The sequence below is a fragment of the Mesoplodon mirus genome (genome assembly GCF_964341445.2).
Source record: "Mesoplodon mirus genome assembly, chromosome: 16".
NCBI classification, from domain to species: domain Eukaryota; kingdom Metazoa; phylum Chordata; class Mammalia; order Artiodactyla; family Ziphiidae; genus Mesoplodon; species Mesoplodon mirus.
Window position 1 is genome coordinate 71,075,870 of NC_138992.1, and position 144,179 is coordinate 71,220,048.

The window sequence follows — 144,179 nt, forward strand, 5'->3', positions numbered from 1 at the left end:
CAGGCAGACTCTCAACCACTGTGCCACCAGGGAAGCCCCCAATGATCTTTTTACTGTCTCTATAGATTTTGCCTTTTCCAGAATGTCATAGAGTCGGAACCATCCAGTATGTGGCCCTTCAGATTGTCTTCTTTCGCTTAGCATTACACATGGAAAGTTCTTCCAGTGTCTCTTCATATTTAATAGCTCATTTCTTTGTAGCATTGAATACTATTGCATTGTCTAGATGTCCCACAGTTTGTATTTCCATTAATCTATTAAAGGACATCTTGGTTGCTTCTAAGTATTGTCATTTATGAATAAAGCTGCTATAAACAGTCGTGTGCAGGGTTTTTGTGTGAACATAAGTTTTCAACTTATACAGGTAAATACTAAGGAGAGTTTTGCCGGATCATATAATCAGAGTATGGGTAACCTTTATATTTTTCTTTCAAGAGACTCTTCTCATTGTGTAAAATTTCAAATGCAAAAAAAAATAAAAATGGGCTTCCCTGGTGGCGCAGTGGTTGAGAGTCCGCCTGCCGATGCAGGGGACACGGGTTCGTGCCCCGGTCCGGGAGGATCCCACATGCCGCGGAGCGGCTGGGCCCGTGAGCCATGGCTGCTGAGCCTGCGCGTCCGGAGCCTGTGCTCCGCAACGGGAGAGGCCACAGCAGTGAGAGGCCCGCGTACCACAAATAAATAAATAAATAAACATTAAAAAAAGCAGCATAACATTTTTATCTTAAAATATTATGCTGCGTGCAATTTCTTTCTTGACCTGAGCTTGTCAGTATTTGACATCACGACACAAAGCTAGAAATAAAATTTCCCCTCTTTAAACTCCATCAACATTTAATGACCAAGTAAAGCTTTAATCCTGGATGTTACTGAGCATTTTTATTTTTTGGTAGGCAAAAATTGGCATCTCTTTGTTTCAACTTATATTTTACTGATCTTGACGTCTTTTCATATGTTTGGAAGTAATTTGTATTCTTTTGTGAATTGTCTGTTCATGTCTTTTGCCTGTTTTTTTCTTTTAAAATAAATTTTCATTTATACAAGTAATATATTAGTGTATTATTATTATTATTATTATTTTTAAAGATGTCGGGGGTAGGAGTTCATCAATTAATTTACTTATTTTTTTGCTGTGTTGGGTCTTCACCTCTGCGCGAGGGCCTTCTCCAGTTGTGGCAAGCGGGGGCCACTCTTCATTGCGGTGCGCGGGCCTCTCACTATCGTGGCCTCTCTTGTTGAGGAGCACAGGCTCCAGACGCGCAGGCTCAGTAGTCGTGGCTCACGGACCCAGTTGCTCCGCGGCATGTGGGATCCTCCCAGACCAGGGCTCGAACCCGTGTCCCCTGCATCAGCAGGCAGACTCTCAACCACTGCGCCACGAGGGAAGCCCAATGTAGTATTATTATTAAGAAATTCAAATAGCGTAGAAGTGTATAGAATTAAAATAAGAATTCTCCATCCAGAAATTAGTTAGTAAGTCCAAAGTTTGGGATGTACTCCTCTATATAATTTTCTGTCTGTGTGTGATACATATATACACATACATGTGTATATATGTATATATATATGACTGTAATATATGTATTATGCTGCATTGCACTTTTTAACTTAACAATGTCTTGTTTATGTAGATTTATATATTATATAAATGGTTTTACTTAATAATGTCATATATATTGAATCCTGATTTTTTTTTACCATTGCTTAGTGTTACATGAATTTTTTTTTCTTTTTTCTTTCTCTTTCTATTGAGTCAACATTTATATACTGCTTACTGGGCATAAAGTACTCTTCTAGTGCTTCATAAATATTAGCCCATTTCATCATCATAACAACCCCATGGAATAGGTATGGCTGGTATCCCCATTTTATCAAGGAAGCAGGTATAAAAAGGTAAAGTAACTTGCTCAACATCACGGTGCTAGTCAGGTGCAGAATAGATTTAAAATTTATTCTGAAATTCCTTTAGGGCTTCCCTGGTGGTGCAGTGGTTGAGAGTCTGCCTGCCAATGCAGGGGATACAGGGACACGAGCCCTGGTCTGGGAAGATCCCACATGCCGCAGAGCAACTAGGCCCATGAGCCACAACTACTGAGCCTGCATGTCTGGAGCCTGTGCTCTGCAACAGGAGAGGCCGCGACAGTGAGAGGCCCGCACACCGCGATGAAGAGTGGCCCCCGCTTGCCACAACTAGAGGAAGCCCTCGCACAGAAACGAAGACCCAACACAGCCAAAAATAAATAAATAAATAAATATATTAAAAAATTAAATAAATAAAAATAATAATAATAAAATTCCTTTATCGATAGGTTTAAGTTGTTTCCAATCTTTGACTGCAATCAATATCCCAGAGACATGGCAAGATGCCTGAAGAAGGGAGGGGGAGGAAATCAGTCCAGAAAGGCTGTGGAAGTCAGAAGGAAGTACCAAGCCAGGTAGGAGAAGGAGGGCCAAGAGCACGGGATGAGCACTGGTCTGCAGAGAGCACTCACCTTTACAGTGTCTCTCAGGTAAAAGGGTGCCATGGAGCCAATCAGTGCAATCTGTCTTGGGGACAAGGCTAAAAGAGGCCGCCTGCTGGGCAGGACACCATGTGGAAAACTCGAGTAGGCCACAAGCAAGGACTCCAGTCATTATTTTTCAATGATTTGGATGCATTATATTATCAAGTAGCACATTCACATGATTTACTATACTTACTTGGCAAATACCCAGTATTTGCTGAATGTTCATTTATATTGAATTGAATCAAATGCATACTGAGTGAATATCTGCTGTTTATTTTGGGCTGACATTTTATAACTAAAACAAGAGAAAAGGTGTTTTTTAGGATAATGAACTAAGAGAAGTATAGAAGAGAAAACAAGCAGTTGAAAAATAAAAATAGAAGAGAAATGAATAAAAATGAGCAGAAATCTTACAATGCCTTAGATTTGGTTAAATAAAAAGCAAAATGGGGGAATTCCCTGGCGGTCCGGTGGTTAGGACTCTGCGCTTTCACTGCCGAGGGCACGGATTCAATCCCTGGTCGGGGCACCAAGATCCCACAAGCCGTGTGGTGTGGCCGAGAAAAAAAAAAAAAAAAAAAGCAAATTTGAAAATGCAGAAGTAAGATTAATTTTAGATTTTTGCAAACAAACTGAGCTCCTCAAAACTCTGTTTCTGGAATGAATGTCATTATCCTAAAAGTCCTTGTTGCACAGAAAGACATATCTTGTTCCTGGATGAGAACATTTAATATCAAACAATGTCAATTTTCCCCCAAGTTAAACTATACATTTAAAACAATTTTTAAAAGTCCCAATAGAATTTTGGGGGTTTTGAGAGATGGTGGGTGCTAACATAGAAATGTAGAAGCCTGTGACACAATAAAAATGTCAGAAATAAGTCCAAATATGCATATAAATTTTTTTGTCTGAAATTAAAGCATTTAAATATAATGAGGAAAAGATGAACTGCTTAATAAATGACACCAAACCTAAAGATTTTCAAGTTGCCAAAAGTATATTTTTTTAAGTAAAAATTCCCATTTTTGGTAATTGAGTACAGGAAACAGGCCACTCTCAAGGTCTATTTGGAATATAAATTGGTACATTTCTCAAGGGAAATTACATATATAAAATCCTTAACAGTGTCTGTACTTTATGAACCAGTAATTCCGTTTCTAAGAATGTATTTTAAAGAAATAATTGTTGATGTGCCCAAAGATTTAGTGATAAGGATGTGAACTGAGTGTTGATTACTGTGTCTAAATACTTGTAACCCTAGCAAACAAGAGGGGATGATGAGATAACTGATATCACCTCCACACAGTGAAATGCTATACAGCCACCAACACCATGCAGAAAATACAAGGTAACATTTACTGAGCACTTACTATGTGTCAAGCAAATTGTCAAGAACTTTCCGTGTGGCAGTGTGTTTTCCCCTCCCTGCCACCGTATGAGGTGGGTGATCGTTCCTTCCATGATATAGATGAGGAACCTGAACGAGGCGGTTCCATCCCTCCCTGGTCAGCGGTCCAGCCTGTATCTGAACGTGACAGTGGAGCTCCTGAGCCCGCATTCCTCCTCACTACAACTAAGGAGATTCTGTAACAACATGGCAATAAGTGAAAGAAAGCCACATGCACTGTGGAATGCCATTAGCGTAAAAGAACACATGTAGACGTAATCACAGAAAGAGACGGGAAAGAAATACAGCAAGCTGTGAAATCGTTTTCTGTGGGTGCTGAGATGCTGGGTCATCTGACCGGACGCTGTTGGTGCCCCTGGTTCCCACCCTCGAGTCACCAGCTCGAGTCCTTTATTACAGGCCAAGAATTCCCTGCCTAAAGGCCCGCTCGGTGGTGTACAGGGCGGCCGGGGGGGCTTAGGTCCCAGGAGCAGCGCCCGCCAATGAAGGAGGGGCCCTTGGCTGCGGTGCGCCCCGCTCCGGGTCTCAGAGGGTCGCCGTGGGAAGGAGCCCGGGGCACCTACGGCATTAACACATCCCATAACGCCCTTCGCCAGCGCTGCCTCCTCTCCCCGCTTCTGCAGGTCCTCACTGTGCACCTGGCATCCCAGCCCCCCCAGATCACTTGCACCCAGAACTTGTCTCAGAGTGGGCTTTGAGGGGTATCCAAACTTGGAGAGTAGTTTTACATTTTTCTTCTTCTGTTTATGTTCTCCGCAGCAAATAGATCGCATTTTAACAAGCTATAAAGGAAGATGAAGTTTTTTTTTTTTTTTTAAAGGAATTCACTGGACTTCTAGTCAAACAAGGTGGATTGAACACATGCATTTATCTCCTCCCCAAGACCTCAACAAATGGCACTACAGGAATAAAATGTACAAATACACAAGGGCAAAGAGGATAGGAGAGGAGATTGGCAGTGTATAAAATGCCTGGAATTTCCCTGGTGGTCCAGGGGTTAAGGCTTTACCTTCCACTTAAGGGGGTATGGGTTCGATCACTTGTCGGGGAGCTAAGGTCCCACATGCCTCAGTGCCAAGAAACCAAAAAACAAGACAGAAGGAATATTGTAACAAATTCAATGAAGACTTTAAAAGTGGTCCTCATCAAAAAAAATGTTAAAAAAAAATGAGAAATGCCCACAATATTCCGACTTAGCAGAGGGAAGGTCTGTGAACAGTGAGCCAGTCACCCGGGAAGTGGAGCTGGAGACGTGCGGTTGGCTCCACGACACCGCCCACCACTGCGGAGCTAGAGTGCCCACCTCCTTCCCTCCAGCACAGGGGCGGGAGGGGCACAGGGATGCACCAAGCGACAGGTGAGGAGCGGGACGGAGAGCTCTGGGGAGGAGATTGTGAGATGGGGCCGGATGGGACGAGGGGTGGTTGTTCTTATTGTAAACCTTTTAATACTATTTGTCTTTTTAAAAACTATGGGCAGGGCTTCCCTGGTGGCGCAGTGGTTGAGAGTCCGCCTGCCGATGCAGGGGACACGGGTTCGTGCCCCGGTCCGGGAAGATCCCACATGCCACGGAGCGGCTGGGCCCGTGAGCCATGGCCGCTGAGCCTGCGCGTCCGGAGCCTGTGCTCCGCAACGGGAGAGGCCACGGCAGTGAGAGGCCCGCGTACCGCAAAAAAAAAAAACAAAAAAACCAAACCAAAACAACAACAACAAAAAAAAAACCATTGTGCTTAATGAAAAAAGCCAGACACAGATGGCCACATGTCGTATGACTCCATTTCTATGAAATGTCCAGAATAGGTAAAACCACGGGGACGGAACACAGATTAGTGGTCGCCAGGGGCTGGTGGAGGGGTGAGGGGAGTAACTGATGAATAGGTACGGGGTCTCTTAGGGGCGATGAGGAAAGTGTTTTGAAACTAGATAGAAGGGGTGGGTTGCACAGATGGTGAAGTACTAAAGGCTACTGAATTGTTCACTTAAAGATGCTTAATTTTGTTATGCGAATGTCACTTCAGTCTAAAAGAAAGAAAGAAGTATTCTGGTTGAGAAAGAAGTGGGAAGGCAAGAAGATAGGAAGCTTGGTACCACTGCACACACCCCGTTTTCAGGAATTTCATTCTGCAGATGGCAATGCTGCCTGACAGGATGACACATGGCCCTCAGACCGGACAGCATCATGGAGACCCACGCGTGCCGGCCCCATGAAGTTGTGGAGGCCCAAGTGGCAAAGGGCTCAGGTTCCAATGGGTCTTGATTAAGTAGTGAGACATTCAGAATTAGGAAGGGGCTTATTTCATGGTTGAGCTTTTCTCTAGATCTAGTAGACACAAATGAAAATAAGGAACCTGAAGGGAGCATCCTTTAAAATCTCTATGCCTAGCTTGTCCATGTCATGCGGTGGTCCCCAAACTTCATCATAAACACAGACTAGGCTGATTATAGAGCTGAGTGCCTTCCTTTCATACTGTCCAAAATCCATAACCCATAACCACATTTGTTATGGGCTGCACTGTGTACCTCCCCTCCCAAATTCATATGTTGAAATCTTAAACCTCAGTATTGAAGAATGTGACCTCATTTGGAGATAGAATCTTTAAAGTGATCCAGTTAAAATGAGGTCATTAGGGTGGGCCCTAGCCCATATATATGACTGGTGTCCTTATACAAAGAGGAAATTTGGATACGAAGACACACATATAGGGACAATGATGTGAAGAGACACAGGGACAAGATGGTCATCTACAAGCCAAGGAGAGAGGCCTAGAACAGTCTTCCCTCACAGCCGTCAAAAGGGACCAGCCCTGCCGACACCATGATCTTGGACTTTTAGCCTCTAGAACTGAGATAATAAATTTCTGTTTTGTAAGCCCTCCAGTTTACGATACTTTGTTCTGGCAGCCCTAGCAAACTAATACAGCATTGCATAATAACCCTTGCTTTTCACCCTTAAAAGGCACATTAGTTGCATAAATGCTTCACCCACCGTGTAATGGCTGGTCCCATGGAATAAATCATGGTCCTTGGAGATGGTAAGTTTCCACAGGACAGGTCCCAGGAACGGACAGCTTTGTGGCCACAGCCCCTGACAGAGCCATCTCTGATTACAGTCCTTAGCAAATGATTTCATAATTCTAATTGCAAAGAGGATGTTAAACTTTAGTGCTTTAACACAAATCAGCACCTGCTTGAGGGAAAAGTCTGAAATGAAGTATGGATGCTTGTCCCGGCTGTGCCCAACTCATGCAGGAGCGCATGTGAAAAGACACAGCGGAGGGCCGACTGCAGCCAGTTTCCACGTTCTTGTAAATGTGAATTCTGTGCAGTAGCTCCTGGGGACTGGAATGTGGCAATTTTAATGCAAAATTAATTGTCAAGTATAAGACTGCAGTGGCCTTCTCCCTGGTGACTATCTCACCCACCAGCTAGTCACCTTCACTCTTGTTCTCGATGCTCTGTACCTTGTTAGCAATATTCAAATGATCAAAAATGATTCCAGGGGCTTCCCTGGTGGCGCAGTGGTTGAGAATCTGCCTGCCAATGCAGGGGACACAGGTTCGAGCCCTGGCCTGGGAAGATCCCACATGCCGCGGAGCAACTAAGCCCGTGCGCCACAACTACCGAGCCTGCGCTCTAGAGCCCGCGAGCCACAACTGCTGAGCCTGCGTGCCACAACTACTGAAGCCCACGCGCCTAGAGCCCGTGCTCTGCAACAAGAGAAGCCACCGCAATGAGAAGCCCGCTCACCACAATGAAGAGTAGCCCCCGTTCGCCGCAACTAGAGAAAGCCCGCGCGCAACGAAGACCCAACGCCGCCATAAACAAACAAACAAACAAACAAATAAAAATGATTTCAGGATCTCAATCTCAAAACACAACGCCTCTTGGTCAGCTTGCACCTACTTTTTGTTTTTACTTGCTTACTCTCACAACAGGATGTCATTGCTGGACTTGTGTTAACATCTCCACTTTCACTGTCAGCATCAAAATCATTGTAAGATCACACTTGTACACACTGACGTCTGCTTCAACTTTAAACTGAATTCTGGGCTTAAGTAACATTAAGAATGCTATCTTTAACGTCATATAAGGAAAGTCCTGTGCTGTATCTATGATTTTTCATAAAATCCCCGTGTACAAAAATGTTTCATACTCTGAATAGCATCTGGATGTGTAAATTACATTACTCTGAAGCAGGAAGCTGTAACAATATTCCTAGAGATTAACCTTGCTTCTCTCACGATGATTTCTACATGTGCTATGCAGTGAAGCAGCTGTTACTCTCCCCTAAACCCACGGCTTCAACACGACCTTTCACTGAAGGGACACAGACAACCTATCAAAAAATGTCTACATTCATAGGATGTAAGGTATGTATTAATTTCCTAGGGTGGCCGTAACAAAGTGCCACTTACTGGGTGACTTGAAACAGCAGGAACTTCTTCCACAGTTCTGGAGGCTCAACACCAGAAGTCAAGAGGTCGGCAGGGTGTAATCTCTGAAACCCGTGGAGGACTCATCCTAGCGGCTGGTGGTTTGCTGGCCATCTCAGGGGCTCCCGGGTTTGAGGCTGCCTTGTCCACATGGCCTTCTCCCCGTGTGTCTTCACACGGCCGTCTTCTGATAAGGACGCCAGCCCTGCTCCTGTATGACTCCATCTTAACTCATCATATCTGCAACCATCTTGTTTCCAAATAAAGACAAATTCTGAGGTAGGAGGGCTTAGGACTTCAGCATACCTATTTTTTGGGGGGCTGGTGGGGAGCACAATTCAATCCACGAAAAGGGGACAGGGTAGACTTCACATATTCAAGTTCTGAGGGCAACTCGTAAGGCAGCATTTTTGATCGATGGAGACAAAATCTTAATTTACAAGAAAGTACATACAACACATAGGCACAGTTTAAAGGATTATAAAGCAAGTATCCGTGTAACCCCCATTTAGGTCAAGAAACAGAATGTGTACCAGAGAAGCCCCCTGTGTGCCCCTCCCTCATCAAAACTGCCTCCAGGACCCATCCAGCACCCCATGTTACATTCAGCTGTCATGTCTGTCTCCTCCAATCTGTGTGCCTTATTCTTTATCTTTCACAACCTTGGTATTTTTGAAGAGCACTGGCCACTTACTTTGTAGGATTTTCCTCAGTTTGGGTTCGTCTGAGGTTTCCCAGTGACTAGGCTGACGTTATACATTTTGCGCAAGAATTCCACAGAACTGTGCAGTGTGGTAATGTCACAAACTATAGGTAGGTTCTCATTAGTTTTTATTTCATTTTGAGTTCCTGGCACATCATGGTTGACTTTAATTATTTTCAGAGTATGTGAAACATTACTGTAGTGTTGAGTTAAACGAAACTGTATGTTGGAAGGTGCTACTCGTCCCGATTCGCCTGACTTTCCACTCTGTACTCACCCCCTGTAGGTAACCAGTCTCATTAGTTTCTAGTTTATTCTTCTTGTGTTTCTTTTGCACAGGTGAGCAGATACATGTGTATTTTCGTCTCCTGCCTTCCTTATTCAATGAGCGATGGTAAACTGTAGACATGCTTGCATTTTGCTTTTCTCATTTTGCTTAACAATATATCCTGGAAATCATGACATCAGTACACAGAGCTCTTGCACAGACTTTTTACACCCGTGCAGGACTACATTGTGTGACGTACCAGCTTACTGAATCACTCTCCTATGTAAAGACCTTGAGGTCATTTTCAATTATTTTGCAATTACAGTCAATGCTGCAGTGAGCAGCCTTGTGCACACGTGCTTTCGCATTGTTGAAGGGTATCATCAGGGTGTTTTCCTAGAAGTGGGAAGGCTGGGTCAACAGGTAAGTATCTCCTGGTTCTATTAGGTATTGTTGAGTTCCTCTCCAGAAAGCTAGTATCAGTCTGCACTTCCACCCGCAACATGAGACATTTCACCAACAGAATGTGTTGTCATACGTGTATTAAACTTCTTCCAATATCATAGTTGAGAAATGGCATCTCAGTTTTAATTTGCATTTCTAACTGTCTGGATTTTAAAACATATTTTAGGGACACTTTTACTTCCTTTTTTGGTGAACTTTTTCCATGTTTCCTATCAGGTTTTTGGTCCTTTGTCCTTCAATTTTTAAGAGCTGGCCTGATGATTTTCTAAACCTAATCAACACTGGATATATACATGTGCACCTTAAAGTTTCGCATCATGACTTCAAGTAAGTAGTGTTACCCAGTATATACCAATGCAACATGAGATACGCTACTTATGGGGTTAGACTCTATTCTCACTTGAACACTGAAGCACATGTGAACTCTTTCCAGGAAACACAGGTAGATATGCTCATGCATTTGTATAGTCAATTACTTATTATGGAACAGGGTTATCTTTTTGCACTATTATGGGTTTTTTTGGTATTAATTTTTAGCTCACATAGCCGAACCCTGTGCTGCCAACCTAGTACTGAGCTTAGATGGAGCTTCACTACCTATGAGGGAATAAATGTTTAATGTGTTCCAAACACAAACAATTTGAGAGATGAGACACATTTTGGTATCATATATATCCCTACTCTCTTGACTATTAGAACTATTAGAAATAGGGACTATTTTCCTGTTAACAGGCTATTTTAAAATTAAAAACATAACTTATAATGGAAAAGAATTAAAAAAGAACCTAGATGTATACATATATATGTATAACCGAATCACTTTGCTGTACACCTGAAACTATAACACAATACTGTAAATCAACTATACTTCAATAAAAAATTAAAAATAAACTGTGTAGGAAGATACAGTTTCGCTCTCATGTACTGTTTGAATTGTTTATCTAATTATACACTACTCTTCCAAAAATTTGGTCTTAATCCAGTTTTGTTAAATCCAGAAGGCAAATTATAACACTATATTTATGAAGATTACAACTTTGGAATGTTACATGTTGAGACATTAAAAGTTTTATTTATTTTCTGTGACTGATTTTCTAGCTCTTAAAACATGTCCATAGGTGCTACCAAAATTGACCAAAGATCATTTAAAGACTTAATTACAGTATTAAAGCGTTTGGTTCCAGGTGCCACTATTACATTATTTGTGACAAGAATAATAAATCAGCAGAGTAGAAACCAGACAGTAACACTGCTTTGTCGACTGACGTAAAGGATTCATCACATAGGTTCCTTAATGGCGGGTGAAATCTGTAGAGAAAGTGGTGACAACTACGGAGAAGTCCTCTACCCGCCCCTGTGGCCCAACGCCGAGGCAGGTTAAGGCTGCTGTGCAGGGGCTGCATTTGAGGGCTCCAGCTCTTCTTAGGTTATTAAAATACATGTGTTTTGGTGTTGTTGGTTTTTCCCATGACCTTCTCTTCTTACACGTGATTTATAAAAGAATTAGAGGAGACAGAATGGAAAAGAAACACATTACGTTTCCGGGAAAATTAACAGCAGTTTAGAAGTACCTGTTCCCAGAGAATCCCCCTCTTCCTGGTACAGAGCAGAGCAGGTCCTAGTCGTCGTCCCTTGTCCTGCTCACCATTAGAGAGTGAATCTGGTGAGACCACTTTAAGGGGAAAAAAAGTGCATAATAAAAATACTCAGGAAACTCGATTTCCCCTCACCGTTCCCTCTGCCCTCTAGGAGCTAGTCAAAGCAAAAAACTAAGATAGCATTGGGTGACGTCCCACAAGAGTAATGACAAAGCTTTGAAAGAGCACTGCTGAATCTTCAGGAAAGACCGGTAGAAAGCTGAAGTCACTGAGTGGACGGAAAGTAGTTAGCTTCATACTTAAAATACTTGCTTACATCATCAATAACAAAAAGAATTTCAATACGGTAAAAAGATTTTTACCACATTCTAGCAAAATTTTTAAAAAGGGTAGTGTTAAACATCCTGACCCTTAAAAAAAATGTGCTTTAATACATGTAAAAGCTGTGGAGGGACTGAAAAATTGCATTCTTAAAAAATGATATGGTCATAAAAAAAAAAGAACACTTTTATACATAGGATTTTATTTTGCACTGTTGTAACAATTTCATTATAGTCCAAGGGAGAAAAAGAAAAAGGGTAAAACCACCACACTGAGCAAATGACTAAAGCTCTTCTACTTTTAACAGGGTTTTCCATCTGGTAGGTTTATTGTCATATCCCCTTCAAAACAGACAAGATGCTCACCATATTTTAAAGATTATAGGTTGCCACTGAAAGAAAAATTTTACACAGTCACTGTACATCAAGGTTGAAAAAACTGTCCTGCGTGAAAAATATATTTAGAAATCATGTGAATAAAAGAAAAAGAAAACATTATTGTGTTCAAGGAAAGATTAAAGTCCTCATAATGTGCCGTCTAAATGTGGACACTCATTCCTCCTGGAGTCGCTCAGGCAGAGGGAGTTCTTTCGTCCGCCCACCTCACTCATTATACTGTGTTTTTACCCAACAGTATGCATTAAGGCCAACAAATCCTTTTCTGAAGAGGTCTTAAAGAAACTGTGGACAAACAGCAAACTTTTGGCATTAAAACAGGTTAACACATACATAGCCTTTAGAATGTACATTAAGCATATTTCTCTCGGACTAGTGACAAGAAAAAGATGAACATGCTTGTTAACAATGTCAAAAAGTTTAAAATTCAGTGTCCAAGCAATTCCTAACGATGCTTCTGTAGCTTTAAGCTCTAAACAGTATAGAATTTATGCAAATGCATTAAAGAATTCAAGCTTGGCAAATTACACCCAAGCAGGTTATTAAACTATATATACAGAAAGTAAATGATAAATACAGAATTAAAAGAGTCCTTCGGTTTTCCTTATAGCCTTGAAAACTGACAAACTTTTGAGGACAGTTCTATAATATTAAACATTAGGTAACCACAGGTGTGGGGAAACCTAACTACACAAACCGATTTAAAATACTCAAGATGACTTTGTAGTGTTCAATACAATTCAGTTCGTAGGTAAGGGCACAAGACAACATTTAACAAAAATAATCACATCAATTGACCTAGAAATCAAATGCAAATAGATATGAATACAATCTCCAAAATCTGTCTTTTTAAGTGAACATTAACCATTTATTCAAAGTTATACAAGAATTTGAAGGATTAAAGTCTTCTTCTGTGACATAAAGCCATTTCGAAGAGTCTCCCGTCTCAGCTGAGCAGGAGGGTGAAAGAATAGGCGAGTAGCCCCTTCTGGGCAGCAAGACAGTAGAAACAGACTCAGCAGCAGCCTCCCCCCGCCTGCTGTCCTCCCTGACCGCCTGCGTGCGTGGCGTTAGTAGCAGCATGCTGAGGGCCAATTTTAATGCCATTTGCCTGAAATGAAAGACAGAAGGATAATAAATGTAACCGGAGCCAACCAGACAGTGTAATTTAAATTTAAGAAATCCTTTGGTTTCTTAGTGGCACAATCTTACCAAACAACTGAAAAAAAATATATATATATATACACTAAGCAGATTTTCACAATTAAAACAATATCTCTCAGGGGATGTTCCTTCCTATTAAAATAATACTTGTGGAAATATTCCTGCAAACAATTCCTTCTCATACCTGGTACTGTGTTAACAGAAACTGGAGTGCTGCTTTTAAGGGAATTCTCACAATGGAGAGACTGTTTAAAACGTAATCTTTAAAAGAGAAAAACATGCAAAGCCTATGCTCCTCTAATACGACGTACAATCTTTCCTCTGGACAGCGTTTCTGTTCCATGTTGAATCAGCTGTACAGGCTAAGGGCATATGAATGTTCTGTGTCATCAATAATTTCTATGATCCCCAAAGACATGGCAGCTTGCCAAGAACCCACACACAGAGTGGTTCTTTCATTCATCAAACTCACACTTATGCCTCAACCCTCACTCCCTCAAGTGGATTTTACCTAAAAATACAACACTCTGAGAAAAGTAATACAGTAGCTTCAGAAATTAAGCTCTTAAGGAAACTTTACGTCACAGTAAATCTCAGATTTATAGTGCTTGGCAGCTGTTCTGCAGCAGTAGTAGCCTTGGGGTTTCTGGCACTAGCTCGGTATTGACAGCAGCTGATGTGGTTTCTTTTCGCTCTTTTGACTCCTCTTTAATAAAAAGCATGCCCTATGGCTCATTGGTTTTGCCCCCTCTGGGCTGGTAGCAACTTCTTGAGGAATCAAGAAGTCAGACTTGGCATTAGGCCAGATAAATCGCACGGCCTGTTGGCTCCTGACAGCACATTGCAATCAAAGCCACACCAGGCACAGTAAAGCAGTCAGCTACTATATGAAACCAGACAGAGACAATGAACATGCCCTTTACAGAGACGCCCAATTACTGTTCAATTTATATGGCATTAGTCTCTGAATGGTGTCGCCTTTAAATTAACTCAAGATCTATTGCCATGTGAGCCTGGAAAATATGGGTTAGAAACTTTATCACTACAAATTAAAAGAAACTGGAAAATCAAACACTTTTTGGAAACCCTAGGCAAACTGTTGTTTGTTTTAGCAACGAATATTGAGACAGATAATAAAGAGGCTCTCTTGCACGTGCGCCAAGAGACGCACGCACCATGGCTCCTAACACGGTGCTTCCTCGCTGCACCCGGGGGAGGAATAAGGGTTTTTCTCTTGGAAGCAAGAAGGCTTATTGTAGAAAAGCAGAAACGTTTACGTAAAAGTAAGTAATATGCTCTTATCCACATAACAATTCTGAAATAAATAAGGACAAATGCATAGTGGTGATTTAGGTCAAAATGATGGCCTTTGGTAAACACTCTGAATTATTTGCTTCCAAGTTACATTTTATCCTAATCATGTTGATCAAAACTGGCTCAAAATAATCTCACAAAAAAAAAAAAAAAAGGAAAAAAGAAAAAGGAAAAGAAAAGAAACCCACAAAAACAAACAAAACAACTAGTGCCAACTGCCAATTACATATACTAACTCAGGCTCCTGAAAATACGCTATGCTGACCTGGGAGTAATTTCCAAATGGACGTCTCCCTTCTCCGCACCAGACAACGGAGAGAGCACCTTGCATCAGTTAACATCACACATGCATTTACACACTAGAAAATTATTCCCAAAGCAGATGACACCATATGGATGTGTAGATGAAAGTGGATTTTCTTCTCTCTTTGGAGGATATATATTATTTTGCATTGCTTGAAATAAATGGATAGGGTCACTTACTTTAATTCGTTTTCATAGATAAAGTGATGCTTCACTAGAACATAAACATTTAGCTATTATACAACATATAACAAATTTTCAATGAGATGATTATAAATGAATGTGTTAACTGACATCATAGATCCATTTTAGGAATTTTAAAAAACAGAAATCTTGAATCCAAGTAATTAAAATTCAATTCTAAATTAACTAGCCAATAATATTTTTATATATATATATATATATATATATATACCTCATTATTAATGTCAAAGACTCCTTCTTGGATTTTTTCATAAATTTCTTTTGCTGTATTAATAAATGCCTGAAATATAAGGTAGAGAAATTGGTTCAAATTATTTAACACCACACAGTAAGAGAACATTATATTAAAAGCTCTATAAAATATTACAATGCTCAACATAAGAAAATCAACCAATGGAACACACCATATTAATAGAATAAAGGACAAAAACCACATGATCATTTTAATAGGTGCAGAAAAAGCATTTGACAAAATCCAACACGTTTTCACAATAAAAGCATTCAACTAGAAACAGAAAGGAATTTCCTCAACCTGATAAACAGCATCTAAGAAAACCCACAGCCTGCATCATACCCAGCGGTGAAGTCTGAAAGCCTTCCCCCTAAGATCACGAACAAGACAAGGATGTACGGGAACTAACGCTAGTAGCAGCAATAGCCAAAATGTGGAAACAACACAAATGTTCACCAACTGAAGAATGAAAACCAAAATGTGGCATAACCATACAATGGAATATTATTCAGCCTTAAAAAATGAAGTACTGGTTCACGCGACGGTGAGGATGAACCTTGCTAATAAGTAAAATAAGCCAGACATGAAAGACCACATATAGTTCAATTCCGTTTACATGAAATGTCCAGAAGAGGTCAATCCACAGAAGGAAAATAATTATTGGTTGCCAGGGGTTAGGGGAAGGAAGGAACCGAGTGATGAAAATGTGCTGGAAGACAGTGGAGATGGTCGCACAGCTTTGTGAATATACTAAAACCCACAGAACTGTACCCTTTAAAAAAGGGTGAATTTTATGGTATGTGAATTATATCTCAAAAGAAAAAATTCATGACTGGAGAAGGGGAAGGGGGAGGGGGAAACCATAACATAAGAACAGCACACCTGAGAAAAACATGTCAATTAGGTAAGCTGCATAGATGTCCATGTTGAAACTAGCTTACTTCTGGAGGCCACCGTTCCATACAGGATCTTTTTCCCCAGACAATGTATTACTTAACATACAGTTTGGCCGGGGTCGGGGGGAATAATCAAAGGGTGCTTATGATAAAGAGATAAAGGCAGCTCAACTTCTATGCCATGTTGAATAAAGTTTCACCCTTTTCCCATAGAGCGTACTACTAAATGACAAGAAATTAGCATTAGAACATTGTAACCAAATTAAGCCTCTAAATACCAAAATGAATCCAAAAGCATTCTATATTTATGTAAGATATTAAGATATTTTACACATTACTGCCAATGCTACAGAAGATGTATACAAACTCAGGTTCTAAACTATCAGATTTGAGAGATAATAGTATTAATATTATATTCAATTAGCATTCTATAAAAATTCGTAAAAGAAGGCTGTTCTCCACTACTACTGATACAGACCTAATTCAAAATTTAAAAAGTAAACAGGTTTACAGAGAGGAACACATCACATCTTTCGTCTTTTCTACACTGGAAACATCTGACTGCCGAAACTGCCACCAGAGCTTTTGTTTCCTAATTAACAGGACTGATATGTTTTCACCTTTAAAGGCCTTACAGCTCCCCAGAGTAATCAATCTACTGCAGCTCAATTACTGCACCAAGAACACACCAGTCAGTGCAGGGGGCGTGAGCGACTGCGGCAGGCGCGCAGAGGAATGAATATGCATCAACTCTAAGCGGCTGATCGAACCATCAGAGAGGGTCACGAGAACTTGCAGCGAAATAATGAGAAGAATTAATCACTGCAGATTCACAAGGCACTTTGGAAGCCAGTGTGCTTTTCCAGTGTGTGCTGGAGCTCAAGTGAAGGAGAAACCGGCTGTCAGCCAACTATGAATTGATTCACATTCCTCAAAATGGAGGTTATCCTTATAAATAAGGGGAAACCTAACTCTATTTCCAATAACATGTCCATTACAGTGATGGCCAGGCTAACTAAATATCGAAGTCAACAGATTCATAAATTCACAGAGTTGGAATTCCTTCCAGGAGCACCCACATGTGTACATTTCACTAGAACATTAGAACTACAAGGTCCCATAAATGAGTTATAACTTCATATAAACAAGCATTTATATTATAAAAGTCATTATTACATGTGCCAATGGATGTAAATAAATTGGCTTTTTGCCAATCTGTTGATGACTCACTTTAAAAACTGGCTTAAGAAAGCTATGTCTTTGTTTATGCTAAATTTTCCAAGTCACTACTAATTTTATTACTTAAATAGTATATTTAATACTTTATTTAAGCACCTTCAAGAATAGCTGTACCCAATGGACGTAAGAGGTATTTTATATCAGAAAGACATGCAATTAACTCCATTATAATTAAATATAGCAAATGGTTATCTTTTCTAATTCCCATCATCTCAGTGAAATACTCTTTGGACAATGCTACTATTTACTTGTCATCCAACTCTCTGATTACATATTAAAGACACTGAAATAAAATATTTTCCACTTCTCTGAGCACACTATAGAGAGGACACTATATAAATGGATTATTTACATCATGGCAAAAATTAATACTTTATATTACTAAGTGATTAACGAATGATCAATTTTAAGAAGTCCTTAGGAGTTTAAAACCAATGTGACAACTGTAGACATTGGTACACCTCTTTTCAAAGTATGTGGCTACGGACTGAAATTGTTGAGTTCTCAAACATAATGAGCATCAACCAAATACTGTTAAGGCTTAGTAGACATAAAGTAAAGCTTCTAAGAGAACAGCCTTCGTTGTCACGGACAGTAACTGTCCACTAAAGCTGCAAAGCACTTCAAAAACTCAGAAAGACAAGAGATACATATCTGTTACAATTGGCTAGAATTTTCTTTCATTGCTCATTTCACTCCAGTCACTAAAAATCAGTCTCCATATATATTTTTCAAGGAAGAGATGTAACAATCTGAAATACCTCTAGAACACAGGGAAAAAAAAAGAAAAAAAAAAAAAAGGAAGAAATTAGCAACAATAAGTTAACTAAATAGATACTACAGAACCTTTACACTAAAGGTCATGCTTATTTTTATTTTTTTTATTTTTGGCTGTGCTGTGTGGCTTGCAGGGTCTTAGTTCCCTGACCAGAGATTGAACCCGGGGCCCCGGCAGTGAGAGCGCAGAGTCCTAACCACTAGACCACCAGAGAATTCCCTAAAGCTCATGCTTTAATAGGAGTCTTAAATTGAAATTCCTTCCAATTTTAGACATCATTTTAACTAGTTTTACTTTTTCTATTCCCCAGGCTACAGAAGCAAATTATGAAAAGGAGAGGGAAGGAGAAAGGGAAAGAGAGTGAGTGTGAGGATGTGTCTGTGTGAGCGGCCAGCAGGGATGTGTGTGTGCGGTTTTGGGGAAGAGGCCACGGGGGAGCCCGCACATGGCAGCGGCGGCGGGAGCAGTGGGCCTGTGTGAAGACGGGCTCACAGCTCCTGACTGAAGAGGGCATGTATTGGCCAAGGTGGCCCGAGTCATCAAGGGGAGAGAGACTCAGGATTTGCTGTTTAACATAAGTAACACAAAACACGCTCTTGAAACGTCTTCATTATTCTTACAAGTTTTGATGTTTACCAGGGAAAGATTTTGTAACAATTAATTTATCTGGAATAGTTATTTCCTTACTATCAGAAAAATGAAGCAAGATGATGGCATAACTCCAGAAAATTTTTAGCACTGCTTTAATTAACATAATACTCTAAAAACATGACATCCTAAATATCACTGCAGGTTTTGTGACAAGTCAGAATTACAAACATTCTATTCATCTATACTCCATGTTTCAAATATAGTCAAATCTGAATATTAGTTAATAGGTTATAGAATAGGAAAAAACATTTGCTGAGAAACTGATGTGAAAGGATTTCATTAACCCTGTGAAACAATCTAGGCAGATCCACGATTAAGAAGTATAAGCAGAGGCTTCCCTGGTGGCGCAGTGGTTGAGAGTCTGCCTGCCAGTGCAGGGGACATGGGTTCGAGCCCTGGTCTGGGAGGATCCCACATGCCGCGGAGCGGCTGGGCCCGTGAGCCACAACTACTGAGCCTGCGTGTCTAGAGCCTGTGCTCTGCAACGGGAGAGGCCGCGATAGTGAGAGGCCCTGCGCACCGCAATGAGGAGTGGCCCCCGCTTGCCGCAGCTGGAGAGGGCCCTCGCGCAGAGACGAAGACCCAACATAGCTAAAAAAAAAAAAAAAAGTATAAGCAGATTTCCTTGCAGCCAACTTAACTTGGCGAGCCTCTGGCCTTCCCATGCAGCGCTGCACGCCAGTATCTGAAGCCTGACTCTCTCTACATTTTCCCATTAGCTCCCTGCTCTGCCCTACTTTGATTAATTGCCATGTCCAGTCCTTTACCTTCATTAGCCATTAATTGCCCTCCACCTCAGACACTAATCTTTCAACCCTTGGCAGTAGTTATCTGAATGATTCTGATAATACCTAAACTTAAGTAAGTTTTCAAGGACTTGTATAGCACAAATTAAAATAAACATAACCACAAAGAACTAAAAATGTATATCCTACCTATTACCTGGCCGTTACCCAAGGGCACCTACTCAATTGCTGCCACAGATCTGGTACTTCTCTGGGTACCATGGAAGGTCCAGGGAAGAGGACGACTGCGGTAGTTCCTACTGCTGCTGAACGAGAACAATTTAGTTGGGAGAATCTCAGTACGAGGGCTTACATTTCGGTTGCAGATGCAGGAAAAGTAACTCTCTGCCCTGGCTGACAGAGGGATAGTGTGTGCAGGGCAGGACCAAGGCAGGTCTAGCTGTGGGCTATGGACACTGGGCTATGAGGGCCTTCACAACCAATGAGGGGGAATACAGACAAAGGGGAACACGGAGTAATACTTTGTTTTTATTATGGTTTAACAGTTTTTAAGGCAAAATACTGAAAACTAATCTACAACAGAATAACATTTCAATTATTTCCTTGTGTAACATGCTGCCACCTGGTGGCAAGATAAAAATTACAGCATCTGTTAGGTAAGAATTCAAAATAAATTGAAGTGTCTTCGTTTTATTTCAACATCTTGAATAGATGCTAAAGAGCAAAGTACCCTGTAAAATAAGGGAGTCTTTGGTTCTCTCTAGAACTGGGAGACAGAGAACTAGGATGCTGTTTAATTTTCTTCTCCATTGCTAATCAAGGCTATGGACATTCCAGGTGTCCATCTGCCAAAGCTTACACTAGCCAATATTTTTACCAAATATTTACTATGGGTCAGTCACTATACTAAGTGACTTACACAGGTTCTCGATATTTCTGAAAAGAAGTTCAAAATATGTGTAACAACGGGGAAATTAATCTTGCGGGTTGAAGCCGTACCTCCAAGTTTGCTAGCAGAACGGCCAAGGGGAGGCTCTGAGCAGGCGGTCGGGGTCAGAGCCCAGCGCCTCCTCTTACCACACGTGTCGCTTGGACCTGCTGCTCAGCCTCTCTGTAAAAGGAGGGCAGCCGTGGCGGCTACTCCAGACCGGCTGGCTCGCAGGCGGCCTCGGCACGCGTCCGCCCTCGGCACCACGGGGCGTCGGCGCACACCAGCGCGGAACGAGACGGGAAGCGGGCACTCGGGAGCAGCCTCCTCAGCGAATTACAACACCCTGATTAGACAGAACTAAGCATCAAAAGGTAAGTCAGCAACACGTAATGTGTACGGTGCGCCGAAAGAAGAAAATGTATTGAGATGAGACTTCGGTATTATGCAGACAGGAAAGTCCTGAGAAAAGAACATCAGACGAGAAGCAAGACAGGCCGTTTACACATGAAGCTTCGTCGAATTTCGTGACGGAAAATATTCTGGTTGGACCTGCGTTAGCTTCCGGAGAGCCTTCCCACACGCCGAGCCCGACGCGATGGCTTCAAGCTGCGTTCACGGACACCCCGCGGGGGCCACCATTTCCTCCTCCTCCCCCTCCTCTTCCGCGGCATCCCCTATTCCAAAGTAGAGCTGTTCTGCTCTTCTTTCTTTCATCCAGTTTCCTGTGTTTCATTAGAAGAAAGAGGGCTGCTGCTAAATCTACTGACCTGTCATAACTCTCACTGTACAGACGGCACTGGGCTGCCAAGGAGAAGCGACTTGCCCAAGACCGGGCAGAACTGTAGCAGAAGCAGGGTTAGCAGGATTAATGTTCTGCCCACGTTTATCGTCTCTTTATTAGGATCACTTATCTTTAACCCAACTCAATGGAATTTTCATTTATTTTGCTTATGCTGCCACGAAAATTGAACATAAAAAGCACACAATTATCATATCCTCTTAAAAACCTTCTAGCTAGCTAGAAATTACTGTGGATTGCTAGGATTATTCTTGGAAGTACAAAATATTTGTGTTACTTGTAACACGCAGATATGTTTAATTCCTTAGTAATTTAGTTCTTCCATTCAACAAGCATTTACTGAGTGCCTGATTTGTACCAGGCACAGAGCATATATACTCAGTTATATACTTGGGTACATGAATGCCTTTGACCTCAAGGATGTGGGAGTACTACAGGACAGATGCAAATCCAAAATTGGCACACAGCACGAAAACTTCCACAACAGCCGTTTAGAAGGGTAACGTGGCATGACCACGTCTGCTGGTAAAAAACTGTCAAGAGAGAGAAAGCCCCATGAATGAAGGCTTGAAGGAAAGTCAGCTCCCACTCATTTATTAGGAAAGTTAAGGGGAGGAAAGACTAGTCTGGACAGAGAGGCAGCTTTTAAGCTCAGTTACAGTGGAAGCTGGGGACAGGGAGCCATGTGAGATGAGGGTAGACAGGGGGCCCAACAGACCTCAAGGAACCTTGAAAAGGTAGGAAGCAGGCTGGGGACAAAATCAGAGGGTGGTTTAGAGGAGGAATTCTCAGGAGGAGGGTTGGCAACAGGAAGGCCAGGAGGAGTTGAGAACTATAATCAAGGTAAGAAATGAAGCCTGACAAAACAGTGGCAACCAGAATGGAAGGCAAAGATCAAACTTAATATCTCCTTTGGGGAAATGAACAGCACTCAGTAAAGAACAGGGTGATGGTAAGATGTTTAAGGGTGACTCCATTTTTGGCCTAAGTGGCTGAGGTGGAAGGGTATGCCGTGAATTGAGAGAAATAAAAAAGGAAGAAAATCAGGTTTCAAGGAGGGAATGAAGAGTTTACTTTCGACACACGGAAGGATCTCTAATGCTGATGGGAAAGTCTTGGTAGCTGGTCATCTATATAGTTGTGTAAGTGCATAACATGCACACAACAGCAAGGTTTTCTTCAGAAATGTTCAGCCACCCTGGTTTAGAAGTAGAGAAATTGGACGAAACTTTCAAAGTTAGTTTGGTTTGGATCATCCCTGAAGTTCCCTAGGGTGATGGCCAAACGAGCAGCAGAGAAGCCGACGCCAGTCCGCAAAGCCTTCCAATCTGTGGAAGGGAGTGGTAAATATTTATTACACTAAGCTCCCCTCAAGGTATGCTGGAAGCTTGGTAAGGTCAGGTCAGATTTTCAGTGAAAAGCCCTGTGGTACCCACGACACCGAGAACAGGGTTGAGGGGTAACAAAGCTTTCAGTTCACAGCCACATTCCAGCTCTACAGAAACATCTGTTCCACCACTTACAACACAGCCCAAGGCAAGGAAGATGTCCCCTCAACCCAAATTCTGTCTGTAGATCTCAAGTAGCAGGACAGGACGCAAGTATTCACAAGGTGCCTTGAAACTGGTCTTAGTCACTAAAGTCTTACTGTCAGGTGTTTTCCCCGTCCCACCCCGACACAGAAACCCACTGACCCTGTCAGGTTAGATGTCTTGGCAGCTTACTACAGTGTCTTTGGGTTAGGTGGCTGTATTTTCAGCTATCAGCTTGGCTATATCTTTAGTGCTTTAGCAGCTAAGTAAGCCAGGAATTTTCCAGCCCTGATTTTTCAACAGTTTAAGATATTTTTAATTACTAAACTTTTGCCTCAAAAAATTTTGATGTTTATATATTTTTCTGGTTTCACATAAATTTCCAATCTTAATTTTAAGTAAAATTGATGAATATTAGGGAAAAATCACCCATCAAATAAATGGCTAAGACATTGAGAATATGTGGCAGTGACAACTGTTTGACAAACAATATGTTTATTTCACACCACAATCACCTTTGGGTCCTAAAGGAAATATAATACTGTTTAAGTTTTGGTAATGTACAACTCTGAGGAAATGAAATTTTAATTTAGAGGGAATAAACAGAGAAAAACAAGGAAGGAATCACAGAAGTAAATATATCACTTCTAGAATATTCGGACACCTTTAAAAAGTTGACCTGCGGCCTTTGGGAAGGGGTACTTTCCCTAGCCTGCCATATTATTCCTGGGTTATTCCTGGGTCTAAAGAACCTCTTTCAAACCACAAAGACCCTAGGAGACTACTGGAGGGGGCTCCCAATCAAAGGAGAAGCCAACCTATTCACCTGTGTTTTTCAAAACTCATAGGTTTTAGAATGCTTAGGGCAAAGAAGGTTTCGGACAGAATTCCACCTACAAGTTAACAAGTGGGACCAAAGCATAAGCTGATTAAAGACTGCGGGGAGAGGAGTAAGGTTAAAGTAATTAAATAAATACATAACCATCCGAACAATTATCTACTGTGTGGGGAGAAACTGTGCTAGGCGCTGGGGATGCCGAGATGAAAAGACAGCCTATGTTTTCAAGGAACTCTGTCCTCATGTTGAGCCAATGTGAAAAACAAGGGTCACGACAGAGTCATGAGAGAGTGCGAAGATAATAAACCCATGACACAGGAATGACTAAGTACAGAGAAAGGAGCACATAAGAGTGGTGAAGGGGGCAGGGAGGGTGTGCCACGTGTCACGCATTCCAAGAGGAGGAATCAGACTCACTATACATCCTTGAAGGATCAGGTCGGAAGGAGGGCATTTCTAGTGTGGAGAATACTTTCTGCGGAAGCAGGTCAGGAGCCCTGCCCTGTGGACGCGCTCTCTAGTTTAACAAGGAGAAGAGAGGGGAGGACTGGCAAATAAAGGGACCTGTCTTCCAAGCTAAGGAGTTTGATGCAGAAGCTGTGAGGAACCACCTCAGGATTTTATTTTTTTTTATTTTATTTATTTATTTTATTTATTTATTTATTTTTTAAGACATGTCTATATTAATGAAACCAACAAGCTTAAGCTAAGGATTTTAATAAAGCTGGAGAGTGACATTCAATTTTCATTTTTAGAAAGATCTTATAGGCAACAGCGTAGAGGCCTGAAAAATGAACACAGGGAGTCCAATCACAGAAGAGGACAATTTGGAGAGATATTTAACAGGCAGAAATAATAATACACACATGGAAAGCAATACATATTGACTGAAGAAATGAGTGTAAAGGGATAGGGAAGGGGGTTGCTTTAGGATACACGACAGTGCACATCTGCAGACTAGAGCAGAGAAGGGCTATCAGTTCAGTCTGAATGTGTTAAACCGGAGGGTCTGAGACCCACTCATGCAGAGCTGTCCAAGTAGAGCTGGACACACAGCCTAAGAAGGGTATTCATGGATTTAGGTGACATTTCAACATGGAAGAAGGAGATGGTAAAGGAGTCTGGAAGGCGAGAGAGCACAAATAAAGATGAGACCATGATATCGTGGAGCTAAGACAGAAGAGTAGTCAAAAGTATCACATACCCCCCAGGGACTGTTCAAGAGAAGAAGAGAAAAGCATTTGTTAGGGGAGGCAACTAGGAGGTCTAGGGTGACCTTGGCCATGATGGAGGAAGTCAGACTGTGAACCGAGGTGTGAAATCCAATGAGGAAACAGAGGTAGATCTTACTAGAAGCTAGAAGAGAACATATCCAGGAGAACAGGGACTGATAGGGTTTGTTTTTAAGACGGTTGAAACCTGATTATGTAATTATATGCTGAGAGCCAAGAATCAGTAAAGGAGAGGATGAAGATGATGAGAAGGTCTGAAGAAATCATGAATCTGAGGAGCAGGGGAAGGACAGCACTTGGCTGGACCGTCTCGTTCACTCACAGCCTCTCCGCTCCCCAGAGGGAGCCCGGGTCGCGGTACTGACACCACCTGAGAGCAAGCTGCAAATGCAGACCTTCAGGCTGCACCCCAGACCTACCGAATCGTAAGCTGCATTTTAACAGGATTCCTAGGTGAAGTGAATACACATTAATGTTTGAGAAGCACTGTTCTAAATACAACTGATTTGGAAAAAAATATTCTTACAAGATATTCTGAGCTTAAGAAGAAAGTAGCCTCCACTTCCCCCACTGCAACCTCTATGTTACCATGAAGAGAATTAGCAAAACTAAAGGACGTCAATCCTTTGGCTATTACACACCCTCCACCCCAATTCCACTGGGGCGGGGGTGGGGGTGGGAATGGCTAAATCACACTTGGAAAACTCTAGGTTAAATAAAAGCCAACAAATTTCTTAACAGTGGGTTTTCAGAATAGGAATAACACACTACTATTGTGAATTCTGGTTTCCTGAAAGGGGGTAGACTCCAGCTCCTCCTAAGCTCACCTGACCACGGAACCCTCTGCAGAAGCGATCATTTTAATTCATGCTCCTCAGAGAAGGGCAGGCTAACCTTCAGCGCTGCTGTTCTCCCCCGTGTGGCAGACAGAAGGGGAACGGATGGGGAACCCGGAACACCTGGGTTTGAGTCCTCACTACGTATGTGAAAGAACTCTGACAATATGCCATACAAACACACAGCCACATTATTATTTCAGGGACCTGACACATTTTAATCATTTGAAAATACTTCTGAAAGCAACCTTCCACTTATGAGACACTCTTCTAAATGCTGCAAGCAAGATCACCAGATTCCAGTGACTGGAGGAGCGTCCCTTCATATCAACTCCTCAGTGTGTCACAGGACAGACCACGGAGGTCAGATCTTCCTGGAACCCTGCAGACTAGGACACTAAATGAAGTTGTGGTTCTGGAATGAACTGCCAGAGGGTGGCAGCTGAGGAGGCATGTAGCCAATGGGAAGCCAGGGCAGTCACCAGGCAGCATGATATCTTGATGTCCTCAATAACCTTTAAGTCTCAGTTGAAAATGGAAGTCAAACTAATATTCAAAAATATTTACTGCTGGTCACATGGTCGATTCTTATTTCCTTATCAGCAAAATCTTCAGCAAAATGGAGGTCAAAATAATCGTTTTTTTTCTTTTTGTCCACCAGAGGTAAAAGAGCCTAAACCTCATTTTCTTAATATAAGATGTGATGACACTATAAATGCACTGTATATTCAGCATGAACATTACTTGAATAAATGGTAGACAACTAAATATATGGGTTCCCCCCCATATGCTATGCACTCAAATATATGTGTATAGCATCCAAATATTAAGTTTAAAAATCAGTAATGGGAACTGAAAATGTAAAGAATGTGTTCTGGTCTCCTATTCTATGGGAATACCACATAGGCGAGAATATTTTGGTTGCAGTTGGCTTTTTAATTTCGTTGACACTTAGGAGATGAATTCTGGGGTGTACCTCTACTATCACATTTAAACGTGCATTTCTTCAGCAAATAGCAAAAAGGATGAATGATAATTGCATGTTTGGAGCAACCCCAAGTTGTATAAAACTGACTAGAATCCACTTCATAGGAAGGGTGAATTCTCTTATTATAACTTGTAACTTGGAAATTATAATTTACAGTTTGGAAACAAATATACTTAAACATAATACTTATGTACCACAGTAGTTTGCTAATACAGAGAGGTTTTATGTGGAGAGAGCTTTCTATGTTTGTATGTATATAAAAAAGTGCTTCTTTGTGTGTACATGGCCTGTGTGTGGTGTTAATCTTATACATGATTTTATAAATATAAAATGATACCCATAGTAGATCTATCTGAGAAATTCTTACCTCTGTAAGTATCTAGTTTAGGCAGACTAGGGTATCATTTTATTTTTATGCTCTTTATAAAATAATTTGAAAAAAATCCTGGAAGCATAGTCTTGGTGCCATTTTCCATTTATCATCCCAGCTGAAGACCAGCAGCATAAATCCAGGTAAGAGCAGAACAGTCGGCACACGAGAGGCTGCCGTTAACAGAAAACCATGAGTCCGAAAAACTATAAGTAGAGCAGTGCTGAACGATGTTGCCAGTGGGGCCCTGAACCGGAAAAGAGAAGGACATCAGTGTGGTTTAGAAATATAAGGAGCTTGGATCCAGCTGTCAACATCATCAGCAAGACGATGAAACAGTTGAGGATTCTCACTGTAGAATTCACAGGTCACAGCCAGCCCGTAAAACAGAAGTGGGACCCTTCGTAACAGGGCTTTCTAGTCTTCACTCTCTCCCCCAGGTTGTCATTGAAATGAAGCTTTTTTAGATCAAAATATACACCATCCTACCTACTACTAAATGAATAAAGAGGATTCATGTATTATGCTAAGTTGTTGGTGCTTCACTTCATTGATTTTAATTATATCCTGTTATTTTAGCTCAGCGTTACTGACATTTTGGACTCGGTAATTCTCTTTTGTGGACAGCTATCCTGTGCATTTTTCTCTAACACCACTTTGATCCTTCCCCTCAACAGATCCTTCGTGGACGAAATCATTATGCTGAGTAAATCAGTGCATCCAGAGATTAACAGTAAACCTATTTCCAGCAACAACGCAACAAATGCTGGAAAAATGGTGCTATCTTATGCTGCAAATTGTCCAATTGCTTACAGGGAAATACAAGAGTTAAACTTCATGGTCTCGACTTGCATTAGGTAACTGGACCTTGGTTAAAATACAAAAATAGTCCACAGCACAACAGGAAAAGGAAACAGGTCTAGTTCTAAACTGAAAGGAATCATCAGGGTACCAGTTAGGCTTAATCTTAATGAATGATCACACAGTTTTAAATTTCTAAAAAGAACCCTTAGTCAGATGGTCCATAATCAGGACACTGGCATTTGTATAAATCATTCTATCTTTAAACATAATTATGTTTAAATAATTTATATTTAAAAATGGCTTTTAAGAAAGTTTTTTTCTTTAATACCGGAGTTCTCTAACTTCTCTACACATGAGAGCCAAGGATTGGCTAGGAATCAAGTACTTTTTAAAGATTATACAGAAGAGGACACTGACCTTCTGTGAGCTGCCCAAACACCAACCACCACTCTTACTAGCTGACCAGGATGCACTCAGGATACCTGCCTTACTTTTTTAACTCCTCACATGATCAGCTCTCCCAGAGGGTCCTCAAGTTCAGGCAGTAAGCTGAGGATAAACTCTTGTCTGAGTCCATAGCCCAAGTTTCTACCCACTGTGCTAAACGGCCTCTCCCATGGAGGATGGCATAGTTAGGCAAATCCAAGTCCTTAGAAAGCAAAAACAGAAGGTATAGCACTTAGAACAAACATCTTTGAAATGAATTACTATTTTCTCCAACCCCAAGTCTAAGTCACTAACTGATCAAGAATCTAAAGACCCTGTAAAACTAATGTATTTATTGCTTGTTTTCAGGATGATTCCTCTTTGGATCTAATTCTAGTAGGCTAACTCTTGCTTAAATCCCAGAGAGCGTATACTGTAATTTTATGAGCTGAATAGTTTCCCACTGAGGCCTCAGCTCTCCTGCTGCAGGAGCCGGTGCTGACTGCTGTGACAAGGAGGGTGTCGGACAGATGCTGGCTTAGTTCTCCTTCCTTTCCTTCTCAAAGTAGAAAGAACAGGTTTTGTTAGTCTTCCCTGACCTCGAAGAAAGAAACTAAGTACCTGTTTTCCAACATCAATTGCTGAATGAAAAAAAAAAGGGGGGGGGGGTGCTATTCAGACTTGATATCAGATATTATTAAGGAATTACTGCTAAGTTTGTTAGGTATAATAATGGTATGATGGACATTTTTTTTTTTAAATTACTGCTACTGAAATTTGTAGGTAAAATATTTCTGGAATTTGCTTTAAAAACAGGCCACATAATAAAATAATATCATTAAAATGTCAAAATGGTGGTAACTTCTGAAGCCAGATGATGCATATGTGGGTTTACTTTTAAAAATGGTGACACTATTTAAACTGATTTAAAATAGCAGCTTCATCAATCTTACTGTGAGGCTACCAAAATGCTTTAATACAGGGGATGTAAAAAAAACCTAAACTAATGGATAAATGTGTACTGTCATATAAATGCTCTTTACTTAATGATGAACTTAATTATTGTAAAGTCTGACATGCATAGAGGTCATCAATGAACTCTTTTTAAAAAAAAGAATACTAGTGCAAAACATCTAATATTTAGCCCATTTTTGGAGTTCTTCCTTTAGTTACTTTGTACAACTCATCATTATCTTCCAACCAGGTCTTTTTTATTCCATATAGCCTAGCTGTCTTTTTTATGAAGATTAGTGTAATTTCATGTTCTGCTTCTTCTGAGAAATCGTATGAAGGATGTCTATGCATAATAAAAATCACAACAGTAACTCTATTATTTGTTAGGCATACGCTAAACATACATTTAGCATGGAGGGAACTGGTTGTATAAAAATTTGCTCTGTGTAAGAATGTGACAGACTCATGAAAGAGCCATACTTAACAAATAATGACAATAATTTGAAAAACAAATCCTGGGATCTTCATGAATTAAAAAAAATCACTTAAGCCTTTATAATTATATTCCATTTTCTCACATTAGTATTTCATTACAATTGTGAGGTTTTGTAATCCTTAATTTTTATTTTTTTAATTGCCATTGTGATCTTAAAGAACAGGTTAAATTTAATTAATTTAAGTTGCTTGTATGTGGTTATTACTATTATGTTTTGATCAAACTTTCTGAGATAATTACAGACTGACGTTCAGGTGTAAGATAATACAGAGAGATCCTGTGTGACTTTCACCTTGTTTCCCTCAGTGGTGGTATCTTGGAAACATAATACATTGTTACAACCAAAATAATGAAAAGGGATACAGACATTTCAGTTTTCAGGGATCCCTCACGCTGTCTTTTTATAACCATACCACCTCCTCTTCCACCCTGACACCCTGGCTCAACACTGGCAATGACTAATCTGTTCTCCATTTCTCTAATTTTGTCATTTCAACCAAGTCATATAAATGGAATCACACAATGTGCAACCTTTTGGGACTGATTTTACTCATTAAGCATACTTTTCTGGAGATTCATCCAGGTTGCTGCATGTAACAACTGTTTGTTCTTTTTTAATGCTGAGTAGTATTCCATGGTGTGGATGTACTATACACTTTGTCTAACTATTCATCCGTTGAAGGACATTTGGGTTGTTTCCAGTGCTTGGTTATCATGAATAAAGCTGCTATGAACATCTGTGTATGGGTTTTTGTGTGAACATGTCTTCATTTCTCTCGGATAAATGCCCAGGGGTGCAATTGCTAGGTCATATGATAGCTGCACATCCAGTTTTTAAAGAAACTGCCAAACTGTTTTCCAAAGTGGCTGTATCAATTTAACATTCCCACCAGCAATGTATGAATGACCTAGTTTCTCCACATGCCTGCTAGCATTTGGTGTTGTCACTATGTTTCATTTCAGTGTGTAGTGATACCTCATGGAGGTCTTAATTTGCATTTCTCTAATGGCTAGTGATGCTGAGTATCTTTTCAAGTGCTTATCTGTCATTTATATATGCTCTTTGATGAAATGTCTTGTCATGTCTTCTGACCATCTTCTAATTGGACTATCTGGTTTTTTTACTATTGAGTTTTGAGAGTTCTTTATTTTAGATACTAGCGGTCCTTTGTCGGATATTTGGTTTGTAAATACTTTCTCCCAGTCTGTAGGTTGTCTTTTCATCCTCTTACCAGGCTTATTCATAGAGTAAAAGTTTTTAAAGACTAATTTATCAACTTTTCCTTTTATGGATCATGCTTTTAGTGACAAGCATGCCTACTGCTAGAATCAAAAGATCTTCTCCTGTTTTTTTTCCACAAAAGATAAATAGGTAAAACATTTTACATTTAATTCCATGATCAGTTTTGAGTTAGTTTTTGTATAAGGTGTGAGACTTCGGTCCTTTCTTTTCTTTTTTTTTTTTTTTTCCCCCGTACGCGGGCCTCTCACTGTTGTGGCCTCTCCCGTTGCGGAGCACAGGCTCCGGATGCACAGGCTCAGCGGCCATGGCTCACGGGCCCAGCCGCTCCGCGGCATATGGGATCCTCCCAGACCGGGGCATGAACCCGTATCCCCTGCATAGGCAGGCGGACTCTCAACCACTGCGCCACCAGGGAGGCCCGGTCCTTTCTTTTTTTTGCTTATGAATGTCCAATTGCTACAGCACCATTTTTGAAATGGCTATCTTACCCTGTGAATTGTTTTTGCATCTTTGTTAAAAAGCAGTTGGGCACATTTGTGGGTTCTCCATTTGGTTCCACTGATGTTTCTCTCCCTTCACCAATATCACACAGTCTTGACAACTACAGCTACGTTAAGACTTGAAATCCAATAGAGTGATTCTTCCTACATTATTCTTCTTTTTCAAAGTTGTTTTAGCTATTCTAGTTCCTCTGCCTTTCAGTATGTATTTTATAATAATATTGTCAGATTATCTACAAAAAAATCTTACTGGAATTTTGTTTGATAAGAGTTGGGTTAAACCTGTATATCAATTTCTGAAAAAGTGACATCTTTACTAGGTTGAGAATTCCAAACAATGAACATAGTGTATGTCTCTCCATTTATTTAGATCTTCTTTACTTTCTTTCATCAGCATTTTGTAGTTTTCAGCATACATGTCTTATACCTATCATTTTTAGATTTATACCTAGGTATTTCATTTTCTTTTTGTGTGATTATAGATGGCACTGTATTTTAAATTTTGGTGTTCATTGTGAGTATATAGAAATACAGTAGATTTTTTATATATGTCTTGTAAAAATCCTGTAAACTTGCTGAACTCACTTATTAGCTCTAGTTTATTTATTTTGCAAATTCCTTGGGATTCCTACAGAGACAATCATGTCATCCACAAATATAAACAGTTTTATGTCTTCCTTTTTGAGTTGTATGCCTTTATTTCATGCCTTTATATCATGAGAATAGCTATCCTTGCTTTGTTCCTGATCTAAGGGGTAAAGCATTCAGCCTTTCACCACTAAGTATAATGTTAGTTGTAGGTTTTTTTGTAGATGCTCTTTAACAAGCTGAGGAAGTTCTCCTCAATTCCTTTTTTTTTTCTTTTTGAGGGTTTTTAAACACGACTGGTGTTGGATTTTGTCACATGCATTTTCTGCACTGACTGCTATGATGTGATTTTTCTTCTTTATCCTATTAAAATGGTAGATTATACTGAACCAGCTCTGTATCCCTGGAATAAATTCCTTTTGGCCATGATGTATATATTATACATATGCACATGTATATGATTTCATATATTGTTGAAATTCTACTTGCTGATATTTTGTTGAGAACTTCTTTCATATATTAATAAATGTTATCAGTCTGTACCCCCCGTTTTTTTTTTCCTTTGGTTTTGGCATCAGGGCAATATTAGCTTCTTAAAATAAATAAGGAAATGTTCTACCTCTTCCATTTTCTGGAAAAGATAGTGTAGAATTGGTGTCCATTCTTTCTTTAAATGTTTGGTAGAATCCTCCAGTGAAACCATCTGAACCTAGATATTTCTTTTTGGAAAACTTTTAAATTACTAATTCAATCTCCTTAATAGTTATAGGGCTGTTCAAATACTCTACTTCATACTAGGAGAGCTACAGTAGTTTGTGCTGAGTTTGTGTTCTTTTTGTCCATTTCATCTAAGTTACCATATTCATGTATTATTCCTTTGATGTCTGCAGGATCTATAGTTATAACTTCTGTTTTGTTCCTGATATTGGCAAAATCTGTACCTTCTCTCTTTGCTTCCTTGTCGGTCTTGCTATATTATTTACTTAAAAAAAAAAAAACAGCCTTTAAAAATTTCCTCTATTGTCTTCCTGTTTTTGATTTCACTGATTTCTGCTCTTATCTTTATTATTTTCTTCCTTCTAGTTGCTTTGGGTTCTTGAGATAGGAGCTAAGGTTCTTGATCTGAAACTTTTCCCTTTTCTAACGCATGTGGTTAATGCTATAAATCTCCCTGTCTGCACTGCATTACGTGTTTCCCACAAATTCTGATATGTTTACTTTTCAATGTATTTTTAAAATTTCCTTTGAGACTTCCCCTTCGACACACACATTATTTAGAAGTGTACTATTCAGTTTCCAAGTCTCTGAAGAATTTTCCAGTTACCTGTTATTGATAATCAGAACCAAAAGAACTGAGAGGAGAAACAAATCCATAATTATAGGTGGAGACGATGACTGATTTCTAGTTTAATTCCATTGGCTCTACTGGTTTTTGCTTCATACACCTTGCAGCTCTGTAGTCCGGTGCACATAAATTTAGGATTGCTATTATCTCCCTGGTGGACTCTTCTTTCATTATTATATAATGTCCCACTCTGTCGACTTTATCTGGTATTAAGACAGCCACTCCTGCTTTCTTTTGATTAGTGTTTGTGTCATATGTATTTTCCCATCATTTTATTTTCAAACCGCCTGTATCATTATATTTGAAGTCAGTTTCCTGTAGACACCATGTAGATGGGTCATATTTTTTAATCCTCTCTGCCAAGCTCTGTCTTTTGATTGGTGTATTTGAGTCATTTATATTCCAGGTAATTATTGCTACGTGAAGGTTTAAGGATGCCACTTTATTTTTGTTTGCTATTTTTTTCTTTTTCCTGCCTTTCTGAGGGTTAACTGAACGTTTTTTAGCATTCTACATTGATTTATCTACTGTTTTTTAGTGTGCCTCTTTGTGTGTTTTTTAGTAGTTGCTCTGAGTATTGCATTATACATACATACATACATACATACATACATACATACATACATACATACATGACGTATCATAGTCTGCAAGTGTTGCCAGTTTACCAAGTCAGGTGAAGTATAAAAACCGTACATCCCTTGATGTCCCTTTCTCCAGCGTGGTTTTATTTCCTATATATACACTGAAAACCACATCAGACATTAGAGTTTTGCTTCAATTGTCAAATGTAATTTACAAGACTTAAAAGTTTTAAGAAAAAAGTCTATTGTGATTATTCATACTTCTGGTTACTGGTGTTCCCTCTTAAAAGGTTCTTTCTTTTATCATTTCATTTGTTAGATAATTTCTTTAGCCATTCGTTTATGGTGGATCTGCTACTGATAAATTCTTGCTTTGCTTCCATCTGAGAATGTCTTGATTTCCCTTCACTCCTGAGATATTTTTGTTGGTTCTAGTATTGTGGACTGAAAGTTTTTTTCCAGCTCTTGAGAAATGTGCTCTTTCCTTCCAGCCTCCATGGTTTCTGACAGAATTCTGCTGTCATTCCAGCTGGTAAGGAATTGTTTTTCACTGCTTTCAAGATTTTTTCTTTGTCTTTAGCTTTCAGAGATTTGACTGTGGACAGAAGCTTGTCTTGGTGTGGATTTTTAAGGTTTATCCTGTTTGGAGCTGGCTCAGATTACTGAATCTGTACGTTTATATCTTCTGCCACATTTGGGAAGTTTTCAGTCATGACTCCTTTGAGAACTTTTTCAGAGCCATCTTCTTTCTCCTCTCCTCCTAGGAGTCTGACAATACAATGTTAGAGCTTTCGTTATAGCCCCCCAGATTCCCGAGGCACTGTTCATTTTTTTCCTGCTCTATTTCTCTCTGTAGTTTAAACTGAGTAGTTTCTGTTGTTCTACCATCCAGTTCACTATTTCTCTCCTCTGTCCCCATCACTCTGTTGTTGATTCCATCCACTGAGTTTTACACTTGTTGTTATATTTTTCAGTTCTAAAATTTCTATCTTGTTCTTCTTTTTATCTTGTAGTTATTTTGCTGAGACTATTTTTCATTTGTTTGAAGCATGCTCCTAAAATTGTTTGTTGAGGCATTTTTATGATGGTTGCCTAAAAAATCTTTGTCAGATAATTCTAACAGCTCTGTCATCTTGCTGTTGGCATCTATTAATTTTTTTTTTTTCATTCAATTTGAGGTCTTCCTACTTCTAGGTATGGTGAGTTTCTACTGGAACTTGGACATTTTGGGTACTGTGTTATGAGACTCAGGATCTTATTTAAACCTATGCTTTAGCTGGCTTCCTCTGACACAACTCCTACAGGGAAATGAGGAGCATGGAAAAACCTCATTATAGCCAGCTGACGGTAGAAGCAGTACCATAATTTCCTTTGTGATGTTTGGCCGTAGTAGAATATTTTCTCTAAAAGCTTTCTGTCTGGACTTCCCTGGTGGCGCAGTGGTTATGAATCCACCTGCCAATGCAGGGGACATGGGTTCGAGCCCTGGTCCGGGAAGATCCCATATGCCACAAAGCAACTAAGCTCGTGCGCCACAACTACTGAGTCTGCGCTCTAGAACCCGCGAGCCACAACTACTGAGCCCACGTGCCACAACTACTGAAGCCCGTGCGCCTACAGCCTGTGCTCTGCAACAAGAGAAGCCACCGCAATGAGAAGCCCCCGCACCATGACAAAGAGTAGCCCATGCTCACCGCAACTAGAGAAAGCACATGTGCAGCAATGAAGACCCAACACAGCCAAAAGTAAATAGAGTTAAAAAAAAAGATTATTTCTTAATATCCTTGGCTTCTGAGAGGCAAATTAATTTACATGATTAAGTAAAGTACTGTTCTCTCATGAGTATGGGAAATTCCTGCCTGATTAAATTTAAACAATTATTTTTATTATTAACCAAGGATACAGAATTTTTGTAATAAATGCTGCCAAAACATTAATGAAATATATTTTATTTAAATGTTCAGCCAAACTGACAATAGTAACCTGCTACTTACACATAAACACCTACTGTTACTTGTTAAAAATAAGAAAAATGAACACAAACGCATTAGAGTCAAAACTAGAAATTTAGAATTACTTTCCAGTAGTGGCTGCCTTGTCATCTAACTTCACAGTATGGTTCTTTCATAAAATACAGACAATTCTGGCTTTAAGGTTCTCAAAATCAACAAGAAAATCCATTGTTAATTATCAGTAAGGATATGTTTCAGATGTCTTGAAACCCCCATAACACGTTGGCCCTTATGGTTTCAAATCCAACACCTCTAATAAAGGAGTGCTTCATGGAAACAGGCAGCTTTATATGTCTATTTTAAGTCAAACAAGAGGACAGAATGGATTTCTCTCCGGGTTAGCTGTGTGAAGTAAAACATTATTCTTGGATGTTATCAAGATGTAATCAATTTGCAACACAGGTAAAGCATTAGTTGGAGCCTGTAAGAAGAGTATTAAGGACAATCACAGAGCACCTCATCCAGTATAGATGAGTATACTATCTTACCTAAGAATTCTTCGGTGAAAATACGAATGCTGTTGAACTACTGTAGTCAATTTTTGGGTTCAACGGTTAATCAGACATGCTCCGAGTATTATTCCTAATAAGTATTTACTCATTGTTCACTATGTTGAAGGCAAAGTGCTAGTTGTGGCCTGTGACCCCATCCTCTGCTATCCTTAGGACAAGTGCTTCTCCAATCATTTGTTTTCTAGAATCCCCTCCTGCCGCTGCTTTTAAGATTCTTACCCAGAAGGTGGAAACTCCAGCATTACTCTGGGCAAACTACATATTTTCTTATTCTCATTTCTGCTTTTTATGAAATAGAGTGTAGTAATACATTTACCTAAGAGAGGATTAACTGTCTATTCCTGTATGTATAATAAATAAATACCATATCCACATACACACAGCACAGAAGAACATGGTGTGTTCACAAAACTTTCATAGTTCAGGTTGATCAATGGAAATAACTGATACTACAAGTTTTATTTATTAACTATGTCAGAATTCCCATGCTTTGTATAATGTTACATTGCAATAATATAATACTTTCCCTACTTAAGCAGAAGTGGATACAAATAGCTACAAATGTTTAGTGTCTTGAAACATTTCCAAATTTCATTAGTGTCCTTTTTTTTCCCTCTCAAGAAACATAAAAATGATTTTAAGGAAAGTATATACAAAGATCTGTGAAAGCATTTTGGCTTCAAGTGAAGGCTCAGAATATAATTGAAGAGCCTGATATAAGATGAACATTACAAGGCATTTCAAAGGAAAGAAATTTTCTACATTACAAGCTTCAAGGACTATCTGTGACTAAAAAGCTTACAGGGGATAATCAACAAATGAATATTAAGGTATATAAAAAGTTTCTATTAAGAAGATAAAACATTTTAAAAAGGCCTCTTACTTACCTCTTCTACATTAGAAGCAGTCTTAGCCGAAGTTTCCATGAAGATAAGTCCATGTTCTCGTGCAAAAGCTTCACCTTCTTCTTTTTTTACTTCTCTTCTAGATTCTAAATCACTAAACATGGGAAAGAAAGGGCCAAGTTATGAAACAACATAGTACAATGAGAGACATCTGTGGAAACTGTACTGTAAGATTCAAAGTTGTGCTGACCATTCTCTCAATTAATTTTCGACACATTAATCAACTTCATTATTCAGTGTATTATGAGAGTCAAAAAGAGCACACTGCTTAGCTTCAAAGAATTAACAATCCAACTAAAGAAAGATTCTAAGTTAGAGCCCTAGAATGCTAAAACTAGAGAAACCCAAAGGGAACATCTAGCCCAAACCCTACCTTTGAGTTAAGTGGGTTCCCAAAGAAGGGAACCATCTTACTCAACGTAACAATTTGAGAGAGCAAAATTACAGTAGTCCCCTCATCCTTTAGCCAGACTGACTGAGTTTCTATGAATGTGATAAAAATAAGTCCCACAATTTTCAGAAACTATAGGAAATTGCTTAATAAAATTCAAAGCAGTATAGAAACATTAATTAGTTTTTAATCTCAGTTAATTCCCAATAGAACTGTTCATGGAAGAAGAGAGAGAGAGAAACAAAAGTCTAAGCTAGAAATTTTGGACAAAAGTATGGTATTCATTTTTATCATACTGAAATTGTATTAGTTAAGGTAGGGGTAAAAAGCAGAAGTCTCCTCTTCAAGTGTGTTTTATTGTAAAAAAATTTAAACTTGGCTTCCCTGGTGGCGCAGTGGTTGAGAGTCCGCCTGCCGATGCAGGGGACACGGGTTCGTGCCCCGGTCCGGGAGGATCCCGCATGCCGCGGAGCGGTTGGGCCCGTGAGCCATGGCCGCTGAGCCTGCGCGTCCGGAGCCTGTGCTCCGCAACGCGAGAGGCCACAACAGTGAGAGGCCCGCGTACCGCAAAAAAAAAAAAAAAAATTTAAACTTTACTATTACAAATTTATGTGCCCAGAAGAGGATGGAGAAAAATATCCATGTACTTCCACCTAGCCTTGACATATATTATTTTGACAGATTTGTATCAGATTTCCTTTCAGTTGAGAAATAAAATCAATAGTTACAAGTTGACTGTGCTATGAAATACTAGGAGTAAAACGAGAACATAAAAAGCAGGCAAACTCAGTTTGCAGATATTAAAGCATGACTGGACGAGGATAATTTATCCAACTGTAATCTGGGGGCTTCCTGTGTGCCAAGCCCTATCCTGGATCTGGGGACAGACCACTCAACAAAACAGACATAGTACCAACCCCCTGCCCACAGGTGGAGCTTATGTTCTAGCAGGCGTAAACAATGGGGGAGGGGGGGACACTAGCAACAGTGACACGGTAACGTGCTCCTGAAATTCAGTCCCCTTATCTGACAATCATTCTTAAAGGAAAATTAGCTTTGAGGTACACAAAATCTTAAGAAAATACTTTCCCTTAACTGCCCTTTATCCCATTTTATGCATATGCCACATTTTATTTAAACAAACTCTTATTTGGAGATATTTAAAGTTACTCCCAGTTTTCCCCTACCAGTATCGCTGATGATGCCTGCATTTGGCAAAGTTATCTTAACAAAGAGGGTTAAGGATGTGTACATTTAAGGGATTGTTGGAAAAAAAGAAAGCGGCACTTCAGTATTCTGTATTTCTGTTTTATCACTCTTCGTTTCCTCAGTTTTCCAGGTGTAAAATCATATTGTTGTCTTTGACTTTTCACTCCATTAATCCCATTTAAATTGCTTTTACTACTTAAATATCTTTCTTTCCTAAACCATTCTCTTAATTTATGCTTTTTTGTTTAGGGTATTCTAATCCCTTGACTATTAAAAACTTTCATCCTTGCAGACTCTGTGTCCTATTTCTTGTATAACCAATTTCAAATGCCACAGTTAAGAAAAATCCATGTCATATCTGTCATTCTGACTAGGTCACTGTCTTTCTCAAACCCCTCCACTGGCTCCCTACTGTTTAATTCACCTAACTCAAAAATTGTTTATTCCCTGTTTCCATGTCTACCCCAATTCACCTCATCTAATAATAATCCCCTCATTTATCTCTGTTTCCATTCACTCTTTGCATGTCATAATTCTTTCTTCCCTTCTCCTAGTTTCTCCCCTAAAATGTCTTTCCACACCTACTGTATCCTAATGATGAGAGCTACCCATCTACAATCATTAGAAACATCTGTTGTACGTACTATACTTTGCCCTTTCTTTTCACAACTGAACTATGGGCAGCAACCAAGTTTAAGCCACCAGTAAGCTGCCAGCCACCTCGTTTCAGACGTAAGGAAAACACCGGTAAGACAAAACTATGAAAGTTCTCTTTATTCTTCAAATATTCTCTTATTATTTCACACATCATCATTGAATGCTAGTATGAATACTTCCATATTACAAAGACTAAAGCTTCCCTCCGATAGCCTTATTCTTAAAAGGATTTTGGTATCTGTGGGGAATCCAATCCCCCATGGATGTGGAAGGACAACTGTATGTTCTCTTAACAGCAAACCTCAATTAAAATAACACTTAAAAAAATCTAATCTATGCAGTATAATATTTATTTGTTACATTACTTTTTTAAAATAGTTTTACTGCAATATAATTGACATAAAAAACTGCACATTTAATATAAAATTTGATGAGCTTCACATGTATACCTGGTGAAGCCATCAGTCTCCCAAAAGTTTCCTCATTCCCCACTGTAATCCATCCTTTCCTTCCCCTGTACCCTAGTCAACTAATGATCTGTTTTCTGCTACTAGAGAATAGTCTGCATTTTGTGGGGTTTTATATTAATGGAATCATATAGTATGTTTTCTTTTTTGTCTGTTTTTTTTTTTCGCACTCAGCATAATTATTTTGAGATTCATCCACTTTGCTGCATATATCAATAGCTCACTCCTCTTTATCACTGAGTGTATTCCATTGTACGGCTGTATCACAATTTATCCATTCACCTGTCAATTGAATTTTGGGTTGTTTCCAGTTTGGCGCTATTGCAAATAAAGCCACTATGAGAGTCTGTGTATAATTTTTTGTGTAAAGCATGTTATTCTTGGGTAATTACCTAGGAGTGAAGTGGCTAGGTGGTATGGCAAATGTACGTTTATTTTCTAAAGAAACCACCAAATTGTTTTGCAAAATGGGTGTAGCATTTTACATTTCCACCAGCAGTGTGAGAGTTTCAGTTCCTCAAGATCCTTGCTAATACTTGGTAAGTTAATCTTTCCTATTTAAGTGATGTTTGACAAAACCAGAAACCCTAAGATTTTATATGCTTTTTTCTAGAATATTTTTTATATTTTTAGCTCTTGTATTTAGGTCTGTAATCCATTTCCAGTTAATTTTTGTATATGGTGTGAGGTAAGGGTTAAGGTAAATTTTTTTGCACATGGCTATTCAATTGTTCCAGCACCATTTGATGAAAACATTACCCCTTCCCCCACTGAACCTTGGCATCTTTGTCAAAAAAATTAATCGACAGGACTTTCCTGGTGGCGCAGTGGTTAAGAATCCGCCTGCCAATGCAGGGGACACGGGTTTGAGCCCTGGTCCGGGAAGATCCCACATGCCGCAGAGCAACTAAGCCCGTGAGCCACAACTACTGAGCCTGCACTCTAGAGCCTGCAAGGCACAACTACTGAGCCCTCGTGCCACAACTACTGAAGCCCTCATGCCTAGAGCCTGTGCTCCGCAACAAGAGAAGCCACGGCAATGAGAAGCCTGCACACCGCAATGAAGAGTAGCCCCCCCTGCTTGCCGCAACTAGAGAAAGCCGTCATGCAGCAACGAAGACCCAATGCAGCCATAAATCAATCAATCAATCAATCAATAAAGAAAGAAAGAAAGAAATTTAAAAATACTAGTTTTAATTGTTACCACTGTAATTTTCTACTAAACTAGTGAAAACTTTCCTATACTCTTGAAAGTTTATAGAAACTATGGTCAAGGAACTGTTTTCCCATGTACTATCATTTTAAATGTAGAGCACAGGGACTTTCACTGCAAATAATGATCCCTAGATATATAAAGTAAAATAAGATTGAAAAAACAACATTAGCACGACACTAATATGTAAGTCTTAGAGGTAAGCTTAAAAGTACTAACGTGATATCTACTAAACAATATTAAAAGTGTTTCAGGCCTTTAAGTAGAAATACACCTGATTAATCTATGTATATTAAGTCATATTATACACATTAAGTCATGAAGAAGGGAAAAAAATATTTTTCTGAGTTCTGCACAGATCCTTATTTATACTGCCAAGTATTTTTGATAATACTGAACAGTGACCTAACCACCAAACGTATCAGTGGGTTTTATTTTAAATTACTAATCAGATAAAACTACTTAAGAGTATTCTTTGAAGTATAGCTTCCAACAAAAACTATTTCAAATAATAATTTCCAGTAAAGCTTATTATCTGCATTAAAAAAAACAAAAGAAACATCTTAGTATCTTAAAATTTTTATAATTTAAGAAATCAATAACTTACATTTTGGACAACGTACAAGACAGGCACTTTAACAGTTACCACATAAACAGTTACCATATAACAGCTATCCAGTCTTCATTATGTAAAAAAGCTTTAAAAGAGTCTTTTTACCTTTTATTTCCAATAAGCATAATGACCATGTTGGAATTGGAATGCTGGCGGGCATCTTCTAACCAGGTTGTCAAGTGGTTGAATGTGTCTCTTCTAAACATAAATGATAATTTGATTACTGTTTTCAAAGTATTTCCCCTAGTGGTGTACAATGAACAGTATACATTCCATTAAAGATAATTATTTTTAGCCATGTCCAAGTAGGAAACAGATTTTAAGTACAGTATCTGGAGTCAGAGCTCACTGACTATAGTTCAGTTTAGAAATTAAATGTAACCTCACTTTAAGAAATTCCAATGTATAAATATCATTACTAAATTGATCAACTTGGGGTGCTTATTAATATAAGAGAATAACTTAGTTACAGATTTCTGTAGTAAATTTAAAGTTAATTCAAGATACATAAGTTTTAAAGGCAGATAGCCAGGACATAAAGGCAAAGCTATACTTTTATTACTGATAATCATATTTATTTAGAAAAATTCTCTGCACTGACCACTGAACCAAAAAATTTCCACGTTCTCACCTTGTAATATCATACACTAGTAAAGCCCCTGCTGCACCTCTGTAATATGACCTTGTGATGGAACGAAAGGACTCTTGCCCTGCCTGTGAGGAGAGAAGAAAAGGTTGATAGTTTCCTTTAACAAACTGTCCCCTACATTTTCTTATTACTCATATGTAGAATATGGACAGGTAGGGAATGAGTGCATAAAGGAAAAGAATAAATCCTAACTTCACCAGTCTTAGGAAAAAGTCACATAATACTACTACTGCTCAAGTCAACCAGACGCACATGCAATCCACAACCCCCCACCCCCTAAAACAAGACCTCTAAACCTTTTTTGGCAATCCCTGACAACCCAATTTACTGAATGGCTTCACAATACATGAATCATTATTAGAGCACAGAATGGACTCCTAGCAACTAAGCTCTGAAGACAAATTTGAAAGGAAGCAAATAACCCAGAGCCTCACATTTGAATTCAATAACCCACTCCCTGGGGCAGCTGTTGACACTAGAATAAATAAAGTCCATTGTAAATAAATGATGAATGACATCTTTACGCCCACCATCTGCTGGTGTAAAGGTTGTTGGAAGGCCAAGGATGCAGATTTTATCAGTTATATCATAAACTGCAGTGAGCTTTCAACAGTCATCAGATGGAATTCTTTGAGCAATCATTTTATTATGAAAAACAGAAAATGGTTCTGAATTTATGAAATTTTTTTCTCTACACTTAATCAATTTTCTCTGTTATTTGATACAAAATGCTTGTCAAAAGGCAACAGGACAAAAAGTCATCTTTATATCCACTTGTGAAAACAGACTTCAGAGATTATGCAAAATTAGTTACCTTCCCTTCTACCAGTGGTACTAATGTTCTGCTTTTTAAGAGAGGCTGGTGTGGGATATGCCTTTTGCCTCTGAGTTTAAAATTGAGACAGTTCTTATCAAAAACACTTTTTCATTTTTAATCACTTAATTTCTACCTTTGAGAAAAAATAAACATGTAAATTAAGTAAATAAAGCCAGTTTTCACAATTTTTGTATTCAAAATCTACTAAGTCCTTGAAAAATACTCATGTTTCCATATTCTGAGTCCTGATCTCCAAGTGTAAATATTAAGCCCTTCCCACCCTCAGAATGCACATGGACAGTCAGGTTCTGCCCTGTGCTAACACTGATACTCAATGCTGTAATTCTTGTTGCTGTCCCACTACACTCCTGTCCCCCAGCCCCGGTGCCTAGCACTGGGTCTGGCACCTAGCACTGGGTCTGGCACACATCAGGCATGCAGAGAAAGCCTGCTGAGTGAAAGAATGAATTCTAACGTCTCAGTCAAATGCACAAAATGGTCATTACTCCATCCCACCTAAATGAGTGGACATCAGTAAGTCCTGACATACTAAGATTCAGTAAAAATAACTTCTCCCAAGTGGAAACTAAAGATTAGACCTTCTTTTGGTAACCCGAAAGCATTTCTGGCACTTAGAATAATGTCTTATGATAAATTAGATACTGAGAAAGCCATCACATAAAAGGGCTGTAAAAATAGCCAATTCGTTTCACAGAGTTTGAGGTTAAAACACTAGATGATACTAGTTGGAAGCATGAAATTAATTACAGTTATTTTTATATAATTTATTGAGACACATCTTTCCCAAAAAATCCTTTCAAATCCAAGTTCAAAACTCAAGCATTATGGGAATTTCTTCTTTAACTGCTTAGCATGGGAAAATTAAGGACTAGAACAGTGTGAATTATATATACCAAGGAAGGATCGTGTGGTAAACAATACAAAAAAATACAAATATGAGTTCAAAATGAAAATCAAGCTTAGGCTCTTGTATCTCCCAAGCCTAAACAATGAGCAAAGGTAAAAGTTCTTTAAATCAATCTTGGTGGGACCTTTTGTGGGAGGAGTTAAAATGAATACAGTTGACCCTTGAACAACACCGTTTTGAACTGTGTGGGTCCACTTACATGTGGAGCTTTTTTCCATGGCAAACAATACAGTACTACACAACCTGAGGCTGGTTGAATCCACGGACACAGAAGAACTGCAGATAGGAAGAACCACAGATAGGAAGGACCAACTATAAATTAGACCCAGATTTTCGACTGTGTGGGAGTTGGCAACCCTAACCCATGTTGTTCAAGGGTTAACTGTACACTGCTATAGATCTTATAGAAGAATTATAACATCTAAAACTTCAGTGTTTCCAGTCTAGATAAGAAATAGTAAAAGGGGGCTTCCCTGGTGGCGCAGTGGTTGAGAGTCTGCCTGCCGATGCAGGGGACACGGGTTCGTGCCCCGGTCCGGGAAGATCCCACATGCCGCGGAGCGGCTGGGCCCGTGAGCCATGGCTGCTGAGCCTGCGCGTCTGTAGCCTGTGCTCCGCAACGGGAGAGGCCACAACAGTGAGAGGCCCGCGTACCGCAAAAAAAAAAAAAAGTAAAAGGGAAAAAGTTTAGGAAAAGCACGTATCTATATACCATTCCCATTCCTCCTGAACTGTTTTACAAAGAACAAACATGTTGCAATATGGAAATAATGTATATAATGCATCACTTTATACTGAATCCACTGAATCTGGATGGATTTTGCCCATCATTACAAAATCAAAAACTCAGCAAATAAAAAATGAAACATTCCACGTGAGGGCTGTGAAGGTAACTGTGCACCTTGAAATCTAGGATCACTGTGTCATAAGCAAAGATCAGTGTTCAGAACAGCTTCCAAACTCTGGAGACCTGGCTTGTCGGGACAACACCCCACACTCTGGCCTAGCCTCGGTCAGTGGTGCTGGTAGCCTTAACATAAGTCTTGCCCGATAACGTGTTTTATTACGGCTTCTCCAGCTATAAACAAACTGTCAAACAACTAACTGCAGAAAGCTAGCCCAATGGTTATCTTGATCACATTAAAGCAAAGTAATCTAGTTTTTAAGAAGCATTTTAATATAAACCTATCCAAACTGTGATCGACTGATATTGTTTTAAATGAAAAAGAACGTCAACTTGGGGCATATAGATGTTTTTGATCCTCTTCACTGTAAGATGCTGGCTTAAAAAAATTTTAGAACTTGGAACTGAACAGGATATAGAATTCCTTGTATCAAAAGAAAGGGACGCCTGGGACTTCCCTGGTGGCACAGTGGTTAAGAATCAGTCTGCCAATGCAGGGGACATGGGTTCGAGCCCTGGTCCGGGAAGATCCCACGTGCTGCGGAGCCACTAAGCCCATGCGCCACAACTGCTGAGCCTGCGCTCTAGAGCCCGCGAGCCACAACTACTGACCCCGCGTGCCACAACTACTGAGCCCGCGAGCCACAACTACTGAAGCCCGTGCACCTAGAGCCCGTGCTCCGCAACAAGAGAAGCCACCGCAATGAGAAGTCTGCACACCACAACGAAGGGTAGCCCCCCTTGCCGCAACTAGAGAAAGCCCGCGTGCAGCAACAAAGACCCAACGCAGCCAAAACTAAATAAATAAATTTATAAAAAATAAATAAAATAAAATAAAATTCGTGCCCAGGATTTGTTTTATTAGTTTCTGCTTTATAACAAAGTGAATCAGTCATACACATACATCTGTTCCCACATCCCTTCCCTCCTGCGTCTCCCTCCCTCCCACCCTCCCCATCCCACCCCTCCAGGCGGTCACGAAGCACTGAGCTGATCTCCCTGTGCTATGCGGCTGCTTCCCACTAGCTATCTACCTTACGTTTGGTAGTGTATATATGTCCATGCCTCTCTTTCGCTTTGTCACACCTTACCCTTCCCCCTCCCCATATCCTCAAGTCCATTCTCAAGTAGGTCTGTGTCTTTCTTCCTGTTTTACCCCTAGGTTCTTCATGATATATATTTTTTTAAATTCCATATATATGTGTTAGCATACGGTATTTGTCTTTCTCTTTCTGACTTACTTCACTCTGTATGACAGACTCTAGGTCTATCCACCTCATTACAAATAGCTCAGTTTCGTTTCTTTTTATGGCTGAGTAATATTCCATTGTATATATGTGCCACATCTTCTTTATCCATTCATCCGATGATGGACACTTAGGTTGTTTCCATCTCTGGGCTATTGTGAATAGAGCTGCAATGAACATTTTGGCACATGTCTCTTTTTGAATTATGATTTTCTCAGGGTATATGCCTAGTAGTGGGATTGCTGGGTCATATGGTAGTTCTATTTGTAGTTTTTTAAGGAACCTCCATACTGTTCTCCATAGTGGCTGTCCCAATTCACATTCCCACCAGCAGTGCAAGAGTGTTCCCTTTTCTCCACACCCTCTCCAGCATTTATTGTTTCTAGATTTCTTGATGATGGCCATTCTGACTGGTGTGAGATGATATCTCATTGTAGTTTTGATTTACATTTCTCTAAAAAAAAAAAAAAAAAAAGGGACTCCTAACAGCAGCTAAGGGTATAAAGGAAAATGCATTTCATGAGACAGGAACTAAGTGAACAGCACCAGAAAAACCCGGTTGGGGTGGCCAGAGTAGACCGTGAGCCGCCAACTCACAATACAGCTCTGTGATTTCTGGAAAAAAAAAAAAAAATCAGCAAGATACCAGATATGCAAAAAAGCAGTACAGAAAAGTCCGCCTCGGGAGATAATAGCCATGCTCATTTTGAGGATACTTACTACTAAAATTAGAGCCACAGAACACGTGTGAAAAAGAAGCCTTGTAGTCCTCCATTTTCCATGTGATCGTTAAATTAAATAAACTTGATTCTTTGCCCCAATACCTTTAAAATTGACCTCCAATTGCCAGATAAAGATTCCCCCAAATTGGCTTCTCCATGTGCCTAAGTCTTTCTGTTGAAACAATTTTTGTAGTAACCAGTCTGGCAACTTAACTCCTCCTCCTCTTCTGTTATCTCCATAATATACAACTTCACACACATCAAGCTACTGTTAAAAAAATCTCTACCCTGAATGTAAGTCCTAAGCTCTTGGGAATCTGATCTCTATTTGTTTCTCTAGAATTTTATATTATTATTCAATAAAAGTCTTGTTCATACAGCTGTTTTTTTTTCTACTGGTATTCTGCTCATATTCTGAATATTCCTGCTTTTGTACCTCTGTTTAACTCTTTGCCTGAAAATCTTTCTCCTCTATCTATTTATCCAATTTCTATTCCCTTTGAGGACCAGTTCAAGCCCCCTAATCTTCTCACAAAGCTAGGAAGCTTGCCTACCACAGCCTATACTTATCCTTTTCTCCTCACAAATCCAAAAGCAATTTCATGTGATCATTTGGTTCTAATACTATTGATTAGATAAAATGAACACACTGCTCAAATGCTTATCTTTTTTCCTCCTTAGTTCTCCTTGAGGGGTAGCCTAACTCAGAACACTGAAGTATATTTATAGTGGACACTCAAATATGTTATCCTGATTGATCCCAAACAGCCAGTAAAGTTAGAAAATTAAGATATGTGAGAATTAATATTACAGTAATACCTCTTACTTTCATTGTTAGTCATTTATCTAACAACCCCAGCTACAAAGAACACAGCCAAGAGCCAAAAAGAAAAAGGATTTCTAAGTAGCCAAATAAGTTGTCCAGTGCTCAAGCATGGAATCTCAAGTACTTTACTAAACAGACTCAACTTAAAAATCTAGACCTGTGATCAAGGAACTGCTATCATCGAGGAAAAAGATTTTGAAATCTACACGGTTGGGACGACAGCAAGATTAGTAAGAATCACGGTAATTTTTAAGCTGCCTCAGTGACCACAGCAAGGATGGAGAAAAAGTCAACTGGGACTATTTAATTCTAGGTCTTTTAAGGGAGTTTCATACAGAAATTAAAGTAGATTCTGGGAAGAGAAATAAAGGTTGTGAACATCTAGGAAAGAAGAGATGTTGAATGCTTTAACAAATTTAAGAATAGTTACTTTAAAAAAAGACTCAGGATGCAATTGCTGACTTCAGATTCTTCTAACACTGCCATGTAAGAGAAACTGGAGACCACAGGTAGGAGGTAGACATTAATGTAGAATGACATGTTGAAGAGTTTCCTGTCCCTGTGGTTGTTCAAGAAAATGTTGATAAACAGCTGCCAAAGGAGGTGAAACAGCTGGACCTCCAAAGGCCTCTCAACTCCTGGGGGTGGGGGGATGGGAGCAAGAGGACTGGCAGAGGCAGGACTGCTTCTCAGGGCTTGGCTCCAGGCTCTTTCTCTAGCCCCCCTGAATTCTGGTCATCCATCCTCACTGCTCCATTGAGACAACAAGAATTCTCATTTTGGGGGTAAGAAGGTGGATATGAACTGACACATTTTACAAAGGACCAAAAAATGCCTGTGATTTCCTGAAAAGGTACTTTTAGCATATAGGTTTCACATGATTTTTTACATAGTTTCACTAACTTTTATTTGATGGGAAAAATATTTGTCAGTCTAATGTAAGAATATTTTCAGGGAAGGTGAACAGACACATGGACTTAAAACATCCATACTACAAATTTTGGGGGGAGAATAAAATTTGGATATGCTGGGAAGGCAACTGAAAAAGTAACAAAAAGCAAAAGACAAGCAAGAATAGAAAAAGGTGGGTAAAAACTGGATGAGGGTCTGAGAGTGAGAATGGAATTGGGTACAAGGCATGTTTCTCCTTTGACTTACCTTGACATCAGATACCAGGAATATCAAACATTTGACTTCCCATAAAAGAAAAAAGGTTACAACAGGGGCAGCGGAAAGTGCTTTAAAGGATACACTGATAACTATTATCACTGCTTCTGGCAAGGCCTTCAAGGAGTATCTGTTGGCAGCTGTACTTACTATTTTTGAAAGAAAGCAAAGATGCTAGATGTGGAAATTTTGCAAGGAAAACCCCTTATATTTATTTTTATTTTTATTGTGAATGGAAACAGATATACAATGGATGACAAACATCCTAAGATACTGAGACTCAGTCATTGGGAACTAAATTTCAGTTTCTTAAGGCTGATGAAACAAACCATAACATTTGGCAAGTTACTCCCTGAAGGACTCTGGGATGGGTTTATAAATATTCTGGGCCAGGAACAGCCATGACCCTTGCTACTAAAAACACAGCTTGTTATACAAATGTACAGAAACACTGAAAAACATTAACGATATGGGAAACTGTGTTTCACTAGATATAAACTAAGTGTGGGAGCAACCTTAATGTGTCAGATAACATCTATTAAAGAGTTTCGGAAGTTAGCTATGAAAGAAGAAAACCAATGATAAGAGGAAAACCTGTAGGGCAGAGACTCAAGAAACTTTCATAAGTTAACATTAACAGAGCTTTTTGAACAGTCCTTAAAATCTGGAACAGGCCATGGTTCCTAGCACCCTCCATCTGGAAGCCCTGGAATTCTTTTTGGGGGGGTCACGATGTCTTCAAAGACACCAGTCTCTCCGTGTTAGACAAAGGGGAAAGAAGACCACCCCCTGCCCTTCAGAGAAAGTGTGAACAAGAGGGTTGTTTTTGTTCTATTCCCCTTTCATACTGTCCAGCATAAGTAATTATTATAGATTTCTTTTGAAAGATCACTGCAGGTAAAACAATTAACTCATAAGCTAAGGGGAAAATAGGTACTTATCAAAAGAAGGCATGTCTAGTTAATCTAGAAAACAACTGGGGAATGAATGATTTGTTCAAGTTTCAAAAAGAGGGGAGGGATTATTTAACAGAATACCTTAAGGACAGAAGAGCAAATGATTAAACAAAATGAACTACAATGAGGTGGTTTGTGCCTAAAATATCACACAATTTTTATTACTATATTAATCTTTCCTTTTGAAACCATATACTTTTAGTAGATGGTATCTTTTCAGCACTTCCAATGATCCTAAAGTTGCTTAGACAGAATGAGATAGATACTTCACTCATTCATTCAGTAAAATTCACCAAACGTTGCATCAACCAGTATAAACTAAGAATACAAACAAGGCACAAAGTTGAATAAGACATAGATGGTTCTTTCCCTCATGATGCTTATTCTGAGGAGGGTAAATATGGGAACAAAAAAACCCTGATAACAACGGGGTAAGAGCTATAACAGAAATATGCATAAAATCTTATGGGGACAACCAGCTATCCCATGGGGGTCAGAAAGGCTCCACAAGTATTGATATCTGAGCTACTCTTAAACAGAAAAGGGGGAAAAAGTACTTCAAGCAAAGCAGGTGTTTATGCAAAGTACAAGGTATGAAAAACATCTTTATTAAAGAATAGCAAGTAGTTTGGTTCACACTACGCTGCAGGATGTGTGCTGCACAAGCTTATTAGCTAAGGAAGCAAGTTGGTTTATGTTAAAACAATCCTTCTGAAAAAGAAGTGAAACTTTTAATACAGAAGTAGAAAATACTTCCTTTTGGTTAGAGATCATTAATTTTAAACCTTTAGGAAAGAAGGGACTGTGCATATTTTACTTTTTGTCTTGCATGGAAATGCAGTTTTGAAGTCATGTCGCCTCAAAGAATATAAATCCAGAAAGTTATGAGACGCTACTGGCTGGGAGGGGAAAACACTAAGAAATGGTAAAAGCATAAACCTTTACTGCAAAAAGAGGAAATAAGCAAGCACAAAAACACAGAGTCTAATGTATAACTCTGGGACTGAGCAAGATAGAGATTTGGGGTTTTCCATTTCAAGGATGATTGTGTGGTGCATGGGAAGGATCAGCCTTCAGAAACTTGGTCTTCCTGCGAATCCAGTCTGTGAGACTGAATATTCTTCAAGGTGCCTTCCTTCAATAATGGCTATTAAAGGTGACAGGTAAGACACTAAGACTGCATGATTAGGGGAAAAAAAAAAAAAAAAAAGACCGGGGTATATGATGATAAAATTCCCCATACTTTATATTTCATTTACTAGTTTAGAGAGATGCTCTTTGCAGGAGACCTTTTGGTTTTTCTCAGCTGGGGTTCTGTGAAGAATTAAGTCCTAACTGCCCTAAGGTAGTGGTACTCAAATTGTGATCCCTGACCCTGGGGAGTCCCTGAGTCCTTAAGGGTCCATGAGATCCTCCACTTCCCAACTACCTATTTGTGTGAGGTTATATTTTCTTCATATACTTCAACAAAACAACACATAAGACTCAATACAGGGGCAGATATGAGAATCCAGCTGTCTTCTACGAAGCAGACAGTAAAGAGATTTTTCAAAAGGTAGCAGAATGGCACTCTTCACACTGGAAAAATATAGTTTTTTTGTTTGGGAAAAACAGTTAATTTCCATAAAAATTGCATCATTTATCCTAACATACAATGAGTTTATTATGGTTATTCTACAATGAGTTAATCATTAACTATTTAGTAAGTTTCTCAGTTCTAATTTCTAATATGGTAAATATTGACAGTTATAAGCCACACATGCAAAGGCTCTTTGAGGTCTTCGCTAATTTTTTAAAGTATAAAGGGATTTTGAAACAAAAAAGTTTGGGAACCTCTACCTTAAAGCATCCATTGTACATAATAAAGTAACTTCTCTTTTATGCATAATATAGGAAGACAAAGAAAACAGTCACTCAAATAATTTTCTGTGGTTCAGATGAGAAACTGCCATTAAAACATGACATAACAAGATATGTAATAGGCATTCAATGAATATAAATGACAATCAGGAGCTGGAGTAAGGTAGCTTCAAGTGGTTGGAACTAAATCATACTTTTAAAATAAATGAATAAACTGTCAGATCAAGTGACTCTATCTTATTGACATTCACATATTTTACTTCTTAGGTATATGTTAGACATACTGCTTGTTTTTCTTAAAAACACAGTTTCTAGAGCATTTCTGTTTAGATCCCATAGACTGAGCATTTGCTCAAATATGTTCACCAAAACCTGACACCTCGGGTACCGCTGTTTGAAAACACTGCATAATAAAAATGAATCTTTTCTGGTACCACATATTCCATCATGGCTGCAGGGGCGCTGGTGTCTAACAAACCATAACAAGCATAAAATAACATTAAAACAGAACAAACGTATAATGTAATTTTATAAAACAACTTTATTGAGGTCACACAGTGTATTTTTGCTATACTTACTGTATCCCAAATCTGAAGTTTTATCTGTTTCCCATCAATGGTTATCATTCGAGCACCGAACTCTACACCTGAATAGGACAGAAAATGTTTTGTTATACAAACTAGTGGGAATATATTTAACATTTAAGGGTTTTTTTAAAAAGGTGGTCTATTTCTAGCACATGTTATGCCAAGTGATATACAGATTAGCAAATACAGCTCCTATCCTTAGAAAATGTATAAGCTAAGGCAGAGGCTAAGGATATAATTAAAACACTAAGATATCTGAGTCTAGTGTAGTCAAGAAACCAACTGTGGTCTTCATGTTTTGCAGGCTCTGTAATATTTAAAAAATCTAGAAATGAGATTCAAGAACCATAATTATTAATCACAAATATTAAAATTTCTTAAAAACTATTAGTGTGGTATAAAATTCACTAAAACGGACAGATGAATTTCAACATCGTCTTGGTTCCCAGCATGGGTTATCAACTAGGAAAGAAGTCTCCAAATCCACCCACTAGAGATGACCACTGTTTAAACATATTTTCAGACATTGCTCCATGAATAAAATACCCACAGAAGTATACAATTTTATATAAATGGGAACACATAAATGCTGTTCTGCAATTTGCTTTTCAGTCACTGTGTCATCAACATTATTCTGTACCACAAAGCATCTTTACGAGTCAAAAAATATATAAAACTATACTATTGTTTTTGATGGCTGCATAATATTCCTGTGTGTGTGTGCTATCTCTATACATACATGCATTTTATTAAGTTGGTTACTCTATTGCTAGAAATTTTGGTTGTTCTCAAATTTTCACTAAGTAGTTGATGCTGAAATGAATTTTTTTTTTTTTTTTTTTTGTGGTACGTGGGCCTCTCACTGCTGTGGCCTCTCCCGTTGCAGAGCACAGGCTCCGGACGCGCAGGCCCAGCGGCCATGGCTCACAGGCCCAGCCGCTCCGCGGCATGTGGGATCCTCCCAGACCGGGACACGAACCCGTGTCCCCTGCATCGGCAGGCGGACTCCCAACCACTGCGCCACCAGGGAAGCCCTGAACTGAATTTTTCAACTTATTGTTATGATTTTTGGCAAATTACAGGAAATAGGATTGCAGGTCAAAGGGAATACAAACTTCACACTTATCAGTTTACTACTCTGGCTTTTTGCCCTGCATGTATCAGCTCTTTTGAAAGTAGTCATTTAATCATCAAAACAGGAAGAGGAGAAAAAGAGGGGGTAACTTCAGAATAGCAAACAACTGTGAAGGTGACTCTGCAAGAAGTCTATCACTCACATTATACCACATCATTACTGCTTGGAGTGTGTTCTATCAGTATTTACATCAGAGTCAGGGTGAAGGAAAGACACACATGGTCCCCAGAAACCATATGTCATCCTGGCAGAAAAACAGCTTTTAGTTAGTTGCCTAGGAAAGGGCATACTGCCCAGTGCCAGAATTCCATTTCAGCATCTCCTATAATTCCCCCAACTGTGACTAGGAGAGTGAGTACAAAGGTAACTTAGCCTCCCAGGATATGTAACTTGATGGAGTTTCTACTCTATATTTTATTACTTATTCCATCCTAGGGGCATAGTCAATACAAAGAAACTAACGGTATGTTTCTTAGACTCAGAAATACAGGAAAGCCAAAGAAAAGGGACCTAGGAGTCACGATGTACTAGAATGAAAAATGCAAAACTATAAAACTACGTCATATAAAACCATTACAGTGGGGCTTCCCCGGTGTGGCACAGTGGTTGAGAGTCTGCCTGCCGACGCAGGGGACACGGGTTCGTGCCCCGGTCCAGGAAGATCCCACATGCCGCGGAGTGGCTGGGCCCGTGAGCCATGGCCGCTGAGCCTGCGCGTCCGGAGCCTGCACTCCGCAACAGGAGAGGCCACAGCGGTGAGAGGCCTGCGTACCGCAAAAAAAACCCCCCAAAAAAACCCATTACAGTGTTTACATATTTATCTACATGCATTTATTCATACATACTGTGTGCCACAGGGTGGGGGGCACCCAAAACAACCATCCACCAGCTTACTGTTAGCGACACGAAAACGAGTAGCTGAGGAAAGAAGCCAGTGACTAAGTATGGGACAAATGTTCTTTGAAATATCCAGTATTTAAAAGGAATGTTCTAAAGTAGAAAATTCTACGCATCAGCAAGATAGTTGACAAAATGGAGGCCTTTTCATGAATCTATTGTTTATAGCCACTGAGAGAAATCCTATTTTTCCTTCCACTGTCATGGATGGGTTTTTAACCACAATCCAAAAACATCTGCATGGCTCAATGGTATTCAAGATTTCTTAAATCCAATGCATAATGTCAAATTTGATGGAAAACAACTGCAAATTAGAAACAGACCCTTGACTGATACCAAGGGTGGGCAGGTAAGGGCAAGCAGATGTTCCTTCTCTAGAAATGACATCCTGGGCAGAGGGATAAAGATACTAAATTTTTTTTTAACATCTTTATTGGAGTATAATTTCTTTACAATGGTGTGTTAGTTTCTGCTTTGTAACAAAGTGAATCAGTTATACATATACGTATGTTCCCATATCTCTCCCCTCTTGCATCTCCTTCCCTCCCACCCTCCCTATCCCACCCCTCTAGGTGGTCACAAAGCACCGAGCTGATCTCCCGGTGCTATGCGGCTGCTTCCCACTAGCTATCTATTTTACATTTGGTAGTGTATATATATCCATGCCACTCTCTCACTTTGTCACAGCTTACCCTTCCCCCTCCCCGTATCCTCAAGTCCATTCTCTAGTAGGTCTGTGTCTTTATTCCCGTCTTACCCCTAGGCTCTTCATGACCTTTTTTTTTTCCCTTAGATTCCATATATATGTTGTTAGCATACAGTATTTTTTTTTTTTCTTTCTGACTTACTTCACTCTGTATGACAGACTCTAGGTCCATCCACCTCACTACAAATAACTCAATTTCGTTTCTTTTTATGGCTGAATAATATTCCATTGTATATATGTGCCACATTTTCTTTGAGGGATAAAGATACTAAAATTGACTGGCAACCATTCCATCATCTGCTGTAGGATGGCTGTTATGGTCTCTGCTTCCTGGCCTCTTACGATGCTTCATTCCTGCCCGTTCCCAAGTCCACGTCCCCACCCTCCTGTGGGTTCTATATAAAACTCCATATATTCCCTTTCCTTAACTTAAGCCGTAATTGAGTTTTGGTATATTTATCACTTTATTCAAAGTAAATACACAAGAGATTACTGAAGCTTAAAAAGTCCTTAAACAAAGATTTTGCCCCTAAAAACATACCCAATTTTAAAGACATGTTACATGAAAATCAGGATTGGTTCTAAAGGAGGTAAATATAATAAGATTGCTATTTTAAATGCGCTTATTAATAAGGTCAGGACAGAGAATAAAAAAAACAAGAGGTCAAGAAACTAGTTAAAAGGCTACTATATTATCCAGGAATGAGATAAAGAATGATGATAAGAAGATAAAGAATGGTGTATACATCTCCAAAGAAAAAATTGACAAGCACTGCTGATCACTGAAAAACTATGATTTTTGTTTTCCTATCAAGTGAAACAGAAACAAAGGATTCAATTTCAGCCTCAAAAACATTAACTCTTTCCCATTTACCTTCTCATAACTGGGTTCAATGCAGGTTTTACCTTTGTATTCTATGTGGCAAAAGAAAATACTGAAACCTGAAGTGTCCTAGAACTCTCAGAAGCAAACAAAAACCCCCAAAACCTCATACTTCTCTTGTGGATTGTAAAAAATTTTATTAAACTTTCTCCCTAAGTATATATATGCTTGAGAATCTCATTTAGAAAGTTTTCCTTCTCTTTTTCTTTTTTTTTTAATGGGATAAACCATCATCCCCTATGGCCTTGAGGCTCTCTTCCCAGATACATTTTCAATTAACAGCCAATTTGGCTGCCAGAGAAACTATCTGTGGAACCAAAGGCCAGGCCTCATTTACCTGACACAGTCAGGGAGTGATGCTTATTTTCTTCATATATGTTAGTCACTTTCAACCTTCCAGGACAAAATACTCTGAAGGTAAATACACACTTTCTAAACTACCTCTAGATCATTACCATCCTTGTAGAGTAAGTACTTGCATCCTTGCACAGTATCCATTTACTGAGCATTCAATAATCGATGCCTACTAATTGTGTGACCCTGAGCAAGCTAAGTTATTAAATGTCTTCTGTGTTTTAGTTTCTCTTATTTGTAAATGGTATTAATGATATCCATCTCATAAATTTTTTTCAAGATTAGAAGAGTTATTACATATGTGGAATCTAAAAAATGATACCAATGAACTTATTTAAATAGAAACAGACCTAAGGACATAGAAAACAAACTTCTGGTTACCAAAGGGGATAGCGGCGAGGGGGCAGGGGGAGGTGCATAAATTAGGAGTTTGGGATTAACGTAAACACACGACTGTATATAAAACAGGTAAACAACAAGGACCGACTATATACCACATGGAACTATACTCAGTATCTTGTAATAACCTATAATGGAAAAGAATCTGAAAAAGAACATATATATATGTACGTATAACTGAATAACTTTGCTGTACACTTGAAACTAACGTAACACTGTAAATTAACTATACTTCAATTAAAAAAAAGTTACTACATACAAAATAAGTGCCTGGCACACAGTAAATATTTGGTATGGCTCCACTGTCATTACTATTTTATATTATACCCTCCTTTGTTCATCACGCAAAGGCAAGCACGCAGCAGAATCAAGACACTGCCTTGTGCCTATTTTAGCAAATCACTCCAACATTCCTTTAAAAAACACGTGCTAATTACCTTCTAAATTGTTTTTATGTCAGAAAAATAAATTCTTGTGATGGGTGTCACAAGGTAAAGTAGTCAGGGTCCAACCAGAAAAACAGAAACCATACGTAGGTATTTAAAACAGAGGGGATTTAAAGTAGGGAACTGGTTGCATTCAAGGAAGGGCTGAGAAGCCCAAGGAGCAGAGGGCAAAGCAACCCAGAGATTAGGAACAGCCGGAAGCTGCTGCTGTCCCTAGGCCTGGGGGCAGAGAGAGAAACCAGGGCTCCCAGAGCCCAGGAGCCAGACCACCAGTGGGCCTGTCAGGCAGGGGCTGTGGCTGAAGCCACGGAGGGCACACAGTTAACCCCAGCAGAGAGGGGGGAAGGCCCTCAGCTTCCCTTTGCTTTTAGCCTCCTAACTCCCAGCGCCGCGCATCAGCGAACCCAGAGGGAAGCCAGCTGGCACAGTTACAGGGGTTACAGTTTTCTGAAAACTCCCTCTGGTGCATTCCTCCTCACATAGGCCCCCACAAGTAGAGCCTATGCCGATTTCTAACAGCAGTGAGGCTCAGGCCCATCCACCCAATCAGGTGTGCCCTAACAACCAGAAATTTACACGAAAGCTTCAACGAAAAGGAAGGCACTTTTGTCTAGTACCCTATATGAAAAACAACTGGCTAGTTGTCTCGGGACCGAATCCTGCCTAAGAGACGGCCTCAAGGTTCAGACCTACGGAGCAAAGAGCAGATCCTACGCAAAGATGAGCTCACCAAAGCTAAACTGCCCCGTGAGGATCGGCATGAGAGAGCAGTACCTGCTTCACCCGTTATTATTGGATATCATTAAAACTATCAAAATGAAAATGGAATCTGCATGTTCTTATTGACAGTAGCCAGTAAGGAAAGATTTTAATACATCTACAAAGTACATGTGGCTTGGTTGAATACTATTAACTGATCTAATAATTTGATTCATAAACTCTACCTTCGATGTGGTATTTTAAAAATACACAGGACATGAGAATCAACTTGTTATGAGTAGTGAGTTAGTCATATCTATAGAACATAAGCAGTCACTGGCTGAAAAGATACATTAAGCTATCAATTGCAAAGTTTAACTAGATTTCCAGTTACCTTGCTTCTTCATGGTTGACTAATCTCTAATTGTTACTGGGCTACAGCCATAGAGGAATAATCTAGATTCTTTAGCTTTCAGAGTATAAATATAATTTTTTTAAAACAGATAACAACCCTGAAACAGTATGCTTAAAGTTTTTTGTTTTTCACTTAATTTTACACTTTTGCATATTAATGAATAATACCACTAATAATAAAAACTAGTGTAGCTAATAGTAATAACAGCTAACAGTTGTTGACCACTCCTTACCAGTAACTGTCTCATTTATTCTTCACAATTGAGGAAACTAAAAAATGCTTGATGGTAGTTTTTCTCAATTAATAATTATAGGGGGGCTTCCCTGGTGGCGCAGTGGTTGAGAGTCCGCCTGCCGATGCAGGGGACACGGGTTCGTGCCCCGGTCCCGGAAGATCCCACGTGCCGCGGAGCGGCTGGGCCCGCGAGCCATGGCCGCGGAGCCTGTGTGTCCGGAGCCTGTGCTCCGCAACGGGAGAGGCCACAGCAGTGAGAGGCCCGCGTACAGCAAAAAAAAAAAAAAAAAAAAAATAATTATAGGTAAGCCTAAAGCACTTAACATGCTGCCAGGCACCGTTTCAATGCATCATATTTATTAACTCATTTACCGTTCAGAATAATTTTGTGAGATGGTTACCACTATTTTTCTCATTTTACAGATAAAGAAACTGAGGCATGGAGTGGGAAAGTGGCTTGCCCAGCTAGTTAGCAGCAGAGCCCTGATGTGAACTCTGACAAAGTGGTCCAGAGTCTCTGCTCTTAACCCCTCCCTATGATATACTGTCTCTCAATCAACTGTTTTATCATTAAATACAATCAAAATCAAGTATTAATGTCTTGCTGCATTCCAACCACTTTTAAAGAGTTGGGGAACATTATTTTTACTATACATACTTGTATTTTTTAAAAGTGATGGAGACTAAACTCTGTACAGCAACAAATCTAGTTTCACTGATTTCTGACTCATCACTGATGGAATGAGTCCTCTAGCACATTCCACTCCCACTACCCAAAACTTCTAAATGCTTCTCATCTCTTTATAAAACTTACCAATAGTAAGGTCATGTACTGGCTGAAACCTCTTGTCTGTAAACTGTAGCAATAAGCATGATTTACCAACACCTGAAAGTTAAAAGAAAAAAAATTTAAGGGACAAAATTCACAGAAATTAAGAAATACTTCATAAGGGTACTTGGAAAAGAGGCAGCTAGGGTTTCTGGTGCTCTGAGAACAATCTGCCATGATTTTTCAGTGCTCTCATTTCTTGGGGAATTAGAGGACTGATGATTTGGGTGAAAGGTGTTGACCAATCCAAAACACCCTTTTCATCCTTTTGCATTCATCCAGCATTTCAATCTGAGAGTGGCAGCAATTCCCGGGGAAAACCAACCAGGTCCTCCCGGCAGCCCCACAGGACTCATGCAGTGAAGTGTTCATGCGCTTCTGTTTTTTCTGTAGTAGTGAAAATATTTTAAAAACATAGTACTTTCCTCTTTTTATAGTTTATTTTATCTTAGTCTCCTACAAACAAACAAGTAAGTGTTCGGAATCTACTTTTCTGGGAAAAGCTGCTCACTCTATCTTCTGGCCGATCCATTTCAGGATCGATTCTAATCTGAATTGCATCCCTTCACTCTATTATTGAGGTCTTGAATAACTTCCAAATTCCCAAATTAAAGGCAACTTTTCTATATACATCCTACTTGCCCTCTGAGGAGAACTGAACATTGAATGCCACACCACTTCCTGCTCATTTTCAGGCCCGTAACCTCACACTAGACCGAATCTGCTTACTTGGTAGCATCCTGCACTTACAAAGCACAAAGGCAGTCATCATTTATTCATTCATTCACTTACTCAAGAAGTCTTCATCGAATGCTAACTGTGCACATGGAAAACTGATATGCTTCCTTCCTTACAATCTAGCTCAGGGAGAGAAATTTAACAGAATGAGTGCGCAAATAATCTATATGAACTGTAATTTGAAATAATTATAATGACTGCCATCTGAAAGAAGAAAATAAAGTTCTATGAGGAAGAGTAACAAAAGAGACTGAAGGGCTGGAGAAGGTCTTTCTTAAGTGACGCAAACTAAACTGTTTAATGTCTTCTAGATTATCCACTCAATGAGAGAAGGACAACGAATACCTTGTCACTTGCTGCCTGTCTTAAGGCAGAGATAAGTCACCTAATAATTTTGCTGAATGACTGGCCCTAGTGTCAAATGCTATAATGATTTTCAAAATGCCCAGTAACAAATCAAATACATGGTCTACTGTGTGTGTGTGTGTGTGTGTGCATGGTGTGTTTTAGGAACTATTTTATTTGTTCAAAGTTTTTTGAATGTTTTAAGATTCTAGTTAACTGAAAATAAATTGGAATTTCAAAACATTTGACCTTGGTTTTCTTTTTTATTTATCCACAATTTCTCTTTTACATCACAAAAGGCAAAAAACTCCTTAGATTTCTAATACCCTTGAATAAACTTTCAGATCTAGGAGAGAAAGAAAAGAAATTTTTTTTTAGTTCTTTGTGTGTTTTTAAAAATTTTATATTAGAGTATAGCCAATTAACAATGTTGTGAGAGTTTCAGGTGCACAGCAAAGCGTCCCGGCCATACGTATTCATGTATCCACTCTCCCCCAAACTCCCCTCCCATCCAGGCTACCACATAACATGGAGCGGTGTTCCCTGTGCTATACAGTAGGTCCTTGTTGGTTATCCATTTTAAATAGAGCAGTGTGTACATGTCAGTCCCAAACTCCCTAACTATCCCTTCCCCCCATCCTTCCCCCTTGGTAAACGTAAGTTCGTTCTCTAAGTCTGTGAGTCTGTTTCTGTTCTGTAAATAAGTTCATTTGTAACAGAAAATTATTTTTTAAGTGTTAAAGTACAAAACAGGTGAACAACTGAGATGTGAATCTTCAGTTCTGTTTTAAAAAAAGAGGCTTTATTTTTAAAAGCACTTTTATAGGTTCATAGCAAAACTGGGCAGGAAGTACAGCAAGTTCTCATATACTCCCTGCCCCAGGGGAGCACAGCCTCCTTCCCTATCAACATCCTGCACCACAGCGGTAACTAACACTGGTTACAACTGATGAACGTACACTGACACAGCATCACTTAAAGCCCTCAGTTTACATCTGGGTTCATTTTCGGTGCCGTCCGTTCCATGGATTTTGACAAATGTACAGTGTACCCACCATTACAGTACCATACAGAATAGCTTCACTGCCCTAAAAATCCCCTACGCTCTGCCTATCAGTCCCTCCCTCACTCCTAGCCCACTAATCTTCTTACTGTCTCCATAGTCCTGCCTTTTTCTGATTGTCATATAGCTGGAATCATACGGTATTTTAGCTTTTTCAGATTGGCTTCTTTCACTTAGCAATATGCAATTAAGATTCCTCTGTCTCTTTTCTTTATTTCTATTTTTAACATTCGAAATTTCCCCATATGGTATAGAAAAAAATTATAATTAGAAATCACAGACTTTATTACTGAGGGACCTCAAGAATCATCTCACAGTCTGATAATCATTTAAGTGATACAAGAGCCTGAAACACTTTTCTTACCTCACAACAGAGTATGGATTGCTCTAGCAATAACAATACCACTTATTCTGACCAAATACTGACTTCACTTTCAAGACACCATATTCTTCCTTCAGGTAATCAAAGTATCTTTCAATGCAGAGAACATATCCAAGTGCCACTGTGGTGTTTCCCAAGTCTCCTTAATCACCTATCTGTAGATCATTTGTCAGGATCGGTTAAATTTACAGGTAGCTCATCTTATTCAATATATGTTGACTTCTACTATTTTAATTCTGGATAAAATACTTGGGGTTTCTGGCTCACAATCACCAACACTTCCAGATTGCCAAATTGAATTAGCTAGTCTTTTTCTCAGTCCTCAATTTATTTGATCCAGAAACAGGATCTGTTTATGCCCATAAAATATTTCCATATAGTTTATCTACCTACAACCTCCTTGAAAATGATTGCTTCTGGCTTTATCAGGCTATAATCACCTCCTTGGTCCCTTAATTCTGTGACAACTGCTCTTCCTCTTCCATACAAGCCTTAAATACTGGAGGTTTCACCACCATCTCATATTGGTTATCTTTTCTCTTCAGCTGAGAGAACTAATCCAGTTCTACAGCCCCAACCTACACCTATAAATTAGGCAGTGATAACCAAATCCATCTCTCCAGCCACCATCTTAATTAATTTCACTTTTATTATATCCAACTGCCTACTGAACATGTCCACTTTAATTCCTTCAGGGCTGAAACTCAAACTTCCAAAACCGAATCCATTCCTTTTCATTTTCCTGCCTACCATCCTTCCGACAATTCAGAACAAACTCAGCATCTCCTTCAGTATTTCCTTATCTCTGGAGTTGGTTCCCAGTGCACCACACCAACAAGAAAATCACAGTCATCCTTAATTCCTCTTCCTCCTTTATCACCTACAGCTAATGGCTCACCAATCTCATTAATTCTCTCAGAAACACCTTGAATTCCATGCTCTCCCCTCCTCTGAATCCTCAGTGCTCTAGTTCTGGTCCTAGACATGATCTTTCTGCCTTTAGCCTTTGCCCTTTCTCCAACCTACCTGTATAAACCTCTGTGAAATTTTTGCTAAAATGCACATGATTAACCGGCTCTCACGGAATATTGCTTAAAATATAAAATTCAAGCCCTTCAAAACAGTAAACAAGGTTCTTTGCATTTAGGCTGAAAAACTGTTATTCCAATAGATCATATTATCATACCAGAGTCTAGAGGCCCTAGATTTAAGCATAACACACCATCTCCTGTCCTCTGAAATGACACCATGTTCTTCCCCCATATCTCTTACCAAGGAACACTTCACTCCTTGGCAACTGTAACCTCATGCTTAGAGATTCCAGCTTAGGGATTCCTATGCCTTCTTCACTAAAGCATTCCTGTTCCAAAGATGCTACCAATCCTCAGGCGGAACTAATGATACACTGTATTTCCATAATATTTCATTTATGCCTCAAAACCCTGGTCAGAATCCCAGCTCTGTCACTTTACTAGCTGCAACATGGGGCAAGTACTTGACCTTTCTGAGCTTCAAAATCCTATCTATAAAATGGGGGAAACTCCTACACTTTGGTGAACTGTTGTAAGAATCAAATGAAATAAATAAATGTAAAAGGGCCCCTCTACAGTGCTAGTTACCTGTGTCCAGTTCCTAAACATTCCTTGAGCTGTTTATTTAGGACATGTGCCTTTTTCTATATGCATGATATACTTCAATAAAAATAACAACATTACGGTCTTTCTGATGCATCAGCTTGCCTAGGGCCCTCTTTAGTTATTCAATCAAAGACTAATCTGGGTGTTGCTGTGAAGGCATTTGGTAGACATAATTAAAGTCCATAATCAGTTGTGTCTGGTATAAGATAGAGGTCCAGTTGCATTCTTTTGCATGTGGCTGTCCAGTCTTCCCAACATCATTTAATGAAGAGACTGTCCTTTCCCCCACTGTGTATTTTTGGCTCCTCTGTCATAAATTAATCGACCATATATGTGTGGGTTTATTTCTGGTTTCTCTATTCTGTTCCATTGATCTATGTGTGTTTCTATACTAATACCATACTGTTTTGATTACAATAGCTTTCTAATATAGTTTGAAATCAGGTAGAGTGTGGTGCCTCCAGCTTTGTCCTTCTTTCTCAAGACTGCTTTAGGTACCTGACCACTCTTTAATAAATACAAATTACTGCACCTAATAATGCCGCTGTTAGAGTTCCTACTATGAAGTCACCTTACCTTCTTCCTTTACTCAGGGTCCAACACACTGTCCTCAGCAGGACTCAGTGTTGTGGTGAGAACTGACTCTCTGACTAGCACATCAATGCCAAACGATTACAAGTAACACTCATTAAAAATGCCGATTTGTAAAATCCCACCCCACAGATTCTGATTCAGTTAAGTCTTTGGTTAGGCCCAAGAATCTAATAAACCTGACAGTGATTTTTTTTAGGCAACGGGTCCTCCTCCACAAGGAACACTGGCCTAAGTGCTAGGTATTCTACTGAAGTTTATTTTCCTAGTCCTAAACCGATTTCCACCAACTTCAAGATAATTTAAAAAAACTGATGATGGCTCCATTTTTAAAATCGTAAGACAAATAGCTTTAACTTAAAGGATGTGGAAAAAGCAAAAATATAAAAGACCAATTCCTGGGGCTTCCCTGGTGGCGCAGTGGTTGAGAATCCGCCTGCCGATGCAGGGGACACGGGTTCGTGCCCCGGTCTGGGAAGATCCCACATGCCGCGGAGCGGCTGGGCCCGTGAGCCATGGCCACTTGAGCCTGCGCATCCGGAGCCTGTGCTCCACAACGGGAGAGGCCACAACAGTGAGAGGCCTGCGTACAGCAAAAAAAAAAAAAAAAAAAAAAAAAAAAAAATAAAAGACCAATTCCTAACTACCGAAGTTTTCTCCAATTGTCATCCTGAAATCATGGCTGCATACTGTCACCTACTACACTGGGTTCTCAAAAAACAAAATGTAACAAACCACAAATGAATGACCTATCCTCCTAACTGAAAGTAATCCACTGAAGAGTTATATGTTTTAAAATCATACCAAAGAACTGACAGACCTCAAATACAGATCATACAGAGATATGGCAAATTGGTTTAGATGTTAGTAGCTTATTTTGCAAACAGAGAAAACTATATCCTTTGTGCTAACATTCCAAATCGTAAAACCCATGAAACATGAAAAAACAGTAAAGTCTGCTGCTCCTCTTAAACAGAAAATTAATAAACTCAGCAAAGACATTAGAAAGAATACAAACTTTACAGTTGTAACACCAGTATTCAAGTCCACCTGTATTATTTCATAACTTGTGACCGCAGACAAATTAGTTACAGAAACTAAGCTCCATTTCCACATCTGTAAAATGGAAAAAAGAAAACATGGCATTCCTACTTCAAAGGAATATCATAAGGCTCAAATGCAAAAATTTTGAATTGTGCAAATTCAGAAGTTCAATAAAAATGTTAGAGGATTCTTCAGGATGAATACAGCTGAGGAGCAAAATCTCCAACCAAACCCATCTGACCTCGAATTCAAATTTTTAAATATATATTTTCTAAAATTAACGGAAGAAAATAGTCACAATCTATAACTTTCTTTTAAATAAAATGACTTCAGAGTTGCTTTCATGCTGCTGGTTTTCCAAACATCATCCCCTTCACATGTACGACGGCAATCCTCTCAATTACTGCAACGAGATACTGATCTGGTGGCTTACTGCAGTGAGTTAGAATGGCTCCCAAAGAGACAGGTCCAAGTCCCAACCTCTGGAACCTGTGCATGTGACTTTATTTGAAAACAGGATCTTTGCAGATATAATTAGGATTTTGAGATGAGATCAGCCTGATTCAGGTTGGGCCTAATTCCAATGACAGATGGATATGCAGGAGAGAAGGCCATATGAAGACAAGAGGCAGAGAATGGAGTTATGCTACCACAGCCAAGGAACACCTAGAGTCACCAGAAGCTGGAAGCAGCAGGAAGGATTTTCCCTGGAGCCTTCAGAGGGAGCATGGCCCTGCCTATCCCTGGATTTCAGACTTCTGGCCTCCAGAACTGTGAGAGAAACAGCCTTTTGTTGTTTTAAGCCCTGAAACAGCTTTCTGATAATTTGTTAAGCTGCCCTGGAAAACCAATGCACTTATCAAGAGTAATCTTGCCTTCCTTCTTCACCTTAGATTTTTACATTGCTCGTCTCCCAGTCTTGTTGACTCCGTCTCTAATAATTCCTACTGTAATCAATAAAGAGACTCAAACACCAGAAATATTAAGAGTGAGTAACTAAGGGAAAAAGGAAGCAAGGAATACAGAGCATTTATTTGAAAAATCTCTCAGTGAAGGCTAGGAGGGTAGGAAAGAGACAGTCACTCAAAAAATATTTATTAAGCACTCACTATATTCCAGGCACTGAGCTCAGTAATAAAGAAATTAAAGAAAGTTCTCAAGAGGATGTAGCTTTAAGAACGTAAGACATCTTTTCCTCAAAACTGGAAGGTATAGAAACAACTACGCAGACAAGGCTGAAAGACTTGCCAAAGAATAAAATGAAAAGGAAATAGGAAGATGTGGAGACCTGGCCCTCCTTCCCTTGATGCAAATCATCTACCGCTTTTCTTTATCTTCGTTTTACAATATTAAAGTACCCCAAGTACTAAAACACTTTTTCTGAGATGAGACCAAAACCATGAAAATGAGTAAAGCAGATAACCTCAGCTGAAAGTCTCTGATTCCTTAGGCTAGTACTCCTTATACATCAGGCCTCTGCACATATTTATTTAGCATACTTTAAGAGCTCTTTCTCCAATACTCAGTGACTTTTTGTCCACTTAGCTAACAGTTACTTATTTCTAAAACTCAACTCAAATGCTGTAACCTCTAGGAAGCTTCCATAGTGCACGCCTACCTTCACAAAGTGAGTCAGGTATTCTTCTGACTCTTAAATATGGAGACTTCCTGGCTGTGTGTGTATATAAAATAATCAATATAATTGTCTGGCTTCTGGGAAAAAAACAATATCCTCTGCTGTAAATGCAAGAGGAAGGAACACTGCCAGGTTTCTGTGATCTCCCTCACCCTGTGTATGGCATGGGCTCCAGGAACCACATCCAGACCTGAGCTCAGACCAACAGATGAAGAAGGCAGGCCTCACTGAAGGGTAAAACACAGGCTTAGAAGAGCTCCAACCACTCTCTTTATTCAGCCACTATGGGGACTGGAGAAGCCTTAACCTGGCAGTTTATTTCTTACCCTGCATTCTTTATGAAACCTCCTCCGCAGTTTGGATTTTTTCCCCCTTAGTTTCTACCTCCGTTTTCTGTCCCAGGATCCCATCCAGGACACCACATTACACTTGGTTGTCGTGTCTCCTCAGGTTCCTCTCGGCTGTGACAGTGTCTCAGACTTGCCTTGCTTTTGAGGACCTGGACAAAAGTCCTGAGGAGTACTGGTCAGGTATACTGTAGAATGTGCCTCAGCTGGGATTTGTCTTGATTTTTTTCCCCTGCGACTGACCAGAATACGGGTGTTTGGGAGGAAGACGACAGAGACAGAGTATGATTTTCATCAAAAGGGTACATTCTATCAACATGACTGATTGTTGCTGATGGAAACTTTGGTCATCTGGCTGAGGTAGTTTGCCAAGTTTCTCCACTGTAAAGTAATCCTTTTGCCCTTCCCTTTTCATACTAGACCCTTGGGAAGGAAGTCACTGTGTAGCCTGATCCTCTAGGCTTAACAAAGTTTTAACCTCTGTATCCCCCCTGCCCGGTTTCTCTCTGTATGATGTCATATTTCACCTCCCCCAATATCCAGTCTTCTGACCTTTCATAATGTTTTAACAGTATCATGTGTTTTTGTTACTTTTATATTAAAAAATATATGAAAAAGAGCTCACATTTGGAGTATGTACTCCTCTGAGATGGAAAAGTGCCTGAAAACGTTTTAAGTTTTTCACTCCCTACAACATCCTCCCCTAAATCCTGTTCATTCCAACTGTCACCAGTATCCTCCTCTTCATTTTCACTATCATTGTCTTAGATAAGGCCTTCATTACTTCCTACCTGGACCACTGTAGTAACCATCCAACTACACCCCATCTTTCTAATCTGTCCTACATATGACTGCACCAGAGATGGATGAGAAAAGACAGGATTACATTTAACATCTAGTATGTCTCTGCCGCTGTATTACAACATGAATATACATAGACATATACATACACATGTGTATGTGTATATACACATTTAATTTCTAATTTAGTCGTAACTCTAGTCCTGTACTCTCCTTTAAAAACTTCAATATTTTCTACTGTCTACAGAATAAAGTTCAAACTCTACCTTAACCTGTCACAACCTAGTGCTGACCTAAGTCCAACATGTCTAATGAACTTATCTTTCCTTATTTCCACAAACTGTCTGACACAGGGTCTATACTACGGTTAAGCTGAATGGTTTACAATGAGGAAAGTACAAGGTATGGCACTTAGCAGATGTGTAATAAACGACAACTACCTTTCTGGTTTTTGCCTAGCTTTACATTCTGATTATTTAACATTTTTACCTGTCTAAACCCTACTCACTTTCCAAGGACCAGCTCAAATGCCATCTTACCCTAAGTTTTCCGAGGAGGAAGGCACTCTGGACCCTATGAAGTTCCAAGCTTTCTCCAGGACCTCAATCAGAGCCCTGCTAGACTATAAACCCCTTAAGGGCAGGGACACGCCTGATTCACTGTTTACATTCTTCTCAGAACTGTGGTTTCCATTTGGTAAACGTTTCCTGTTGCAGCCTCCTGCATCGCAACACACACCACCGGTTTAAGAGATAAATACCAGACTGCGTTTGGATCCTCTGTGTGATGCTGGTAGAAAAAGTTGTTTCAGGTCTCTAGGTCTTGTTTGCTTATTTGTATAATGGTAATCATACCATTCACCCTATTCAGAAGGCTACTGTGAGGAATAAAAGAAACAGCACGCAGAGAATAAAGGTAACACGTCTGTGCTGCTTCTTCCTTCCCCAGTACGCAGAGGCAGACCAACACGTCATCCCATGCTACGGCACCGTACTCTACACGTACACGTACGTTATTAGGCACTTCTCACATTAAACTTTTATTATCAGTTCACATATCTACCTGCCTCCCCTGGGGGCAGAAAATCACTTTGCTCCGTGGCCTGGCTTAGAAAGCAGATGCTCAGTGAGTGAAGAGCATGTGTATCGCATGCTCGCTGAAAAGATCACAAAATGACACACTCACCTTTTCGACTTAATGACAAACTTAGTCTACATTTTAAAAAGTCAATTTCTCAAAAAAATTTTTATTCCCATAGTGGCTTTTTCAGATAGAAAAATGATGCTAGAGAATGAAAACGTGACTGCATGAAATTAAGAACTGCATCCCTAATAGTATCTGCCCCTAATTTAAGTGTAATTGCCCTTTGGAAACATCAGGTCTAGCAGGTGCACTGCCGTGCCAGGTATCAGTCAAGTGCCTCCTGCTCTAGACCCTCTCTGGCCTGCTGGAAACACGAGGACGTCTCTCCCTTGACAGCTGGCATGACAGGAAGTGCCATCGGCAGAAAGCAGCACTGCAGCTCTCTGTGGCCCCTGGCCCCCAGCGCCCCTTCAGGCTGCTTCTCAGGGGCTCCCAGGCGCAGCCCCGCCCCCAGAGGCTTCCCACAGCTTCCCAACCCATCATGGCCCCTCAAGTGCAATTCTCGGCCACCAGGTGGGCCTCAGCTGCCAGCCTCCAAAGACGTCTGGATGCCAGATTTGTCTGTTCCTTCCTTCCTTGCTCCTCCTCAGTCTTAGGGGCAGTGGCTGTGCCCTCTACCTGCCATTGCTGCATTCTTAGAGTTCTCTTAGCCAACTCCCCATTACTCTAACCCCACATTAGTCAGTGGTTCCTTACACCAGACCTTCCCTGTTCGAATTCCTGTGTGGTTTCTGTCTCCTAGTTGGACTCTGACTGACATAACTAATATGGTTAAAATACATGCTTCATTAAAATAAAACAAATTTAACTTGGTTAAGCCAAGGATTTTTTTTAAACACAAGCCAAGTTTAGATATCCTTAGGAAAGACCTAGTTTGTGCAGTATTTTCACAAAAACAAAGCTAGGTGCAATTTACATTTTTAAAAAATTGAAAAATAAAATGGAGCATTTGTTAATTTACACAGAGAATAAACGACAGTATATTAAATTTAATAGCAAGTAAGATAGCAGAATGTGGTTAAAAATAGCATCTCTTTCCTTTTTTCCTCCCACTCTTGGGACTTTCTTGAACTAGTTTGTTTTAATGGTGGAAAATGGCTTAGAGTGAGAAGAATCAGAACGAAGAAAACTGAAGTATAACTACCTCTCAGAATCTCAGAATGTCTCAGTATGCTGGAACCAAAGAGGTCCTCTGTGCAGTGTTTTCTAAACAGTAGGCTGTAACCGGTTACGTCATGAAATCAATTTACTGGATTACAACTAGCAGTAAAAAAATGAACTAGAACAAACCAGCAAATATTAGACTGTATGTACTAAATAAAGTTAGGATGAGTGCTGTTTGGAAACTACTGTTTTAGATATATATGTGCACTTACACACATATCTGACCCCTGGGTTGCAATGTAATATGTTATTGCAGTTTGTAAAAAACAAACTTGGAAATTATTCTCCAGCATCTCATCCAATCACATATCCAATGAAAGAACCCACCCACAATATTTACGTTAGTAAACACGGCAAGATGAATCAGCCAAAGAATCTAGAATACTTCTATTCTCATTTAATGAACATTTACAAGAACAGGGATCAAGGGAAAAATATGACTGAATCATCAGTTGGCAATTTAACATATAAATAAATAAATATACCTTGCATACCACGAGTCATCTACTAGGTGATAATTCTATTACATAAACCTCTTTGCAAAAAGATCTTTCAAATAGGTAAAATTAGGATGACCCTGTATCCTGGTTTGCCAGGGACAGGCTTAGTTATTCCTGGTGTCCTGAAACATTAGAGATCAGCTTGGACGATGAATTACATGGTTTCCCTAAAGCGCTGATTCTCAAAAGTGTGGTCGCCAGAACAACAACATCAGCAATCTCTGGCAACTTGTTAGAATGCAAATCATCAGCCCCGCCCCAAACTTGGTGAGTCAGAAACTTTGGGCCGGAGTCCTGAAATCAGTGTTTTACCAAGCTCTCCAGGTGATTCTCATGTGCCCTAAAGTTTGAGAACCACTGGCCTAGATATAACCAATTAAAATGCTGGTTTCAGTGTCTCATCCTCGTTAGTCTTCCAGCTACACAACTGGTGTGACGCCATTACGTGCTTGGTATAACAGGAAACAGTGAAGTACGTTTCACCTCGGTACAGGTTAAGTTCAAAACAGGGTTATCCTGGTTTCCACTTAGTATCTTTGGCAATTCCTCAGCTTAGAACAGCTAGACTACCTGATGCCTGCCAAATACCCAAAGGACATGCTTCGTTATACACAAGTAGTTTTTATTGCAGCTATGGAGTTCTACAATTGAGTTTATGCTAACATACTCTTGTCTTATGTAAAATATATGCCTGACTTTTGACATTTTGAAGGTGAAAATAAGCTCCCTCTTCACACACAATCTCATCTGACCGTAACGGTAAGCCTATGGCATCAGTAAAGCAGGAATGATAACCTTTTTTTAAAATTTTTTTTTTTTTGGCCATGCGGCTTGCAGGATCTTAGTTCCCTGACCAGGGAATTGAACCCAGGCTGCGGCAGTGAAAGAGCTGAGTCCTAACCACTGGACCACCAGGGAATTCCCGATAACCTCATTTTAAAGATGAAGAAACTGAGGCTTAAGTGGCATGCCTCAAGTTAACACAGTAAGAGTCAGAACTGAAAGTCAGAATCAGGTTTTTTAATTCCAAGCCATATTTTTCCACTGTACTGTCCAACCTCCTGAGTTTGTTCTTCTCAGATACACATTACTACTTGCAACCAATACCTCTCCTAACTAAAAAGAAGATATCTCACTTACCACGTTATTAGCAGCAATACTAAGAGGAAGAAGGGAAATGTTCTATAAGCTAAATGACTCTGACAGAGCAGAAATTTAATGAAGGAAAGTGGTTTTAAAAAAAATGAATATACAACTTCCTCGATGTTGACTTTATCCCAAACAACAATGTTCCAGTGAATATATCAGGTATATTAACATACTTTAATCTCACCGTTTTCCTAATCCTTTCATAGGTAAAGATCCCAAATAAGAACTACAGCATCTCAGAAACAGATTTCAGTGAAGTAGTTTGAAGAGGATACTTTTTCATGATGCTGTGGGAAGGAAGAAGGTGTCTGGATGTAAATGTACAAAATAATTACTGTACAATAAGTTTATTGTACATGATCTCCAAGCAGTATGTTACGATATAAATGGGTATCAAAATTAGAGGCCGTAAGCAGAAAGATCTATTCCAAGCAGCTGCCAGATTAAACTAATAAAAAGTATGTGATAACAGTAACTAAATCAAGCTGCTAAACCCCCAAACACAGACTTGGTATCAGTCGACAAAGATAATGTTGAGACTAGCCTGTTGAATTTAAGTACGTGAAATATATACCGAGCTCAAAATTAAATATTCTTTCTAAACTCTTATTTTTAATGGAAGGTGATTTGTGACCTTCCATTGTGGTCACATGGGACCTAGGCTGAGCCAATCAGATGCTCCTGTTCAGAATTTGGAATCCTGAAGGAATACTTCAATATCAGGGACCAACAAGCGAGAATCCACGGTGGCTACAGAGGAGGTGACAGACGACTGGCAATGCATCAGCATCTGCTTCAGCAGGAGTTTGGCTGTGCCTTGCCTTCCTTGGTTTTGTCATTTTCAAGCCTGATTATATTGCCTTCCTATTAACTCTATGGAGCATCCAATCTTTACAATAAAATTTTCCCCTGCTGAAGTTAACCACAGTAGGTTTCTGCTGTTTGCTACCACAGACCAGGACTAACAGAATCAGGAACTGACTGAATTAATAATGGTTCAGCTATGCAGGTTTTTTAAAAGAATGAGACAGATTTATATGTGATGCTATGTTAAGACACCCAAGATTTACCCTGAAGTGAAAAAAATAAAGGTATAGAACAGCACAATTTGTATAATCATATTGGTGGGATTGGGACACACACACATGCAGGCTTAAAGATGTACAGAAAATTTCTAGAAGGATACACAGACCATTACTATACTATGTAAAGTGGTGGAGTATTTAAATTTTCATTTTTTACCATAAGCATTCATCATTTTTACCATAATAAAAAAATGTTTTTCAAAGAATCTATTTTAGCATCAAACACTATATAAGCAATACTTTTACTGGCCTCATCCAGTGACCTCCATAGCGATGTGGCATTTAAATAACTAGCAAAACTTCCAGTGTGACCAGAAATAGTTACATTAAATATTGGTCTGCTAAGAAAATTAGAAGCCTGCAAGTAAAATAATGTGTTGTGAAATAGAAGATTTTGATTTCTTTTTTTAACTCCTAAAAGCCACTAAAGAATAAGTAAGTAATCAGCAGTTCTTTTAACAAAACATACTCCTGGCTAAGGCTCAAAATTCACATATTCACGCTCAAGGCTCAAAATTCACATATTCACGCTCAAATCCAATACGATTTTTCCATTTCTCAGGTAAATTCTCCAAGAAAGGAAACTCTAAGCCAGAGAGGATGGGAAAAAAAAAGACCGAGAAAGAAAATAAGGTTAAATGGAGGAAAGGCCTCAATAACCTTTGTCAGAAACCTGCGTGAAGGGTTGAAATTTATCCCATTTAGAGATGGGGAATAAGGCTTCTTCTGTGGAGCGTCCACAGGATACAAAACCGACTACTGAAACTGCACCACACAACGCTCTTCACGGTACGTGGTCCCTAGATTCCTTCAGTCTTCAACCCCCAGAAACCCTGACAAAAACTCTACACGGCCACCCTCCGGATCACGTTCCTGGTATAAAGTCATCTGCCCTTCTTGGCAAAATAAAAGACTGAGGAGCTCAGCTCAATTCTCTGTTCTCCACACGTAACAAATACAAAAATAGGGGCGAAAGTACAAACTGATTCTACGGGATTATTAGGTGGAGCATTTCTCAAATAAACGAGACCATACCTGATCAAGTCACATCTGATCTATCATTTGTAAAATGTGGCCAAGAGCTATCTAGGATTACTGTGAGAAACATGTGAAAGCCATAGAAGAGTATTCAGCATATAGTAGGTGCTCAATAAATGTTGACTGAAAATCTGAATCTGTCGTGAGCCACTCACTCCAGGCACGATGAACCTTCCCCATGCTCCTTCAGTACTCTCTGTACATACACATCTCTATTACATCATCTTGTAATCTCTGTGGCAAATTGGTCTCCCCTCTAGGGTGGGGCAGTCTTGTTCATTTTTCTAACTCCGGCACAGGGAATGCTCACATAGTATCTTACATTTCTTTAAAAAGAAAAAAAACCTCGAATCCCATCCCCTACTGTTTGCATAAATACTATTTTCCAAGCCCTAATGTGTCAGTCAAACCTCTGCTTGCACAGCCTCAGGAACAGACCAACCCACCACTTAACACACTCCTTCCATTTCACAGGCACTCTTCTCTTCCCGGTCCTGCTTCTGCCTGCGAAAAGCCACATAGGGTAAGTTTAAGCCCTTTCTTATATGGCAGTCACCTAAGTATTTGAAGGTCATTATTATATTCTCCTTTAAGTTTTTTTTTTTTTTTTGGTTAAAATGTTTCAGTTATTTCAACCATTCCTAAAATGTCATGGTTGACAGAGACCCTGACTGGTCTCTGAGCACAGACTCCAATGTGCAGATATCCCTCTGAAACAAGAGCTGCCATAAGTGAATTGCAGTTGAGTCCTGATAGAATACAACCATTACCTACCTTGTTTGTACATCACACTTCTACTAACCTAGAGTCACATTTATTCCTTCGTTGGCTTTGTTACTCATCTGACTCATACTGAATCTAGTCATGTAAAACTTTTACGGGTTTAGACATATCCTGCTATTTAACCAGGTGACCATCATCTTGTATTTGTATGGTTGTTTTAAATGTAAATATAGGGCTTTCACTTCATTTTTATTAAATTCCATTTTGCTAAATTTAGCCAATCATTCTGGCTGTCAAGGTCATTTTGGATTCTGTCTGGTGTAATCCACACATCAGCTCTTTCAACCAAAGTGGACTTTATCCAAGTTGTTGCCAATACGAAATATAAAAATCCAGGACAGAATACAGCAGCATACTCCCTCCAGCTTGCCTACATGAGCAGTCCTTTATGGATACAGTCATTCAACCAGTTAAAAATCCACTTAGCTGCAAAACCAGAAGGATTTCTTCACCCCATACCAAAGGTTATCCTGAAAAACTGTAACAAATACCTTCCTCAAAGGACTGGTGAATCAACTCACCAGGCACACAACTACCACTGCTTTAACTTGTAACTAATTTCCCTATTTATTAATCTTTGTATCAAGTAAAGCTTTGAGTGTAAGTGATTTTGGACACATGTACTTTTACTTTGCCCTTTGAAATGGTTTAAACTGAAACAATACTTCGTCCAAAGAGATAAGAAGATAACCTTTGATCAACAGATTCATTTATACTGAAGACTTCTGTAGATCTACAGAACTGCCTCTTTCCAAAAGCGTTCAAAATTGAGAGAAACCATTCAAGAGGTATATCAAGGTACCAAGAGTGAGTGTAGAAGCCCACTATCAGCCTTATCACCTCCTTCCTGAAGACCCCTGAAAAAGAGCACCTCCAACCTGATATTCTTCTCCATCTCAACTGGCTCATGAGGACATCTGAGTTTGGAAAAGACTTTTTCTTTTATGCAGTCCAGAAAGAATTTCAGGATCAAAGGACTGCCATTTTGCAGGTTAACATGGGATCCTGTTTCCTTCAACTCAAGTAACTACAGTTTGAGGTCAGCAAGGTGAACAGCTTTTTCTATAGGAAAGACCTCCCCAACTAACTAAATTTTAGGATACTCAACAAGTTAGAAAAATTATCTCTAAAATATTGCTATTAATGAAGCACTTTGCAGCTTAAAGGCATCTGTGCACAATGTTTATTTCAAACTCACAAAAATCCTGTGAGGTAGGTAAGCCAGACATTACTACTAACTTTTTCTAGACGAGAAAACTGAAGTTGAAGACGTCTGAACTTCACCAAGGGACAAGCAGAGGAGCTGTAATATTCTAGTTCCAAACACCAGGAGCTTCGACAATTTTCAGGAGTGCCGTCGAAGCTAAAATACCCAGAAAGGACTTAGAATAATACAGTGTTTGCCTGCTAGATGCACAGTAGTTATTGCTAAAGGTGGACAAATGCTAAAGGGGGAGCCATCCATCAATGTTAATAACGCTGGAGGCCGCAGAGCAAGCATAAAGGCACCACTTACGCTGATTTATCAACTGTAAATAAACGAAGGGAAACAAATCACTGACACTTGAGTTTCAAAGACAGCTACAAAGTTAGGGGAAGAAACCAAAAACCAGTGCTAGGGCACTGGTGAACAACCCTATAGAGTGCACTAGCCGGTACTGTACACATTTTACAAAGAGAAAACTCAGGAATGTAAATTAATTGTCCATCTGCACAAACGAGAGTTACTGGCAGGCATCCTCTTCTCACACCGCCCTGTAAGGAGCAGGTGACACTATACATGCTGGGGAAATGGGACCACCATACTGCTTCCTGCGTGGGACAAGTGCTGCCTCTCCCAAAAGCCCATGGCAAAGGGGCATGCCTGTGACCTATGCCCTGATCCCTGCGAATGGCTGAACCAGGCTGGTGCCTAACAGTAGATAAAAATTCAAATTCTCCAATGATTAAATTCTCCTAGTAAAAGACAGCCTCTCAGATTGAATTTTTAAAAAAAGGTATCACTGGGCTATATAAAAAACAGGCTTAAAAAAAAGTGACATAGGGCTTCCCTGGTGGCACAGTGGTTAAGAATCCACCTGCCAATGCAGGGGACACAGGTTCAAGCCCTGGTCCGGGAAGATCCCACATGCCACGGAGCAACTAAGCCTGTGCGCCACAACTACTGAGCCTGTGCTCTAGAGCCTGTGAGCCACAACTACTGAGCCCGTGTGCCACAACTACTGAAGCCCACGGACCTAGAGCTGTTGCTCCACAACGAGAAGCCACCGCAACGAAGAGTAGCCCCCACTCGCCGCAACCAGAGAAAAGCTCGTGCACAGCAAAGAAGACCCACGCAGCCAAAAATAAAATAAATAATAATTTTAAAAAATACTTAAAAAATTTTTTTAGAAAAGTGACATAGTAGGGCTGAAACAAAAATTAGAGTTGACTGATAACTACTCTGGAGAGTGATTCAGATTAGCCAGTAGAGCTGAAGAGGCGTACCGCTTCCACCCACAGTTCCACTTGAAGGTGTATCTCCGGAACTCAGCACATGTGCTCAAGGAGCAGGCATGAGAATAACCCATGCAGTGCTATCTTTTAGAATGCAGCAGAATATAAAGAAAACTAAACTGATCAAGCAATAAATATCAACAAAATAGAGCAAAGTATATTAATATAGATAAAGCCCTGAAAATAATGTTGAACAAAACAGTTTCAGAGCAAGTACAGTAAAATTCCATTAATATGAAGTTGAAAAAAATACAAAAAATACTGTGCATTGTTTATAGGTACGTACATATATACATATGTAGTAATCATTTGGAAACTTTCATAGGAATAATAAACACCAAATTCAGGAGACTGGTTACCTCTAGGGACAAAGAGGTGAAGCGCATACAATGGGCTTCAACTGTATCTGTAATGTTTCCTAAACAAAACAAAACAAACAAAAAACCTCATTCCAAAAGAAAAAGGAGAGAGGATAAAATAAGTATATACTAGGCAAATATGAACAGAAAGTTAATATTTAAAATTAATATCAAATACTTGAATACTAAAAAGTATACTACCAAATACACAACATGTGAAATTATAGGGGAACTTAAATAACAAAGGAATAATTAACTTTTCAGCGAGATATAATGCCCATACACACCTTACAAATTAGCCCTCAAGTTCATTGCGGGTGGGGGGGTGGAATCAATTTGACAAAACTACAAAAAATCCCCCAAACTCACCCAACTGTCGTAATAGGAGATATTTACATCTTGCCCCCAAATTCCAAAGACTATGAGGAATACAGAAGGTGTGACACACACAACTAGCAGGACTGCTCTGATGGACACGTATGGAGCCCTGAACCCACCACACACCCAAGAATATACTTTTCCAGCACACATGCGACATACACAGACAGTGACCAAGTACCTGGCTACAAAATTGGTCTCAAATACTGAAGAATCAATATACACAGTCTATATTACTTAAGTGAAATAAAGTCAGAAACTAATAATGAAAAAATATTGTTTTTTTACAAGAAGAGAGAAAAAGAAAAAATATGTTTAAAACAAAAAACACACATTCCTAATTATCTTAAGGCTCAAAAGAGAAGCCATGAGAGGAAAACAAAGATTTCAGAGTGTCCAGCTCCCCAACACTTGTTTACAGTTTTTCTTGGATTCCTCAGCACTCTTCAAATTCTTATCAAAACCTCTCTTCTTCAGCTAGCTGGAGTAGGCTTCTGTTCTTCTTAATCAAATGGGTCCTTCCTAGAACAAAATCAGTCCTTCTACATCATTAGTGGACTTGGATGGGCATATAGACTACATTAAGCAAAGCCGATAAAAATAGATGCTTAATAAAATGAATCTTGCTAAACAATTTTGAATCTTGTTAAAACAATGTTGATAAAGCATAAACCTTCCATAGAACATCTAGTGGCAAACAAATATGGTTAAGTACAAAAAAACACCAACATAGGCTAGGAAAGCAACAATTCGAGTCAAGGATGGCAGACCCTTTAAAGTATCAGCTGGCCATAAATGAGCAAGCTAAGCAGGGAAGTGGAAAAAAAAAGAAAAAAATCACATTAGGACACATGCAGGGCGAAAGAAGTTACTTTTGTTATGAACAGCATTAGTCAAACACTATACAGCACTGGTCAAGTTTGGGTTAGTTTTTCAAATGTATATGGGGAAATTACTGAAACATTCAAAGAAGCAGAATAAAAAATGAGGATGAAATATTAACCATTTCTTGAGTCAGTGTTACACATAGTATCTCATTTATTCATTCCATTTTATAGATGAGGACCCCGCGACTTAGAGACTGAAGAGGCTGCCCAAGCTCACAGAGCTTGTGAGGAGCAGAGAACAGACTTTATTCTTGTTTTACACAGAACAGTTCTGCCCTGTTTTGAAGAGTGGAGGTGGCTTCTGTTTTAGTAAAGGGAATTGAGGGACTGTGTACTCTCACGTCAACTCAACAGACCAAGCAGTTGGTAAGCCAACACAAGAGCCGTGACATGGAATTTGTGGGAATCAAGAAACGCATATGATACAGGAGAGAGAGCATGGACTCTGGAGTCAGAAAGACCTGGGTTCAAATTCCAGCTTGGCCACTTAATGGCTGTGTGATAGGACAATAAGTCTCCCTTTCCTCACCTATAAAATGGAGCCTTCCTCACAGATATTACTGTTCAGATTCAATGAGTTATACCACTAGAAAAGGCCCTATGTGTATAAACATATTACTTGTATACTTACATTTCTCACTACTTTCCACTGTATTCTTTTTAAGAAGAGTCAGAAGAGAATGCCTTTCAAGACTCAATTAAGGAATAAGTATATGCATGCACGTACTTTTAAAAATGGATACTATAATTAAGGTAAATGAAAACAGAGTTCTCTGCACAGCTTAGTACTAAGTACAGTGCCCACTTCAAAAAGGTATACACAACACGGATATTTACTGTTTCTACCCACTGCTCCTCCTCAGCCTGCTGTGGTAGGCAGAAAAATGCCCCCCCACCACACAAAGACATACACACCCTAATCCCCCGGAACCTGTGAATACGTTACCCTAGTGACAAGAGGGACCTTGCAGATTAAGATTACAGATCTTGAGATGGGAGATTATCCTGGATTCTCCAGGTAAACCCAATCTAATTATATGAGTCTTTAAAAGCAGAAAACCTTTCCCAGCTTCAATCAGATATGGGATGACTCAAGAAGAGTCAGAAAGATGTGACATAGGACTTCCCTGGTGGTGCGGTGGTTAAGAATCCGCCTGCCAATGCAGGGGACACGGGTTCGAGCCCCGCCACAACTACTGAGCCCGCGTGTCACAAATACTGAAGCCCGTGCGCCTAGAGCCCATGCTCCACAACAAGAGAAGCCCCCGCAATGAGAAACCCGCACACCGCAATGAAGAGTATCCTAGGCTCGCAACAACTAGAGGAAGCCTGCGTGCAGCAACGATGACCCAACGCAGCCCAAAAAAAAAAAAGATGTGACATAAAAGGACTTGATCCACTGTTGCTCGCTTTGAAGATGAAGGAAGGGGGTCACGGTCCAAATCATGTGACGATGTGGGTAGATGCTGGAAGCCGGGAAGAGATGACAGCCAGCAAGAAAACGGACATCTCAGCATGGAACTCTATCCTACCAACACCCTGAATGAGCAAGGACCCTCCAGAAGGGTACCCAGCCCTGCCAAAACCTTGATGTTAGCCCAGTGCGACACACATCAGACTACTGATATGTACATGAACTTATGTAGAGCGTCAGAACTCTAAGATAATAAATTTGCATTGTTTGAGCTGCTAAGAATATGGTGGTTTGTTACGTTAGCAACATGAAACTAATACGCTCTCTCTTACTTGCATTAAAAAAAACTGTAAAAATTTTTTATGTAAGTGCCCTTAAATCCTCTCTGAAACAAGGACAAATAAATTGGCCAATGCATGTAGCCTAACCAGCAGAGGCTACCTAGCACACATTCATCGTTTTCTGAGGCACTAACTCTGTGCCAGGCACAGTCTTGCCTTCAAGAACTTCACTCAGCATCATCCATCAATATTCATTTTCTCCCTCAGATTTGACCAGAAACACAATGAACTGTCAGCTACCCCTGAAAAATGGCAACATTTTCAAGACAGAACTGGAGAAACTTGGAGTTACATCATAGCTATGAAAAGCAGAAGAGGTGGGGAGAGGGAAGAAATAGCTGGCCCCAAAGGACATAGCTCAGTTTCTTCATCTCTGAAATGGTAACCTCACACGTACCAGTTGAAGGATTAAAAGATAAAAAGCTTTTGATATTGTGTATGTGGAGAATCCCTCTTAAGAATCTACTGGGTAGACAGAGTGCCAAAAACTAACGTAATGGAGAATTCCATATAAATTCACCCTGGATATGCTTTAGGGATTACTTCAACAGAATCCCAGAAAGCAGAAAATCTGACAGTAGAAAAGAATCAATTTTAGAAAAACAAGCAAAAAGGCTCATAACTGACAAGGAGAGGAGTGCCACAGTACCACTACGAACAATGCTTTTAAAGAACAGATGTCCAGGGCTCACTGCAGACCGACCAAAACAGCATCTCCAAGGACGAGACCCAAGTCGTCTGAGTTGAGAAACACCACAGGAATGAAAGGGGGTGTCTACGGGTGTAGGACAGCAGAGGGAATCTAGCATCTCTTTGCCAGGTGTCCTTTACTTACAAGTGAAGAGTAGCAGCTAGAATGTGGAGTATTTTCAAACCAGCAAAGAAATGAGGCTGATGAAACCAAATGGGGAAGTTTCACAGAAAACGAAAAGTCAGGAAGAGGGACAAGGGCGCTACGTGGTTGCGTCTTTTGTGGCAAAGGACACAGCCTCCCAGACTGAGACGAGCAGAGAATAACAAAATGGAGCAAGCACAGCTGGGCCAGAGTGAGCGGGAAAAACAGCTAAGCTGGCAAAATCAGGATCTGCTCAAGTGAAACAGCAAAATCACTGGCTACCACAGAGGAGGAGAGCTGTCCAGATGACATGGGGGAGGGGGAGCAGTGGGGGAGATAAAGGAGAAAATTAATTTCAGGTTGGCGCAGGAACGGAGTGCGGGCCTAAAGGACAAGAGCACGAGCTAGAAGAGCGAGCGAGGGCCACGACTGGAGACAAGGAGGCAGGTTCCCCAGCAGGGAGGAAGGGGGAAAAGGAACGAGAGCAATAGGGCCACGGCCCCTGCGCTTCACTAGACAGTCTCAGGAGCAATTACAAATATTAGGGGAAGCAAGCAGGAAATAAACGGGCTAGGAGAGAAAGAGAAAGGGCAGTCAAACATCCTGAAAGACTACAAACAACATGCATAAAGCCAAAACGTCAAGGAAATTCTAGATGACGTTAAAATGTATGTTTCAGGCACATTTTAGTGCTCTCACTTAATAAAACAACTGAACACATCTAAAAACAGGCAAAAGTGAACCATATAGTTCAGGGATGTGTAAGTGATACAACTGTGAAGAAAAGCTAGGGAGGGATTAATACAGAATTCAGGCTAGTGGAAGCCTGGCGGAGAGGTACACGATGAGGCTCTGTATTTCTCTGGAATGAGTGTCTGATTCAATACTACTCTTTAAAGTGTGTAAACATATAACATGCACATGTTTTTATATGCATGATATATTTCATAATTAAAAAATAACTTTAATGGAATTTTTCTACCTCCCAATTTCCCAGTTTGTCTTCCTACTGTTTGTTTTCCAAAGTAATCTAACAAACTTGCTCATATAATTTTATAAAATGATTAGTGTTTCTGGCCTCAGGTTTTGTAACAAGAAGCTGCACCTCAGGTCTAGTGAATCAAAATTGCTGGGGGTTGGGCCACTGAATCCTTCAAAAAAAAAAAAAAAGAAAAAAAAAAAAGAAAGAAACCAACACCCTAGGTGACTCACAAGAATCTAAAGAAACTCAAGTTAGAGTCTCCCACAGGAAGAGGTCTTCCTTCTGTTACAGCCCTAAAGCTCTGGAGAATCAAAAGCCATTCCTTCCCCAAGTTCTCTGGGATTTTGCTCCTGCCCTCTCTCTAGCGTTTTCAAACTTTCAACCTCAAGTCTCCCCTATCCCAACACACACACACATCAGCCAACTTGATCCTGCAGCCGACTCTAAGCTCACTCTTTCCTTCTTTCACACTCAAAAGTTTTCTAAAATGGCCCACAGTATGGCTCCGTTTTTAACTTCCCAATATCACTCTCTCTTTTAAAACCATCATTGATTGAGCTGCAAACATGTACTTCCAATTACCTACTAGACATTTCCCCTTTGCTCACCCGGCAAATCCTTAATTACGCATTCTAATTTCAGCTCAAATATCACCTCCCAGGTACAGCCCTGCAGCACCTCCCCCAAGCGCCCATCCACTCATCTACTGAACATTTCTGATACTGAATGCCTACCCTTACTTTTAAGACAAAGCCAAAAACTTTCCAAACAAACAAAAAAATTAAGATGCACGTAGTAAAGGTGGTCAAAAGGTACAAACTTCTAGGTATAAGATAAACAAGGCCTGTGGATGTAACGTGTGGCATGATGAGTAGAGTTAACAACAGTGTATTGAAGGCCAAAAGTTAAGAGAGTATATCTTAAAGGTCTCATCAGAAGGAAAAAAACCTTCCGAACTATGTGTGGTGATGGATGTTAACTAAACTTACTGTGGTAATCATTTTGCAATACATACGTTTATCAAATCATTAGGCTGTGTACCTGAAACTAATACAATGCTATATGTCAATTATATCTCAAATTAGAAAATGCATTCAGATGATATGATAATGTGTGACCAGGCTGGTCCTGTTTACTTACTTATATAGCACTTGTCCCTGAAAGAGTTTAAGCAAAAGCAAAAACAAGCCAACCAAACAAAACGGTGGAGGTGGGGAGAGAAGGAAGAAGAGTGGAGGCAACCGGCACCAGGCAACAGGGAGGGGTGGGGTTTGTTATCATCTTAAAAGAATGAATGAATAGGAGTTGCTCAGGTGAAAAAGTTCTGACCTAACCTGTCTTTTCACTTCGGCTGGGAGTGGGGCTTTGGGGAGTGCAGCACAGTAAGAAAGGGTATTTCAGACAGAACACAACCAGGTTTGTGCTTCTGTGTGCCTAGCTGAAAGGCAGGAAAGAGGAGGGAGGGTTAGTGATGAGATTAAAATGGAAGGCAGATGCCAGAATTTTAGAAGCAACAATTATAGGTTTACTACAAATTTTCTCTCCCTCTATACTTGATAATTATCTGCTTATAATATTAGTCCAGGCTTGTTAAAAGCTCATTTCCACTTTATATCTAGGTTTAAATGACACATTTTCCTAAACAATTTTTCAGGAACAAGACATTACCAATGAAAAATTTTAAAGCTATATTTTAACTACATTTGGCCATGCTATAAGAAAACGAACATTTCAACAGTATCATGATCATGTAAAACATTTTAAAAGTCTCTTCTGTGAAAGAGGGAACTCTGGAAAGGAAAATGTGTGCGGTACTTCCACATCTGTCCTCATTTTAGTTCTCTACTGAGAGAAGGGAAGGCTAATAATGATTGCTTCACAGGCTAGGGAAAGGGAGAATCAAGAAAAACAGTGATTTCCTTCTTTCTAAAATGCATATTTTTCACACTAGGACTTTTTAAAAAATCAGGATGGATTTCCCACTACTGATTACTGATCATTTCTTTGCATGTGGGGAGGGCCACATTAAGTGGACCTTACAACTACGGGTATACTTTGAATTAAGAAAACATAGTAAAGGATTTTAGCCAAAGTTAATGATAGTAGTAAGGAAGTGGCAGAATTGGACTAAAAAATTCTTCTGTCAAGTTATTAATGTATATTAGTAGGAACATTATGGCCTGTTTGGCTGTTCTTTCATCAATTCAATTAAATGTATGGAGCCTACCATCCATCTTCTACAGGCTCTTCCTGGAATACAAAACCATACAAAACAACTTTTCCGCCCTCAAGAGGTATATAATCAATTATAAATGCCTACACAAGTGTCTACAGAACAGTCAGGAATTAATATCAGAAGAACGACACAAAGTGGGATACATCCAGATAAGGAGTGGTGGTCACTTCCAGCCAGGATACCAGGAAAGCCTGACACATCAAAAGAACTTAATAAACATTGACTCTGACAGATTACAGAAGACTCAAGTGAGACTTTGAGGAATGAAAGAATTCCGACAGAGAGGCATTCCAAGCAGAGAGGGTGGCAGAGACCAGGAAAAAGCACAGGGCCTCACTGGCAGGAGCAAAGTGGAGACTCGCGAATACTGGGAAAGAAGGCTAGAGAAGTTAAACACGGGCTAAAATATGGAGTTCCCTGAAGGTCAAACTAAAGAACGTGAACACAGGAACAGCCTCCGAACAGCTGTGTTTGGGGAAGGTTAGTCTGACAGTCAACTATACCAGCTGAGCTGGAGCGGGGTGAAAGTAAATGCTGTGGATAGTCCAGGGTCAAGTGCTCAGGGCCGGAAATAGGTGGTAAGGTAGCAATAGCAAGAATGTCGTCCCTTTGAACCGCCAGGGGACTGTTTTTGCATGAGGGCAAATTGCAAAAGAAGGGAGCACCGCCTTGTGAATATTTGTAGCCCCACTACTCCCAGTACAATACTTTACTCACAGCAGATGCTTGGTAAGTAAGCTGGACGAAGGCAACCTGTGAAGGCTAATTTGAAGCGTCACTACTGCTTCATGTCCATAATCACTCTTCTCTCTACTTCTCAAACCCACTCATATAGCAGTTAACGTGAACTCCCTCTTCCAACCTCAGTGTTACAGCCTCAATCAAAATTTGCCAGTAGGCTTTAGAACCCCACTTCCTTCAAGTATGCCACAGCCTTTAAAAAAGTATATAGACGCGCTATGAACATGTGCAAAACATGGCTTTATCCAGGATTTTACGCAGAAAACTATCCCGTTTCCACACGCACACCAAAAAGCCTTGCTGAAAGACTATGTTTACAGCAGAAAGTTTTTCTTTTAGGCAATCAACATGCTTCTTGTGCTACTTATTCAATCTGCCATATCACTAGTGCAACCACAAGCTGCTGCTTACATTTCCTAAGTTGTGCAAAGGGTCCAAAGTTGTGCAAGAGTCATCACTGAAATCAGACTCCGGTATATTAATAGTTATAACACCTGAACAAGTCTTAGTTTTATCATCAGATTCAAAGTAATGCCAAAAAATCACAGATATTAAAACTATTTTCAACGAGTTTGACTACTTTATCTGCGAAATACAATGGGATGTTATCTTCAGTGCAAATAACTGTATTTCTTTCTGCTTCGAATGGACATCAGGTCACCTGATAACTGGCAGTTGTGAGCCTGGATGTGATGTATCGAAAAAAACAAAGTGTCCCCAACACACACACGCCAGCGCACATCAAGAGCACTGAACGGCCTTGCATTACTACTATCAAAGAACCCCAAGTTTACACGTGGCAGAAGTCGACAGAACTCTTTCATGCTTTAATGACCTCGAAAGGGATTCCCCAGGCGTCAAGTAACGGGGTGTGACTTACTCTGACTTGGGAGTTCAGAGTGATAAAACTACATGCCTATATTACTACTATTATTATTTTTTAGAGGTTTCTGTCCGTCCTCAGCTGGCTGTCCCACGCCAGCGAGCGCGCTGCCCGGGCCTCGGAAGGTGCGTGTGGGTCAGGAAGCCCAAGGCCCTCCTCCCATCACCGTCTGCTCTCCTCGGCCCCGCTTTCCTCTCTCGGGGGCGGCGAAGAGGCCCAAGGCGAGGGGCCCGGGGCAGGGCGTGCGATCCTCAGAGCCAGGCCCTGACGGCCCCGGGCTGGGCCGGCCCTCCTCTCATACACTCCCCAGATCGCGCGTCGAAACGGCGGCCGCGGCCCCCAGCTGCAGGGCCGGGGCCGGGGCCGGGGCGGCGGGCCGGGCCGGCCAGGCCAGGCCGCGGCCGCTCGCAGTGCCCACGTCACCAGCTCCAGCACTGCGGAAATGGAGCGGCGCGGCCGGCGGGGAGGCGCCGGGCTCCCGCGCCGCGGCCAGACGCCGTTTGCCCCCCAGCCCTGGCCCGGAGGCCGCCGACTCCCACCCGCCGCGCTCCGGGGCTCACCTGTGTCGCCGATGATAATGTACTTGAAGAGATAGGCGTACGCCATGGCCACGGCCGCTCGGTGCCAGGGCACACGGCTCCTCCTCCTGTTTCTGCTCCTCCTCCTTCTCCGCGCCCCTCACCCCGGCGCCGCTCGGCCTCGAAACGCCAGGCCCCGCCCGCCGCAGCCGCCGCCGTCGTCGTCAGCCGCCGGGAGTGAGGGGCCGAGAGGAAGCGGGACAAACCGACACCCTGTGAGCCAACGGAGACAGCGCCCAGCGGAGCCCAGCTGAACAATAACAGCCGCCGCGGTGCCTCCGCCCCGCCTCCGCGCCGACCCGGAAGTGCTGCGGCCGCCGGCGCCGCCGCCGGGGGAAGGGGGAGGAGCCCCGCACGCCGGCAGCGCCCCGCCGGCCGGAGCCCCGCCCAGCCAGAGCCCCGCCCCTCCCCGCCCCGCCTCGCCGGAGACCCGCCCGGCGCCGCGTCGGCCGCTGTAGTCCGCCCGGTCGGCCCAGAGCCGGGCGAGGCCGGGGGGGCGGGCGCCGGCGGCCGGGAGACCCTGGGGCAGGGGCGGGGCCTTGCGGCTCCGTCCCCGCGACGCGAGTGGGGCTGCGTCCTTCCGCCCTGCGGTGGGGACGCCGGACACGTGGTGGGAAGGCGGAGGTCGCGTTCGGCGCAGGGCCTGCCCTGGGCTCGTGACAAGGTGTTCGAAAATGATGGAGCCTCTCGGGGCGGGGTTGGAGGGCGAGGCTATATCTGTGGTGCGGGACGGGGCTTTGACAGGGAAAAAGGAAGTGTTTGTAAATTCGAAACCCTAAGTTAGGGAATATGCGGTAAACCATGATATGCACCTGAGGTGGAATACTATGCGGTCTTAAAAAAAAAAGCCAGACTTAACGTTATGCAAAAACAAGGCACAGGACTCAGTGTATAAATATACATTTATGTTATATATACTAATTATATATACAACTATCGTATATATAGTAAGTGATACATAAATTACATTTGTATGTTTATAAGCTATATTTTATTGTTATATAAATATAAATAACTTTTTTATTTTACCGTTGTGTAGAAAAATGACAGGAATATACTTAAAGACCCATAGTACGTAGCCAGTCTGAAAGGACACAACTGGGACCAGGGGAAGGAAGGGATGGGATTGGAGGGAAGATCTACTTTTCACTGAATTTTTCAAGGGCAGTTTGAAATTTTTGCAGTGTTCATGAATAACCTATTGAAAAATACACTTAAAGGAAAAAAAGTAACTTTTTTGTTTATTCAACTAACACTTTAGGTACATACTATATTTCGTGCACTGCTAGGCCCTGGAACTAGAGGCAGACACTGTTCTAAAGGAGCACACAGATTTTGGAAGAGGAGACGCAAGACAGAGTTAAAAGTGTCAGGATAGGTTATCTAGAGAAGATGATGTCTGACCCAGAAATATGAAGGAAGAGTTTGTCAAAAGGACAAAAGGTGGGGGAAGGGAACTGAAGTTTGGGTGCAAGAAGCAATGTGCAAAGGTCCTGGATCTGTTTAGGGGATTTAAAGTTGCATAAGGAAGCTCATTTGCTAACCCATAGCCTCTAATGTTGGCAGTGGAAGGAGAGCCATTGCTAGGGCAGAAGTGACTGGGGTTTAGTGGCTCTGGTTCCTGTTTGTTGCCTGATATTTTCCTCTCCCTTTTAGGATCTGTCATTCTACTGAAACCTTCATGCTGGGCTGGCAGTAGTTAGTTGCTGCATGGTTTGAATGGCCTTTCCAAACGTCAACTCACAGGTTTCTGTTTGTTTGTTTGTTTTTACTGTTTGGAGGGGATTTTCAGAGATAGCACACAAAAATTTGATGTGAAAAATTACCTGGAATTGCATAATCTAGTTCACCCATCTTTAGTTTGGGGGAGGAGAAGTCCCTTCTTAGGCCTGCCATGTTCCAAAGGCCATTTTGTCCCTGCTATCTGAGTGCCTTCACTCAAGTCTTTCCTGGTGATAGACATGTAGAAAGTTCCCTCCTTCCAGGAGAAACTCAATTTCTTACTGCTCTCAGCGGTATGCCCTTTACACATAGCCTGAACAGGACAACTCTATGGGGATGTTCCACGAAAGCCTAGCATCCTTACGATCAGAAGCATTCCCATACTGTTAGAGGAGAGCTGTGGGAGAAGTCACTGGTGCCAGGTCATGCACGAGCTTGTTGCCATGTCAGGATGCATGCGGCACTTTACCCAGTGGACACGGAAACTGGGAAGAGAAAAGTCGGAATTGAATGTAAAAAATTATAGAAAAGGATATGTATAGAGCTTTAGAGGCAATGCAGTGTAAAGAGAACTTAGGAAACCTGCTTCTGATCTTGGTCTTACCACAAACTGGTTGGATGATTGTTGCAAATCTTTTGGCCTCCTAGAGCTTTGACACACTCATTGATAAAGCGACGGAGTTAAGTGTTAACCTGAAAGGTCTATTCCAAGTCTGAAGTCCTTTAATTTTGTCTTTCCACCTCCAGAGCTAAAGCACCTGTAAAGTAGGTGGTAATCTTTCTCTCATGAAAATGTCAGGGCCACAGGAGTCAAGTGTATATGATTCTTGCACAGAACTGAGAGGTGTTAGTTATTGGTGCGCAGGAATTATAACAATCCGTGGCTTTGAAGAGAGCAAGGACTAGATGTTCAAGTCCCTCGCTGAGCCTCGGTTTCCTTGTCTGGAAAATGTATACAATAACAGCCTCACAAAGTCAATTTAGCATCAAATGAGATAATATATGTGAAGATATTTTGTAAATTATGAAAAACATATACTTAATATGTGAAACCCTTAGTGCTGCATAATTTTTAAAAATTACCTCGAGGGGGAATTCCCTGGTGGCACAGTGGTTGAGAGTGTGCCTGCCGATTCAGGGGACGTGGGTTCGTGCCCCGGTTCGGGAGGATCCTGCGTGCTGCGGAGCGGCTGGGCCCGTGAGCCATGGCCGCTGAGCCTGCGTGTCCGGAGCCTGTGCTCTGCGACGGGACAGGCCGCAGCGGTGAGAGGCCCGGGTACTGCAAAAAAAAAAAAAAAAAAAAATTACCTCGAGGGAGTTAAGGCCTAATCACTATACAAATTCCTGTTTTAAAGTCAGCTCCTTTCCTGTCCCTATTTTATGTCTCGACGTTTATTTTCTTCTATGTGTAATTCATAATATTTTGTTATATTTTCTCTAAGCCTATATGCTGTCTTAAATTCTCTTTGAAACAGGGTGTAAATAAAACCCACACAAACTTCATTTTAAACACTTTACTTAGCCCCCAAAATCCAAAGACATTTTTTCAAGAAAAACTCCTTAGGCAAAAATGACAGAATAAAACTCTCTTCCCTTAAATCATAGGATACTTCATGGGATTTTCCATTCTGTTCGATTTTCAGCTATTTCACTCCCTTGGGGATGAATTCTGATAACCTCATCTCTCAGTCTTACATCATATGTGGTCTGAAGGTCATAACTGAAATTTAAGGATTGTTTAAGGCTGCATTCTCCAAGGTCTGCTTATTCAAGTTTTCCATGACATTTTAAAGTAGAGTATTATATTAGACTTTTGAATTTACTCTTCCCAACCAAACTTTTCATGTGTTTAAATTTTCTCTGGTTTTGATCGCTCTCAGACTGTGGGAAGAGAGGTAGTGGGGGAATGGGATGGGAGAAGAGTGGCTCGGAATGCTGTAATCCATAGGTTCTTACTTTGGTTCCCATGGTTTCCTTAGCCAGCTCTCGAATGCACTCTGGGAGCCCTGTGATCCTCCAGAAATGATATGCACGATGTTGTATGGATTTGCATATATGTAATTTTATGGGAGAGATCCTCGCACGAGTCCATGACCCAGAAATAATTAAGAACCACTGTGAAATGCTTGTGTTAAGCCATTTCTAAACACCATGACAGAATTAATTTTCCTGCATATACTAATAAGCTCAGTACCAGTTCTGGAGGAAGAAAGAACTCTGTTCAACTCCTGAATTTACCCCCTGTCAGTTGAGTGATCTTGGATAAATTACTAAACTCTCTAAGCCTTAGAGTCCTCAAGAGATGACACAAGTGTCTAGCAAAGTGTCAAGCTCTCAGGAGACACTAAGTAAACACTGAAGTCATTTCCCCCTTTCCTTCACCCTCTCCCTGTGTTCCACCTCCAACCTGTCACTAAGAACTGTAGGATTTAAATGAGCCCAACAAAGACCCTCCCATAAAGGAGATTAGAGTCTCTCTCATGCTAAGTCATGGGTAGTCATTGTAATACATAATGAAATAATTATACAAGTCACCATAATGCAGAATCAGTGGGAGCCCTGAGCTTCTTTTCCTGCAACTAGATGGTCCCATCTGGGGCGATGGGAGACAGTGACACCCGAAGTGTGTTGCTTGTGTCCACTCTACTCTGTAACATTCAGCTTAATTGTCACTTGCCACTCACTGATAGGGTTTTGATATGTCTGCAAGCAATTGATTTACTATGGTCTCTGTGCAGTCAAACCTCTCTAATGATAACCTGTATATGTAGCTGCTCCCCAGCAGAAGCGGAAGGAGAGCCATCTAAGCTGAGCCTTTAAGGGCCTTATCTTTCATAGTTATTGCTTTACTAGTCATTCCAGATGTTTCAGCAGCCCTCTCCACTGTACTTTGTTCACCTTATCCACCTCATCTGCCATTTATATTCTTGTTGGGTAAAACACTTAGTATTCCCTTTCTTACTTTTCTACTCATGACCGATTTCTGACCACTTGTCAAAGCCAGAAATGACTGGTTTCTCTCTTCCATTCCATTCTTTTTTCTTTTTTTAAACATCTTTGTTGGAGTATAATTGCTTTATACTTCCATTCCATTCTGCTTATCCTTCAGAAGTTTACTTGAAGGGTCAAAATGGAATGATTGCAAATTCACATCCTGAGTCAATGTGTGTGTAGGTGAGTGAAGAAACTTTCTTTTATATATAGGTTAGTTTTGTTATCAATGGACTTACCATTCATAATAGAAGGGGCCTACATAAGTGCACAAATGAGAGAAACAGTGAATATTGGAATAATAATAAGCTCATTTTATAAAATCGTGGATTAAAAAATATAACTACAGGGCTTCCCTGGTGGCGCAGTGGGTGAGGGTCTGCCTGCCGATGCAGGGGACACGGGTTCGTACCCCGGTCTGGCAGGATGCCACGTGCCGCGGAGCGGCTGGGCCCGTGAGCCATGGCCGCTGAGCCTGCGCGTCCGGAGCCTGTGCTCCGCAACGGGAGAGGCCACAACAGTGAGAGGCCCCAACAGTGAGAGGCCCGCGTACCGCAAAAAAAAATAATAATAAATAAAAAAAAATAAAAAATATAACTACATAAAATATTTTGAATTAATGATTAATAACAAATTTAAAAGTGAGTTAAAAACCAAAATAGTGTTCTTAAACTACCTACTTTTCTCAATCCTTAACAGTTGCCTAGTGCTTTCCACAGAGAGAGTGGTCTGGGGAATGGCCCAATATTGGATTCCAGGAGGCCTGAATTACAGCCTGTCTTGCCACCAACAAGCTGACCTTGAGAATTTTTGTCATATACTCAATAGAGATGATAATTCCAGTTGCTAATAGAATCACTGAGAGGTAGATATGAGAGCACTCTGAAAAGTACATTATTACTAGGAGAGAGTGTATATACCAAATTGCAGGTGAATCATTTTCTTGAATGTATCTAGGTATATTAGAAGACTGACCCCTATAGAACTGTGTAACATCGGTAATACTTTACTATCTGCATTGTTGGGTTTTTGTCAGCAAAGACTAGACCATGCAATTACTTCACACCCTCTGGTTTGAACACATATTCATCCATTTATCCTGAATGTGTTCTATGTCTTGTGTTCATTGGTAGGTGTCCTTATTTTGGAAAAGTCGGGACCAGAATGAGAATGAGGATACCTGAGGAGTATACCTCATATTTTGCTGAAGAGAGAACCATTTACTACTACCATGAGTGTTTCAATTTATTTTAATCTTTACCCGTAAAGGTCTTTAAATTTTGATAAAGGGAAATCCATTTTCTCTCCATTTTTAAGGACATGATAAGCTAGCTCTGTCCCAGTGGGAGGTGTGGACACTGAAAACCTTCTGTCACTGATGTCTTTTGTGTGAGATGGGTGCCAGGAATTATGAGATCACATTTCAATCTTCTTCCAGCTCCCCTCCCTCCTATATAATCCTTATCTCTGCTTCTAACAGGCTCATTATCAGAATTTTCAACATACGGAGTGAGAGAGAAGAAAATGACTATCAAAGAATCACATTTTCACTTCTAATATGGAGAAAATAGGGGTCTATTTTTCCAAACTTTTTTATTTTAAAAAAGTTAATAAAAAAATAAATCTGTTCTTCAGACATTGAGGTTACATCCAAAGGCTCCCATTTAAAAATCTGCAAGGCTGGGCTTCCCTGGTGGCACAGTGGTTGAGAGTCCGCCTGCCGATGCAGGGGACACGGGTTCGTGCCCCGGTCTGGGAGGATCCCACATGCCGTGGAGCGGCTGGGCCCGTGAGCCGTGGCTGCTGAGCCTGCACGTCCGGAGCCTGTGCTCCGCAACGGGAGAGGCCACAACAGAGAGAGGCCCGCGTACCGCAAAAAAAAAAAAAAAAAAAAACCTGCAAGGCTAATTTAAATTTGTCCAAGAATCATTGCTGCACTTCTACCGCTCTTTTAAATTTCTCAATGTAAGTAATCTGGGGATCAATTCCCAGCAATTTCTTCAAATGAAACAGATTGTGAAAAAGTACAGTATAACCTTACAACAGCACTGAACATTTATACTCACACAATTTTTATGCATCAGAAATCAAGGAGTAGCTTAGCTGGGTGGCTCTGGCTTGGAGGTCTCTTCATGGGGTTGCAGTTAATCTTTCAGCCAGGGCTGCAGTCTGCAGTCATCTGAAGGCTAGATTGGGGCTGGATGATTTATTCCCAAGGTGGCTTATGGCGGACGCCTTAGTTCTTTACCACATGGACCTCCCAGAGGACTGCTGAGTATCTTCATGACATGGAAGCTGGTTTCTCCCAGCGTGAGAGATATGAGAGAGTGAGCATAAGGCCAAAACCTCAGTGTCTTTTATGACCTAACCTTGGAAGTCACATCCCACCACTTCTGCTGTATCCTTCTGGCCCCATGGACCCACTGTGCTAAAACATAGGAAGGGACTACACAAGGACATTAATAACCAGAGGTGAGGATCACTGCCATCTTAGAAGCTGGCTACCACAACCTACAGAGATCAAGTGAAAACAAGGATCTAATAAATGTCTAACCATCTGAAATCAGATACATTTTGGGTCAAATCAGTTTCACTTAACCTGTCTACAATAAAATTTTACTATAAATAGATTAGTCTATAAAGAAGTTTATTGTGGTTTTGGTTTTGTGCACTTCTAAAAGTATTTTTGAAAAAAAAAGACCTGAAAAAGAATCATTTTACAGTTGCAAAAGGAAGAGAAAACATATTTTTCAGGTTTTAAAAATTACATTTCAAAGCAATTTTTTGAGGATCAAATACGATGACAACGATCTCCTAAAAAGGATTTTTAAAAAGGAATTGCTGTTTGCTTTCATCTCAAGTCCTTAAGGATTCATGTGGTTCAACAGAGTTAACAATTTATTTCCACTTTTTCATTAACTTATTTGAATAATTTCATGGGAATCAGTATTCTCCTACCTGCACATATTTCCTACCTGCACTGTTATGTCCAAATATTATAGCAGTTGATCATGCGTTTTATGTCTCAGGTTTAAAAAAATCTATATTACAACATGGATGGACCTAGAGATTGTCATACTGAGTGAAGTTAAGTCAGAGAAAAACAAATATCATATGATATTACTTATATGTGGAATCTAAAAAAATGGTACAAATGAAGCTATTTACAAAACAAATTGAGTCACAGATGTAGAAAACAAACTATGGTTACCAAGGGGGAAAGGGGTGGGGGGATAAATGGGGAGATTGGGATTGACATATACACACGACTATATATAAAAGAGAACTGATAAGAACCTACTGTATAGCACAGGGAATTCTATTCAGTACTCTATAATGGCATATGGGAATGGAGTCTAGAAGAGAGTGGTTATGTGTATATGTATGGCTGATTCACTTTGCTGTACAGCAGAAACTAACACAACATTGCAAATCAACTATACTCCAATAAAAAGTTAATTTTAAAAATCTACATTAAATGGAGGTAGGGGAAACACTGCCTTTAGTTTAAAAGGTTTAAGGTACAAAGAAGTAGAGTTTGACTATCATTCCTTAAATGTAGTGTTTTCTTGTACTATAATATTTATTAGAAGAACTGCAGGCTTATGTCACTTTGGGGTCTTGAAGTTTTCATTACTAAATGGAGAAGATTTTTTATTCTTAGTAAATGGATAATTTTCTTCACACTGCATTTGATACAAATTATAATACAGAAGCGTCTGTTGGAAAGAGCAGATTATTCATCATTGATATACTCTAATTTTTGTTAATTTTTCCTTTAGAAAAATCAGTTATAGGCAAAGACCTCTTTAGAACTAGATCCCGCTTTCTCTCTTTGAATCAACTGAGTGCATTTCCGGAAGGTTCTCGTTTCACTTCACTCAAAAAAACACCAAATCCAAATGCCAAAAGTGAGATTGTCTCATCTGATCCCTGAGATAAGCTATTTTGCTTATTTATAAAAGAACACACTGAGGTTCTTGAATTACTCATTGAAACAAAAACTGAATTATTTTTTTTTTTTTTTTTTTTTTTTGCGGTATGCGGGCCTCTCACTGTTGTGGCCTCCCCCGTTGCGGAGCACAGGCTCCGGATGCGCAGGCCCAGCGGCCATGGCTCACGGGCCCAGCCGCTCCGCGGCATATGGGATCCTCCCAGACCGGGGCACGAACCCGTATCCCCTGCATCGGCAGGCGGACTCTCAACCACTGCGCCACCAGGGAGGCCCTCAAAAACTGAATTATTTACATTTTCTTTCTTGGAAACAAGCAGAGATGAGGAAGGAAGTAGACAGATCTCCCTTGACTTACTATAGGGTTACATCCAGATAAACCCACCATAAGTTGAAAATATCTGTTAAGTTGAAAACGCATTTAATACACCTACTGAACAGAGCTTAGCCTATATACCTTAAACATGCTCAGAACACTTACATTAGCCTGCAGTTGGGCAGAATCCTCTAACACCAAGCTTATTTTATAATGGTGCTGAATATGTCACGTAATTTCTTGAATACTCTACTGAAAGTGAAAAGCAGAATGGTCGTCTAAGTGCAGAGTGGTTGTGAGTGTACGATTGTTCCCCCCGTGATCACGTGGCTCCCTGGTGACTGCGGCTCAGTGTGCTGCGAGCATCACGAGAGAGAGTATTGTACAGCATGTCACCAGCCCGGGAAAGAGCAAAATTCAACATTCAAAGTACACTTTCTACTGAATGTGTACCCCTTTTGTAAAATCAAAAAATTGTTAAGTCAAACCATGGTAAGTCAGGGACTCTCTGTATAGTATGTTTGACTATAAGCGACCCAGGATACAGGAAATGGAGGGTGGACTCAGTATACAGGCCTCCCACCATTAACATGAATTCACTTAAGAAAAATCTGAAGTCAGGAAACAACTACTCAGTGATCCATTTAATGTAGCTGTGTAAGAAAGAATTGAGACATGCTGTTCACATGTCAGGTACTGTGCCAGCTGCTAAGGATATATATATATAGAGAGAGAGAAGCTAAGGAACCTTAAGCTCAGGGTCCCTCACTTGCATGACCCCTTCCAAGGCAAATGTGTTCACGTGGTCAATTTTCTTTTTTGGTAAAATTTGCAAAAATATATTTAAACTTTAATTTGTGAATTCTGTTCTTTCTCTCCACTGACACTTCCCCCTTGTGTTGGGAGGTGCTGGAGTGTCTACAGGGTTTTTTTGTTTTGTTTTTGGTAATGGTTAAGGAAGGGTTGAGAGTTGAGTGAGGGAGACATTTAGCTCCCTAGGGTATATTTATTCAGTCTCTCATGTGTGTGGTTGAATCATTCCAAGTTGTCCAGCATAGAAAAGGCTTCCAGGGGACTTCCCTGGTGGCGCAGTGGTTAAGACTCCACGCTCCCAATGCAGGGGGCCTGGGTTCGATCTCTGGTCAGGGAACTAGATCCCACACGCATGCCGCAACTAAGCGTTCACATGCCACAACAAAGGAGCCCGCCTGCCACAACTAAGACCTGGCGCAAACAAACAAAACAACAACAAAACCACATGGTATTCTTTAAAAAAAAAAAAAAAGGCTTCCAGGAATACTGTAATCCCTACTGTGCTGACTCATCATATGGTGTAGAGGTCATATCTCAATATAAGCATGTCCTACTAGATTCGTTTTCTATTGCTGAGTAACAAAATACCACAAACTTACGGGCGAAAAACAATACCCATTTATTAGCTCGCAGTTCTGTAGGGCAGAAGTCTGGGCCTGGTGTAGATGGGTTCTCTTCTCAGGATCTCAGAAGGCTAAAATCAAGGTGTCCACTTAGCTGCGTTCTCATCTGGAGCTTGGGGTCCTTTTGCAAGCCCGTGTGATGTGGCAGGATTCAGCCTCCTGCAGTTGTAGGACTGAGGTCCCTATTTCTTTTCTGGCTATTAACCAGGAGCTGCTATCAGCAGCTAGAGGCTCCTGCATTCCTTGCCACATGGCTGACTCCATCTTCAAAGCCAACAACAGAGAATCTCCCTCATTTTAATCCCTCCTGCTTTGAATCTCTTTGTTAGGAAGGGCCCCGTCACTTTTAAAGACTCAACTGATTAGGTCTGGCCCATCCAGGACGACCTCCCTATCTTGAAGTCAATTGTTTTGGGACATTAATTGAATCTGCAAAATCATTTCACAGCAGCATCTAAGTTAGTATTTGGTTGAACAACTGGGAGAAAGTGTGTGTACAAGGGGGAGTGGAGATCTTGGGGACCATCTTAGACTTCTGCCTATAAGCACTGGACATATATATATAGTTTAGTAGAAGATATACCTATTATAAAGCTTTCCAACTCAGAATAGATATCTTCAAAGACTCAGAAGAAAAATTCAAACATAAATAAATGAAAATTTATTCTAACTTGACACAGCTCTAGTGAACCATTTTAACTGCAATGTTTCTATTAAAACTAATAAGAAATTACAGGCTCCCAATTTATTTATTAAAAACCTAGAGATTGTTATTTATTGAAAACAAAGAGTTCATAAAAAATAATAGAGGATGCAATGAAAACAATAAATATGAATGATAAAATTAATAAAAATCATCCTGTCATAGAGGACTAAACTGTAACAAAAGTCTTTACAGGACACAGCAAAAGCCATAGTTCGTTACAAAAAAGAAATAAATTTTGAAAAGAAGTAACAAGTAGGCTCAGTGACTTGGACTCTGGACAGAGGAGGGGGCCCTGCCCTGATCCCCGCACTTGAGAGCACCTTGCTCATCATAAATACTGAAGCACAGGGAGAGTTAGCTTGCTTTTTGACCTCATGGAAGAGGTTTCTGAAAGTTTGGCACCCAGAAGAAGACTGGAAATTATAAGAGGAGGACGGGCAAGGAGGCCTGGCCCCAAGCCCAGAGGAGACCGAGGCAGGAGACAGTGTGTGGGGTCAGGAGGGACTCGGCACCCCACCCTTGGAGACCAGCAACCGAGGAGCTGCTTCAAGCTGGTCACTCCACACCACCCAGGTGGGTGTCAGGGTCCCTAGGCGCTTGCTTTTTCCTCTCTTCTGCTCTGCTGGTATAGTTTTGAGAGGTGAACTTCCAGAAGGGATGGGATTTTTTGCAAGGCAAGAGGGAGGGTATATGCCCACCCTGATTTCCTGAGGCTCTTGACCATGTCCCTCCCCTCTGGCTTCCAGAGGGGTCCAGGCAGCAGCCAAGCTTCCAGGGTCCAGCCAGGCACAGCTAGCTGAGGTAGTATATACCAAAGGACTGAGAAAGAGAACAAACAAGCATGATTCCTAGATATTTTGCCAAATGAACAGGGTAACGCATTAATTGCAGGAGGAAAAGAACAGGTAGGTGGGAAAGGGGAGAGAATCAAAGATTCTGTTTTGGACACGTTGAACGGAGATGCCAACAGTCATTCAAGTGGAGAGATCAAAAGAGCAATTGGACATTTGGGTCTGGGACTTGGGGGAGTGGTCTGAGTTCCAGATAGAAATACCATACAGCTGGTACAGTTGTTGGGACCAAATGTTTTTTCAAGTGTCTGATAGACAGTTGTGGTTCTTCTTTTGTGTAGTATCTGTTTGCATGCTCTACCTATGTATCTATTAAGTCTCTGACAATCATTGTTAAAATTCACATACTTTTTTTTTTTTTTTTTCGGTACGTGGGCCTCTCACTGTTGTGGCCTCTCCCATTGTGGATCACAGGCTCTGGGTGCGCAGACTCAGCGGCCATGGCTCACGGGCCCAGCCGCTCCACGGCATGTGGGATCTTCCCGGTCCGGGGCACGAACCCGTGTCCCCTGCATCGGCAGGCGGACTCTCAACCACTGCGCCACCAGGGAAGCCCTCATATACGTTTAATACAATTGAAAATGTGTAACAAACCACCCAAATCATTTAATCTTCACAACCAATCTGATAGTTTTAAAATTAATTTATGTATTTTTATTTTTTGCATTTTACCCTGAGGGTTTTTTTTTAATTGACTTACAGTGTTGTGTTAGTTTCAGGTGTACAGCAAAGTGACTCAGTTCTTTCCCCTTACAGTTTATTACAAAATATGAGTATAGTTCCCTGTGCTATACAGTAGGTCTTTGTTGGTTTTCAATTTTTTATATGGTAGTGTGTATATGTTAATCCCACTGATAGTTTTTTAATTTAAAATATTTAAAGAAAAAGAATAATACTCAGAAATGGAAAAAAATGTGCGGAAGTGAAAATTCTTTTGTAAAACTTGAAAGGGCAAATTGAATCAATTTTTTAAAAGGTAGTGAAAGGATTATCATAATCCTTTAATATATGCAAACACTTGCACCTAAATTTCCAAATTCTGATAATATAGCTAAAGGAAATAAAAATAAATATACAGAGAAAAAGTCTTTATTTGATAGAAAAAGAGACTGAAGCTTAAAGAGTTTAAATAATTTCTCATGTCATGACAGCTAGTAAGTGACAGTGCTGGGAGCTGGAAATATGGGTCCAATGAGAGTTTTGACCTCCACATACAAATTTAGAAGTCATCAGCATGTTACATGTAAGAAAAATGTATTTGTCCTCCACAAGGAAGTGATGAATGCTTTATGTTCATGAAGAAGGGTTAGACTGAGTCTCCCAAGGGAACTCACAGGTTGGTATATATAGTAAATGAGGCTTAGAAACCTGATTTCTCTACACATCAAAAGTGAATCCATCTTTCAGCAATGGACTCACATTAACCTAGTTTATGAGTCTGATTTTTTTTTTTTTTTTTTTTTTTTTTTTTTTTTCTTTTTGCGGTATGCGGGCCTCTCACTGTTGTGGCCTCTCCCGTTGCGGAGCACAGGCTCCGGATGCGCAGGCCCAGCGGCCATGGCTCACGGGCCCAGCCGCTCCGCGGCATATGGGATCCTCCCAGACCGGGGCACGAACCCGCATCCCCTGCATCGGCAGGCGGACTCTCAACCACTGCGCCACCAGGGAGGCCCTATGAGTCTGATTTTTAAAAGTAGAATGTCAAATTGCAATAAGAAATCACTATCTCAGAGGCAGGAATATGTGAAATTCATTCCACCAGCTTTTTCTTACCCTCACAAAGAGTAAAGTGCATGGAAATATTTAATGACTTTAAGCAGAGGGAACACGAAACATCCAGCTCACGTTTGGGGTGGTCTTTCCTGGGGGTAAAACCTATGACTCCTAGTGCATTTCGTCCCCTCATTGATTTCATCAGTTCGACCACACCCTGTCGTCTCACTCTGACCTGCAAGCCGTATCTATTTGGCCTACGAAAGCATTTGTAACACAGGCCCAATAGCCTTAACCAACTACCAAATATTTTGATAAGTCAAAAACTCCCCTGAGTAATATTTCAATAGAGAATACGAATTTTTATCTCCAAAATTTTCCTTTTTCCAGCCTCTAAAACTGACCAATCCTCCTTCTGATGGACTTACCCAATTCAATCAAATTACCATCAAGTTCTGGCCCTGGGATTCAACTTGCATCTTTAGGTCGCTTCTGGTGAACTTCATTTTGCAGTATATTAAGCCCTCGTCTCATTAATTACCTACCGTGTGACCTAATGAAGACATTGATTCCATCTGAAATTCAGTTTCTTAATCTGTAGAATGGGGAAAATAATATCAAAATCATAGCATGACCGTGCAACGTGGAGGGCGTGTGAAGCTCTCAGTGTGTTAACTGTCATTTTCACTGCCTAATTGTCATCATTACATGTTGAATGTTAGTCTTAACTCTCAGGGCACAAACTTACTTCCAAGTTCTTAGGAGAATCCTTGCTGTAAAATCTAATGACTATAATCTCAGTCACACGTGGTTCTGATGCTAAGAAAAAATGGGACAGTGGGCCCTGTAACATGAGCTTCAAAATTGAACTCAGAAGCAGTAATCTGAGAGATTTTTTAAAAATTCGGCAGGAAACGTGGTGTTTTCTTTCAGCAATAGATCCCTTTAGCATTCGTGTAAAGCTCATGGATGCCTGCTCAGAATAATGGTATCAAAGGTACAAAAATAAAAAACAAAGGATTACAGAAAAAATTATATTAGAATTGTTATTAAATATTTCCAAAACAAATTTGTGTTAGAGTAATATATGCGCTTCTTTATTAATATATTAAAAACCAAGATCTAACAAGAGGCCTAATAATGGCTATAATTTAGCAGTTGGGATGAGTGTTAATGATATGACAAGATGTTTGTATCAATTGTATTGTAAGATGACAACATCCGTATTTCTATTAGTGACAAATCGGTAGATACTGCTAATACACCATGGTGCTGACAACAATCATAGTTGAATAAAATGTTAAATTTCAGTTAGAGTTAATACAAATCAAGAAGCAAATTTCCCCCTATCCATATCTATGTAATCCACAGCCCCCAGATTAAGAACCTATGCATCAGAGGGTGGTAAACACAGACTCCAAAAGAAGAGAGAATTTTTGAAGGACAAACTGATTGACACATTTAATAAAAAGATTAGAAATGATGAAGATGAAAATACTTATTGGGTTTATCATTTAGGAGTTCATCAGTGGACATCGCCATTGAAGTTTCAGTGGAGAAGTTGAGGGCGTAAGTCAGATAATAGTAGTTTAAGGATTAGTTGGGGAAGGAGAGTGCAAACACGAGCAAGTGGGGAAGTCAATGAAGATGGCACTTTTTTTTTTTTTTTTGGCCAAGCCACATGGCTTGTGGGATCTTAGTTCCCCGACCAGGGATCAAACCCATGCCCCCTGGGTTTGAGGAAGCACAGAGTCTTAACCACTGGACTGCCAGGGAAGTCCCGAAGATGGCACTTTTAAGGAGCTTGGCTGTGACGGGGCCGTGCCAGAAATAAGAAGTGCATTGGTTGGAGGGAGGACTTGGTTGACAAGAGAAGGTCTGGGCATAGTATGTATTTTGAGTAAAGAACCATAGAAAGGGAGAGTCAAGACAGAGGGAAAATGCGTGATGGGGAGAGAGGCACACACTTCTGAGGAGGTAGGAAGAGTCTGGACCAAGAGAGGAAGTGAAGGAATTCACCTTGGACTGAGAAAGGAACGTCTCTTCGACTGAGAGGAGGGAGCTACACCAGAGGCAGATGCAGAAAAAATCTGAAGTAAAGAACAGAAAGTTGGGAAGGTTTTGAAATAGAAATCTATGCCTTTGTCCTGCCCTTCGCTGCCACTAGCCCACAGGGGCGTGTTCTTTATGTACAGACAGCAGGACCTAAAAGCCTAAGAAAGCTATTATGTCAGGTAGATTACTTGCCGTGGTAAACAACAGGAAGTCCAACATTTGGGATTTGTTATTTAACTTCATTGACTTAAGGAATAAAGGTGATTTATTGCCTCGTTCCACAAAAAAACTCCAGAGATGAGTGAAAAGTTTTACATGAAAAATTCCAGGGTAAAAAAATCTGTTTCTTCCAGATATACTCTCTCCAGAGAGCTCCCTAGCAAACCTCCCCTTACACATCATTTACCCAAGCTGCATTCTTTTTTTAAAAAATAAACTTATTTTTATTTATTTATTTTTGGCTGTGTTGGGTCTTCGTTGATGCGCATGGGCTTTCTCTAGATGCCGTGAGCAGGGACTACTCTTTGTTGTGGTGCGCGGGCTTCCCACTGACGTGGCTTCTCTTGTTGCGGAGCATGGGCTCTAGGCGTGCGGGCTTCAGGAGTTGTAGCATGTGAGCTCGGTAGCTGCGGCCGGCGGGCTCTAGAGCGCAGGCTTCGTAGTTATGGCGCATGGGCTTAGTTGCTCCGTGGCATGTGGGATCTTCCCGGACCAGGGCTCGAACCCGTGTTCCCTGCATTGGCAGGTGGATGCTTAACCACTGCACCACCAGGGAAGTCCCCCAAGCTGCATTCTTATTCCTGGACCACCCCCTGTGACCGAGAAATTCCACCCCATGGTTGGCTTACCAACCACTGCGTAAGTTCCTGAACTGTCATTAGCAGGAAACGCTGTGCTCCCTGTGGGCCAGCTGTTCAAGCAGAGCCTTGGCATTCAGGTGTGTGTTGGGCATTTTGGGTCATTAGAATGATTGCAAGAGGAAGTTAGGGATGCAAGACCTCCCAAGATGCATGGGACAGTTCAGAGCAAAGAGCTGGCCAGCCCCAAATGCCCATTGTGCCTGCTGCTAAGAAATGCTGTAGACAGAGAAGCCCACCCTTGAATTTCACTGGCTTCATGAGGAGGTGTGGTATAATAAGAAATATATTTGGTATGTCCCCATTCCTAGCACAGAGCTCCTAAAACCCTTGGAATTATCTGAGTGATCAGAAAGTCTTTTGTTATTCATAAGAAGCCCATGTTTTGATCACACATGAATCTATGCTAATGAGGAGACTCAAGGCTGTGTCCCTACATAGCCTCAGGATGGGGCTGGTCACCAGAAAGGCTGAGTGATTAGAAGGTGAGACTTTCAGGCCCACCCACCAACCTCTAGAAAAGGGAAGCGGTACTGCAGATTAAGCTCTATAAAAACTCTTGAACAATGAGACATTTGAAGAGCTTCTGGGCTGGTGAACACATGGAGGTGCTGGGAGAGTGGTGTACCCAGAGAGCGCATCTCTTTCATCTAGCTGTTCTGAGTAGTATCCTTTTATGAAAACCAGTTAAATGTTAAGTAAATGTTTCCCTGAGCTTTGTGAGTTGTTCTAGCCAATTATCAGACCCAAAGACCCCTCGGGTTTCTGGGAACTCCAATTTATAGCTGGTCATTCAGCAGGTGGCCCCTGGACTGGATCTCAAGCAGGGGAATCTGGTGAGACTGAGCCCTTAAGCTGTGGGATGTGATGTTATCTCCAGGCAGATAGGGTCAGAATTGAGAGAAATTTGTATGACACCCAGATGGTGTCCACTGACCTTTGGGGAATCGCTTGGAGATGATGGAAAACAGCCCAGGAAGATATGGATACCTGAACAAAAGTGTGGAGGGAAGGGGAAATGGATTTAGGGGAGGCAGTCAACAACAGCTGCTATAGGTATCATAGATCTCAGAAGCAAGCAGAGAGCCTGGGGTTTAAATCCTGGCTCTGCCCTTTGGAGCTGTGTGATGTTGAGCAAGTTAATGAATGTTTAAAAGCCTTACTTTCTTTAATAAGTAAAAATAGAATAATAAAACATACCTTTGAGACTTCTGAGAGGATTAATGAGAGAATGTATGCAAGGAGTCTGTCAAATGTCCTGGCCCCTAGACGGGATTCAATGAGTATTAGTTTCCTTTCTTCCTGCTCTTACATGCATTAATTTCCAGGGTAGCTATCTGATAGGATCTGAAGAGATCAGTACCTTGCTATTTCCAGCAAATGTTTTTGAGGTGCTAATATCTTCTAATGAGAACATGAACCATCATTTAAACCATTAGATTAGGAACATTACAGATGGTCCCAGCACAATGTGTTCGTGTCGCAGATGGCTCGTAATAGCAAGTCAGTAGTAATAAGCAAGGAGAGAAATATCAGTTTTAGCTCTGGGCTTTCAACTCCATTTTTTAAAAAAATTAATTATTTATTTATTTGGCTGTGCCGGGTCTTAGTTGCGGCGTGTGCGATTTAGTTCCCTGACCAGGGATCAAACCTGCACCCCCTGCGTTGGGAGCACAGAGTCTTAACCACTGGACCGCCAAGGAAGTCTCTCAATTCCTTCTTAAGTATACTACTGCTGTATAAAATAAATAAAATATGTATGTACACATATGTTTGCCTTTCTATGTTTCAGTTATTTTATTATTATTATTATTTGGCCACACCGCGTGGCTTGCGGGATCTTAGTTCCCCAACCAGGGATTGAACCCGGGCCATGGCAGTGAAAGCACTGACTCCTAACCACTGGACCGCCAGGAAATTCCCTCTATATGTTTCATAATTAGGTGAAGATGCATAAGAAAATGACCTTCATTCTGGTTTGGGATGCATCTTCTTCCCTTCAAACACAGGCCTTTGGGCTACCCTGGTGGTGCAGTGGTTGGGAGTACGCCTGCCGATGCAGGGGACACGGGTTCGTGCCCCAGTCTGGGAAGATCCCACATGCCGCGGAGCGGCTGGGCCCGTGAGCCATGGCCGCTGAGCCTGTGCGTCCAGAGCCTGTGCTCTGCAACGGGAGAGGCCACAACAGTGAGAGGCCTGCGTACCGAAAAAAAAAAAGATCAAAAAAAAAAAAACACAACACAGGCCTTTGTGCATTCTGCCCTCTCTGGAAGAGGACTCTTATTTTTCTTTCAGAGTCCATGTAAATGATCAATTCCTCTGGAAATGCCTTCCAATTTTCTAGACTAGGTAGGACATTTTGTTTTTGTTCTCATAGCCTTGTGTTTTTGTTATCTATTAATGTGTTACAAACCACTCCCAAATTCAGTGGTTTTAAATACCAGCAGGGTATTAATTCCCATGATTCTTTTTGTTGATCAGGTGGTTCTCATTGCTTCATGTGAAGTTGACTGAGGTGCTGAGATAGCTGGAAGGTCCTGAGCCCGGCATATCATGCTGGACACCAGCTGGGAGTTCAAGGCCCTTGGTGATCCTCCATGTAGACTGTGCACTTATTCATAGAATGGCAGCTGGATTCTAAGAAAGTGCATTCCAAGAGGTCTAGTCCCAGTGGGCAAGTGCTCATCAAACCTCTGCTGGCACCATGTATATAATGTCCCAAGAATCAAAATTAATTATGTAGCCAAACCGTTGTCAACATGGAAGGGGATTGCACAAGGGCAAACTGCCAGGAGGCCTGGTTCACTGGGGGCCAAAGTCTACCACATCCAGTGAACCTTTCCTTCATAGGACTCATCATTGTTTTCAATTATATATTTATATGTGTTATTATTTTTCTCTCTCAATAGACTCACAGATCCATGAAAACAGGATCTTTTTGTTTCTTTGCTAATTATTGTGGAGCAGAACCTTAAATGCAATTTAAAGGTTTTGAAGAAGCCCAAGTGACTGAGAAACCAATACCAGGTGCCATCATGCAGGTCTTGCAAAAGAGATTGGTCCCCAAATGGCCTGCCCACTGTTAGTTGATCACCTACCATCACACTATTTCGAGGAGAATTGTAGGTATTCTGTTCTCCCTCTCATCTCAAGCCAAGGGAGAGGGATTTCAAAAATTATTTGGAGAACTTAACATGTGATCCTTGAATTTTGATGCACCATCCCTGCTAACGTCCCTTTGTTTGCAGGCACCAAGTTTATCTGTGGGCATCAGACCCTGCAAGGGATTTGTCTCAGGAATGTCCTGCCAGGCAGCCCCTCTGAACAAAGCAATCGGGACATGTCCTGGATGGACACCCAATGATGTCTTCTACCAAACAACATGAGCTGCATTTATTGAGTGCTTCTTATATTCAGGGATGTCACATACATTTTTTCTAATTTGTATGATAACACGGCAAGGTATGTAGGTTTCATTCACATTTTACAGATGAGAAAACTAAGTGAGGTTGAATTACTTGTCCAATATCCCATAGCTAATAAATAGCAGAGCAGTGTTTCGAACCTGGGTCTGAATGTTTTCAAAATTCGTATCTTTACATAGCACCGCACTGTCATAGTTCAGGCAGACATGGAGAAGACACGTCTTCAGAGGCACACACAGAGACCAAGTTTGCAGTATATTTGATAGGAATATCAAATATTCCTTCCTTATAAAAGGAAGGGGGGTAGAAGCAGCATTGGGCAGTTGGTGAAGTTGTAATACAGGCTTCAGCGACCCTGCAGGAGCTCTGGAACACATTGTGTCCGTTTGTGTGGCACCCTTCAGGTGGAAGACTGGACCTTCTACCTTCTGCCTTGCTCAGGCAAGAGATGCACATTGCCCCCGTGCTAATTTTGTGTCAGCTTGACTGGGACACGGGGTGCTCAGACACTTGGCTAAACATTATTTCTGGATGTGTCTGCGGGGGTGTTTCTGGATGACATTAGTGTTTGAACTGGTAGCGTCAGTGAAGCAGATTGCCTTCCCGATGTGGGTGGTCATCATCCCATCAGCTGAGCTGCTGAATAGAAGAAAAGTGCAGGGGAAGGGAGAATTCACTTTCTCTGCCTGACGGTTGAGCTGCGATGTTGGTCTTGTGCACTTGGACTGGGACTTACATCATCAGCTCCTCTGGTTCCCAGGCCTTGTGATTTGGACTGGAATCGATACCACTGTTTTTCCTGGGCCTCTGCCTTGCAGATGGCAGATCATGGGGTTTCTCAGTCTCCAGAATCATGTGAGCCAGCATCTTGTAATAAGTCAATCTCTCTCTTTGTATTATCTCTGTCTCTATCTATCCCTATCTCCTATTGGTTCTGTTTCTCTGGAGAACTCTGACTAATATACCCAGGAAGCACCTGTCCTCAGGCAGGGTGCTCTCTGCAGCTGAAACCAGTCCCAAAGTGGCTGGGGGTTACATGCTAACTTCACAGCCCACAGCTAGGCAGCACATCCTTCCTGCTCTTCACAGCACAGCCCCATGTCTACCATGCCTCTCAGCTATTCGTTTTAATTTGGCTTTTGGTATTTTTATATTTTGACTTAAAACATATATTATTATTCATGTTTTAATAATCTTGTTATCTCGAGATTCATTTAAAAGCTAATCAGATTTGAGCATGGACAACTATATTTAAAATCTGACTGCCAGTTAAAATGGTAAATTTTATAACAATAAAAAAAATCTATGACTCCTACACATACCTATATGAGAGTCTAAATTCCTTATCATGGTCCATGAAACCTATCAGAGTCAGATCTTAAACTATATTTATAAGCTTCTACTACTGATCAGTTCTGCTCCATTTTTAGCCTCCCATCCCTGACTCCCCCTGCTTCTGGACAATGCTTCAGCGATACTCAACTTTTCACTGATCCCCAAATATTCCACCTTCTTTAGCTACTGATTTTTTGCACATCCTAGATTGTCTGCATCATGCTTCCTTGACTTCTCTGCCTGATGAAATCCTACTGATCGTCTTCAAGACAAAATGTAAATATTATTTGACTCTCTGGACAATTTTGTTTGCTATATCCTTGTGTTTTCCTATTATGTAGCTTCTAAGGATTCTTGGTTTACATATACATGCATGTGTATGATTGCGTTATACATACATTGTTTCATCATTGCACTGTATTAGGACGGTTTTGGCTGCAAGTAACAGAAAAATAGGTCTTGCCTCTCTATTGGCTATACCCCTTTAACCTATAATTCCGTTTTTGTTTGTTTGTTTCTTAAAATCTTTTATTTAATTTGTTACAATATTGCTTCTTTTCTGTGCTTTGGTTTTTTGGCCGCGAGACATATGGGATCTTAGCTCCCCAACCAGGGATCAAACCTGCACCCACTGCATTGGAAGGCGAAGTCTTAACCTCTGGACTGCCAGGGAAGTCCCTATAATTCTGTTTAATGTAAACATTGCAAATTCAGTGGAGATGTTTCAGTTCTTAATTTACTTGACTTCAGTTCTAGTTAGCTATTGCTATGTGTGGTACAATAAAGAATTTGGGGCTTCCCTGGTGGCACAGTGGTTGAGAGTCTGCCTGCCGATGCAGGGGACACGGGTTCGTGCCCCGGTCTGGGAAGATCCCACATGCTGCCGAGCGGCTAGGCCCGTGAACCATGGCTGCTGGGCCTGCGCGTCCGGAGCCTGTGCTCCGCAACGGGAGAGGCCACAGCAGTGAGAAGCCCACATAATGCAAAAAAAAAAAAAAAAAAAAGAATTTGTTTGCTGTTTATCCCAGGTTGTTGGCATAGAGCTTCACAAATCCTTGGAATTTCCTGTGTGATAGAAATGTCTTTCTTATGCTAATGAAATGAGTCATGATGGGCCCTCTAGATAGCTTCAGGATGGGGGTCTCATTACCAGAAAGAGTAACCACAGGATTAGAAGCTTGAGCCATTCAGCGCCTCTAAGGAGGGGAGCTGGAGACTGAGTTCAATCATGTGGTCAGAGATTTAATCAATCATACCCACGTAATGAAACCCCAATAAAACCTCTGGACACTGAGACTTGGAGGATCTTACTGGCTAGTGAATACATTGATGTGCCAGGAGGGTGATATGCCCTCATTCCATGGGGAGAGGGCCGGGAAACTCTACATTGGGGACCCTCCTAGATCTTGCCCTATGTGCATCCATTATAATAAAACTGTAATCCTAAGTATGCCACTTTCCTGAGTTCTGTGAGTCACTCTAGGGAATCATTAACCCCGAGGGGGCTGTGGGAACCTCTGAGTTTGTTGTCAGTTAATCAGTAGTAAGCGTGGCCTAGGGACCACCCTCCACCCGACCCCCCTTAGATATGCAGCTGGTGTCTGAAGTGAGAGATGTCTTGTGGAGGACTTGGCCCTTAACCTGTGGAGCCTGTGCTAACTCTTGGTGGATAGTGTCAGAATTGAATTGCAGTACACCCAGTTGGTGTCAGTTGGAGTTGACATGAAATACTCTGTAACTAACCATCCAAATATTAGCTGTTTAAAATAATTTTTAAAAATCATGATTTCTCACAATTCTGTAGGTTGACTGGGCTCAGTCGATTGGTCCTCCCTCACCTGAGGTCTCCTGTGCAGGTGCAGTGGGATGGCAGCTGAGGCCCGGGCAGATGGTGCCTGGGCTGGGATGGCTGAGCATCTCTCTTATCGTTAGCTCGGGCTTTCTCACAGTGTGGAGATCTTGAAGTAGTCAGACTTTTTTTTTTTTTTTTGCGGTACGCGGGCCTCTCACTGCCGTGGCCCCTCTCATTGTGGAGCACAGGCTCTGGACGCGCAGGCTCAGCGGCCATGGCTCACGGGCCCAGCCGCTCCGTGGCACGTGGGATCCTCCCGGACTGGGGCATGAACCCACATCTCCTCCATCGGCAGGCAGACTCTCAACCACTGAGCCACCAGGGAAGCCCAAGTAGTCAGACTTTTTACATGGTGGCTGGAACCTTCCAAGGGACAAGGATTGGAAGCTACCAGTCTCTTAAAGTCCAGGCCTGAAAATGGGCACAGCATTATTTTTGCTGTATTCTGCTAGACAAAACAGTCACCAAACCCACCTAGACCTAAGGGGAGGGGACATAGAACCCCACTTCTTGATGGGAAAAGTACCAAATAATTGGCCATCTTTAATCTGCCTCATCCTCTCTTTGGCATTTACCACTGTTTTCCACAAGTGATATGACATCATGTTCCCTGATTTTTCCTTTATCACTGACTCTTCTTCTCTAGTCTCCTTAAGTGCTATTTTGCCCCCACTATTTGAACATCTTCTTTCTTTTTCTCGTTCACCACTCATTTACCTTGGACTATCGTATCTACTCTTATGACTCCAGTCACCACCTTTAGGCTGGTGATGCCTCAGATCTCTAAAGACGTCTACTCTAACCCTCTGACTCACATAGCCAAGAAGCGTTTACAACTCCTGGGAGAGGTATCTGAATAAGGTTTGTGCTCACCCACCCATGGGCAGAGCCACAAGTTTTGTCCAAAAGGTGGCCAGGTCTTCCTTGTGTAGCTTTCCTGAGAGTCTCCTGCTTGTCCAACTGCATCACATTTGTGGCAACCTTCATGAATGACCTCCACAAATGACAACCTAGGATGATACAGCTCATGGAACCCGAAAGTGTCCAAAGGATGTGGCAAGGCTGACTGGCTGAATGAATGAGAATGATTTACACGAATATGTAAAATCTTTCACTGTAGGACCTACATTTAGTGCTTTCCAGGTCCTTCAGCTATAAGAAGTGAAGACACAGTTTGTATGTTTCCACGAACTGCACTTCATCATAATTGCACTTTCACAGGTAAGAAAAGAACACCTGAGCAGCCAATGCATGACCCACAGAACTCATTTCTATATAAACAGTGTTTAGCCATATCCTTTCTCACAGACCATGTGGACATGGCGTTCAACAGTAAAAATAAGCTGGTAGTGGTTCCTGAAAACAAACTTAAAAACAGATAGATTTGAAAGAACAAAACTTGCTTGCTTAACAAAAAAAGAAATAGACTATGAACATTGTTTAAATAAATCTCAATTTTGTTATATGTATGTAACAGTTTGTGTTGATTTTGTTATATTTATACTTGAGTTCTGTGTTGGCAGACTATTTCTGTGTCATCCCACTTATTAACTCTAAGGACTTATGTTTTGGAATGGGCCCTCCATTGGTTTCTTTCCTATAACTGGCCCAAATCTGGGACTGGTCCTCATCATCAGTCTGTTGTGTAAGCACTGCAGTTTAAGAATGTGCCACGATTTGGCATCCTCAGTCTGATGCCATCTTCAGTGAAATCCAACAGACATTTGTAAGGCACCGTGTTCCATCCCGTGGAGGATACAAAGAGCCTGGGATGTCAAGATGAACGAGGGAGAGGGGAGTCCCAGAAAACTGTGCGACAGGGCGGCAAGGCGACTGCGGCACAGAGACGCAGGCTTGCTGCCCTGTGCAGGGAATTAACTGTCACTTCTCATCTGAGGAGCGGGAGGGATGGGGAAAGGATTCCAGATGGAAGGAGCACAGTAGAGGCACAGAGCAGGAGTTCAGGCTGCGGCTGGGCTGAGGAAAGCCTTGGCTAGAGTACAGAGCATACGCAGGTGGGTTCCAAGGAAACCGACCAAGCAAAAACGGGGCGGGGGGGGGTACACTGTGGAAAGCATCGTTCAGAGAGAGGTGAGTCATCCAGGCTTTTGAGCATCACTAGGGCTCACTCCCAGCCCCCGTTCTGCGACCGTCTCCCGTGGAGTATCATGTCAGCCCTGGATTGCATGGGCGTCTTGTTCTCACTCTTCCCTGATGGAAAAGACTCATTTAAAAATAAAAAGCAGGGCTTCCCTGGTGGCGCAGTGGTTGAGAGTCCGCCTGCCGATGCAGGGGACACGGGTTCGTGCCCCGGTCTGGGAGGATCCCACATGCCGCAGAGCGGCTGGGCCCATGAGCCATGGCCGCTGAGCCTGCGCGTCCAGAGCCTGTGCTCTGCAACGGGAGAGGCCACAACAGTGAGAGGCCCGTGTACCGCAAAAAACAAACAAACAAACAAACAAACAAACAAATAAATAAATAATAAAATAAAATAAAAAGCAAAACAAATAAACCAAAAACCCTGTCCTTGAACTGAATCTCTTTCTCATAACTTTCTCCCTACATGGCCAAGCCCATCAGAACAGGCGAGAAGCTCTGAGTCTGAGTCCCCCACTTCTGATGTATCTATATATCACTATCTCTATATATCTGTAGGTACATTATCTATCTATCTATCCACACACACACACACACAAACCCCACTGGTTCCATTTCCTCTGGACAACCTGAACGAATATACCAGTGGATCTCAAACTCCAGTTGCATTCGAATCTCTTGTCTTGCTCATAATACAGAAGATGCCATGAGTCCTTTTCTCATAGTTTGGCTTTAGTAAGTCTGGAATTGGGCCTGAGATTTTGCATTTTCCTCAGCTGCTTCTCAGGCACATGATGAGAGATTTACACATCGAGAAACACTGGTCTGCATACTCCTTCTGACAATCTCCTCAATTCTCCTGGATCTAACTCTTGTCTGTAAGGAGATTATTCCCAAATCTATAGCTCTTGGCCAGAACTCCGCTGAGTGCCAGATCGTTGTAACTGTCTGTTAAACATTTCAACTACTTGTTCCTTAAGCAGCTAATCTCACCATTTCCCCTGTAACATCTTTTTTCAGTTCCCATTTCAGTGAATGATACCAACATGTACCCATTCCTTCAGAGGAGGGACCTGGGAGTCCTGCTGAATCCCTGCTGCCCACTTCTCCATGTCCTCAGTATCTTTCATGTCTTCTCTACCTTTCCACACCACTGCCACAGTCTGAACCTCCCACTCTGTGGAGCCTGGGCAGTAGTAATGAACTCCACCCTGCCCCCTGTCTCTTGTCCCCTGCCCTCCCAATCCAATCTCCACTGCTTTGCCAGGTCCATTTTCTAAAATCAAATCTGATCAAGGTTAAACCCTTTAATTGCTTCTACAGCCCACAGAATAAAGCCTCCATTCCCAGGATGACGTAAAAGCCCTCCTCCATATCTAGCCCTGCTCTGCTCAGTAAATGCCTCCCTTCCCGGATAGGCCTGTGCTATGTCCAGCTGTTTGTAGCTACGTAGGCACATGGGGCTGTTTTTGGCGTATTCATGGTGCTGTTAAACTGATCTGTCTTCCTAGAACGTGTCCTCTGCCATCTTCATGCAAAATATCCTTTTGCTTGCTCATCCTTCAAGACTCAAGAATCATCTTTTCTGCCAAGTCTCTTCTGATATTCCTAGGTAAAATCACATTTTCCCTGTCTTACTTTGATCATCGCCTCTGGAATACTTTATTGCATTTTTTAATTTCCATGTGTAGCAGTAAATAAATGGCAAATAATTCCTATTAGATTGGGAGTTAATTGTTCACTTTTATATCCTAAGTACTTAGCACAGAGTGTGACATGTAGTATAAATGTATGTTTGTTCCTATTGAATAAATAAATGAATTAATTATAGTGGAAAGAACATTGTTCTAAATAAGGTCTGAGGATCTAATATATAACACCGTGACTATGGTTGATAATACCATATTGTATAATTGAAATTTGCTAAGAGGGTAGACTTTAAATGTTCTCGCCCCCCCCCCAAAAAAAGAAAAAATATATAAATATGTCTATGAGGTGATGGATGTGTTAATTAAATAGGTGGGAGGAATCTTCACGATGTGCACATATATCAAATCATCACAATGTGCACTTTATCTTACAATTTTATTTGTCAACTACATCTCAGTAAAAGTGGAGAAAAAAAAAAGAAAGAACATTGTTCTAGAAGTTCAATTACGTGAGTCTACTCCTGGCTCAACCACTAATTAACTTACCTCGGACAAGTCATTAACCCTCGTGCAGTACAGATAGCTTTGGGATTCGCTGGAAAGCAAGTGGTAAAAACAGCAAACAGTGGCAGAACTGGCATGCAGATCCTACTGTGACTATCATGAGCCCCTCTAAAAATTATTTTCAATGCTCAGTTTATGTACCAATAATCCATGTTGTGCTGATGTCATAAGGTTTGGAATCCTAAAAGAATTGGGGCAAAGAGTAACTCATGATGCAGAAATAATACAGATCTCCTTCCTGCCAATCCAGAGGGTATGAAAGGAGAGACTCCAGGGTAAACAGAAGTCGGGGGGGTGTCCAGCCAGCAGGGGAGCGGAGGGGCCTCTGTACCACACAACGTGCATCTGCTGTGGGACTGGGAAGGGGCTTCCCTTGCCTCACGCGCAGGGCACACGACCACAAGGCTGCCCCATCACTGATGATGAATCAGCCACCCTGGCTGGCAGTTGGCTTTTCTGATTCTATCCTAGGTTTAGGGTAGATCTGCTGTTTGAGAAGAACCCTGCGCTCAAGCTTCCTTTCACTCAACCACTGGGGAAAGCAAATGAAAAGAAGTAGGATTCTCAACTAATCTTTGCTTTGATTCCTTTCCTTGATGGCACAATTTCCCTGAAAGATTAAAAAACGCTTTCTTCTTGAAGCTTGGGTAGCAATGTCCCCCTTTCTTCAGAAGGGCGGAGGGAGAAGGTCTTACGTTTTAGGCTTAGACGTTACCATAACAACAACAACAAGACAACAAAACAGCAGTAGCAGCTGCTGTTTGGAGGACAGATACTCTTTTCCGGGCTCTGTGCTAACCATTTGGCACATGCTGCCTCATTTACTACCCGTGATAACCCTATGTGATGAGGACACTTTTTATCTCCCTTTACAGATGAGTAAATAGGCTCAGACAGATCAAGGAACCTACCTTAAGCCACACAGCAGGTTAAGAGGCAGGACCAAGAAACAACCCAGGTCTCTCTGACTCCAAATTCCTCCTAACCGAGGAGTCTTCTCCTGAACTATCCCAATTCTATAGCATACACTCAAAAGTTGATATTGATGATTCTATATTCCTTGAATTCAAATCTTTGAATTGATCAAGCAGTTATATGCACAGATATGTATGTGACTTATAAGAAAACTATGACAGGGGGCTTCCCTGGTGACGCAGTGGATAAGAATCTGCCTGCCAATGCAGGGGACACAGGTTTGAGCCCTGGTCCGGGAAGATCCCACATGCTGCGGAGCAACAAAGCCCGTGCGCCACAACTACTGGGCCTGCGCTCTAGAGCCTGCGAGCCACAACTACTGAAGCCCACACGTCCAGAGCCCGTGCTCCGCAACAAAGAGTAGGCCCAGCTCGCCGCAACTAGAGAAAGCCCGCACGCAGCAACAAAGACACAACACAGACAAAAAATTAATTAATTAATTAAAAAAAGACAGTAATGTATTATTAAAAAAAAAGAAAACTATGGCAACTTGAAAATATAGGTCCTTGGATTTTTCTCATTAAAAAACCCCAAAAGCCAAAGCCCAACCAACCAACCAAGAACCCCCCAAAACCAATCAACTAACAAAAACCTCTTATATTAGAAACTTTGTCCTAAAACAGAATGGCATTCTAAATACTGGTGAAGCCACAGGTTCATGGATTTGTGAGTCATCTGGTGAATCATTTTTCACCTCTAAAGGGCACTCCATTTCCAAACACTTTATCAGTGAGAGATTAATGCATGAGCTCTAAAGTCTTAAGAATTATTCACTGTACGTCTTACTTGCTCATCAGCTGAATATTTTCTCCACCTATGGTTCTGGTCAATCACTGCTTCAAATATGTTATGTTTCCAGTGATAATGTTGTTCATTCCCTACTCATACAAGTTCATTTCTTCTGAGCCCTGTCTCCCACCGAGTGCCTCTTTTAAAAATTGTTCTTGTGAGTAATAATCTTTCACTGCCAACTGCTGTGATTCATGGGTGAGGGCAAGCCTGGAAGGTGAAGAAAAGACATTCTTATTTTTACCTTAGTGTGGCTATTCCAACACTGCCTTCTGGGTCATCCCTCCCACCTACACCCCCATGCTCTGAAGATACCTGATTGTTTGCTGTTGAAATCATGAGATCTGTGGGTTACAGGGAAAGATTAAGCTCATTCCCTGTCTAAACACTGCATCAATCCAGATCCAGATGATTCAGCCAGAAGGACCGGCTACACCTGTCAGCCCCAAGGGCCAGCTATTACTCCCCAGGCTTGGGAAGCATCAGTACCTCGAGGCTGCAGACCCTCTTGGCTTATCTTTATCCCTTTGAAATTCAGTAGCCAGGTTCCACCCGGCTGCCGTCCACAACTGATCCGGAATTCCCACAGGACACTACCGTAAAAGTTGCCTCCAGGCTCGCAGTTGTGGCACTTGGGGCCAAGAGGAGACAATGTCCCTGAAGTCAACTTTGTAATTCTAACCAGTCATTCTTACTGAGTAGGTGCTAACATTTATAAAATCATTATTAAGGTGGGGATCCCCTCTGCATTTAGGGGGCGTGGGACAAAGCTTTGCCATCCCACCAGTGCTTCTGTGTCCCTGTGGTGGTCTCTGGACGTTGCCTCAGTCCCCCTGCAGGAAGAAGGGACTTATTTGTGTCCATGCTGTCTTCAGGAATCACCTCAACTGAGGAGAGCTGCCTTGTCCATCATGGTAGACGTCTAGTGACCGAAGGAGAGCAGGGTGTGAAGACAGGTTCCCCTACCCCTCTGGGGCTCTGCTCTGAAGGGAGACTAGACCTCCAAGCTCTGGAACCTCACTCCTCTCCCCTCAAAACTGCTCTACCTTCCATCTTTCTTACCTTGATGAATAAATCACGCAGCCACCCATCCAGCCCAGATGCCAGAGCCCTGGCAGTCACCTACGCGTCCCCTCTCTTTACTGCCCCATCCAGTCACCACGTCCCTTCTAGTGACTGTGTTGTGGACATTTGTCATTTGAAAAACAAAATTATTAAATTTTTTTTTTTTTGTGGCTGTGCTGCGTGGCTTGTGGGATCTTAGTTCCCCAACCAGGGATTGAACCTCGGCCACCACAGTGAAAGCACCGAGTCCTAACCACTGGACCACCAGGGAATTCCCTTAAAATTTTTTTATATGAAGAAACTTTGATTCTTTTTTTAAAATTGAGGTTTCATTGATGTATAATATATACATTTAATTTTTAAAATTTTGTTTTTATATATTAAAAGTTGACATATACCACAAAGTTACACTTTGCTAGGGCTTCTTCCAGAATCTTAGGAGATATCCCATACAAATTAAGTGACCAGAAACATATATTTTATTAGCTGCATAGAAAACCCCACTCTGAGTACAATTTAGTACCTGATAGACATTGAATTAGACACTTTATTATCTCATATCTGTTATGTCATATTTCATATAATCATCCTATTTATTTATTTTATTGAAGTATAGTTGATTTACAAAGTTGTGTTAGTTTCAAGTGTACAGCAAAGTGATTCAGTTATACATACATAATTATATATTCTTTTTCAGATTCTTTTCCTTTATAGGCTATTATAAAATATTGAGTATAGTTCCCTGTGCTCTAGTATAGAGTAGGTCCTTGTTGGTTATCTATTTTATATATAATAGTGTGTATCTGTTAATCCCAAACTCCTAATTTATCCCTCCCCCCCCCTTTCCCCTTTGGTAACCATGGGTTTGTTTTTTATGTCTGTGGATCTATTTCTGTTTGGTGTTTAAGTTCATTTGTATCATTTTTTTTTAGATTCCACATATAAGTGATATCATATGATATTTGTCTTTGTCTGGCTTACTTCACTTAGTATGATGATCTCTAGGTCCATCCATGTTGCTGCATATGTCATGTTTGATGTACAATACTATGTAAATTTCAGGTGTACAACATAGAGATTCACAGTTTTTAAAAGTTATGCTCCATTTAAAGTTATTATAAAGTAGTGGCTACATTCCCAGTACTTTACAATATATCCTTGCGGCTTATTTATTTTATACGTTGTAGTTTGTACCTCTTAGTCCCTTACCCCTACATTTGTCATTTTCTTGATGGTTCAGGCTCTGACTTCCGTTTCCATTTGGGGGAATTCTGCATCGTGTGAGATTCGGTGAAGCCAGGACTCTGCCCTCCGCTTTGGAAGCCAGGCTCTCTCTCTTTCCATCCCTGGTAGCTCTGGTGCAGGCACATGACAGGCAGTTGGCTAATTGGATGCTTTCTTTGGCATTTTAAATTTGGTTTCCCATTCCACTCTTGGCCCTTCAATTTCTTTTCTGTAGACGAATCATCTAGAAATATAAGTCAGACCATGTCACTCCTTGCTCAAAATCTTCTAATGCTTTCCATCATACGTGATACCAAATTCAAAGTCTTTATTGCGACCCCCAAGGTCCTCCATGATCAACTAGTGGCTGATTCTCTGTGTTCACCTCCTATTGGTCTTCCCCTGGCCCATCTGCACCAGCATCCTTACTGTTCCTACAACTTGCCGAGTACACACTTGGTATCTGCTGTCCCTCGGGCTGAAAGGCCCTTCTCACTGATTTTTACATGGTTCACTCTCTCTCTTTTTAAAAATATTTATTTATTTATTTGGGCTGTGCCAGGTCTCAGTTGTGGCACACGGGATCTTTTAGTTGCAGCATGCGAACTTAGTTGCGGCAGGCATGTGGGATCTAGTTCCCTGACCAGGGATCGAACCCAGGCCCCCTGCATTGGGAGCGTGGAGTCTTACCCATTGGACCACCAGGGAAGTCCCCATGGTTCACTTTCTTAATGCAGGTTTTATTCAAATGTTTACAGAGAGGCTTTCTATGACGCCTCCTGTGCAAAATAGTCACCCCCTTCCCAAGTCCATCTCTGACCCCTTACCCTACTTTATTTTTCTTCAAAGCACCTCCCACCATCTGATGTTATACTGTTTACTTATTTGTTTGCTGGTCTATTTTGTATCTTTCCCACCAGAATGCAAACTCCCTGATGGCCAGGATGCAGTATATCTGTATCTAGCCTGGTGTATGGTAGGTAAGAAGATAGTCATTGAATGAAAACGTGGTAGGGTCAATGGCTTGGGAGTCTCAATGGGCTCACAGAATTGCTGCAATGGAATTTCAAGAGGCTTTCTCACCAAGGAAGCTGTTGGTATTTTGCGTGGTACTGCTCCACACGTGGCAGGACATTCAGCATTCTTTACCCTCAGCCGTGACATGCCAGCAGCACCCCTTGTCACCTGATGCTATGGTCTGACTATCCAGCCCCTCCAAATTCACATGTTGGAAGCCAAACACCTGATTTTTTTTTTTTTAATTTTTATTGGAGTATAGTTGATTTACAATGTTGTGTTAGTTTCCAGTGTACAGCAAAGTGAATCAGTTACACATATACATACATCCACTCTTTTTTAACATTCCTTTCCCATACAGGCCATCACAGAGTATTGAGTAGAGTTCCGATGGTGTTAGAAGCTGGGGCCTTTGGGAGGCGATTAGGTCATGAGGGTGGACCCCTCATGAATAGGATGAGAGCCCTTACAAAAGAGACCCCACAGAGCTCCCCAGCCCCTTTTGCCACGTGAGGACACATCAAAAAGTCCACAACAAGGAGAGAGCCCGCACTCGGCCGTGCTATTTCCTTGGACTCCCAGCTTCCAGAACTGTGAGAAATGAATTTTTGTTTTTTGTAAGCTACCTGGTCTGTGGTGTTTGTCATGGCAGCCTGAACGGACTAAGACATCCACAATCAAAATTATGCAACACGTTTCCAGATTTCCCCTTGGAGGAAGGTGCAAGGCAGCCCTTGACAGAGTACCAGTAGTAGAGGAAGTGACGGGAAGCACAGGAGGCTGTGATCAGAGACTCAGATGCTCTTGGTTTTTCACTGCTCATATTTCTATCTTGGCTCATTCATTTCCACCGCGGTCCCTCCTACTAACCTCTGAGTTCTTTGAGGGCAGGAAGCATGGTTTGTCTGAGTGTATTAGCCCATTTGAATCCATGAATGTATATATACGAGTATATGTATGTGTGTGTGTGTGTGTGTGCGCGCATGTATTTGTATATATATCTTTTCCCCATAGGGCTGCCTGGCCTCCACAGCTCAGTTCTTTTCCCCACCCTCTGACCACCAGGCATCACTCAGCAGATAGAGTAAGACAAAGCAGGGACTCTGACATAACGCACACTGGCCCTTGTGGGACCATCTGTCCCAGCCGTGAGCCCGAATCTGCTCTTGTCACTACGGGTATGATTATGTCCATTTTACAGATGAAGAAATTGAGGCTCATCTTCTTTACCTGCCACTCATTGATTGATAACCAATTGGTCCTTGTAACCCAACCTTTGCTCTCGCCTCCATTCCCAAAAGCTCTTCCTCAGCCTCAAGGCATGATTTTGTAGAGAAGGCTCCCCAGGTAGGAGGAGAAGCTGCTGATAGCACTGTCATTAGTTTAGGGTGGGGAGACTGATAGACCTGCAACGTGCCCTCAGCCTGTGCTAAGTGACCTTGAGAGTGACCTTGGAGTTGGAGCAGCCGCTGCGGCTGGCAGTCTCTTGCAGCTGATTCTGCTGCTTTGTCTCGTGAGATGTGAAGTGACCTGACCTCCACTGACCTAATGAGTGACGTAGCTGGGACAGGAATTCAATATTCCCTTCTTGGTCTCACCAGGCTCTCTGTGTGCTTGGTGTCTTCCTGACTTCAAATGTGCCTTGTCTGATAGGACCTGAATCTCCATCACCTTCAATTGTCAACTCCTCTGTCTCCAGTCGTCCCAGTGGCTGCCTGGAGCACAGACAGTCCCGTGTGCTGTTACTAGGGCTCTAGGGCTTTTGTCCCCATATTCTTTTACCTTGGTGACTTGGGCAGGAACATATATAAACCCTTTGAGTTTAAGGTTTGGAGAGGCTTGGGAGACCCTCAGCCAGTTTTCTTAGTCTAGACCCACACCCTCCTTTTTGCCCTTGAACTGAGACACAAAAAATATGAGTTCTTGTCCTTCAGGCCTGAACAAAATGGCCCCCTTTCCCCACAGCAGTGTTTTATAAACTCTGGGTCACGACCAATTCGAGAGTTGTAAAGTCAATTTTTTACAGTTGACCAGCATTCAAAAAATGAATAGAATAAAATTTAAACTATAAAAGTGGTAGTGAAGCTCTGTTCTATGAAGTCTTTTTTCAGTCATGTGTGTGTATGAATGTGTATATGTGTGTGTGTGAGTGTATCCTGCATCACAGTTCAAAATGTATTTCTTATTATATTTCATAGTAAAAAAAAAATAGGGGTTCTCAACTTGCAGGTGATGCTTTTGATTTGGTAGAACATAGAACAATATGCCACTAAAAGCATATCAGTCTCTGGAGGGAGCGGGATAGGTATGTGCGTTGTTTTTCTTTTTTAATTAATTAATTTATTATTTTTGGCAGCATTGGGTCTTTGTTGCTGCCCGCGGGCTTTCTCTAGTTGCAGGGAGCAGGGGCTACTCTTCGTTGCGGTGCGCGGGCTTCCCCTTGTGGTGGCTTCTCTTGTTGCAGAGCACGGGCTCTAGGCGCGCAGGCTTCAGTAGTTGTGGCACGTGGGCTCTAGAGCGCAGACTCCGTAGTTGTGGTGCGCAGGCTCAGTTGCTCCGCGGCATGTGGGATCTTCCCGGACCAGGGATTGAATCCGTGTCCTCTGCACTGGCAGGCGGATTCTTTTTTTTTTTTTTTTTTTTTTTTTTGCGATACGCGGGCCTCTCACTGTTGTGGCCTCTCCCGTTGCAGAGCACAGGCTCCGGACGCGCAGGCTCAGCGGCCATGGCTCACGGGCCCAGCCGCTCCGTGGCACGTGGGATCTTCCTGGACCGGGGCACGAACCCGTGTCCCCTGCATCGGCAGGCGGACTCTCAACCACTGCGCCACCAGGGAAGCCCTGGCAGGCAGATTCTTAACCACTGCGCCACCAGGGAAGTCCCGGTATGTGTGATTTTGTTATTTTATTTTATTACGTATAGTTGATTTACAATGTTATGTGATAGTTATACAAATATATGCATTCTTTTTTATACTCTTTTCCATTATGGATTATCACAGGATATTGAATATAGTTCCCTGTGCTCTACAGTAGGACCTTGTTGTTTTGTATGTGTATTTTCAAAATCCCTGATTATAACATACCTCCTTGCTATTTCCCTAGTGTGCGTGTGCATGCGTGCACTCTCTCTCTCTCTCTCTCTCTCTCTCTCTCCCTCTCCTCCCCCACCCCGCTGTTCTTTTTTTAAAAAATAAATTTATTTATTTATCTATCTATCTATCTATCTATATTTGGCTGCTTTGGGTCTTCGTTGCTGTGCGCAGGCTTTCTCTAGTTGCGGCGGTCGGGGGCTACTCTTTGTTGCGGTACGTGGGCTTCTTACTGCAGTGGCTTCTCTTGTTGTGGAGCACGGGCTCTAGGCACGCAGGCTTCAGTAGTTGTGGCTCACGGGCTTAGTTGCTCCGCGGCATTTGGGATCTTACCGGACCAGGTCTCGAACCTGTGTCCCCTGCATCGGCAGCTGGATTCTTAACCACTGCACTACCAGGGAAGTTCCCCCCACCACCACCCCCCACTCCGCTTTTCTTGAGAACAACAATATCTTATCCATCTGGATAGCCCCTTATTCCTGAAACAGTGCCTGGCGCTCAGGGGTACCCAATAAATGCTTATAATTGTCAAATGGCAAAGCTTCGAAGGTTAAAAGGTGGAATCTATGTAGTTTTCTTTTGCCATGCCCAGCACACACTTGGCATTTCATAAATCACTGGGTGTGATGGTGATGACTTATGGAAAACAAAAGTACAATCACGAGACGCTGCATGAATCAAAGGCACAGGTGTGATGCACAGCCGCAGAGCGGGGCCTTCACAACAGAACAAAGCTCTCTTTCCCCCTCAGTGCACTTCAGCAAACCCATCCAAACCAGGAAACCTCAGGGACAGAGTGGCTGTCATCTCCCTAAGTAATAGAGCCTATCTCCTCTTAACCTTTGTGACCCCCAAAAACCAGTAAATTCCTTCTTTTATCTATCCCAAATCCTTTATATTACCCCCTAAGCCAATTTTCTGTTGTACTGTATTCAATGGGAATTGAAAACAGCTGGTCACCATCTGCTGTAGATTAATTCTTCATGTACTTGAAGCCTATAATTAGGTCATTCCTCAGCCTTCTCTTCTCCAGGCTAAATATCTTCTTTCTTTTAGCCCTTCCCCAAAGGTTTTATTTTCCAATTATTTAATTGTCTTCCTAGTGTTACTCTCAACATCAGGCTTTCTGTTCTCCCTGCACCTCAAGTGGAGGAGGCTGATCAGTGTGAAGGGTTATGGGTGTTGAAGGTCACCACTGCCACTTTAGAGGAGGCTTTTCTTCTGTGAGTTGTTTATTTTCAGAGGGCCATTCAGAAATGAACAGCAGCCTTTGACTGCCACAGTGAGATTGGAAACAGAGTAATCAGACGGTTGTGCTTTGCTTCCCCCCTAATTCCAGATACACTGGACAATCGCCTTGACTTTGCACCCCACATCTGTGAGATGGCCAATGCAAACCTACAGGGAGTAATTTCACTCTGGATTATGGATGCATCACTAGAACAGCATTTTGGAAGTGTCTTGGAAGGCTGGAAGGTCAGTGACAGCTGGAGACAGATTTTTAACTTTAAGCTCAGGAAACAAGTGTCTGGTAGAGAGAAGTGTTCTCCCTCTTAGGTCCAGGAAATATCCGGCATGTGGAATAACCCCCGTGTCCAGTCACCATTCTCCAAGGCAGTGGTTTTTACTTTTGTTCTTTCTGGAATTATATATATGCAACCCATTGCTTAGTATCCAGATTTTTAAATGAAATACAGGAATATTTTGTGGATCCATCAGTTTTTGAAATGATTGAAATCATATCTTCACTTCTGGGGCTTTCTGCTCTCTCAAAAGTGTGTTGGACTTTTGGTTGGAAGAAGTTACCCTCTGCTTATCTGTCCTTAAAAGACTCCATCATTACTCAGAAATGATGGCCAGACTAGGTGATGTTCTTTGCCTAACTCTATTGACTAGCCCCTCCAGCTGCACGCACCATGACTAAGCCAGAAACAGCCCCTAAGGCATGGATTCTGTGATTTCATGTGCACAGTCCCTTCATGAGGTAGATAGCATCACCCTCATTTTCACAGATGAGACAGACACAGAGAAATTGTTTTTAAATGTGCTTATGGTGGCTTAGGCAGCAGAGCTGGGGTTTGGATCCAGGTCTGGTTGGTCTCTAGTGTCATCATGGCCGCCTCTCCATGCTTGTTAAACTGCAGACATCAGGATCCCATGCTCAGATTCTGAGTTAGGAGATGGGGCCCAGGTACCTGCCTTTTCAGTCAAATAACCCAGCAGAGCTGATGCAGGTAACCCAAGTCCCATGCATACAAAAACACTGTCTAACTCAGTCCCTGAATTAGAAAATTTAGGTCACTGTTCCTCAAACTCTGTCGTACATCTACCCAGGAGCTTGTTGAGAAGAGGTCTGGCTTCCACTCCGCAGCTACTGAATCAGAAGCAAGGAAGGGTCGAGTCCGGTTGCTGTATTGTTTAGTTTTTAATATTTGTTTATTTATTTATTTATCTATGGTCGAGTCTGGATGCTGTATTGTTTAGTTTTTAATATTTGTTTATTTATTTATTTATCTATTTATTTGGTTGTGCCGGGTCTTAGTTGCAGCATGCGGGATCTCTAGTTGCAGCATTCAGGCTCTCAGTTGCAGCACGCAGGATCTAGTTCCCTGACTGGGAATCGAACCCAGGCCCCCTGCGTTGGGAGCACAGAATCTTAACTGCCCGACCATCAGGGAAGTCCCTGGATGCTGTATTGTTAACGTGCAGCCTGGGGTATATTCTGAGTCACTCTGAAGTTTGGAAACCACTGGTGTGAGTCTTCCTGCCAGAAGTATCCTATGCCCAGCACTTCTAGATGCTTTTGTGGGAGATGGAGGCTGGTAGGGTGGAAGACGGGATGGTATGGGCTTAGAGCTCTTGGCTTCCTTAATGTGGAAGGAGCTCTTGGCTAAGGAAACAGTGGGGAGATGACCCCTGAGAAAGCCTGCTTCCTCACCTCCTACAGAAGAAACTTTAACCCTAAGGATGAAAAGCCAAGTGTTGCATTTGATATCAGAAGTCCAGCGAAGGGATAACCATCCGTTATGGTGTCGTAGCAGGTAGTGTTGCCTTGGCAACATAGCAGGAGACTTACCGAGGAGATAGAAGAACAGATGGGCAGGTGTCATTCCTCCGAGAACACAGGGGTGACAGAGGTTTACTAAAATGAGCAATGTAAAAAAATACTTGGCACCCTGAGAAAACCAGTCATAGAAGATGAAAGCTCAGAAGATTTGGTTTATGAATATATTTTAAATCTACAAAATAATGTTTTAACAGCAGCGTCAGAAGAATCCTCACAGACGTCTGAGAAATCTTCGTTCTATGGACCCTCCTTTGCAAGCAGCTTTCTAGTAAGTCACATGCTGTACCATATGCTAGTAATATACTGTGTGAGGGAAAATGAGGCGAGGGTTTGCACTTAAAAGCCAAAGTTACACAAGGATAATTAAACTGTCACTGGATGACCTGAAGAGAATTGATTGAATTCAGCACAGCAATTTCTTGAGTCAGTATGTATCAGGTAAATAGATGGAAATAAGTTTGAAGGTTCATGCACACTTGTATTTAAATTTCCGTATTATAATATTTATAGGCGATATTTAAAAATGGATCTAATTTTAATTCCCTAGATGAATTGTGACTCCCATTTATTTAATTCATTTTTACTTTGAACCAAGGAAAAATTATTACTTGATGCTTCAACATCTATACTCCATCAATTCCTCAAATGCATGATAACCTAATGAAGATTATCGGGGGGGGGGACCCTCTCTACTTCAGTAATTCAACTTCACTAGTTCCTTAAGTACACAATTACTAAATTTAAATCATTTAAAAGGAAACATATGCAATCTATAAAAATGTTTATCCCATCACTTGATAGAGATCAAGCAGGTTTTCTGCCAAGTTAGGCAGTAAACAGATGCTGACCTTATCAGATAGGGCATGGAAATTCCTCACATTTTCCTCGTTTGAACTGGTCTGTGAGCTCTGAGGATGGGAAAAAGAATGACACCTTATGCATGTGAATGAATTCCCCTCTGGATACTCCTTGGGATACCCTGAGAGACTGAATCCTTCTTATAGACAGGAGTATTCCCAGTTTTTGTTGGGCTGCTTCCCAGTTCCTGTGCAATCCTACCCTTGCTCCTCCTGACTCCCTGTAATTTACCTATTCTAACATCTCCTTTTGCTTCAGAGCCTCGTAAATGGTAAATGGAACACTTTCCGATCAGAGCATCTCTCTGCCTTTCTTTGGAGGCATCTGATTTTTCCTTATTCCCCTGTCGTCTCGTAACCGCTCTGGGTCCCTGTGTTCCACTCTGCGTCACAGATGGCATCTTCAGTCTTCCCAGGATGAATTTCCCACACTGCTTCCTCCTGTGCGAAGTGGGGCCCCTGAAATCCAATTCTGAAGCGGGCAGACTTGCTCAGGACATCGATGAAGAGCTGAACTAAGCTCATGGCTGTGTGGGACCCACGCGGTTTATTCCTGGTCACCAAAATCCCACCCTTTCCTTAGGTCAGCACTAAGGAAGGTAGTTGTGGGGAAAATTGAGACCCACTTTTACTGTGTGACCAAGTGAGGAAGTTATGGAATAACCTCAGTAAATACTTCCCACTTAGGGATTTTCCTGGAGGTCAAGTGGTTAAGACTTTGCCTTCCAATGCAGGAGGTGCAGGTTCGATCCCTGGTCGGGGAGTTAAGATCCCACATGCCTCATGGCCAAAAAACCAAAACATAAAACAGAAGCAATATCATAACAAATTCAATAAAGACTTTAAAAAATCCATATCAAAAAAAAATCTTTAAAAAAACCCAACAAACACCTCCCGCCTAGAACAGAGAGAAAGGAGGAGAGTCATTGTTGGTGCTAAGCCCAGGGCTCATGCCTTCTATTGCCGATCAATTACAGCATCCCAGAGCCTCGGGGTCACCTCATTGCTGGCAGTGGAGTCAGTTCTCTGGTTAGCGGATCTGGAAGTATCAGGTTCTGACTCCTGGGTGCCCTTGTCCAGTGCCTTTTCAGGGCCATTGGAGAGTTGCACGTGGGATGATGTGGGGTGTGCTCAAAGCAGTTCACTTTCTGCTGGTGCAAATACTTGGGCCTTGGGATTGCTTTAGAAAATGAGAAACTGTGGGCTCTCCTTCACTAGATCTGAGTTTCTCTGGTTTTTGTTTTTCTTTCCTATTTCTGGCAATGCAACTCCCTTAAATCATTATTTTAGATTCCAGGACTCCATTTGCTCATAACCACTGGCAGAAATCCTGTGTGCCTGTTTCCCAGCATGGGGTCAGGTCACGCTCTCCCATGCCCCTGGCTTTCAACTGGAGAGATGAGCTTTCTTCTTTTTTAAAAAATTTATTTATTTTATTTATTTTATTTTTGGCTGAGTTGGGTCTTCATTGCTGCATGGGTTTTCTCCAGCTGCATCGAGCGGGGGGCTGCTCTTCGTTGCAGCGCGTGGGCTTCTCATTGCAGTGGCTTCTCTTGTTGCGGAGCCCAGGCTCTAGGCACGTGGGCTTCAGTAGCTGTGGCACGTGAGCTCTAGAGCGTAGGCTCAGTAGTTGTGGCACGGGCTTAGTTGCTCCGCGGCATGTGGGATCTTCCTGGACCAGGGCTCGAGCCGTGTCCCCTGCATTGGCGGGTGGATTCTTAACCAATGCGCCACCAGAGAAGCCCGAGTTTTCTCCTTAATCTGCTCTGGAATGTTCCTCCGACCTCCTCTGTGAGCACCATCACCTGTGTCTGCCAGGAGAGCCTTTGGTCTAATCCCTCCTCCTCAAAGGCTGTATTCGGGAGAGTCTATCCAGATCTTGGGAATGAAGAGTTGAGCAAAGAGCAGTGATTATTCATTCACTCCATTCACTAGCCCTTGAAACTGGACAGACTCGCCACACACCACACGTGGGCTGGCTTTCAAAAGCAAGCCACGCATGATACTGGTGTGGTTGCATATTCTAAACAATATCCACCATTAAACATTGTTTAGTAGTATTTAAATAATGTGTTCCTTTCCTTCTCCCAAAAGTCGGCTTACACTCACTCTCTGGTCTTCTGGGCTGAACTCTTAGCCCTAGAGTCAGAATTCATACTCTCTCCCCCTGGAACCCTGGGCCCCCTTCTTGGCAGTTTGAAAGGTGGCACTACCCTGGTTTTCATGTCTGTGTGTTGCCCCAGTCTTGGCCCCCTCCTCACAACCTCTGATCTCACTCTAGCCCTGTAACCCAAGAAATCCTGAGCATCCCCAGGATCGGAGGGAAAACACACAGTGGGGAGACATTTCTTTGCCTTCTTTGTCTCTACATTTTCTAGTGTCTTTGTTCCTGGAACAACTAAATAATCCGGAGGGAAAAGTTAGAAAAAAGCACATTCCTTGGGAACAGTGCACAGCCCCCTAAAACTATCCCACCCAACATTCAGGGCTCTGAAAGATCAGTCCGGAGCACACGATGAGAACGTCATGAACAAACTTTGCTTTGGGTCAGTACTTGGATCTTGGGTCCTCCCTACCATGGGCAACCTAACTGGGCTGTTCTTTTGAAAAAAGACAGGTATGTCATGCTTTGAGGTTGTCTCCCTCCTTCCTCATCCCTCCCTACTTCCCTCTTTAACTTGTTTTCTCTTTTAAAGATTTACTGCATACCTATTATGTGTTGAGTGCAGTGCTCTGTGTTGGGAATAGAATGGTGAACACAGGCAGACACTGCTCAGTCCAGTGCGGGGAGAGTCAAGGCATCACGTATTATCGTTGTGAAAAGTGCTCTGATGGGGAGGTGTACAGGGCGCTATCCTAGAGCAGAGCGGGGATGCCTAATCTGGACATGGGAGGGTCAGAGAAGCCCTTCAGTCACTTTACAATTGAGATCTGAACAGTGAATAGGAGTTAACCGGGGACATTTAGACTTGGTGATGATGGTGATGAATGGGAAGTAAAAAGAATTTAGGCAGCAAATGTCTAACAGATGTCAGCCATGTCTCCCTTCTGCTAAGTTCTGGTTAGGATGGACTCCGATGCCCATCTCACATTCTGCAGAAGTTCAAAGTCGGCCTCAAGATCTCTGAGATCTTGAGATCTCAGATCTCAGATCTCTGGTTTTTGGGTTTGTGTCTCTTATCCCTGGCAAACTCTGCCCTTTCCTTAATTGCTACAAAAATCTACTCGCACAAAGAAGTTAGTCGTGGACTTAACTTTCTTCAGCATTTAGGGGTCCCACTTCTTGGCCAGATTAAGCAGAATAAGAAATCAGAGACTTGGTTTTGAAATGTCCTTTGCTTGCACGACCTCAGGGGCTTCCTTCCTTCTCCTTCACCCTTGAATGGCCCGATCCTGCACCCTGTTCTTGTTCTCCTCTCTTCCCTCCCCTTTCATTTGTCCTTAGTACCTCCTCTCAGGACAAAGCCGCAAAATTCCTCTCACTGTTCATCTGCTTAGGGTCTTAGCTTTTACCAGTGGTTTCCCGAAAATGCAACCCCTTGACTCCGATGGTGGGAAATCCAAGCACAAAGATTGACTCTAGAGGAGAAATATTGAGTCATGAGTTTTCTTGCTGTCCCAGGATCATGCCATAAATATTCTCAGGCATAGGGATGGTTGTCACGTAAGCTACCCACTTACATAGATCACTCCTATTACTGCTGCTCCCGCTGCTGCTCCCGCTATATCAATAGTACAGGTGCCACGACTACGGCTCTTCCTTCCTTCTCCTGTTTCTCCCGCTCCTTATTGAGTACTTACGGGATGAAGCTCCTTACATCTGTCATTTCGTCTCATCATCACAACACCATTAATTAGGTATTATCCCCATTTTACAGTTAAGGAAATTAAGGCTTAAAGAGTTTAAGTAGCTTAAAGTCACTCAGCCAGCAAAGGGTGGTGACAGCCAATCTTGAAGCCATACATTGAATCATCCTAAGAGCATGGTCGCTGTTACAAAGCCCCTTTCCATGTTTCTTGGCTTTCGTTATAACATAGGTCAGGTGTGTACCTTTGTGTATAGTGGTTAAAAGTGCCATTCATACTGTAACACAGTCTGTGACTGAAAATATGTACATTAGTTCAAAAAAATGGAAAAGTATCTTCACGTCTGTAATGAGAGTCAATGAGAAAATATATTTGAAACTTCAGTTCTCTTTTCAGAGATGGTTTAGCAATATACACAAATACAACTAGAGGGTAAGGCACACTTGCCACAGCTGAACTGTGTTCTGTTTCAGTTTCCTACAGGATTTCACAGTCGCACTTATGGATATGATTTCACACTGAAATATTTGCATAAGAGAAAGCTTGTGATCAACTGCATATTGCTTGAGTGTTCATCTGTGAACATGACGAATCGCTGTTTTTACTTATTCCTTGCTTCTCAGTAAAACAATCAACATCCTGACAAATATCTAATATAGTTGACAAATACCTAATATATCTGGGGACCACAGGTACAAATGTCTGCATTAGTACTTCCCTCCCTTCCTGTCTCCAAATGGGTAACTCAGAATCACTCCCAATAAACTTTTCCAAAATGTTACCTGTGAACTGTGATTCAAAATGCTTCACACATTCCCATAGCACTCTGCTTTTAAGTGTCTAAAAATATGGAACTGAAATGCAAGATTTTCATGCTTTAGTGAGATTTATAATCAGAAAACTAGTGTCTGCATTTTGGCTTCAACATCTACCAGGTTGGTGACTTACCAGCCTCAAATTCCTTTTCTGTCAGATGGGGTTGTTTAAAAATATGGAGGTCTAGGGACTTCCCTGGTGGTCCAGTGGTTAAGACTCCATGCTTCCAATGCAGGGGGCCTGGGTTCGATCCCTGGTCAGGGAACTAGATCCTGCATGCCGCAACTAAGACCCAGAACAGCCAAATAAATAAATAAATACGTATTTAAAAAAATATGGAGGTCTAGGGAAATATGCGAGTTTCTAGAAGCATATGGTAGGGAGTGGGCAAAATCGTTGAAGGTGATCAAAAGGTACAAACTTCCAGTTATAAAATAAATAAGTCCAGGAGATGTGATGTACAGCTTGGTGATAATAGTTAATGATACTGTATTTACATTTAAAAGTTGCTCAGAGAGAAGATCTTAAAAGTTCTCATCATAAGAAAAAAACCTTTTAACTCTGAGTGGTGATGGTTGTGTTCATGGTTGTGATCATTTAGCAATATATACAAATATCGAACCATTATGTTGTATACTAGAAACCAATATAATGTTTTATATCAATTATATCTCAATAAAAATTACATTACAAAATTTTAGAATGTATATAGAAAAAAGAAAGACTATTATGACATCACTTTTGGTGGGTTAGACATCTGGTGAGTTTCATAATCAAAAAAATTATTCGTAAAACTATAGTGTATCTGTATTAAAGAAAGGAAAAGAAATACTGAGGTCTGGGGAAAGAATAAGCATTTCCTGAATACCACATATCAGAAACCCCCCCGTTAAGTCCTTCACATCTGCAATGACATTTAATTCCCATGACACTCCTCTATGGTAAATAACATTATCCTTTACTTACAGACCAAGAGGCAAAGGCTAGGGAAGTCCAGACATGCAGGGACCCACTAACAGACAGGATCAGTGGCAAAGAGCATCCAGACAACTTCTTACTAGGAGAAGGAAGCCTATGCAGCTGAACTTTGTTTCGAAAGCTTCTGTTTCCTAGTTCTTCTATGACCAAGTTCGTCTTCAGCACACAGCCACATCCACCGCTGGACGGTGTCCAGCGAAGCCTTGCCTGTGGTGCTTGTCTGAGTCCTCCTCCTCTGGGTTTGCAGATGAGGGCAGGTCCTTCCCACTAATCCTCTTCCAGTTCATGTTATTCCACATTTGTTATCTCTCAGTCCACACTTGGGGTTGTGTGTTTGCGTCCCTCCCCTTCTGAGTCTCATCCTCGGGCAGCCTTCTTTCTTGTGTGGGGCTTCTTCCTTTCTTCTGAGATGCCTGTTCAGGATCACTATCTTCTTAAAACATTGAAAAGCAAACATATGATATGAAAATACTCCCTCTTTCTTTGTGTAGAAAGAAAAGTATGACACTTCTGCCTAACTCTAAGTTGGTAAATTTATCTTTACAACCATTTCCTTTCCTTCCCCCTCTGGGTATATTACAAAGTATTTCAACTTGGACCCTTTGAAAATTGAATTAATTGTTTTCTTCCTGGAGTCTCCAAGCAGCTTCTTCTGGGGTCCAGCACCTCCTTCCCCCCTTTCCCCTCTCTTTCCCTCCTTTCCACCTTTTATCCCTCTCCTTCCCCCATCCTATCACTTACTTCCTTTACTTTGGCTCCACATCACCCAAGCCAGAAACACAAGAAGCATCCTCAATGCCTCTGTCTTCCTCATATTCCACGGGTACCATGTCCTATTTATAGTAGCTCCTAATTGATCCATCTTCACTTCCTTAAAAATAGGAAATCAGGGACTTCTCTGGTGGTCCAGTGGTTAAGAATCTGCCTTCCACTGCAGGGAGCACAGGTTCGATCCCTGGTCAGGAAACTAAGATCCCACAGACCGCAGGACATAGTTGCCACACGCCGCAACTACTGAGCCCACACGCTCTGGAGCTCGCACCACAACTGGAGAGAAGCCCGTGCACCTCATCGAAGACCCCACGTGCCACAGCTAAGACCAAACGCAGCCAAATAAATAATTTTTAAAAAATAGGTGCTTTTGATGAGGTAAAGTAGGAAGTACACAAGATCACCTATGAAGCATTGTTGCAAAAAAAGAAAAAGGAAAAAAGGACATTTAATCTAAATCTGATTAAATCTTTAGATCTAGCTATAGTTTAGATAGAGGAACATGTTAACTGATACCATATGGATGCAATCAGCAGAATCCAGAAAATGAGAAATTCTGTAGGTTTCTCCAACAAGTAAGTGGCAATAAAAATATCACAACAAAAAGAGTAGGGAAGGACTTCCCTGTTGGCGCAGTGGTTAAGAATCCACCTGCCAATGCAGGGGACACGGGTTTGATCCCTGGTCCGGGAAGATCCCACATGCCATGGAGCAACTAAGCCCGTGCGCCACAACTACTGAGCCTGTGCTCTAGAGCCCGCAAGCCACAACTAATGAAGCCCGTGCACCTAGAGCCCGTGCTCCACTACAAGAGAAGCCACCGCAATGAGAAGCCCGAGCACCACAACAAAGAGTAGACCTCGCTCACTGCAACTAGAGAAAGCCCTCGTGCAGCAACGAAGATCCAATGCAGCCAAAAAAAAAAAAAAAAAAAAAGAGTAGGGAAATCGTGATGGTATAAAGAGACATAAAAGACATCAATTGAATGCAATGTGTGCGTCTTTTATTGGATCCTGATTTGAACAAGCACGTGTATGAAAAAAGTTTTGAGACATTTAGGGAAAAATTGAAAATATATTGAGTGTTAAATGACATTGAGACATTAATATTAACTTTATTATTTGAGATAATGATTTTGTGGTTTATGTTTTAAAAAGTCCTTTTGTGTTAGTTTGTTGGTGTTACATTCTGAAGTATTGATAGATAAAACAATATGTTTAGCACTTATTTTGTGTTATACACAAAATACACAGTTTTTAAAGCATTCTTACATACAATAACTCATTTAATCTGTGTAGTAACCTTACTAGGTAGGTATTATTATTATCCCCATTTTACAGACCGGGCAACTGAGGCACAGAGCGGTTAAGTAACATGCCCAGGGTCTTGCAGCCGGTAAGTGGTGGATTCAAATATATCACAAGAGTTTCTTGTTTCCTGTTGACTCCCAGACTTTGTTCACACGCTCACATATTTCCATAGCTGTAGTTGTAATACACTTAAAATCAGATACTCAGACTTATGTTTATTAGCATATTCTAAACATTTCCCCCAAATTTTACACAGACCTAAACGTTACAATTTTAAATGACTGTATTACATTCTACTGAATCATAACTCAGCATCACAATCAGTTTGATTGTCTCTCTTTAGAAATTTAGGTTGTTTTCAAGTTTTTCTGTTACATGTAATACTAGAATGATTGTGTTAATGCATGTAGCCTTTTATTTCTTTAAATTTTTTTTACTTAGGATAAAAACCTTAACATCAGACTAGTTGTAAAAGGATGTAAAATGGTTCCGTCATTCGTGATGTGTAATGCAATCAAGAAAAGCTGTGTAAATATGTACTGTTAATAGCATAAGAATCTTGTTTTCTTTCTTTCTGGGATATTATTAAGGGAGGTTGGTTGTGTCAATGCCCACGTGTCTCCTAAATTGGCATTTACCATCTATAGATTCCACACTATCCCAGATCAGGTTCTCAGCTTTTTTTTTTTTTTTTTTTTTTAGCGGTACGTGGGCCTCTCACCGTTGTGGCCTCTCCCGTTGTGGAGCACAGGCTCTGGACGCGCAGGCTCAGCGGCCATAGCTCACGGACCCAGCCGCTCTGCGGCATGTGGGATCTTCCCGGACTGGGTCACGAACCCGTGTCCCCTGCATCGGCAGGAGGACTCTCAACCCCTGCGCCACCAGGGAAGCCCAGGTTCTCAGCTTTAAAGCTTCAAACATTTAACATTTTAAGCACACTTGGTATGAATCCAGCCATCAGGGGCCGACTCCCATTAACTCAGGTGACAAAAGACTGATGCATACATCAAAGTGCCAGTATTATTTTGCGGTGGGAACTCTGAGCATCCCTTTGACGGAGAGATTTAGGCCAGTATGACGAGCATATGCTCTCTCTCCTGGCAGCTTTCTTTGGGGAGTAAAATTATACTCAGGAGATTCCCTAGTGAATACAGAATCAGAGCAAAGAGAAGGAGTTGTCTGATTTTGATAATTAATCGCATTGGGTTTCAAGTCCACTGATCATAGGGCTGGGGTCTGCGGGCCGCTCCACCTGCCCTCTTCATCAGAGCTTGTGCAGGTACCACCCCCTGGAGGATCTTCACGTTTCCTGATTCTGTGTGTGAGGCTGACCATGCTTCCAAGCTCACTCTTTCTTCTGATAGGGCTCAATATAATTGACTGATTCTCTTGATTGCCTGATTACAATCACACAGCAAGTCGGCCTTCCTATGGTAGTTCTCGAGTCCTCTTGGATTGGCGTTTTGGGTGTTTCTGACCACATTTCAACAGTCTTGGATTAACCAGATGACTAACCTCTTACATGAAATGTAGACTCACCAGCTTAGCTCTTCGGGGACAACTTTCTTCCATGTTCTTGGCGGGTGGTCACTTTGTGTTACCTGCTTCGGCTCTCTACATTGTGGTCCAGGGAAAGTGAGAAGTTTTGGTCTCTTTGTCCTTCAATCCCTGGCATCTCCTTGTTGCCCCTTCTAGGGAATTTTCCTCGTTCAGACAGCTGGTCTTCACCTTTCTTTGCAAATGTCAGGCCGTGCAAATTTGGGGCTTGGTTTTCTTCCTTCAAAAGTCACTCGTGGGCCCTCCTGAGCTAACACGCAAGGCCCAGACTGATCTGCGGGGCCACCGGGCCTCCAACTGCTTCATCTCAGCTGGGGTTTCCTGACTGTCCTCACCCCCGCCCTCCGCTGCTGCCCTCTCCCGGGCTCCCCTCCCTCTTCTCTCACCTGGTCCTGGTTCCTGGCCTCATGCCTGGCTCACCAAGCCCAGGCGGGCTCTGCCAGCTGCTTGGTGATGGATGACACTCAGGGGCATGCTGGCAGTTTGGCCACGTCCCAGGACAGTCTTTGTTAAAACCAACAAAATAAAATGTGCCTGAATAGATAATGTACTACTTTGGGGAAAAATTTTAAGATGTATAAAAGTATGTTAAGAATAGTAAATTTCACAGTATTTCCCAGTGCCCGGCACAATGACTTGGGCCAATAAAACAAAGAAACAAAAGAGCAGAAGTGAATCGTTTTCTCGTTACAAAGATATATCAAATGTAGTTAACTGTTCATAGACACCATGCCAAAACAATAGCATTTTTGTTATCAGAACTGTTGATTAATCAGGAATTTATAAAACTTATCAAATGTTGTAGTTGTAAAAGTTCACCTTCAAACTGATTCTATCATTCTGTGGGCAAGGTCACAGCACTGGCTAGAGCCAGGTTGCATAGAATTCACATCTTCTTGTTCTGAGTTTAAGGCTCTTTCCATGATAATTGATGACACAGAATCATTTCCTTCAATGCTCAGCACCCCAAAGGCAAATGTGTAGACAGGTAGAGGTGAGCCATTGGCTTAGAACTCAGCCCGAATTGGGATCAAATCCTGGCTCTGCTGGTACCAAGCTGAGGGACCTTGGGCAAGTTAATTCAGCATTCTGAGTATCAATGATTTTCCAGCTGAGAAGATGAAATAATAATAAAAGCAAATAATGAGAGTTATTACCATATAATAAAGTGGTAATAATGCACATAAAGTACACCAAGAGATAAGTCAAATAATAGCTTTTATTACATATATATATGTATTACATCATTATGTAGCCACTGTGTCATCAGTCTAATCAGTGGAGACCGAAAAACTGGATGGTCAAGGCTTGTGAGGATGCGTAAGAATTCTCTTTTTATAGAACAGGGTGTTATCACATTAGCCTGGTGTTTCTCATGGAAGCTTTTGGTTGGAACATCATTTAGGTGGTACTGAATCATATAGTTCATAGTTATTTGCTCCAATGGTGTTCTATTTGAATTCCTGAAAAGAAAATGATGAACTTGAAAAGTAAGTTGGAAAAATAAGTAATTAGATTGAATGTAGGTCGTGGTGAACCTGACTGTTTTTTGAAAATGTCCCCTTTTTGAGAATACAAACAAATCCTGTATTTGTATAGGACTTTGAGTGTGTGAAGTACCTTCATATCTATGATCTCATCACATCCGCATGATACTTTATGAAATAGTGTGTTATTTACGTTTTCATACATGAAGAAATTGAGCCTCAATTTATTTTTATTAGAATCCCATCTAGGATTCTAATTTCCGGACTTTTCTTCCACATGGTCACCAGCCCTGGAGAAATGATGCCTGTATGTGACTAATGAAAGGTAGGCTTCTCACAAACATGTGCTTTTCTTGCCAAGTGCCTTCTTCATCAGGCTGTTACATGTCGTGGTTGACAACCACAGTGACAAAAGCACTAAGAGGACGCCTCCTCTGTGTCTGAGGCCGTGTCAGTGTTTTTATGTGTGTGTGCCAGGCATTGCTTATTTGCTCTCAGACCCAGTGTCACCCTTTTTCTCTGCTCTGTATCTCCAGGAATTACCTTTCCCAGGCCACCCTGTCTTCTGACCTCTCCCTCCTCCAGGCAAGGAGACTACAGGGTGGTGAAGGCCTTTCTCCCCGTTCCCACCTGCCTTGTGTGGGCTCTCCACATCCAGCTAGTTCTTCTCTGTGGTGTTAATTCTCCTGCCCCACCATGGTCCTAGCTCCTGCTAGGGACCCTGATGCCTGGGCTCTGTACAACTACCACCTTCCTTTGACCTGATGGCAGCCAGTCTCAGGATGAGCTCTTTATTCTGTTTGGTTCCTCTTAGCTCTTCCATCCCCCATGGAATCAAACCCCTGCCTTGAATTCTGTCTATGTGAAAGACCTGGAGTGGTTTTGTTTCATGACCAGTCCATGCAGCTACAACATGATATTTACATCTAACTTTGACAGCATTCCTGGGAGGAGGTAATACTATTATCTCCATTTACAGACAAGGAAATTGAGGCTCGAAAGACGCAAATGATGTGGCCAGCCTCATATAGTCCATAAATGGGAGCTCTGGGGCTCAAATCCAGCACTCTCCAGAGGACAGGTGACTCTGATTGAGTGCATTCCAGTGTCAGGCCTTGAGACCTGAGGGTGCCTATATGCACCATCCTTTGTGGCCCTCACAGCCTCCCCGGTTACAGATGAGCACCCAGAGTTCAGAGACATTAGCTCGCCAAAGGTGCAAAGCTAGTAAGCAGCAGAGAAGAGATTCAAACCAGATCTTTTCTGACTCCAAGCTTGTTTTCTTTCTACTCCTACAAGCGCTTCCCCAAAGTTAGCGTGTATCACAGCTGCAGTGGTGTGGTGTGGTTGAGATATAAATTCCTAGTCCCTACCCCCAGAAATTCCAGTTCAGTAGCTTTGAGAAGGGGCTCAGGAACGGACACTTTGCACATCTGCCCTAAGTGATGCTGAGGCAGAGGTTGTGGGAACCGCATGGGGCCAACCTCAACCTCCATGCCTCCCGCCACCCACCTGTGACACCCATGTAGCCTCTGCATCCTCTCCCCACCTGCCTCAGTTTCCTTGTCTGTAAAGTGAAAGGTTGGACTGGATAATCTCCAAGGTGATCCTAGGTCTCTGCTGAGTCCCCTATGCTGCCAAGGGGACCACTGCTGTGCCACTGAGCCCTCCCAGGGCACAGCTGAGGGCTGGGGGTCTGGGGTTTCTCATGGATCCCCCAGGCTGCGAGATCCGACAGGAACCCTGTGACTTAAGAGTAAAGGAAAGCCCTGGTTATCGGTTTGCAGTAGTTGGCAAACTGGCCTTTAAAAAAGGAAGTGAATTGTGGCGTGCGGGTTTTAATTCAGAGAGATATTCGAAGAACTCAGTGTTTGCTCTGAGAGGTCATTAAATATGTTTTGTTCCCACACTCTCTGGAAAAATGATGCTTCATTAAAATGGCAACACGAGGTGTAGAGAAAATGGTGAAATTGGGAGCCCTGAAAAGACACATTCACTAGGTTCCACTTAAAATGGAAAAGGAGTGTAAAGAAAACAAATGGACATTTTCTTGAGGCAGCTGAGCGATACAAAACACAGGCATCTTTGTCTCCTTCTTGAAAACATCCACAATGGGTTCTCCTTTCTTCCTCTCGACTAATCTCTACTTCTAAGAGGTGTTGAGTTTCCGCCAAACTTTCTGCTCCGCTCGCATCAAAGGCTGCCGTGTCGTGAATAGTCAGCTCTCACCTACCGATCCTCTTACTGACTCCTGCCCGGCGCACTTAGGTCATTCCCCATAATTAGCTCACAGACAGGATTTCCAGGCGGGGTCCGGGAGCATCAGCCACAGGGATGAAGGGGAGGTCGGGGCGTGGGAACCGCGGGAGGGGCCGGGCGCAGAGCGCGCAGTGTGGTCCCTACGACCCAGTCGCCGCAGACCTGCCCGCGCGACGCTGCGATGCCCTTGGTTCCCCTCCGGCCACATCTGTGCTCGACAGACAGGTCGTGTTCGTTTCCACACCGACTCACAGGTGCAGAGTACCCCACGCGGGGAGGCAGGCGGAGTTTCTGCTCTCTCATGACCTCTCTACCTGGTCTCCAAATGCGTCTGGCTTCCAGGTTGGGGTTTTCTTTGTACCGTTAGCGGTCCTGCGCTTGGGGGCTTGGGGGTGGGGATGCAGTTGGGGTTGGCGTGTTTAACAACTAATGGTACGAGGGAGACTTGGCTTCTGCTTTGGGCCCCGCTGCTTTCTCCTTAAAGCCCCGATTTCTCGTGTTTCATTGTTTCATCGATAACATGAAGGTGATGGTTCAGAATTATTAGCTAATAATGAATAAGAGCGAGGTCAGAACACTTTGAAAATACAGAACGACTTTACGTATGACATCCTCGGTTGCTGTTTACTAATATCCTCTACCGGGAGTCTGGGGTCTTGTTGGTGCAAGTGCCCCAGGCGGCCTCTTCCCCCGAAAGCTGGTTCCTGCTCTCTGACGCTTCAGAAAGCGCTGGGGCCTGTGAAACTGTGAGTTCAGCGCCAACCTAAGTCTGGTCGGTTTTGATGCCTGTATACTGTGTGCCTGTTCTCTGGGACCACCTCTCAGCACCACCTTGCCCAGCAGCTGAGTGCCCTGCCGTGCATAGGGCAGGAGGAGGGCTGGACTCCAGCTCAGGGCGAGGGCCTGCTCCCGGGGGCTGTGTGCCGCTGCGCGCCTGGGGCACTTCCAGATCCTGCAGCGCAGAGAGGTTTTCCTGGGGGAGGGAGGGCACTTTGATACTGGAGAAAGCAAGTGGCCCAAACCTAGTGAGGTCTAAAGCAGCATCAGGTCTATGCTGTCCCCTGGTGGTCGTATATTGTACTACAGTCAGCTCTCGGAGTCGCTGTGAAGTTACAATTAACTCTTCTTTTTCTTTTTTTCTTTTTCTTTTTTTGCGGTACGCGGGCCTCTCACTGTTGTGGCCTCTCCCGTTGCGGAGCATAGGCTCCGGACGCGCAGGCTCAGCGGCCATGGCTCACGGGCCCAGCCGCTCCGCGGCATGTGGGATCTTCCCGGACCGGGGCACGAACCCGTATCCCCTGTATTGGGGGGCGGACTCTCAACCACTGCGCCACCAGGGAAGCCCTAACTCTTCTTTTTCTATCCTGCAGTATGAAAGTACAGAGACTTCAGGAGTCAGTCAAGATTGCCTAAGGGCAGTGAAAGCATAGATCTAAATCTTCTCATGGGCCTGAATATAGAACTTTTACTGTAGGAGCCATTTAGTCTTTACCTGGTAAGGTGTATAAACTAGTAAAGAAGGCCAGAATAAAAATGACGCATTTGATGGATTTAAATTGGTTTAGACGGTTATAATTAAAATTATATTATTATAGTCTATTTTGAATTTAGTCTATTTTGACTTTTAACAAGTTTGTTTTCGAGTTCCGTCTCATTTTTACGGTTTTACAATAGTTTGGGGGGAAGAGAACGATATAGTTTTAATCCCTGTTTCACTGATACGGAAATAGAGACAGGGGCCTAAAGTCTCTGCAGAGTCAGGGTTACAGGTCTCTGGGTCCCAAATCAGAAGTCGTAAGTGGGACGGGGTGAGCAGGGGCAGACCTGGAGAGCTTTCCTCTTGGATTCATGGCCTCACACCCTCCACTTCTGCACATTCCTGTCACTCGTACTAGGAGTGTTTCTAGTCAGCTGTGTACGCTATGTTAGGCATTTCAAATATGTTTCTGGAAGTTGTCAGGGCTGTTCTCTATGAGGCCTGAAGGCAAAATTCAATGTTTGTAGTAAATAAGTGCTAAAATTATACCAGCTATTGAGAGGATGGATTATTTCCAGGTTGCTTAGCCATATTGGCTGAGTGTTGAATTCAGCATTGGTGCCAATCATATTCTACACAAGAATTTTGTATTCCTGGGCTCTGAGAATCACACTGAAGGTGGTGGTGCAGAGTCTGCTGGGCAGGATATCAAGGTGTGGTCAGCAGAGTTCAAGACGTTTATGGAGATGCAACAGAAGGTTCTAGAAACTTTGCTGGGGTGGCACTTCCCTTGGACTAGTTCCTGGAGACTGATATAGAGGAGACGGGCAGCATCAGAAGCTCGACTTACAGTGTTTTCCAAACCGTGGGCTCCAAGGAATGTTTGTTCCTGGAATCAAAGCCACCTCCATGTGGGATTCTCTCTTCCCATCTCTCTAAGTCTCTGTTATGGGCTGAATTGTGTTCCTCCAAAATTCCCACATTGAAGTCCTAACCCCGGTGTCTGAGAATGTGACTTTATTTGCAGACAGGGCCTTTAAAGAGGTGATTAAGTTTAAACAAGGTCATTGGGGTGAGCCCTCATCCAGTATGACTGCTGTCCTTATAAGAAGAGCAAATTAGGACACAGACGTACACAGAGGGAAGACCATGTGAGGACACAGGGAGAAGGTGGCCAAGCAAGCCCAAGGAGAAAGACTTCTGCACAAACCTACCCTGCTGACACCTTGATTTCAGACGTCCAGCATCCACAACTGTGAGGAAATAAATGAATGTTGTCTAAGCCAGCCGGTCCATGGTACTCTGCTATGGTGGCCTGAGCAACTAAAAGAGTCTCCTTTTTGGATTTAGGGAGCATGACTGGAGGGCCCATCCACTCAGAATCAACACCAACCAAGTGAAAACCACCAAGCTGCTCTGTGAGGAACTAAAACATCTTGAAAAACAGGAAAGTGACCTGTGAAATAACATCTGGTTTGAATGGCATCCAGTATCTTTTACTAGACAAGATATACTGGCATGATTTCTGGAGAAAAGCCCAAATACATGCCCCCAATACGTACACCACAGTAAGGATTGAATATAAATCTTTTTCCCCCTGGCTCGATGGTGTCCTGTGGAAGGAATCCAAATAGTATGAAAAATGTCTTCAAGTCTTAGTGAATCATGCAGCCAAGTTTTATGGAGTCAAGCTACAAAGCTATCAATTACTACAAGAAAAAATATATGCCTATGTCACTCTTAATTTTTCTTTAAGCTGCTCTGACATATCTGGTGTTTAGCTTATAGGTTACATTATTTGATGAAGCTCTACAAAAGATTTAGTAAAAAAAAAAAAAAAAAAAAAAAAGGGAACCTAAGCACCCAAGACTTGGAATCCAGCAAGTGCAGCTATTCTGCTTGGTTTCATCAATGGTGGCCACATAGTTGATGTTGGTGATGAGATAATTTTTACTGAGTGTTTCTCATGGCAAAGGCACTAAATTAAGTGCTTGAAATAGGTCACTTAGCTTTCACAGAAACACTAGTAGATAAGATGTGGTATAAGGTAGCTGTTCAGTCTCGGTCCCCGCTACTACTCAGCCTTGTGATCTTGAGCAAATTACTTTACTCTCTGTGACTCAGCCTTCTCATTTCAAAAGTTTGTTGTTAATTCACGAGGTGCTTGCAGTAGCCCCTGGCACAGGGTAAGGTTTCAGTGAGTGTAGGCTGCCGGTGTTTTTCTTTCTTCCTTTTTAAAAAAAAAATTTATTTTTGGCTGTGTTGGGCCTTCATTGATGCATGTGGGCTTTCTCTAGTTGCAGCAAGCGAGGGCTACTCTTCATTGAGGTGTGTGAGCTTCTCATCGTGGTAGCTTCTCTTGTTGCGGAGCACGGGCTCTAGGCGTGTGGGCTTCAGTAGTTGTGGCACATGGGCTTCAGCAGTTGTGGCTCGTGGGCTCTAGAGCGCAGGCTCAGTAGTTGTGGTGCACGGGCTTAGTTGCTCTGTGACATGTGGGATCTTCCTGGACCAGGGATTGAACCCATGTCCCCTGCATTGGCAGGTGGATTCTTAACCACTGCACCACTAGGGAAGTCCTGGTGTTTTTCTTAATGTCCTCAGATGAGGAAACAAAAGGCAGTAGAGATGTGAGGCACTTTGCTCAGTGCCTCGTGTGCCACTGTGGAGGGGAGTCCAGGCAGGCACAGCGCTCAGGCCCTCCAGCACCTCCCATGTGGTGATACTATCCTTTGCAGGTACTTGGGACCTTATTCTTTCTGGGACACACATGAGGGTGATCTTAATATATGTGGCATGTGCTCCTTT

General features: G+C 41.6%; 1 protein-coding gene across 1 annotated transcript; it reads right to left on the bottom strand.

Annotated features, from left to right (window-relative positions):
- Positions 1-11,888: 11,888 nt before the first annotated feature.
- RAB2A (RAB2A, member RAS oncogene family) lies at positions 11,889-87,439 on the bottom strand. Its single transcript, XM_082601754.1, has 8 exons — positions 87,289-87,439; positions 59,716-59,787; positions 52,725-52,792; positions 42,702-42,784; positions 42,176-42,268; positions 37,503-37,614; positions 15,295-15,363; positions 11,889-13,209 (listed from the first exon to the last, which is right to left on the bottom strand). The coding sequence occupies exons 1-8, from the start codon at positions 87,332-87,334 to the stop codon at positions 13,114-13,116; spliced, it is 639 nt and encodes a 212-aa protein (XP_082457880.1). The 5' UTR covers positions 87,335-87,439; the 3' UTR covers positions 11,889-13,113.
- Positions 87,440-144,179: the final 56,740 nt, after the last annotated feature.

What these genes read in the sequence shown, in the direction of transcription:
- RAB2A (XM_082601754.1), bottom strand. Translation starts at nt 87,334, where the DNA reads ATGGCGTACGCCTATCTCTTCAAGTACATTATCATCGGCGACACAG. An exon ending in AGTACATGACCTTACTATTG is followed by an intron (nt 52,793 to 59,715) that starts GTAAGTTTTATA and finishes TGTCCTATTCAG; the next exon opens with GTGTAGAGTTCGGTGCTCGA. An exon ending in CTGCTTCTAATGTAGAAGAG is followed by an intron (nt 15,364 to 37,502) that starts GTAAGTAAGAGG and finishes CTTATATTTCAG; the next exon opens with GCATTTATTAATACAGCAAA.